Genomic DNA, 144,179 nt, shown 5'->3' with positions numbered 1-144,179 from the left:
GTGGGTCTTAGGAAACATCACTACGAACAAAGGTAGTGGAGGTGATGGAATTCCAGCTTAGCTATTTAAACCCTAAAAGATGATGCAATTAAAGTGTTTGACTCAATATGCCAGAAAATTTGGAAAATTCAGCAGTGGACACAAGACTGGAAAAGGTAAGTTTTCACTTCAATCTCAAAGAAGAGCAACGCCAAAGAAGGTTCAAACTACCCCACAATTGTGCTCATTTCTCATGCTAGTAAAATTATGTTTAAAATCCTTCAAACTAGCTAGGCTTCAGATTCGTGAAACAAGAACTTCCAGATGTGCAAGCTGGGTTTAGAAAAAGCAGAGGAACCAGAGATCAAATTGCCAGCATGTATTGGATCAGAGAAAGCAAAGGAATTCCAGAAAAACATCTACTTCTGCTTCTTTGACAACACCAAAGCCTTTGACTGTGTGGATCACAACAACCTGTGGGAAATTCTTAAAGAGATGGGAATACCGGACCACCTTACCTGTCTCCTGAGAAACCTGTACGGAGGTCAAGAAGCAACAGAATCTTACGTGGAACAACTGACTGGTTCAAATTTTGGAAAGGCGTATGACAAGACTGCATATTGTCACCCTGTTTATTTAATTTCTATGCAGACTTGTTGGTCAGTCACTCAGTCACGTCCAACTCTATGCGACCCCATGGACTGCAGCATGCCAGGCTTCCCAGTCTTTCACTATCTCCCAGAGTTTGTTCAAACTCACGTCCTCTGAGTCAGTGATGCCATCCAACCATCTCACCCTCTGTCTCCTCTTTCTTCTCCTGCCTTCAATCTTTCCCAGCATTAGGATATTTTCTAATGAATTAGCTCTTTGCATCAGGTGGCCAAAGTATAGGAACTTTAGCTTCAGCATCAGTCTTTCCAATGAATGTTTAAGGTTGATTTCATTTAAGATTAACTGGTTTGACTTTTGTGGGCAAAATGATGTCTCTGCTTTTTAATATTCTATATAGATTTGTCGTAGTTTTCCTTCCAAGAAGCAAGCGTCTTTTAATTTCAAGGCTATAGTCACTGTCCTCAGAGATTTGGGAGCCAAATAAAATAAAATCTACCACAGCATCCATGTTTTCCCTTTCTATTTGCCGTGAAGTGGTGGAACTGGATACCAGTTTTTTGAATGTTAAGTTTTAAGCCAGCTTTTCACTCCCCTTTTTCACCCTGATCAAGAGAATCTTTGAGAATCTGGAGCGGTGGCTGTGCTGTGCTGGAGCGGCTGTGAAGAGATACCCCATGTCCAAGGGCAAAGGAGAAGCCCCAGCAAGATAGTAGGAGAGGCAAAATCATGTTTAGAATCAAACCCCATATCTGCCAGGGACACTCAGAGGCTCAAACAAACCTTGTGCACACCAGCACCCAGAGACCACACAGAGACTGAGACAGAACTGTGTTTGAGCATCTCCTGTGGAGGTATGGGTCAGCAGTGGACTCCCACAGGGCGGGGGCTCTGGGTGCAGCAGACCTGGGTATGGCATAAGCCCTCTTGGAGGAGGTCGCCATTAATCCCACCACAGAGCTGCCAGAACTTACACAGGACTGGGAAATAGACTCTTGGGGGCCACAAACAGAACCAGAACCCAGGAGAAAGGAGCAGTGACCCCACAAAAGACTGACCCAGACTTGCCCATGAGTGTCCAGGAGTCTCTGGTGGAGGCATAGGTCAGCAGGGGCCGGCTGCAGCATTGGGGGCACTGAGTGTAGCAGTGCATGCTTGGGACCTTTTGAAGGAGGTTGCCATTATCTTCATTACCTCCACCATAGTTTGGCCCCAGGTAAATAACAGGAAGGGAACACAGCCCCACCCATCAACAGAAAATTGGATTAAAGACTTACTGAGCATCTGAAGAACTGTACAAAAAAGATCTTCACAACCCAGATAATCACGATGATGTGATCACTCATCTAGAGCCAGACATCCTGGAATATGAAGTCAAGTGGGCCTTAGAAAGCATCACTATGAACAGAGCTAGTGGAGGTGATGGAATTCTAGTTAAGCTATTTCAAATCCTGAAAGATGATGCTGTGAAAGTGCTGCATTCAATATGCCAGCAAATTTGGAAAACTCAGCAGTGGCCACAGGACTGGAAAAGGTTAGTTTTCATTCCAATCCCAAAGAAAGGCAATGCCAAAGAATGCTCAAACTACCGCACAGTTGTGCTCATCTCACATGCTAGTAAAGTCATGCTCAAAATTCTCCAAACCAGGCTTCAGCAATACGTGAACCATGAACTTCCTGATGTTCAAGCTGGTTTTAGAAAAGGCAGAGGAACCAGAGATCAAATTGCCAACATCCGCTGGATCATGGAAAAAGCAAGAGAGTTCCAGAAAAACATCTATTTCTGCTTTATTGACTTTCCTAAAGCCTTTGACTGTGTGGATCACAATAAACTGTGGAAAATTCTGAAAGAGATGGGAATACCAGACCACCTGACCTACCTCTTGAGAAATCTGTATGCATATCAAGAAGCAACAGTTAGAACTGGACATGGAACAACAGACTGGTTCCAAATAGGAAAAGGAGTGCATCAAGGCTGTATACTGTCACCTGCTTATTTAACTTATATGCAGAGTACCTCATGAGAAACGCTGGACTGGAAGAAACACAAGCTGGAATCAACATTGCTGTGAGAAATATCAATAACCTCAGTTATGCAGATGACACTACCCTTAGGGCAGAAAGTGAAGAGCAACTAAAAAGCCTCTTGATGAAAGTGAAAGTGGAGAGTGAAAAAGTTGGCTTAAAGCTCAACATTCAGAAAACAAAGATCATGGCATTTGGTCCCATCACTTCATGGGAAATAGATGGGGAAACAGTGGAAACAGAGTCAGACTTCATTTTGGGGGGCTCCAAAATCACTGCAGATGGTGATTGCAGCCATGAAATTAAAAGACGCTTACTCCTTGGAAGAAAAGTTATGACCAACCTAGATAGCATATTCAAAAGCAGAGACGTTCCTTTGCCAACAAAGGTCCATCTAGTCAAGGCTATGGTTTTTCCAGTGGTCATGTATGGATGTGAAAGTTGGACTGTGAAGAAGGCTGAGCACTGAAGAATTGATGCTTTTGAACTGTGGTGTTGGAGAAGACTCTTGAGAGTCCCTTGGACTGCAAGGAGATCTAACCAGTCCATTCTGAAGGAGATCAGTCCTGGGATTTCTTTGGAAGGAATGATGCTAAAGCTGAAACTCCAGTACTTTGGCCACCTCATATGAAGAGTTGACTCATTGGAAAAGACTTTGATGCTGGGAGGGATTGCGGGCAGGAGGAGAAGGGGATGACAGAGGATGAGATGACTGGATGGCATCACTGACTCAATGGACGTGAGTCTGAGTGAACTCCGGGAGTTGGTGATGGATAGGGAGGGCTGGCATGCTGAGATTCATAGGGTCGCAAAGAGTTGGACACGACTGAGCAACTAAACTGAACTGAACTAAACTGAGCATCAGAACAAGAACGAGTTTCCCCCTCAATCAGTCTCTCCCATCAGAAAGCTTCCATAAGCCTCTTATCCTTCTCCATCAGAGGGCAGACAGACTGAAAACCACAATCACAGAAAACTAACCAATCTGATCACATGGACCACAGCCTTGTCTGAGTCAATGAAACTATGAGCCACGCCATGTAATGCCATCCAAGATGGACGGGTCATGGTGGAGAGTTCTGACAAAACGTGGTCCACTGGAGAAGGGAATGGCAAACCACTTCAGTATTCTTGCCTTGAGAACCACATGAACAGAATGAAAGGGCAATAAGATAGGACCCTGAAAGATGAACACCCCAGGTCGGTAGGTGCCCAGTATGCTACTGGAGAACAGAGGAGAAATAACTCCAGAAAGACTGAAGAGACGGAGCCAAAGCAAAAACAACACCCAGCTGTAGTTATGACAGGTGGTGGAAGTAAAGTCCAATACTGTAAAGAGCAATATTGCATAGGAACCTGGAATGTTAGGTCCACGAATCAAGGCAAATTGGAAGCAGTCAAACAGGAGATGTCAAGAGTGAATGTCAACATTTTAGGAATCAGCGAACTAAAATGGACTGGAATGGGTGAGTTTAACTCAGATGACCATTATATCTACTACTGTGGCCAAGAATACCTTAGAAGAAATGAAGCAGCCATCATAATCAGCAAAAGAGTCTGAAATGCAGTACTTGGATGCAGTCTCAAAAATGACAGAATGATCTCTGTTCCTTTCCAGGCAAGCCATTCAGTATCACAGTAATCCAGGTCTATACTCCAACCAGTAATACTGAAGAAGCTGAAGTTGAACGGTTCTATGAAGACCTACAAGACCTTCTAGAACTAACACCCAAAACAGATGTCCTTTTCATTATAGGGGACTGGAATGCAAAAGTAGGAAGTCAAGAGATACCTGGAGTAACAGGCAAATTTGGCCTTGGAATACAGAATGAAGCAGGGCAAAGACTAATAGAGTTTTGCCAAGAGAATGCACTGGTCATAGCAAACACCCTCTTTCAACAACACAAGAGAAGACTCTACACATGGACATCACCAGATGGTCAACACCGAAATCAGATTGATTATATTCTCTGCAGCCAAAGATGGAGAAGCTCTATACAGTCAGCAAAAACAAGACCAGGAGCTGACTGTGGCTCTGATCATGAACTTCTTATTGTCAAATTCAGACTTAAGTTGAAGAAGGTAGGGAAAATCACTAGACCATTCAGGTATAACTAAAATCAAACCCCTTACAATTATACAGCAAAAGTGACAAATAGATTCAAGGGATTAGATCTGATAGAGTGCCTGAAGAACTATGGATGGAGGTTCATGACATTGTACAGGAGACAGGGATCAAGACCATCCCAAAGAAAAAGAAATGCAGGGAGGTCCTAAGACGGCAGAGGAATAAGACAAGATCACTTTCTCCACCACAAATTCATCAAAAGATAAATTCAACACTGAAAATCCCACAAAACATCTCTGAACGCTGACAGAAGACACCAGGCACCCAGAAAGGCAACCCATTCTCTTTGAAAGGAGGTAGGACAAAAGATAAAAGATAAAAAGAGAGACTAAAGAGTTAGGGATGGAGGCCTGTCCCAGGGAGGGAGTCGTGAAGGAGGAGAAGTCTCCAAACACCGGGAAACCCTCTCACCAGCAAGTCTGTGAGGAGTTTCAGAATCTCAGAAGGCAACATAACCGGGGGGTGTGAGGGGGGGACCCACAGAATACGCGCCTAACTGCAACTCCCAGCAGAGAAGTAGCTCACGTCCGCCAGCAGTGAGCGGGGCCTGAACAGGGAAGTGCAGGCTGCATGCTTAGGGTAAGGACTGGGCCTGAATGCCCTGAGGACAATCTGAGGGAGGTAATGTGAGTTAGCAACCTAAACTGTGGGATAGCCAGAGAGAGAGGAAAAAAGAGAAGAGAGAGAGAGAATTTTCCTGTGAAAAGCTCTAACCTAAGGCACTGCAGGGCCTGCTCACAGAACAAAGGACTGAGCAAATACCAGAGGAGAGCTAGCTGACTTTGGACCAGCCCCTCCCTCCAAAGGAGGCAGAGAGGCAGACGGGCGGCAGCCAGAGCCAGAAGGCAAGGGGCAATCTACACCCCAGAGATGGCATCCTCTATCAAACTGTGAGCAAGCTCCCAGTTGCTAACCAAGTCTTCTTAGGACCCTGGATGGTTGACATCGGCCAGGAGGGTCACAGTCAGAGATCAGCTCCCCAGAAGAGACACATGGCACACATGAGACGGTGCTCTCGCTGCACACCCAGGAAACTGAGCAGCCAGGACCTGGTTGGTGATAAGATGCACTGCACACCTGGGAGAGTGTGCTCACCAACCACCTGGGAAGGGCACAAAACACAGACCCAACTGAGTCTGTACCTTTGTGGAGTACCCAAGAACTGAACCTGAGCAGTTTAGACCTGGGAAGTTCATGAAACACAGGGCCTGCTTTGGACTCCCCTGCAGAGCAACCTGGAAGCCTGAGCAGTGTAGACCGGGAAAGCACACACGCCACGAGTGGGGGCAAACCCAGTGTGGCCAAGACACTGCAAGCACTCCTCACACACGCCAGTGATATTTATTTGCAGTGTTCCTCCCACCACCACCACCACCCCCCCCCCCCCCCCCCACCCCCGCCACAGCACAACTGAACAAGTTAGCCTAAATAAGTGACCACTTTCACCTCCTTGTGTCAGGGCAGATATTAGACACTGAAGAGACTTACAAACAGAAGAAGCCAAAATAAACAAAGAAGAGGGAACCACTTTAGAAGTGACAGGTGCAACAGATGAAAACCCTGTAGTTAGCACTGACTACATTGGAAGGAGCCTATAGAGCTTGAGAAGAAGTATAAGCTGGAACAAGGAACTATCTGAAACTGAACTGACCTCACACTGTCCACAACAGCTCCAGAGAAATTCCTAGATATATTTTGCTATTATCATTTAAAATTTTTTTTTATTTTAAGTTCTTTATTACTCCTTCAATTTTCATTTTTATAACCTACTATTACCTTGCCAAAAAAAGACCTTATTTTTAAAGCAAATTTCATATATATATATTTTATAATTTTGTGATTTTGCTTTTTTTTTAATATTGTATTTTCAAGAGTTGAACCTCTACTCTAGATTTTTAATCTTTGCTTTGTGGTATTTGTTAGAATTTTGTACCTTTAAGAATCCAATCTTCAGTACCCATTTTTACTTAGGAGTGCAATTACTGGCTTGATTGCTCTCTCCCCTTTTGACTCTCCTTTTCCTCCCCCAGGTCATCTCTATCTCCTCCCTCCCCCTTCTCTTCTCTACCTAACTCTGTGAATCTCTTTGGGTGTTCTGGGCTATGAAGAACACTTAGAGAACTGACTGCTGGCTAGATCTGTCTCCTTTTGAGTCCCCCTCTTCTTCTCCTATGGTTTTTCCAGTGGTCATGTATGGATATGAGAGTTGGACTGTGAAGAAAGCTGAGCACTGAAGAATGGATGCTTTTGCACTGTGGTGTTGGAGAAGACTCTTGAGAGTCCCTTGGACTGCAAGGAGATCAGCCCTGGGTGTTCTTTGGAAAGAATGATGCTAAAGCTGAAACCCCAGTACTTTGGTCACTTCATGCAAAGAGTTGACTCATTGGAAAAGACTCTGATGCTGGGAGGGATTGGGGGCAGGAGGAGAAGGGGACGACAGAGGATGAGATGGCTGGATGGCATCACCAACTCGATGGACGTGAGTTTGAGTGAACTCCGGGAGATGGTGATGTACAGGGAGGCCTGGTGTGCTGCGATTCATGGGGTCACAAAGAATCGGACATGACTGGGCAACTAAACTGAACTGAATTTCTCCTCCTGGTCACCTCTATCCCCTTCATCCCTCTTCTCTTCTCTGTGTAACTCCGTGAACCTCTCTGAGTGTTCCAGACTGTGGAGAGCACACAGGGAATTGATTACTGGCTAGATTTCTCTCTCCCCTTTTGATTCCACCTCTTCTCCTCCTAGTCACCTCTATCTCCCTCTTCCTTATTCTCTTCTCCATGTAACTCTGTGAAACTCTTTGGGTGTCCCTCATTGCGGAGAATCTTTTCACCATTAACCTAGATGTTTTATCATCAGTGCTGTATGGAGAAGTCTTGAGGCTACTATAAGAATAAGACTGAAAGCCAGAGGCAGGAGGCTTAACTCCAAAACTTGAGAACATCAGAGAACTCCTGATTCCATGGAATATTAATTGAAAAGAGCTCATCCAAAAGCCTCCATACCTACACTGAAACCAAGCTCCAAGAGCTAACAAGTTTCAGAGCAAGACATACCAAGCTAATTCTCCAACAACGCAGGAACATAACCCTGAGCATTAAAATACAGGCGGCCAAAAGTCACACCAAAAAACATACACACATAGACACCCCAAAACTCAGTACTGGACACTTCATTGCACTCCAGAGAGAAGAGATCCAGCTCCACCCACCAGAACACTGACGCAAGCTTCCCTAACCAGGAAATCTTGACAAGTCACTCATTCAACCCCACCCACAGGGAGGAACCTCCACAATAAAGAGGAACCACAAACTTCCAGCATACAGAAATACCACCCCAAACACAGCAATCTAATCAAGATGAAAAGGCAGAGAAATATTCATCAGGTAAACGTACATGATAAACGCCCACCAAATCTAACAAAAGAGGAGGAGATAGGGAGTCTACCTGAAAAAGAATTCAGAATAATGACAGTAAAGATGATCCAAAATCTTAAAAATAAAATGGAGTTGCAGATAAATAGTCTGGAGACAAGGATTGAGAAGATGCAAGAAATGTTTAACAAGGATCTAGAAGAAACAGAGAAGAGTTAATCAATAATGAATAATGCAATAACTGAGATCAAAAGCATTCTGGAGGGAATCAACAGTAGAATAACTGAGGCAGAAGATAGGATAAGTGATGTGGAAGATAGAATGGTGAAAATAAATGGAGCAAGAGAAAAAAAGAAAAAATAATTAAATGAGGACAACCTCAGAGACCTCTGAGACAATGTTAAATGCCCCAACATTCGAATCATAGGAGTCCCAGAAGAAGAAGACAAAAAGAAAGGCCATGAGAAAACACCTGAGGAGATAATAGTTGAAAACTTCCCTAAAATGGGGAAGGAAATAGCCACCCAAGTCCAAGAAACCAAGAGAGTACCAAACAGGATAAACACAAGGCAAAACAATGTCCTAAGACACCTATTAATCAAATTAATGAAGATCAATCACAAAGAGTAAATATTACAAGCAGCAAGGGAAAAGCAACAAATAACACACAAGGGGATTCCCATACAGATAACAGGTGATCTTTCCATAGAATCTCTTCAGTCCAGGAGGGAATGCCAGGACATACTTGAAGTGATGAAAGAGAAAAACCTATAACCCATATTACTATACCCAGCAAAGATCTCATTCAAATATTAAGGAGAAATCAAAAGCTTTACAGATAAGCAAAAGCTGAGAGAATTCAGCACCACCAAACCAGCTCTTCAACAGATGCTAAAGGATCTTCTCTAGACAGGAAACACAGAAAAGGCTTATAAACTCAAACCAAAAACAACAAAGTAAATGGCAACAGGATCATACTTATCAATAATTACCTTAAATGTAAATGGATTGAACGCCCCAACCAAAAGACAAAGACTGGCTGAAAGGATACAAAAACAAGATCCCTATATATGCTGTCAACAAGAGTCCCACCTCAAACCAAGGGACATATACAGACTGAAAGTGAAGGGCTGGAAAAAGATATTTCATGCAAATGGAGACCAAAAGAAAGCAGGAGTAGCAATACTCATATCAGATAAAATAGACTTTGAAATAAAGGCTGTGAAAAGAGACAAAGGAGGACACTACATAATGATCAAAGGATCAATCCAAGAAGAAGATATAACAATTATAAATATATATGTACCCTACATAGGAGCACCACAATATGTAAGGCAAATGCTAACAAATATGAAAGGGGAAATTAACAGTAACACAATAATAGCATGAGACCTCACTCACACCTATGGATAGATCAACTAAACAGAAAATAAGCAAGGAAACACAAACTTTAAATGATGCAATGGACAAGTTAGACCTAATTGGTATCTATAGGACATTTCACCCCAAAACAATGAATTTCATCTTTTTCCAAGTGCAGACAAAACATTCTCTAGGATAGATCACATCCTGGGCCATAAATTTAAGCCTTGGTAAATTTTAAAAAATTGAAGTCATTTCAAGCCTGTTTTCTGATCACAATGCAGTAAGATTAGATGTCAACTACAGGGGGGAAAAAACTATTAAAAATACAAACATATGCAGGCTAAACAACACGCTTCTGAATATCCAACAAATCACAGAAGAAATCAAAGAATAAAGCAAAATATGCATAGAAACAAATGAAAATGAAAACATAACAACCCAAAACCTATGGGATTCAGTAAAAGCAGTGCTAAGGGGAAGGTTCATAGCAATACAAGCTTACCTCAAGAAACAAGAGAAAAATAAAGTAAATAACCTAACCCTACACCTAAAGCAACTAGAAAAAGAAGAAATGAAGAACCCTAGGGATAGTAGAAGGAAAGAAATCATAAAAATTAGGGCAAAATAAATGAAAAAGAAACAAAGGAGACTATAGCAAAAATCAACAAAACTAAAAGCTGGTTCTTTGAGAAGATAAATAAAATAGACAAACCATTAGCCAGACTCATCAAGAAAAAAAGGAGAAAGAATCAAATCAACAAAAGTAGAAATGAAAATGGAGAGATCACAACAGACAACACAGAAATACAAAGGATCATAAGAGACTATTATAAGCAACTATATGCCAATAAAATGGACAACTTGGAAGAAATGGATGAATTCTTAGAAAAGTATAACCTTCCAAAACTGAACCAGGAAGAAATAGAAAATCTTAACAGACCTATCACAATCACAGAAATCGAAACTGTAATCATAAATCTTCCAAAAAACAAAAGCCAGGACCAGATGGCTTCCCAGGTGAATTCTACCAAAAATTTGGAGAAGAGCTAACACCTATCCTACTCAAACTCTTCCAGAAAATTGCAGAGGAAAGTAAACTTCCAAATTTGTTCTATGAGGCCACGAGGCCACCATCACCCTAATACCAAAACCAGACAAAGATGCCACAGGGAAAAAAAAAAAAAAAAAACTATGGGCCAATATCACTGATGAACATAGCTGCAAAAATCCCCAACAAAATTCAGCAAACAGAATCCAACAACATATTTAAAAGATCATACATCATGACCAAGTGGGCTTCATCCCAGAGATGCAAGATTTCTTCAATATTTGCAAATCAATCAAAGTAATACACCACAATAACAAATTGAAAGAGGAAAACTATATGATTGTCTCAATAGATGCAGAGAAAGCCTTTGACAAAATTCAACAACCATTTATGATAAAAAAAAACCCTCCAGAAAACAGGAATAGAAGGAACACACCTCAACATAATAAAAGCTATATATGACAAACCCACAGCAAACATTATCCTCAATGGTGAAAAATTGAAAGCATTTCCCCTAAAGTCAGGAATGAGACAAGGGTGCCCACTCTCACCACTACCACTCAACATAGTTCTGGAAGTTTTGGCCACAGCAATCAGAGCAGAAAAAGAAATAAAAGGAATTCAGATTGGAAAAGAAGTAAAACTCTCACTATTTGCAGATGACATGATCCTCTACATAGAAAACCCTAAAGACTCCACCAGAAAAGTACTAGAGCTAATCAATGAATATAGTAAAGTTTCAGGATATAAAATCCCTTGCATTCCTATACACTAACAATGAGAAAACAGAAAGAGAAATTAAGGAAACAATTCCATTCACCATTGCAACGAAAAAAATAAAATACTTAGGAATATAGCTACCTAAAGAAACAAAAGACCTATATATAGAAAACAATAAAACACTGGTGAAAGAAATCAAAGAGGACAAAAATAGATGGAGAAATATACTATGTTCATGGATCGGAAGAATCAATATAGTGAAAATGAGTATACTACCCAAAGCAATCTATAGATTCAATGCAATCCCTCTCAAGCTACCAACAGTATTTTTCACCGAACTAAAACAAAGAATTTCACAATTTGTAGGAAAATACAAAAAAAAACTTCAATATCTAAAGCAATCTTGAGAAAGAAGAATGGAACTGGAGGAATCAACCTGCCTGACTTTAGACTATACTACAAAGCTACAGTCGTCAAGACAGTATGGTACTGGCACAAAGACAGAAATATAGATCGATGGAACAAAATAGAAAGCCTAGAGATAAATCCACACACCTATGGACACCTTATCTTTGACAAAGGAGGCAAGAATATACAATGGATTGAAGACAATCTCTTTAACAAGTGGTGCTGGGGAAACTGGTCAACTACTTGTAAAAGAATGAAATTAGAACACTTCCTAACATCATACACAAAAATAAACTCAAAATGGATTAAAGACTTAAATGTAAGACCAGAAACTATAAAACTCCTAGAGGAAAACATAGGCAAAACATTCTCTGACATAAATCACAGCAGGATCCTCTATGACCCACCTCTCAGAGTAATGGAAATAAAAGCAAAAATAAGCAAATGGGACCTAATTAAACTTAAAAGTTTTTGTACAAGGAAGAAAACTATAAGCAAGATGAAAAGATAGCCTTCAGAATTGGTGAAAATAATAGCAAATGAAGCAACTGACAAAGAATTAATCTCAAAAATATACAAGCAGCAATATAAATAAATAAGAGGCATCAAAATGAAAAAGGAAGAAATAAAACTGTCTTTATTTGTAGATGATATGACAGAAAACCCTAAAGACTCCACTTAAAAATTGTTGGAGTTAAATGAATTCAGTAAAGTTGCATGATACAAAATTAATATTAAAAAATCAGTTGTGTTTCTGTATACTAACAACAAACCATCAGAAAGAGGAATTAAGAAAATAATCCCATTCATAATTTCATCAAAGAATAAATTTAATCAAGGATGTGAAAGACCTATACACTGAAAACTGTAAGACATTAATAAAAGAAGCTGAAGAAGATACAGTAAATAGAAAAATATTCTATGTTCATGAATTGGAAGAATTAATATTGATAAAATGTCCATACCACCCAAAGCAATCTACAGTCAATGCAATCCCTATCAAAATTCCAAGGGCATTTTTCACACACAAAAAAAATCCCCAAATGCATGAGAAAAAAATAAAAGACCCTGAATAGACAAAGAAATCTATAGAAGGCAGAACAAACCTGGAAGTATCACATGTCCTGATTTCAAAACTATATTACAAAGCTATACAAATAAAACAGTGTGGTACTTGCATAAAAGTAGTCATATAAAATCAATGAAACAAAATATAGAGCCCAGAAATAAACTCACACATATATGGTCAACAAATTTATGACCAAGGGGGTGAAGAAAAACAATGGGGGGAAATAGTCTATGCAGTAAATGATGTTTAAAAAAAACCAGATACCTACATGCAAAAGAATGCAATTGGACCTTTATAATACACAAAAAGTAATCCAAAATAATTTAAAGACTTAAATGTAAGTCCTGAAACCACAAAACTCCTAGAAGAATACAGGGGAAAATCTCTTTGATATGGGTCTTATCAATGATTTATTGGATATGGCACCAAAAGCACAGCAAACAAAAGCAAAAATAAACAATGGAACTACATCAAACTAAGAAGTTTCTGTAAACAAAAGAAACAAGAAAATGAAAAGCCAACCTCACAAAATTCACAAAAAATTAACCTGAAACAGATCATTAGCTCTAAACGAAGACATGGATAATTTTGAAGCAAGCTGGCAAAATTTTTTTCAATAGGATACCAAAAGCACAAATCTTAAAAGAAAAAAAAGATAAAATTAAACTTCATCAAAATTAAAAACTCCAAGGTTATATAAAAATTCCTTAGATATGCCTTCACTTTCCATTTCTGAAGTTCTTTGGAATTACTTGAGGTTAACCCACCCAGAAAGTCTAAGTCTCAGCCCTTGCACTTGATGTGAAATTTGAGGCTGACATTTGCACTGTAACAGATGGCAATAAATTTTAAGGAAGTTAATAATACACACAAGGACTGCTGTTTAATTGGTTGCTTTGAAAAGAATGAATAATCCTTTTGGAATTTGTACATATAGTCATCCATGCTTACATTTATTGTCTTCGCAAATGGTGAATCTTTGAGGTCTTCCTCACATCTTATAGCTGGAAAGAGGGAAGCAAGGAGTTGCTGCAGGCAGGAAAAGACCCCAGAAGAAAGATAGAAAGAAGAGTGGAGACAGAGGACAGGCGGAAAGAGCAAATAGGTGTGATGAGACCCTTCATCACCTAACAGACCAGCAGGGGGTCCACATGGGGAAGGGGGGAAAGATGAAAATCAATGTTTCTCAAGGAAAGGACCCCAGGCACATGGCCAAGAGGTGGGATTCTCCATGACTCCTGCTTATACGTGACAAGCATGTGTGCCCTGGTCTAAGGACAGACAACCATGTGGGACCCTTCTCGCTCACGAGTCAGAACTCCTGTGGACTTTGAGAATGGGAACTGTCAGCCTGCTCACCACAGTGCTGGAAGTAGGCTGTGAACCTTGCTACTATTCCGCAAATTCTTGGGCATTAAAACAGACAAGGAGGGCTTCCCTGGTTGTCCAGTGTCTAAGACTTTGCACTCCCAATGCAGGGGGCCAGAGTTTGATCCCTGGTCAGAGAACTAGATGCCACTTGCTGCACTAGAGAGTCCATATACCACAATGAAGAGAGAAGATCCCACATGTTGCAACTAAGACCTGGTACTGTCAAATAAATAAATAAATAAAACTAAAAATAGACAAGGTCCCTGCCCTCAGAGACAGTCAAGGGGGAAAGACAGATATATAAACCCACCAAGATAAGATTACAAAATCAGCACAAGTGCTACAGAGAAAAAAAAGAGGATGTTTCTATTTTGATTCACAGCGTCAGATGTTGCAAAGGTAGGGCCCCAGCAGGGAAGGAGCCTACCCTGCTGACCCAGGACTCATATTTGGTCCCTCTCCTCCGCAGCCAAGATGTCTGGGCCAAGGCACTTCCTAGCTGGCATTACTGACTGGGAGAGAGTCAGGGGGACAGATGGATCCCTCCCACACAGTGTGGTGAAACACTTACAGCAAAAGGGACTTGGCCAGAGGAAGACTGGGGACCAGGGCATGTTATGTGAAAAAATAAATAGCCTTCCCGCTTCTTCAGCACCAAAAGAAAATGTGAAAATAAAATCTTGAGAATCCACTTGGCAAAAGAAAAGAAACATTTTAACTCCTGCTCTTCTAAAGATTTTTTTTTTAATGAAAGTGCAAACCACAGAGTGAGAGAAAATACGGTATATATATTTGAAAAAGGATTAGTGTCCAGATAATGTTTTAAAAATTTCTACAACTCAATAATAAAACAATGCCCAATAAAAACTGAGCCAAAAAAAAAAAAAAGTGAGTAGACACACCACAAAAGACATAAAAATAACCAATAAGCCCACAAAAAGATACTCAACATCATTAGTCATCAAGAAGGTCCAAATTAAAATCAAAATAGAAAGATACCAGTGCACATTCAATAAAAGAGCTAATACTAAAAGGACTGGGGCCTTGTGAACTACCACTGGCAGGGGATGGGCAGGGCAGGGCAGGGGGCAGGGGGTGCTGGGGACGGGGGGGCGCAGATTCAATTCCTGGTCTGGGAACTAAGATGCCACATGCTAGAGCAGCATGGCCAAAACCAAATAAATAAAAGTGGGGCGGAATGGGGGGAGGGAAGACCAACATCACGCATCGTCAGTGCGGACATGGAGTGACCCAAGATTCTAATAGAAATGTAAAAACATCTCCTTGGAAAGTAGTTGGGCATTTTCCTTAAAGGCTATCTATTATCATATGTCTCCTCGGTACCTACCAATGAGAAATGGAAGTGCATGTCTATGCAAAATCTTAAACAAGGAATGTTCATGACAGCTTCACTCACACTGTCTAAAAACTGGAAACAACCTAACTGTCTACCAAGAAATAAACGAACAAACAAATTAGAAAAACACAATGGAATCCAGTCAGCAACAAAATGAACACACAGGATCTATATGAGTCTCAAAACATGCTGGGAGAGTAAAGCCAGCCATGAAAGGATTCTACTTACAGAAGCTCTAGAAATGGCAAATCACATCTTCAGTGGCAGAAAGGAGATCCGTGAACACAGGAAGTGTGGAGTGATGTCAGTGTTCTATATCTGAACATGGTGGCAGCGGACGCCTGGGTGTAAACATTGGCCAGCACTCGTGCCACTGCACACAGAAAAGGGATGCATGTTATTGTGCAAATTCTATACCTCAGTAAAGCTGGCTTTAAAAATATCTCAGGCCTGGAGACTTAAAGCATGACGCCACTGAAATAAGGAAGTCAGGAGAATTTTCTCAGTGAGATAAGAGAGTTGAAACTTGCCCAGGCCCTACCTTCTCATGCCAGCTCCACCCTCTGCTGGCCTTTTCTCCCAGTGAGTCCAGATTTTCCAGCTGCCCAGACAGAGTGGTGTCTCATCCATACAATAGTCCTGCAGAGAATTCTCTAACAGTCCAGTGGGTAGGACTCTGTACTCTCACAACTGAGGGCATGGGTTCAATCCCTGGTCAGGGAATTAAAGTCATATAATTCCAGTGGCACAGCCAAAACAAAACAAACAAACAAAAAAATAGTCTTGCAAATATGTAAAGAAAGGAAAATACTAGGTTGTAACAAGACCTAGAGTGAGGAACCAAAAGCCCCTCAGCGTTACTGTCCACCCCCCACCCCCAGCTGGGCAGCCCTAGTCAAGAAGATGCTTTACTCTGTGGCCCTTGGCTTCCCGTCTGTAAAACCCCTGGTGACCTGCAGAGGGCAGCTTGCTGGAGTGACGAGGCTGGAGCTGGGCCACGGGGACTGAGAAGGGAGGCGCAGGAGAGCACAGTGCTCTGCGTTCCCATCTCATCCAGCTCAACCACAAAACTCACGGTTCTTAATTCAGGGCATTAATACCGATGAATCCAGTCAAGAAAACAGGCCTGGGACTTCTGTGATGGGCCAGTGGCTAAGACTCTTCGCTCCCAGTGCAGGGGGCCAGGGTTTGATCCCTGATCAGAGAATTGGATTCCACATGCTGCAGTTAAGACCTGGCACAATCAAATAAATTAAATAAATAAGTCAATTTTTTAAAAAAAATAAAGAAAACAGATCTGTGGGCCTTTTGCTCGAATGGTACAGAATCTGCTTGCAATGCGGGAGATCCAGGTTCAGTCTGTAGGTCAGGAAGATTCCCTGGAGACAGGAATGGTGACCCGCTACAATATTCTTGCCTGGAGAATCCCACGGACAGAGGAGCCTGGTGGGCTGCAGTCCACAGGGTCGCAAAGAGTCAGACAGGACTAAGCGACTAGCACAAGCAATTGTAAGAGATTGGCATGTTGTCCCACTCCTCCTGCATTTTCTCTCTTAGCTTATTCCCTCAACGGATCATGACAGAACAGTTTTCTCCTCCCTTGATGCGTGTGCCTGCACATGGAGCAGGCACCTTATTTCATAGGAATTCCCTTTCTAACACTGCAAGTCCTTTTCCTTGGCCCTCTTTCCTCATTTCTGTATAATCCAGTCTATGGTGGAATTGGCAGTTTGAAGCAGCTTCGATACAGTCATTGTATTCAATCATTTTAATATTCAAGTTCATTCAGACCCATAAGCAGAGATGTAGCCCTTTTTCGGGGAGGGCACAACTCAACACTAACCCTCTCAGAAAAACAGCCAGTCCTCAGCTCAGTGTTTCCCTGGAGTCATGTGAATATACCTTCCTTATCCTGCTGAATGGAGAAAGCAATGGCACCCCACTCCAGTACTCTTGCCTGGAAAATCCCATGGATGAAGGAGCCTGGTAGGCTGCAGTTCATGGGGTCGCTAAGAGTCGGGCACGACTGAGCTACTTCACTTTCACTTTTCACTTTCGTGCATTGGAGAAGGAAATGGCAACCCACTCCAGTATTCTTGCCTGGAGAATCCCAGGGACAGAGGAGCCTAATGGGCTGCCATCTATGGGGTTGCACAGAGTCGGACACGACTGAAGCGACTTAGCAGCATCCTGCTGAATTGCTATTGCATATTCCCTTGAGCTGCACTTAGTTGCTCAGTCCTTTGCAACCCCATGGAACTGCAGCACGCCAGGCTTCCCTGTCCTTCACCATCTCCTGGAGCTTGCTTAAACTTGTCCATTGAGTCAGGGATGCCATCCAACCATCTCATCCTCTGTCATCCCCTTCTCCGCCTGCCCTCAATCTCTCCCAACATCAGGGTCTTTTCTAATGAGTCAGCTCTTCGCATCAGTGGCCAAAGTATTAGAGCTTCAGCATTAGCATCAGCCCTTTCAATGACTATTCAGGGTTGATTTCCTTTACCATTCACTGTTTGGATCTCCTTGCAGTCCAAGGAACTCTCAAGAATCTTCTCCAACACCACAGTTCAAAAGCATCAATTCTTTGGTGCTCAGCCTTCATTATGGTCCAACTCTCACATCCATACACAACCACTGGAAAAACCATAGCTTTGACTAGATGGACCTTTGTTGGCAAAGGAATGGCTCTGCTTTTTAATACACTGTCTAGGTTTGTTTCTTCCAAAGAGCAAGAATCTTTTAATTTCGTGGCTGCAGTCACCATCTGTAGTGATTTTGGAGGCCAATAAAATAAAGTCTGCCACTGTTTCCATTGTTTCCCCCATCTATTTGCCATGAAGTGATGGGACCAGATGCCATGATCTTCGTTTTTCAAATGCTGAGTTTTAAGCGAATTTTTTCACTCTCCTCTTTCACTTTCATCAAGAGGCTCTTTAGTTCCTCTTTGCTTTCTGCCATAAAGGTGGTATCATCTGCAGATCTGAGGTTATCGATATTTTTCCTGGCAATCTTGATCCCAGCTTGTGCTTCACCCAACCCTGCATTTTGCATGATGTACTCTGCATATAAGTTAAATAGGCAGGGTGACAATATACAGCTTTGACATACTCCTTTCTCAATTTTGAACCAGTCCTTTGTTCCATACCCAGTTCTAACTGTTACTTCTTTACCTGCACACAGATTTCTCAGGAGGCAGGTAAAGTGGTCTGGTATTCCCATCTCTGGAAGAATTTTCCACAGTTTGTTGTGATGCACACAGTCAGAGGTTTTAGTGTAGTCAATGAAGCAGAAGTAGATGTTTTTCTGGAATTCTCTTGCTTTTTCTGTGATCCAATAGATGTTGGCAATTGGATCTCTGGTTCCTCTGCCTTTTCTAAATCCAGCTTGAACATCTGGAAGCTCTTGGTTCACATACTGTGGAAGCCTAGCTTGGAGAATTTTGAGCATTGCTTTGTTGGCACGTGAAATAAGTGCAATTGTGCAGTAGTTTGAGCATTTTTTGGCACTGCCTTTCTTTGGAATTGGAATGAAAACTGACCTTATCCAGTCCTGCAGCCACTGCTAAAAGAAAGTGAAGTCGCTCAGTCACGTCTAACTCCTTGCAACCCCATGGACTGTAGCCCACCAGGCTCCTCTGTCCATGGGATTTTCCAGGCAAGAATACTGGAGTGGGTTGCCACTTCCTTCTCCAGGGGATCTTCCCAACCCAGGGATTAAACCCAGGTCTCCCATATTGCAAGCAGTCTCTTTACTGTCTGAGCCACCAAATTTGCTGACATATTGAACACAGCACTTTTACAGCATCATCTTTTAGGATTAGAAATAGCTCAGCTGGGATGCTATCACCTCTGCTGGCTTTGTTCATAGTAGTACTTCCTAAGACTCACTTGACTTTGGACTCCAACTAACCTAATTTTCTTTAAATCAACTTCATATCAATTTATTATTTTTTAAATATTATTTATGGGCTGGAAGAAGCACAAGCAGGAATCAAGATTGCCAGGAGAATTATCAATAACCTCAGATATGCAGATGAAACCACCCTTATGGCAGAAAGTGAAGAGGAACTAAAAAGCCTCTTGAAGAAGGTAAAAGAGGAGAGTGAAAAAGTTGGCTTAAAGCTCAACATTCAGAAAATGAAGATCATGGCATCTGGTCCCATCACTTCATGGGAAATAGATGGGGAAACAGTGGCAACTGTGTCAGACTTTATTTTGGGGGGCTCCAAAATCACTGCAGATGGTGACTTGCAGCCATGAAATTAAAAGACACTTACTCCTTGGAAGGAAAGTTATGACCAACCTAGATAGCATATTCAAAAGCAGAGACATTCCTTTGCCAACAAAGGTCCATCTAGTCAAGGCTATGGTTTTCCAGTAGTCATGTATGGATGTGAGAGTTGGACTGCGAAAAAAGCTGCGTGCCGAAGAGTTGATGCTTTTGAACTGTGGTGTTGGAGAAATTCTTGAGAGTCCCTTGGACTGCAAGGAGATCCAACCAGTCCATTCTAAAGATCAGCCCTGGGTGTTCTTTGGAAGGAATGATGCTGAAGCTGAAACTCCAGTACTTTGGCCACCTCATGAGAAGAGTTGACTCATTGGAAAAGACTCTGATGCTGGGAGGGATTGGGAGCAGGAGGAGAAGGGGATGACAGAGGATGAGATGGCTGGATGGCATCACCAACTCGATGGACGTGAGTTTGAGTTGGTGACGGACGGGGAGGCCTGGGCGTGCTGCGATTCATGGGGTCGCAAAGAGTCAGACACGACTCAGCGACTGAACTAACTGACTGACCAGGTCTTAGTTGCAGCGTGCAAGGATCTTTAGTTGTAGCATGTGAGATTTAATTCTCTGACCAGGAGTCAAACTCAGGGGTCAAACCCAGGCCATCTGCCTTGGGAGCACAGAGTGTTAGCCATGTGGACAACCAGAGAAGTCTCCGGTTTATTAGTTTTTAACTTAGTGCACTCTAAACAATAATAACCACGAAATCATGGGTATATGTGTTAATAACACATTTTCCCATTTTTCAAACAGCGCTTCCACTGTATACGCTCTGTCTGGACTGAGGTTTTTGCTTTGGGGGCTCATATTTTAGTTTGCTAGGGCTGCCATAACCAATTACCACAGCCTGGAAGGCTTAAACAACAGAAGTGTATTTCCTCTCAGTTCTGTAAGTCTGAGATCGACTTGTCGGTGGTGCTGATTTCTCCTGAGGCCTCTCACCTTGGTGTGTGGATGCCGCCTTCCTATGGAACAGTCAGAGACTCTATGAGGTCAGCAGCTCAAATAGTGTTACCTGCTGTCCTACAAACTCAGAAAGATCAGGCGAATGACTTGCCTGTGACTCCCTGGGTAGGAGAGAAGGGCACTCATGCCAGAACCCAGGTCTGACTCCTGGCCCAGCGCTCACTGCATGGCTCCAGTAAATAAAATAGCACAGGTCAAATGACAGTCTAAAACGTAGGGGTCTATGCTGGAAAGGCCTCCTTCTCTTGCTACAGAGGAAACATACCAGAAACTGTTAGGACTGGGGACTTCCCTAGGGGTCCAGAGGCTAAGATTCCATGATCCCAATGCAGGGGGCCAGGGTTCGATCCCTGGTCAGAGAACTTAATCCCACATGCCTCAACTAAAGATCACATGTGCATTTGAATCAGTTCTAATGAGGTGGATGAAACTGGAGCCTGTTATACAGAGTGAAGTCAGAAAGAAAAACACCAATATGGTATATTAACGCATATAAATGAAATGTAGAAAGATAGTAACAATGACCTTATATGTGAGATAGCAAAAGAGACACAGATGTAAAGAACAGTGTTTTGGACTTTGTGGGAGAAGGCGAGGATGGGATGATTTGAGAGCCTAGCATTGAAACATGTATATTATCACATGTGAAACAGATCAGCAGTCCAGGTTTGATGCATGAGACAGGGCGCTCAGGGCCGGTGCACTGGGATGACCCTGAGGGATGGGATGGGGAGGAAGTTGGGAGGGGGGATCGGGATGGGGAACACATGTACACCCATGGCTGATTCATGTGAATGTATAGCAAAAACTACTACAATATTGTAAAGTAATTAGCCTCCAATAAAAATAAACTAATTTACAAAAAATAAACAAACCCAAGGAGGGGAACCATTGAGGAGTTTGCATTCTGGGGCAATTGCAAAGAAATAAATTAAAATGACTAATAAATATATACTGTTCAAAACTTCAAAGAAATAAATAAATAAAGATCACACGTGTGGCAACTGAAAAAAAAAAAAAAAGATCCTACCTGCTGCAAAGAAGATTGAAGATCCTGTGTGCCACAACTGAGACCCCACACAGACCAATAAATACATAAGCACTAAGCCATGCAGTGAAAAAAGAAAGAAAGAAACTGTTAGTACTGTTTGCTCTGGAGCCAGGCTACCCTGAGTTCCCTCCTAGATCTGGCCTTCACCTCCCAGAGCCTGAACAAATCGCTTCATCCCTCTTCATCTTTGCTCCCGCAGCCCTGCAACATTACCTGTTGCAACAGTACCTGCTTCAAATAAGTTAATCCATGAGGAGGACTTGGCGCACAGTATGAGAAAGGCCCAGTAGGATGTAGCTATCAATTATCCTGTTATCACAGACCGACTTCATTCTCCCCAGTGGCATTCTGAACAGTAATGCCAGGCTCTTGCCACAGGGTGGCACTCTTGTCTCTGGCCTCCGTTCTTTCCTGAGCCCGTTTAAGTTTCATTTCTCAAAACTTCAGATTGGGCAAGGATGAAAGACACACAGAAAAAGATGAAAACGTCTGGGTACTACAGCCAAAAGAATGTCTACCCTTTCACATCAAAAGTGCAGAAACTGCTTCATTCATTTATCTCTGCTGGCTCTTACAACTATGTTCCCAAGCCTGGCTGGTCCCCAAGCTTCAGAAAAGGCTGAAGGAGCTGATAAAACAAGATGGTCCAGCCCTCCATCCTCACCCCTCCACCCCCACCCCCACACACGCACCGTGGTGAGGGGTCAGGAGTCTGCCTGGAAGGAGTCTGAGGGAAAAGGGTGACTGAAAGACACTGCTGCAGAGCAGACTCTCAGACTTTTCTTCTTTTTCCCTTTCAATATTTACCTTTATTTATTTATTTGGCTGCGCCAGGTTGGGTCTTAGCCATGGCACATGGATCTTTGTTGTGCCATGCAAGGTCTTCCTCGTGGAATCTTTAGTTGCAGCACATGACTTAGTTCAGCATGCAGGATCTAGTTCCTTGACCAGGGATCGGACTCAGGTCCCCTACATTGGGAGCAGGTCCCCACTGGACCAGCAGGGAAGGCCCTCTCACAAACATTAATGCATATTCAAATCACCTGGGGACCATGCTAAAATGCAGCCTCAGATTCAGCTAGTCTGGGAATGAGGACCTGGAATTCTACATTTCTAACAAGCCCATCAGGGACAGACTTTATTTTCCTGGGCCCCAAAATCACTGCAGATGGTGACTGCAGCCATGAAATTAAAAGATGCTTGCTCCTTGGAAGAAAAACAATGTCAAATCTAGACAGCATATTAAAAAGCAGAGCCATTCCTTTGCCAACAAAGGTCCATCTAGTCAAAGCTATGGTTTTTCCAGTAGTCATGTATGGATGTGAGAGTTGGACCCTAAAGAAGGCTGAGTGCTGAGGAATTGATGCTTTTGAACTGTGGTGTTGGAGAAGACTCTTGAGAGTCCCTTGGACTGCAGGGAGATCAAACCAGTCCATCCTAAAGGTGATCAGTCCTGAATATTCTTTGGAAGGACTGATGCTAATGCTGAAACGCCAATACTTTGGCTGCCTGATGTGAAGAGCTGACTCATTAGAAAAGACCCTGATGCTGGGAAAGATTGAGGGCAGGAGGAGAAGGGGATGACAGAGGATGAGATGGCTGGATGGCATCACCGACTCAATGAACATGATTTGAATAAGCGCTGGGAGATGGTGACGGACAGGGAGGCCTGGTGTGCTGCAGTCCATGGGATCTCAAAGAGTCAGACATGACTGAGCAACTGAACAACAACAAGCTCTCAGGGAATGCCTATGTTGCTGGTCCTTGCACGGCTGAACCTTGAGTACCAACAGCCTAAAGGACCTGGCCCTTTGCCTGGAAAAGAGAAGCAGCATACACTCTGAGCACTTACTGTGTGTAAGCTCCTTATGGGCACTGATTCTTCAAGGCCTCACAGTAGCGCCATGCAATCAGTGCTACTGCCCCTCCTTTATGGATGAGAAGCAAAAATGGTAACTATCCCAGAGTAGTAACAGCTAATTAGCCCCAGATCCGAGGCTCACAATACACTTTTGCTAAAGCAAAGGTGAAACGTGGCCCAGCTTTCCTCCTTCCCTTTCCAGAACAAACAGGAGAGGCCGCAGACGCAGCAGAGCAGTGAAAAGCACAGATTCCGGAGCCAAACTCCCCAGACTCACGACCTCAGCTCTACCACGCAGGAGCTGTGGGGCTTGGCCGGGTGGCCTGACCTCTCTGTGCCTCGTTTTCTTCATTTGAAAACTGAGGCTAACGATAGCACCTATTTCAGGGAGTCGTTACAAGGACAAAGTGAGGCGCTTGAATAAGGTGCTGAGCAGGCACCCGGGACAAGATCAGGGCTCGGTGTTGCCTGTGCCCAGGTGGTTCCTCCAAGGCTGAGAGAACAGCAGGGACGACGGAGTCTCCACTTCAGCTCTTTAGGAGCTCACAGTTCCGTGGGAGCAGTGGAAGAAAGTGCTAGTGGAAGGGCCATCAGAGCACTCACGGAGTGCCCCCATGTGGCACTGGAAGAGGCGGCACCCAGCACATCTGCGAGCAGTTTACATGAATTAACTTGTGTGCATCCTCCCTCCACAGAAAACTTTAATACCTTGAGTGACTCCCCCACCACGCCACCCAGCTGATCTCTGCAGCCTTGGCCTGCGGTGGCTTAAAGCAGGATTTCGATTCCTGGCCGGAGACTGAAGTCAGGCCAAGGCAAGGAGAGCACTGCATCCCAACCATGAGAACACCGGGGATCCGGGGCCAGGGACAAGACTGCGACCATCAGCTGTGCAGGGATGAATTTCCATGTAGAGATGGAAAGTGGTGAAGCAAGTGTTTATTAGGAGGAGAAAGCGTACCTGTGGGTAGAGTCACAGGGGTGGGCTCAGAGAGAGACTTGCCGCACCCTTGTGATAGTTTGAATCACTTATACGGGCATTTCTTTCAGTTTCCTCTGGCCAATTAGCTTGCTTTGCCTGCTTCTGAGCCTGTATTTGGTCTATCCTTGGTGGTTCAGACGGTAAGGAATCTGCCCGCAATGCAGAAGACCTGGGTTTGATCCCTGGTCCAGGAAGATCTCCTGGAGAAGGGAATAGCAACCCACTCCAGTATTCTTGCCTGGAGAATTCCAAGGACAGAGGAGCCTGATGGACTACAGCCCATGGGGTCGCAGAGTCAGACACGACTCAGCGACTAATACATGCAGGCTCCTCCCACGTGCACACGGGCATCTCTTGGCCAAGACGGATTCTAGGAAAGAGGCCTATGAGTAGGCTGGCATCGCCTACTATGGGTTGACACCTCCTCCCTTTTTGATCTTCAAGGAGCCTTTCTGAGCTTGTGTGGTCAGGAAGGTCTCCTTGACTTTGAGAATGACGAATACGTGGGTTGTTTTTTTTTTTTTTTTCAAATCTAAATATTTTATTATATTCAGTTCAGTTCAGTTCAGTCACTCAGTCGTGTCTGACTCTTTGCGACCCCATGAATCGCAGCACGCCAGGCCTCCCTGTCCATCACCAAGTCCCGGAGTTCACTCAGACTCATGTCCCTCAAGTCAGTGGTGCCATCCAGCCATCTCATCCTCTGTCATCCCCTTCTCCTCCTGCCCCCAATCCCTCCCAGCATCAGAGTCTTTCCCAATACACCCAATTGTGTTTTTGCTATATACTTTTAACTTGAGGACATCTGTAAAACCAGTACATTAGAGAAATCCTGAAATTCCATTAGCTATAAGCTATTTAAATATTGCTTATACAAAGTATTTAGGGGGTGGGGGACGTGGACAAAAGCTTATTGACAAAACAGAAGTCAGATGCAGAAGACTTATGATTATCAGGGGATACGGGGGAGAAGGATACACTGGGAGACTGACACTGGCATGCACACACTGCTGCTGCTAAGTCGCTTCAGTCGTGTCCGACTCTGTGCGACCCCATAGATGGCAGCCCACCAGGCTCCCCCGTCCCTGGGATCCTCCAGGCAAGAACACCGGAGTGGGTTGCCATTTCCTTCTCCAATGCGTGAAAGTGAGAAGTGAAAGTGAAGTCACTCAGTCGTGTCTGACTGCTAGTAACCCCGGGGACTGCAGCCCACCAGGCTCCTCCGTCCGTGGGATCTTCCAGGCAAGAGTACTGGAGTGGGGTGCCGTTGCCTTCTCCCATGTACACACTACTATACATAAACAGATGAGAGTAGGAAATGGCAACCCACTCCAGCATTCCTGCCTGGAGAATCCCATGGACAGAGGAGACTGGCGGGCTACAGTCTATGGTTTTGCAGAGAGTTGGACATGACTGAAACAACTTAGCATACATGAAACACAGAACTAAAACTCTGCATAGCGCAGGGAACTCTTCTCAGTGCTTTGTAATGGTCCATATGACAAAGCAATGAGTGGATACATAACTCATTCACTTTGCTATATACCTGAGACTAACACAACATTGTAAACCAACTACACTCCAATGAAAATATTAAAAAAGTACTAAAGGAAAGCCAGCACCGTATAAACAGCATACACTTAAATAAGAGATGGATGTTTCACATACAATGTTTTCTATCCACTGATAAGCTAAAGGTCCATTTCAAGATGTTTCTTTTGTATGCTTAATTAGTTTTATTAGCAAGCAAAGCCCTACAAAGGATGGCATCATCCAATCCTCAGACGCAGATTCACCTTCATCTTGACTAATCAGGAAGGAACGAAGCTCATAAGTCTCCTTGTCAGATGCAACCACACGACGCCAATCACAAAGATTGTTCTTTTTAAGGTATTTCTTGGTAAGGTACTTCAAATACCTTTTAGAGAACTGTTTCTCAGAAATGACTATGAGTTTATCTTTGAAGCGTTCAATGTGAACGACATTCCCAAGATTTCCAGTTTTTCCATTCACTTTAACCTTCTCCCGCAGAAACTGTTCCTATTTTAAAACAGAAAAAATGCCACACTAGGGAAGAAAACCCTAGATATTCACTAGGGAAGGTACCAAAATTTCCAGAATCAAAAATTCCATCTTCTGCTGGATGAGTAAGATCCAAGCTAAACTTCCAGGTCGACTTCTTAGGCTTCTTGTCTTTCTTCGGCTCCAACTTGAAGGCTTGCTGTGCGATGAGAGAGCAGAATACGTGGTCTTCTATCTCTTATCTGGGCAGGGCTGAGCTTTTCCTCCCTCCTGCTATTTTAGAGAATCTGTCCACAGGGGATGAATTCTGGTGCTCAGCCTAGGACCCATCTATTTCCTGCCTCACAACAAGCCCAGAGAGAGCCTGAGATGGGGACTGAGAATCTGCAGGACCCTCTGCGGCATAAGCCTCTCATGGTGTGGGGTCACCCCACCGTGTGAAGACACTTGGTTTGGACCACAAGGCCCCTAAAGGCACAGCTGATACCCTATACGGCATGTGATCCATTCCAGTACTGGAAGAAAACCAACCTGGGATTTACTGAGGGAAGGGGTCAAGGCTTGAACGTGGGCCTGTCCATTTTCAAGGGTGAGTCTAAACAGTACATTTTATTTTGATGTCATGATTTAAACTCTGGGTAAGTTGAATGGGCTCCTTTGGGTGATTAGTTTCTTGAGTCTTCAAGAAACTGGAAATAACCGTAACGCCCATCGGCAGGGGAGTGGTGAGTGCAACCATGGTGTCTGTACGGTGAGCAACTGGAGCAGCTAACAAAGGCAAGGAGGTGAGGCATTATTTATTACACAATAGCCAAGATGTGGAAACAACTCAGGTGTCCAGGGATGAATGGATAAAGGAGACGTGAATTTGTATGTACACAATGGAACACGATTCAGTCATTAAAAAAAAGAAGGAACTCCTGCCATTCGACGTGGGTGGACCTTGAGGGTATTAGGCTAAGGGAAATAAGTCAGAGAAAGACAAGCATCATATGATCTCACTTATATGTGAAACCTAAAACAAAACCCACACCCACAGCTGCAGAGCAGGGCGTGGGAGGGTGGAAAATACAGGCAAAGTGGGTTAAAAGGTGCAGACCTCCAGTTATAAAATAGATGTCGTGGGGATATGGGGTTTCCCTGGTGGCTCAGACAGTGAAAAATCCGCCTGTAATTCGGGAGTCCCGGGTTTGATTACTGGGTCAGGAAGATCCCCTGGAGAAGGGAGTGGCAACCCACTCCAGTATTCTTGTCTGGAGAACTCCATGGATGGAAGAGCCAGGTGGGCTACAGTTCACGGGGTCAAAAAGAATCAGACACAACTGAGCGATTAATGCTTTCACTTTTCACAGGGATATAATGTACAGCGTGGCAACTCTAGTTAATACTGTACTGAACAGATATGAAAGTCGCTAAGAGAATTAATATTAAAAGTCCTCATCACAAGAAATTTCTGTAAGGTGGCAGATGTTAACTGGACTTATTTTAACTAACTTATAGATTTATTGTAGTTAATGTATACAGATGTTGAATCATTATGTTGTACACCTGAAGCTAATATAATATTACATGTTGGTTATACCTCAATTTTAAATTTTTCATTATTAATTAATTTTAAAAAGGAATGAGGGGCCTTGCTGTTCTGATATACAAAGATCTCCAAGACATAGTGTCCCAGGACAATAACAAGATTCAGATTGGTATGGATAGTTTGTTATTCTTTGTGCAAAAAGGAAAGGAATAGGATGTATTTCTATTTATTCCTGTGTGCTTTAAAAAGGAAAGATTGATATGAAACTAACAGCAATGCTTACCCATGGTGAGGGGTCACTAGACAACAGGGGACAACGGCAAGAGAGAATCCTTCCACAGAATGCTTCCTTTAAAAAATTGTGGTTTAAAAAAAAACACATATTAAAAAATAAATACATAAAAAGGAATAAATTTTAAAAACATATAAAATTCACCATCTTTAAATTTTCAAGCACAGTGGTTAGGACTGTGAAGTGTATTGACACTGCTTTGCAATGTGCTGAATATGTTTTAGTAGTAATACTTCAGAAAATTGCTGAAGGCGTCCCTGCTGGCTCAGTGGTTAAAATCCTCCTGCCAACGCAGGCGACATGGGTTCGATCCCGGGTCTCGGAAGATCCCACAAGCCTGGGAGCAAGTAAGCCTGTGTGCCACAACCACTGAGCCTGCGCTCTAGAGCCCCAGGAACTGCAGCCACTGAAGGCCATGCACCTAGAGCGCGTGCTCCGCAACAAATGAGAAGCGCACACCGCAGTTGGAGAGCAGCCTGAGAAGGCCCTCTCACGGCAGCTGGAGAAAAGCCGGCGCAACAGTGAAAACTCAGCGCAGCCAGATACATGAATAAGTAGATATTTTAAACATTGTTGGGGCGCATACCCGTATTGCCTGTTTTAAAAACTAACTGTAAAATCACTATACCCAAATAATATGAATAAAGAAAATCACTGTATTGGGACAAGTTGAGGGAAAAGAATATATGCCTTGAAATCAGAATGAACTGAATTTCAAGCCTCCCCCTGCCATCTACTGGTCTGGGGCAAATCAAGTAATCCTCTAAGCCTTAGATCTCCTCTTTCTTTAAAATGTACAGAAAGAAGGTGCCCACATAAAGGGCAGTTGTTGTTTAGTTGCTAAAGTGAAGTTGCTCAGTCGTGTCCAACTCTTTGCAACCCCATGGACTGTAGCCTATCAGGCTCCTCCGTCCATGGGATTTTCCAGGCAAGAGTGCTGGAGTGGATTGCCGTTTCCTTCTCCAGGGGATCTTCCCGACCCAGGAATCGAACCCAAGTCTCCTGCATTGCAGGCAGATGCTTTACCATCTGAGCCACCAGGGAAGTCACTTAGTTGTAAGCCATGTCAGACTCTTTTGTGACCCCATGGACTGCAGCCCACCAGGCTTTTCTGTCCACGGGGAATCTCTAGACAAGAATACTGAAGTGGGTTGACATTTCCTCTCCAGGGGATCTTCCCCACCCAAGAGTCAAACCCGCATCTCCTGCATTGACAGGCAGATTCTTTATCACCGAGCCACCTGGGAAGTCCCTTCAAAGGGCAGTGGTGAGTTTTAAATGAGAATTCTCATAATGTCCAGGTGTACTACCTAGTAGGAAGTTTCCCATCCACAATCAGTTATTTGTTCACCATACCTGGAAGAAGCCTGGACAAAGAGGTGCCTTTCAGGCCAGTGCAGTGGTGTGCAAACTTTGGAGGACACTGCAAAGAATCACTGCAGGGGTGACTTCCTGGACCCAAACCCACTGTCCCATAATCTACGGGTGAGACCAGAACACTCCACTTCTAACGTCCGCTGCTCCCCGCCCCCCCTCATTCCATCGAAATGCCCCACCCTCCCATCCCCACCACAACTCAGACCAAAGCGAGAAAACGCCTAAGGTGGAAAGCCTGTGCTCCTGGGAGCATCCCGGCCTACAGCTGCAAAACCTAACTGGACTTTGAGCTGTTTGCTCAAGTTACCACTAAGTGGAGGTGGTGGGGTGCTGGGGGTGGGGAAGCAAGAGGTGGCAGGCCCAAGCAGACTGAAATGGAGATGTCACTCTGGATGCAGAGAAGTTCCAGCCTCCTAGCTGAGGCTGCTAAGAAAGAGAGCTTTGGGGAGCAATTTCAGTGTGTGTTGCCCGGGGTAGAAAGGGGGGGTGCCGTTTCTGTACCTTCGATCTTGGATCGCCTTCAAAATAGCAAAAAGAATGCACTGTCCCAACTGAATTCATTCATCATCCACTTACTGAGCTTCTGGTGCAGCTCCGCAGCTTCTCTCTCCACATGGTGGATGTGGTGGAGCACAGTCCCAGCGACTCGTTGCTTGCCTGTGGGTGCCAGGTGTAAGCGTTTATGTCAGAGAAAAGCACGGCGGGACGGGGCTGCTGCTGCTGCTGCCCACTTTTCTTCGGTTCCCTCCGAGGCCCTTCCTGCCGTGGGAGGCTTTTTTTGCCTATCACCTGCATCTGTTTACTTTGCATTCCCTTTCGGCCTTGCCATTGCTCCCAAAAGGTCTGCGCCTCGGAATTTCCCTGGGATTTTCATCCTCTGCCTCCGCAGGAAGGGCCCTCGAAATTGGCGGCTGCACTGCCCCATAGAGACAGCAGGTGGCGCCCTGAGCTTTAGAAGGCCTTTCGTACCAGACTTTCCTAGAGAGAGCAGAGTTGCCCCGTGCGGAGGGACCTTATAAAGAAGCCAGTGTGCACGTGAAACGTGAAGTCGACTCCCGATTCCCGTTACACCGTATCCCGGTCTAAGCTCTAGAAGTGGCAGGAGAGGGAAAGAAGAAGGCGTCTGCTGGAAGGGCGGCAACCTCCTCATTGCAGAAAAGGGGAACTCAGCACAGGGCAGGGAGGCCGCCAAGAGGAAGGGCAGAGCCCAAATTCTAGTTCTGGAGCTGGATCTAAGACCCACCGACTGGGCTCAAAAATTTCCACTATTCTCCCATCCCTGCTTACCGGAAGGTGTGCTGGATTCTGAACTAAGATGAACAGTTCCCACATCCAGGCTTTTACATCCCTCTACGTGATTCTGGACGTTATCTCTACATCACCCAAGTTATTATCTGGTTATCATCTGTCTTAAAATCAACTAACTTTTTAAAGTTAAATATAATTATACAGGAAACACTTTATTGCTATAATAACTAGAAGCCCGATATTTCTTGCCAAAACAGGACTGTAAAAATAAATACTTAACAATTATGATTCCTTAGAGGTCGAGCTATTTCCCAGTGAAAATTGTTTGCCATAGCAGCAGTGTCACGTTTTCCACATTTTAGGAAAAACAGATTCTAGCACAAGCTCTCCCAGGAACTCTGAATGAGAGGAGACAGATGTAGGGGTGCGGGAGAAGGAGGCAGGGGGAGCTGGAGAGAGAGGCAGCTACACTTTTTACCCGGATGCAGAACAAAGAGAGCCTTGACGGATAGCCCATGTCCTTCCTGCAGTGTGCACATATTTCCGGAAACTGCAAGTTATTTTTTATTCTGGAGAGCTGGAGGAAAAGGGTGGAGGCTTGGCTTCCTGTGAGCCTGCCCCACCCTGGAGCTCTTATGGAAAGCGAGATAACATCTCAGGGTAAGGAGATCCTTAGAGTCGCCCAGCCAGAGTGTTAGAGTGGAATGAAGGCAGGCCTCCACCCTTCTGCTTTTGCAGAGAAGTCTTCAATATTCCAGACCTGCTCGGCCAGTTCTGCCTCTATCCCTTCCTCATGATGGAAACCAGATGAGTTCCTTCACCTCCCTAAATCTCAGTTTCCTCATCTGTAAAATGGGAATGATGCCTGATTCTTAGAGTTGTTTGTGGGAGCTAAATAGGATTGTTTGTGTAGAGTCAGCCGATCAACAATTTCCAGAACACCTACTATTTTAAGTGCTGAGTGCACAGCTCAGTTCCTCATGTAGGGTTAAGCATGCATGAAGTATTTGGAAAAATAGCATATGTAATATACATATAAGTTAGTATAGTGTCTATTCCACGCTACAGCAGTTTCAGCCAATCCCCTCCTCACATGTGGTCTGCATCCTCTGAGCCCCCCTCAGCACTCCCTCATGGGGTGACGCATCCTCCATTCCACTATGGAGACATCAACTTCCCTCTCCTTCTCCAGGAAGACAAGCAGAACCCACTTTAGTCATCGCTGCCTCCTCCCTCCCACCCAGCTTCTGTAGAACACCCTGAACATTACAGGCACTCATGTGAAGTTTGTTGTCTCAAATTCCACTGCCCACATAGCTCAGACCAGAGGTCCCACAAAGCAAACACCTTTTGTTGCGCCATTTTGTTCTGAAAGCCTAACGAGCCAGGTGCTAAACCTGATTAAGGTTGAGCACCCAGAGGCTCCCCATCCAACCCCCAACTTGGTGGCCTCCCCAGCTCGTGAACCCTACAGCCCCTCCCACCTCCCCGGCTCAACCATGCCTCCCACAAACAGAAAATCTAATTACCGGGATGCTGAAGCCCTTGCCTCTGTGATTTGGAGCCCTCATTTATCAAGGAACATTGATCATTCTCTGATGACTTTCCATCTCATGTAAAAGAAAATCTAACATCCTTCCCCAGCTCCCTTGGCCCCCATGCTCCAGCCACTGCCCACCTCTCAACTTCAGTCCCTTCTCTTCTCACCCTTACTCCCCAGCTTCAGGCACACAGGTCTTCTTGCTGCTCTGCAAACACACTAACCACTATCTCTGCCTAGAAGCTCTTCGCCAGATGTCCCCATGGCACCCCCATCCAGATTTCAAACGTCAGCCTCTCCAAGAGGCCTTCCCTGCACAGCCTGTGTGGTGGTGGTGGTGTTCTGTCGCTAAGTTGTGTCCAACTCTTTGCGACCCCATGGACTGCAGCACGCCAGGCTTCCCTGTCCTTCACTATCTCCCTGAGTTTGCTCGAGCTCATGCCCGTTGAGTCGGTGATGCCATCCAACCATCTCATCCTCTGTTGTCCCCTCCTCCTCCTGCCTTCAATCTTTCCCACCATCAGGGTCTTTTCGAATGAGTGGGCTCTTCACATCAGGTGGCCAAAGTATTGGAGCTTCAGCGTCAGCATCAGTCCTTCCAATGAATATTCAGGATTGATTTCCTTTAGAATTGACTGGTTTGATCTCGTTGCAGTCCAAGGGACTCTCAAGAGTCTTCTTTAGCATCACAGTTCAAGAGTGTCAATTCCTTGGCACTCAGCCTTCTTTATGGTCCAAATCTCACATCCGTACATGACCACTGGAGAAACCATAGCTGTGTAAATAACACAAACACAGCTGCTCCTTTGCATAATCCTTGTCACTGTCGGGACACTCTTTTTCTCCATTTTTCATACCTCCATGTGGAGGGAGACCAGCAGACCATCTCTCTTGGCTTGTCGCCCTACCCATCACTCCCTGTTCTCCGCGGGAGGACTGGGTTGCCAGACTGATGAGTTTGGGGCAAGACACTGGCTCCCTTCTTGGGAAGCCAGCCTTTCTGAGGGAAGCAAGTCCTCTTCTCTGGTCTCAGTCTCACAAAAGAGGCCTCCCACCGGCCCTGGATGGAGGGTGAAGAAGAGCAGGCCCGAGGGTATCCAGCCGCACCAGTCACTGGACTGTAGTTCACGAGTAAAGCATTATCTAGACACATCCTTCAGTCAACATTGCTAGTGATAAGCTCAAACATCTATTGCTCTTATGTTGACCTGTCAATTGGTTATGGATTTAGATGTGTTTCTGTTACCTACCATTGCACAACAAATCACCCCAAACTCAGTAGCTTAAGTTAAGAATGTACTATTTTTCATGAGTCTGTGGGTTGACCAGATAGTTCTTCTGCTTCCCAGGTTGTCAGTTGGAATGATGGACCAGCTGGAAAGTCCAAAAACGGCCTCCCTTGCATGGTTGGTACTTGGCGCTAGCCACTAGCTGGGAACTCATCTGGAGCTGTCTGCTGGGCCTGGAAGGGGGGCTGTGGGGGAGGGTCTTGGCTTTCCTCCATATAGCTGCTTGGGCTTCCTCTCAGCATGGTAACTAGGTTCCAAGTAGGACTGTTCCACAAGCAAGTGTTCCAACAGGAAGGAAGTAGAAGTCGACAATCTTTTTTTTTTTTTTACATATTTATTTATTTTTAGTTTGGAGAAGGCAATGGCAACCCACTCCAGTACTCTTGCCTGGAAAATCCCCACGAACGGAGGAGCCTGGTGGGCTGCTGTCCATGGGGTCGCTAGGAGTTGGACACGACTGAGCGACCTCATTTTCACTTTTCACTTTCATGCACTGGAGAAGGAAATGGCAACCCACTCCAGTGTTCTTGCCTGGAGAATCCCAGGGACGGGGGAGCCTGGTGGGCTGCCATCCCTGGGGTCACACAGAGTTGGACACAACTGAAGCGACTTAGCAGCAGCAGCAGTTTTTGGTTGCATTGTGTCTTTGTGGCTGTGAGCAGGCTTTCTCTAGCTGCAGTGAGTAGGGGCTCTTCTCCATTGTGGTGCTCAAGCTTCTTCTCTTGTCGTGGTGCATGGGTTCAGTTGTCCCACGGCATCTGGAATCTTCCTGGCCCAGGGATCAAACCCATGTCCCCTTCATTTGCAGGCAGATTCCTATCCACTGCACCACCAGGGAAGTCTGCCAGCACTCTCCTTAAGAATTGGCTCTAGAAGCCCTGGATCGTCACTCCTACTGAATTCTATGGGTCAGTGCAGTCACAGAGCCAGCCCAGAGTCTTGATGTGAAGAGCAGTCTTTACATACAGGGAGGGAAGAGCCAGAATTGAAGATTACTTACCACAGATGGGGGATGGAATATTGAGGCCTCCAAATTCCTACAGTTACTTCCCCACACTGTATCATTCAATAATTCATTCATTCATTGTCTTTTCCCTTCTACTAAGTTCATGAGAGCAGACACATTGCTTTGTTGATTGCTGTAATCCCAGGACTCAGAACAATGCCGGACACATCGTAGGCGCTCAGTAAATATTTGCGGAATGAATGAATTAAACAGTCATTCAACAGCCCTCAACAACTACAGGAAATTGAACAGGCCAACACGAATTCACGAAAGAAGATTTAAGCTTGTATTTAAAGGCAGGTAGTCCTGGCAAGCACATGTTCTACAGACAGGTTGAGGAGAAGCAGTGATAGAAGCTGAGTTGCTCAGCCACTTGCCTGGTGGACACATGACTGACCAGAACTCTCTTGAACTCTGCTGTTCAACATTTGATACAGACAGGAGAGCAAATTAAAAGGAACTCAGGGAGCTTTCATTACACTCGTGTGTGTGTGTGTGTCCCTCAGGGAGTGTGCAGAAAGCAGGAGGAGGTGGAATCTGAGTTTCCATTAGCTCAGCCCCAGAGACAGGGCTTTCCCTGCACTTGTGGTGTAGCCCAGTCATTCCCATTAGAGATAATGGTGGGATTAGCACCCCCCCACACACACACGCACTTCCTCAGGCCATATATCTGGACACCCTTTTGTTGTGGTCACAAGTAAGGTGGGATGGTGCTACTGGCATCCAGTGAGTGAGGCCAGGGATGCTGCCAAACAGCTAATAATTCAAAGGATAGGCCCCCACAACAAAGAATTAACTGCCCTAAATATTGACTGTGTCTTTGTTGAGAAACCCTACTGTAAAGAATGATGGGAAAATACTATGAATTAGGAGCATCTGGGAGCTGGCAGTCAATATCTGTAGTAGCATTTGGTCCAGAAATTGTGTTCCCACTTAAGATGACTGAGTTTTATAAATAACTCCTCCTCAATATTGTAGCAGTTGTAGTACATTCAATAGCATGGATTGGCACCCCACTCCAGTACCCTTGCCTGGAAAATCCCATGGACGGAGGAGCCTGGTAGGCTGCAGTCCATGGGGTCGCTGAGAGTTGGACACGACTCAGTGACTTCACTTTCACTTTTCACTTTCATGCACTGGAGAAGGAAGTGGCAACCCACTCCAGTGTTCTTGCCTGGAGAATCCTAGGGACGGTAGAACCTGGTGAGCTGCCGTCTATTGGGTCACACAGAGTCGGACTGAAGCGACTTAGCAGCAGCAGCAGCAATAGCATGGAAAATAAAAATGCAAAGAAGTTATAGAGGCAAAAAAATACATGATGAGAAGTAGCAGAAGCAGCAAGGTTTTTTCTGCAGTGAAGGAAAGAGCCCCTTGCACTTTAAAAAAATATTTATTTTTATCTATTTATTGGAAGGACTGATGCTGAAGCTGAAGCTTCAATACTTTGGCCACCTGATACGATGAACTGACTCATTGGAAAAGACCCTGATGCTGGGAAAGATTGAAGGCAGGAGGAGAAGGGGACAACAGAGGATGAGATGATTGGATGGCATCACCGACTCAATGGACATGAGTTTGGGCAAGCTCTGGGAGTTGGTGATGGACAAGGAAGACTGGTGTGCTGCAGTCCATGGGATTGCAAAGAGTCAGACATGATTGAGCGACTGAACTGAACTGATTCATTTATTTGGTTGCACTGGGTCTTAGATTTGGCACAGGGGATCTTCGATCTTTATTGTAACCCTTGGAATCTTTGGGGGACTTCCCTTGTGGCTCAGCCAGTAAAGAATCTGCCTGCAATGCGGGAGACCTGGGTTCGATCCCTGGATTGGGAAGATCCCCTGGAGAAGGAAAAAGCTACCCACTCCAGTATTCTGGCCTGGAGAATTCCATGGACTATATAGTCCATGGGGTCCCAAAGAGTCAGACACGACTGAGCGAGTTTCTCTTCACTTCTGGAATCCTTTGGCTTTGGCATATAAACTCTCAGCAGCATGTGGGATCTAGTTCCATGATCAGGGATCAAACACAGGCCCCTGCATTGGGAACTGGAGTCTTAGCCCCTGGACAACCAGGGAAGTCCTGAAGTCCTTTCATTTTAATGCCAAGATTCCACCACCAAAATCCCACGCATATTTCCCTTCTGTCTCCATTCCAGTGTTCCTGGTCCAAGCCTCTGTCATCTCCCTCCTAGACCCACGGTTTCCCCACTGGCTCAGCGGTAAGGAATCCGCTCACAGTGCAGGAGCCACAGGAGACATGGGTTTGATCCCTAGGAAGATCCCCTAGAGGAGGGCAATGGCAACCCGCTCCAGTATTCTTGCCTGGAGAATCCCATGGACAGAGGAGCCTGGCGAGCTACAGTCAATAGGGTTGTACAGAGTCCGACATTGAAGTGACTGAGCATGCCTAGACCCATATCCCCTGAATGCTTTTCCCAGGTTCACCCTGCCCCCTTTCCCCCCAGGCTTCCTCCCCCAGGGAAAGGCAAGAGATCCTGGAACATAAAACAAATGCACTTGCTGTTTAAAAACCTGGGAAGGCTTCCCGCTGCACTTAAAAATGAAACACAGCATCTGTAACTGGCCCGCCAGGTTCTGAAGGATCCAAACTTATTTGGGGCTTCCCTAGTGCTTCAGCTGGTAAAGAATCTACCTGCAATGCAGGAGACATGGGTTCACCCCCTGGGTTGGGAAGATACCCTGGGGGAGGGCATGGCAACCCACTCCAGTATTCTTGCCTGGAGAATCCCCATGGACAGAGGAGCCTGGTGGGCTGCAGTGCATGGGGTCACAAAGAGTTGGATGCAACTGAATGACTCAGCGACTAAGCACAGCATAGCACAAACTTATTTTACCTGTGGGTGCCCCCTGCCTCACAGCATACTCCAGCCATGAAGGGCTACTCACCATTCCTGGAACACTTCCAGCTCAGTCCAGTCTCACGTCACTGCCCCCTTGAAACTGAAGGTCTGATGACATCTGGAGATGGGCATGGACCAATCATATCACACAAATACATGTAAAAACTGGTCCTAGTGCTGTGAGAGGGCCGGAGGGACCTGGGAGCCTGGGATCAGGGGGCTTGACTCATCAGAGAGACCAGTGAATGAATTCTTGAACAAATCATTCCAGAACTGAGATCTGATGGGTGGGCAGGAGTTAACTCAGGGGGGAAAAAAAAGCTGGAGGAAGTAATGGCTTGTGCAAATACCCCCAGGCAGTGTAAGCGAGGCCAAGTGGAGAGGGGAGCAGAGGAGTAAGCAGATGGATCTTGCAAGTGCTGCAAATCAAGGTAAAGAATTTGAATTTTACTCTGAGCACATTGCAAAGCTCTTGTAAGGTCTTAAGCGTGAGATTAACTGACGAAATTTGCAATTTGAGAAGAGAACTCTAGACACAGCATCAATACTTGTAAATAATTTCTCCCAATCTTATAGCAGTTCTCCTGAAATTCAGAGACAGGCCAGGAAGAATTGTGAAGGAGACCCCACAACTGTCAATGGGAGAGATGACATGACTTGGACTAGTGACAAAGGAAATCAGAAACACTGAACAATTTGCCACTGTATTAAAATTTGTGTGTGGCTAAGCACAGTTGTATTCCTGTTTCTTAAGTCCTAAGTGTTATTACACCAAAGTAAAGAACCCAGGAAGACCTGTCATCTTGAGTGTGTTTATCAGATTAGTGGGTGAACCAAGCAATATGACAGGTGCAAGTCTGTCTAGTTTTGACAGCATCCCGAGGTAAGGAGGATCGAAACATTAGGGGGTTGGCGGGCTTCCCTGGTAGCTCAGACTGTAGAGAATCTGCCTGCAATGCAGAGACCCAATGGCATCCCACTCCAATATTCTTGCTTGGAGAATTCCATGGACAGAGGAGCCTGGCAGGCTACAGTCAGTGGGGTCACAAAGAATCAGACATGACTGAGCAACTAACACACACACAGGAGATTATATTGTCTTCTGTTGCTTACTGTCAACGTAAAAAATATTTACAACCTAAAAGTTGAGAGTTATGTTTCATTTGGCAGGAATATTTAGGACAGGCAGCATCTCAAGTAGCTCTGAGAGAACTGCTCTGAGGAGGCGAAGGCAGGAACCAAGTTATATAGAAGTTCTGCAACAAAGGGCAGGTGATGTGAACAGCAAAAGATTGTTAAAGGAAGATGCAAGGGTCGAGGCTCACTGGAATCATTCCTTTGACAAGTACCTCACCTATCTGGGGTCAGTATCCTGTTTTCACATCCTGAATTTCCTCAGGGCTCACTGTAGGTCTGATGGCTACTAGGTGGCAGGTATTATTTCCTTCTTGAGTTCCCTCAGGGCTCACCATCAGTGGTGGCTGCAATCACTGAAGACTGTGATATCGCTATTTACTGATATAGCAGGAAATACTTCATTTCTCATTACTTTTGCATAAGGACAGAAAAGGGGGCCCATTGCACATAACAACACTCAGTACAGAGTCAGACTGCCTAGATTCAAATGCCTATTCCTACCACTTCACTTACCAGCTCTGTGGAACATTCCAGAATCTATGTTTCTCTTTCCTCATCTTTAAAGTAAGCATGATAAAAATAGCAACCACTGCTGGAGTTTTTGGAAACCAATAAACACTCTTTCTGCCCCTCCTGTGTTCAGAACTGAGAAATAAAAGCAGGTGTCAGACAGGTAGAGATCAAAGTGTCATTTTTATTACTGACAAAGCTGGACTGGAGGATGTGGCTGAGGTGACAATACTTCACCCAGTCACTGACATAGCGAGCAACCACAGACAGCAGACACACCCTCTCTGGGAGCGGAGATCCTTCTCGGAAAGTTGGCAATTGGTGGGGTCTGACAAGTTCTGCTCCTGCCCTGGTGGAGCGTGGGCAAGTGGCACTGCACCTGTTCTTCCACAGTCAACCCTGCTGGAGACAAGGGGAATACACTTTCTCCCCTCCCATGAAAACGTGGCGAGGGGAAAAGTGATTCCCTCAACACCCTCTCATTGGTTGCTATGGAGACTAGAGAAAAACTGCTACAGCATCTGTAAGTAGAATAGAGACCATGAAGGTCTCTTCCCTGGTGCCAGCTGTCGTGGGTGAGAGAAACCAGCCAGATAGTCAAGGCTGACCAACAGATGGAAGTTGTGGTTCAGAAACTGCAGGAAGCAAGGGAGTTTCTTAAAAGGGGATTTCTCTCTCTCCTTGTTCCCTATACTCAGGAAACCTTGAGAGTTCCCTAAAGGGAAATGCTGACCAGGATGGGAACTGGCAAGTCTTCTGACCAGGGGAAAAAAAACCAAAGCTGTATCTCTGGCGATACACGAACCCAATGACTTCTGAACAGAGTCCAAATGCCCAGCTTTCTTTCATGGTTGTGTGTATGCACTACTTAAGTAGCTTCAGGATGAGCTTTGGTGGGGAAAGGGGAAGAAGCTGTAGTATGCTTTTCAAAGCAGTGTCTCTCTCAGTCCGAACAGGCAATTAGGACTCACCAGCAGGAAAGTCGTTGGGAGCAAACAGGAACCACCCGGGGAAAGCCCTGCCGGATTACTGAACAATAGCAACTCCATTTAAGGCGAGGGCACTGGGAAGACAGGAAGTAACATGCTGTGCTGACGCCAGCTCCGAGTGCAGTCTATTTGGGAGGCCACTGCTCTCCACCTGACCTGCCTCAGCCAATCTCAGGTCATCCACCTGATGGATGAAGGTGGCGGGCTATGTGGACACCTAGGGAAAAGCCCAGGGGAGCAGGAAGTTGTGCGTCTGTTAAGCCTAGTGGTTCTCTTCCCTGTGCTGAGTCATCCTTCGGTGGGGGTACCAGGGGACCACACCTGTCTGAACTTCTGAGGCATATGGAAAACCCCAGCAGCCAGGATTCTTGAGAGGTTTTACCTTGGGTAATCCCTCTCACCAAGACCTTTTCCCCTTTGGCCTTTCCAACGGCAACATTTTTAGATCCCCTTCTTTCTCCTCAAGGGGTAATCCGTACAGAGCAAGGGGGTCCCCAGGCTCACTAATTCAGTATGGCTGCATAATCCACACAAAGCTTTTCTGTGAAAATAGAGCCCTAAATATATTGCGAATTTAACAATAATAATAGCTAATAATGCATGCTCACTTAGGTACTATATTGATTTTCATAACAGCAGGAAGTACTGTTGCTATCCACATTGACAGATGAGAAAATGTGGGCTTAGACAAGTAATATGCTCATGGTCCCGAAGTCTCTTATTATATGACAACATTTAGGACAAAGAAAGGAAACCACTTTATCTTCCACAATCTGTTTTCATGGAGTCAGAGAACATAAAATCTGGAAAAGACTTTGGAGATATCTGGGAGCAACCCAGGTATCTAAACCCCAAGAGGGTTTAGAGTGTACTTGCCCAAGTCCCACATTAAAAAATCACACAAGAGCCCCCAGTCCCCAGGTTTTTACATCTCCTTATAACACAACCTCCTCCTCCCCTCCCAAAAGAAAACATGTTTTGACTTTTCTTTAATCATTCCCTTCTCAATTCTCCATACACATTATTCCCACTTTCTTCTGTTACCATTTTTACTGAAATAACAGAAAGAGGGAAAACAAAGGAAGCGGGGAGGAGGGGGTAGGAGAGGAGGAGAGAGGAGAGTGAGAGGAGGAGGGAGGAAGAGAGAACCATCCATCAACGCATGAGAAGCTGGATAACTCAATTTGCTAGAGCCCTAGGTTGGGCTTCAAAATGTCTGAAAGCAAGCCAAATCCCTAGCGTGACACTGGGTCAGTCTCGCGTACTGGCTGGGGGCTTCAATTTCCCCATCTGTGAAACCATTAATTCGCCAGCCACCAGGCCACTCAAAAGCCTCAGTGCCCTCACCGAAGACCACCCGGAGCCCTCTCGAGCGCCACCGTCGTGCCAACAACAAACATGGCGACTGAGCGTGACGTCCACTTCTACCGCCTCCGCCCCCACGCCCACCCTCACGCCCGGGGGGTGGCGACTCTCAATGACGGCGGCGGGCGGGGCGCATGCGCGGCGGCGGGGCCCGGCCCGCGGCGGCGGCGGCGGCGGCGGCGGCGGCGGTGAAGGGGCTATCTGCCCTCAGTTGCCCAGTTGCGGCGGCCGCGGCGGGATGGTGTAGCTGGCCTTCTGGCCAGGCGGCGGGGCGCGGGCCGGGCCGAGGCGGCCGAAACGGCCGACGCCGCCTGACGGGCTCGGGTGCAGCGGCAGCACGCTGAGGGGGCGTCGCCGCCGCCGGCCCCCGGCGCCGCCGCGGGAGGCCGCGCCCGCCATGGCGGCCCGGGCCGTGCTGGACGAGTTCACGGCGCCGGCCGAGAAGGCGGCGCTGCTGGAGAGGAGCCGCGGCCGCATCGAGGGCCTGTTCGGCGTGAGCCTGGCCGTGCTCGGCGCGCTCGGAGCTGAGGAACCGCTGCCCGCGCGCATCTGGCTGCAGCTCCGCGGGGCGCAGGAGGCGGTGCACAGCGCCAAGGTGAGTCCGGCCGCCGCCCCCCGCGAGATGGCCTTCCCCGGCCCGGCCCCCTGCCGCGCGCGCGGCCTTGGGTTAATCGGGGGTCCCTGGGCGGCCCACCCCCTTCTTCCCCGCGCCACCGCAGCCAGGCGCGGTGCTGAGAGCGCCGTTCCGAGCCTCGGCGCTCGAACCATGTGACCTTGGCTAGCGGTTTCATCTCTGGCGCCTCAGTTTCCCCGTGTGTAAAGTGGCGTTGACGAAGGCACCTGACTCGGAGGGCTGCGGCGAGGCTTCGCCTAGGTGATGTGCTGAGGCTGGCCTGGAGTGAAGGCGTCGAGAGTGTTGCTTGTTGTTCAGGCTGGTGCGTAGGGCCTTGCTGGCTGGGCGCGCGACCTCCGGCCCACCACCTCAGCCACTCTTCTCTTCCCAGGCCTCCGCTACAGGGATTCTGGCCCTTCGGGGGATGTCAGTCCCTCTGAGAATCTGACAAAACCATCGTAGTAGTGTAGTACTCAGAGAACATCAACAAGAGAAGGGAATGTTTAATAGTGGTGCTAAAAATAGCATGATTCCTCGTATTGGTTTTGTGTGCCGCTAACATTTATCGAATGGTTATAGCACATCAGACGTTATGTGCAATACTTCAGAAGGATTATCAGTTGCAGCCCTTAAAAAAAAAAAAAATCCAGTGAGGTAGATTTTATTATCTTCCTGTCTGTAACAGCTGGGGAAACTGAAACTTTCGGAGAGGTGACTCACCTTCTCTCTAGATCAGCATTTCAGACTTACACCTACTTCAGACATCTACTCCCTTCCCTCCGCAAGCCAAAATACTGCAAGAGTACATCCTCCCCTCACCCTCACCCCACCCCCACCAGCCAAGTTTCTCCAGCTTTTCCCATCAAGTAAGTGGGAGAGTCACAACTCAGACAGAGGCAGTTTGTTTCCAGAGACCTTGTTCTTGATACCATCTTCGAAATGATGAGCACTGAGGGTGGGGGGATCCTTTGTTCGTGTTCTCCTTCAGAAATTTCACAATGCCCTTGAAGAATCTGATTAGCTGTAACTCTTGACTTTTCTTAGCTTAAAGAAAAAAAAAAAAAACTGGTTGCTTGCTTTTAATGTGTTTAGAAAAGATAGGACATTTAACTGTATGATTCTTGTCCAAGCTTAAAGCAGTGCAGATGTTGAATCAAGTTTACTTTGCTGTTCTTGATTTTTTTTTTTTAATTACCTTCCTGATTTCAGACAGCTGGTCTTAACTTCTTCCCAGTCTTCCTGGTTTTCTCCTCCAGCTACTCAGTTTTCTTCCCACTCAGCAGGGCTGAAAAGTTTGACATGACTAAGTCCTATATTGGCTTCTGAAGTCTCTTCCATGCACTCATTCCGTTCTTTTCCATTACTTTTGCAGCAATTAAGACCTTCTTTCTTGGTATGTGCCCTTTCTATTTCATTGCCTTCCGTCTCTCCCCACTACAACTTGCATGAGACTAATCCTCCCACAAGAAGTCTCCTATTGCCCAGCTCATTTCACTCTAAACTTTTCTGATTTACAAAACACTTATTAATCCAAGCCTACTTTATTTTTGCAGTTTTCTGCCTTAGCATCTCTCAGCTTAAAACTCAGCTGTAGTTTGACTGCTACACTGCTTTTATTGTGTACTCTGCCTGCTCCAAGTTCAGCTTCACTCATGGCTCACTGCAAAGCGTGGAAAGTGCTGCTTTTGCTCTGCAGAAAAACCCTGCCAGACCCTCCCAGCTCCAGTCCTCTTGCCTGTCCCTGCTGTGCAACTCAGCATAAGCTAATTGGAAAAGGTGTGTCTTACCTTATCTTGGTAGTATGTGTCACCTGCCCGTTTATCTTTGTTATATGTGTTGTGCATAGTCCAGCCTTCCTACTTGTAAGAAATCTGTTTTTTTCCCCCATTGAGAGTTACTGGTAAGAGTTCAATGCTATCGTCAAAGGCTTTGTTCTCGTTAATTCATTTTGGAGTTTGCTTTACCTTCTTTTGAGAAGAGAAAATTTGATTTTTAAAAAATTTACTTGATTTCTAAAAACTAAGAACAGAGGGACTTCCCTGGTGTTTCAGTGGTTAGCACTCCGTGTGTCCACTGCAGGCAGGGGGCATGGGTTCATTCCTTGCCAGGGAGCTAAGATCCTGTATGTTAGGCAGTGCAGCCAAAAAATATTCAAGAATAGGAGAACAAACTTCAACATCTACAATATTTTAAGTTAAGCTGTGGAAGAAAAGATTTAGGGGAAGGAAGTTTCAGGGGAAGGACTTTTTGAAGCTTTTTTAGCTTAGTTGTGGCTGACTCTGTGCAACCGTATGGACTGTAGTCCGCCAGGCTCCTCTGTCCATGGGATTCTCCAGGCAAGAATACTGGAGTGGGTTGCCATTTCCTTCTCCAGGGGCTTTTCCCGACGCAGGGATTAGAACCCATGTCTCCTGCATCTCCTTGCATTTGCAGGCGGATTTTTTTTTTTCACCACTGAGCCACCAGGGAAGTAGAGTCTCTGATTAATTGCAACTTTCTGGGTCTCATCAGATGGTTCCTGTTGTTTTCCTGCTTTAAAAATGTTAATTCACTACTCTTCAGCAAATGCTCAGGTAGAGGAGAATGTGGAGGTGTAGTTAGGGCTCCATGGAGAGGTGAGGTGTGGCCTCTGATAGAAAGTGATAATGTTCTGGGAAGGTGTTTTTTTTTTTTTTTTTAATAAAGGCACATGCTCTAGGAGTGACCACTTTTGTCAAAGGGGAATTTGTTGGAGGAAGTTAACACTTGGGCTGGTCTTTGAAGAACCAGGACATTCCCAGGTAGAAATGGTTGCATGCAAGGACCTAGAAGCCAGAAAAACATGGAGTGTTTGGGTAGGAAGTGTCAAGGTGCCCTGTGAGAGGTGAAGCCTCCAGGGACCCAAATGCAGGCCAGTTGGGCCTTATCAGTAGGGAGTCAGTGAGGATTTAGGGAAAGGATTTGCTTGAAATTCTGTATTTGAAGACTCAGACAGTAAAGCCTCTGTTTACAACGCGGGAGACCCGGGTTCGAGCCCTGGGTTGGGAAGATCCCCTGGAGAAGGAAATGGCAATCCACTCCAGTACTGTTCCCTAGAAAATCCCATGGACAGAGGAACCTGGCAGGCTGCAGTCTGTGGGGTCCCAAAGAGTTGGAAAGGACTGAGTGACTTCAGTTCACAAGACTCAACTGTAGAGGGAACATTGTTCCAATTTAGAACTAGACATGAATAAGGTGAGGTTTTCACTAGGACTGGCAACTAAGTGTATGTAGGGACTGAGGGAGAGCCAGTGCAGAAAGGATGGTTGGTGGATACATTGTTTGACCTGTAGGTTGGTGGGATCAGCTTTCCCATACTTAAAAAACTTCTGTGCCAAGGAGTATGTTAGGTTGCCTCTTGACCTCAAGGAACCCACAGCTTAATATGAGAGACAAAGTTGGAAACATTATTAAAGAGTTGATGTGCAATGTGTTACATTAATAGGGGAAAGGAAGGGTTGCTCTGCCCAAGGGGGTGTAAGGCCATCAGATTTACATTTCTAAGCATTGCCTGCATCCTCAGTGTTTATACCGCTTGTCTTATGCTGCTGTAGTACTACTTGCTGGTTAGTGATGATATAATTACAGAAATTGGGGATAAGTGTTTGCAACTTTTATAGCAATGTGACATTACTACAGGGGCTAGAGAAGCAGTGTCTGAAAGTGAGAGGGAAACCAGAAGGGGCATTGTGCATAAAGGACCAGTGGGTGGGGACTGAAGTCCAAGGTGGCAGACATCATGGAAACAAAGGAGACTGACTTTCAGAGAGGAAGTGGAGGCACTGATATGAGCTGCCCAATTTACAAAGAAATCAAAGATGCAAAGCAAGGGTGGGATCTTTGGAGTCTGGCATTGGTGGGGAGAGATGAGGCTGAAGAGATCTCAGCTCCCGAGAGTGCAGAGGGTTAGATCCTTACTTTAGATCAAAGAGCCCCTGGGACCAGGTGAGGAGACTGCATGGGGAAGTGGCTGGTTGGTAGGAAGGAGCTGGTGACCAGGGTGCTCCTGCACAGTGTGGGTGTCTGATCTTCTCACCCAAAGGAACCCAGACATCTTCATTTCATAATGGGAAGTCTGTTTTAAGAGACAACTAATTTATGTGTTGAAAACCATGCATGCTGTGAATTACAGCTCAATAAAAGTTCTACACCACTATATTTTTCAAGTACATATTCTGAAAAATAAAAATCAATCACGGATACTAAACAGAACATGTCAGTGGACCAGGTTCAGCTTTTGGATTACATTTTTAGGACCTCTGCTTTAGATAGTAGGAGACAAGATGAATAAAGATACACTTTTTTTTTTTTTTTTCCATTTGGGAAAGAGGGCATTTGAAGGCCTAGACTTCACTTTCACTTTTCATTTTCATGCAGTGGAGAAGGAAATGGCAACCCACTCCAGTGTTCTTGCCTGGAGAATCCCAGGGACGGGGGAGCCTGGTGTGCTGCCGTCTGTAGGGTCGCACAGAGTCGGACACGACTGAAGCGACTTAGCAGCAGCAGCAGCAGTAGTGTCTTAGTAAAATAGGATGCCAGTTTACACCCCAAGAGGGAGGCTAAGAACTTGAAGACAGTGCAGTAAGTCAGCATAGATGCAGTGGAACTGTTGGGAGTGCATTGGAAAGGAACAAAAAAAGTACCGGAATTGAACTAAGGACCAGGGAAGATTAGATGGTTTGAATTTATTGTATCACTTGCTCTAGAAGTTCTCAAGTAGGTGATGATTTCCGGCACTCAGAATGTTGATGAGGCCAGCACATAAAGACTGCAGGAGTCTAAGGTGCAAATGAGGAAGGCAGAATGGGGCCCAAGAAATGCTTCTGAATGGTCATCTTGGACAGTCCAAGAATATGTAAGACTTGCCTTCTACTGTCAGTGAACTAATAGCTTGAGAGATTCAGACCAGAGAGGAGGGGGGTGAAGGCAGAAAGAATATAAAGAACTGTAAGAATCAAGGAAGGGACAGGGCGTTCGACTGTGTCCCCTCCTAGACTTGGGGTCCTGCAGGCAGAGGACAAGCTCAGTGTTGAAGAATCCTAGAGGTGGTCGTTAGGCAGTTCAGAGGTCAGAATCTTGGATATGGAAGATTTCTGAGGACCGAGGGGCGGTGCCTCAGTGGTCACGGGTAAAGCGAAAGCATTCTTTTTAACTTAGGGAAAGAAATGAAAGGCTAAAGGATGATAGAGTGTGACATCTAGAAGATAATGCAGTGCTGAGGTCACTGAGGTCCATAGCAGGGAGTTGGGTGCTAGAGTTAGTCCATGAGCTAGGAGCCTGTCCTGGAGGTTAACCAAAGAGGAGTGATCGGAAGTAAACAGCATGGCTGCTTGTTGTATGACTTCTCCATGAGCCTTTATGGTACTGAATTTGCTACAGCTGCCCATCAGTTGGTGTTATTTCAGGCATTACTTCATGGCAATGAATAGCCACCATGAAGCATAGCCAGTGACCTACCAAAACCGTCAATCTGGAGGGCTTACAAGGAGGGTAATTGGAGGACTTATCAATCTTAAACACTGAAATTATTACTCAGTACACCTGAGAAGCTGTGGTCAAGTAAACTTAACGTCCAACCTGCTTTTAATTTGGGAGGAAAAAAAGAGAGGGTCTTATGAAGAGTTGGTGATTGTCTTTACCTGAGTTTTTGCTTACATATTTGTGGAGTAAGAGAGGAGAAAGATAAGGGTAAAGAAAATGCAGTTCCGGTAAAAGTGGTATATATTACTTCACTGACTTCAGAGGGTTAAAATGCACCCTGTGTTGTTTAATTTCCTTTCGTGTTAGAAGAATTTGGTATCTGGTTTCATGAGCAGATTTTTGAGCAGTAGATTTGTTCATGGAGGAAGTAATCCATAGATGTAATAGTGGGTAGTGACAGTTTTTGTTTTGATTTTACCAGAAAAGAGGTTGGAGGCTTTTTTCCATTTCCTGGAATGATAATTTTTAACTGACTCTGGTTGTGAAAATCATCTTCTTAAGAAAAAGTGATTTGTTCAGTCTCGTTTTAATGGTTAATATTTTGGGGTTATATCCAGAATGTTGAAATAAGGGATACTTTCACTGCTCATACTAGGGTCAAAGTGATTGCTTATGACTGTAGTTTCCCCTTCCCGATTTAGCAGCTAGTATTGCAGGGTTTTAATTAAATCAGGGATATTTTGTTCGGTGTTGATTTTCTACTAAATATAATTGTATGAAGTTAGAAATCTTGCATTTCAAAAACAGTTAATGGGGGAAGATCCTTACAGTAAAGATCTGCTTTTTAAAAGATCAGTTATGTCTTATGGAAACAACATAGGAAAATCCTTTTGTTTAAAGAAACCAAATTATTTCTTTTTTTTTAAGTTGTTTATTGAATTTGTTACAATACTGCTTGTTTTTTGTTTTGGTTTTTTGAGCAGTGAGGCATGTGGGATCTTGGTACCCCCATCAGGGATTGAACCTGCAGCCCCTGCATTGGAAGGCACAGTCTTAACCAGGGCGCCACCGGGGAAGTCCCCCAAAGTCTATATCTTTTTTTCTTTTTCTGGCTGCGCTGGGTCTTTGTTCCTTTGTGTGGGCTTTCTCTAGTTGCAGTGAGTGGTGGCTTCTCTTCATTGTCGCTGTGGTGTGCTGGCTTCTCATTGCACTGGCTCCTCGTGTGGAACACAGACTCTAGGTGCCCGGGCTGCGGTATTGATGACTCGAGGGCTTAGTGGTGCACAGGCTTAGTTGCTTCCCGGCATGTGGAATCTTCCCAGGCCAGGGATCAGACCTGTGTCCTCTGCCTTGGAGAAGATTCCTATCCACTGCACCACCAGGGAAGTCCAGAATAATTTCTTTTAATTATTAATTTAAGAGTTTCCTTTCAACTTGGAGAAAAATTTTGTTCAGTTTTAGTGCTGACAGAATTAGCTACATTAATTGATGAGTAAGAGCTGTGTGGAGTCACATCTGAATTTTCTGTGTAAAAGTCAGTTGTGATTATGGCACCTTTTCTTCGAAACTGTCTACCAGTCACCTGGGATCTACATCCATTCTTGAACCTGCATGTTTAGTTCACAGCGTGTTTCATTATTAACCCTATTTTTGGGCCATTTAAAAAATTAAGATAGTTTAGGTTAATGCTGATGATATTCTCTCTAATAGGCTGATAGATAGATCAAGATTTGGCTGAAGTGACAGAAATCTATACAATACAAAATGGTTTAGTTTTCTTTCACTCAACAAGAAGTCTTAAAACAACAGTTCAAAGCTGAGTAGTAGTCAGGAGCCATCAGGGTCAAGGTCTCTGCAGTTCCTTTGGCCTTTCCCTTATGGTCACAAAGTAACTGATGCAGCTCTTCACCACATCTCTGTTTCAAGGAGGAAGAAAGAAGACACAGTAGCTTTCAACAACATCCCAGCAGACTTTTCCTTATGTCTTGTTGACCAGGATGATGTCATATGGCCAGTATGGAAAAGGAGCTAGGCAATGCTCAGGTTTAACTAGATTGCCCTGAACACAATCTGGATTCTGTTGTGAAAGAAGCAGAACATGGGTATTGGTAGACAGTAGCAAGGACCGCTGCACCATGTCATCTGCTTCTTAAAATGGGCCCTGAATCTCCACTGTTTTTTTGGGTTTTTTTTTAGTTTTGTTTTCATGAATAGGATTTTTTTAAATGAGCACTTTAGTTTCATTTTTTTAAAAAATGTAATTTCTAAAGATACAAAGTGAGCACACATCAAACATTCACTTAACTCATCTGTGGGGTAACTAGCTGCATAGGAAAACTGGCTTAAGAAACAAGATATGATCAGAAGTACTGAAAAAAGAATGTTGGAATAAGACTGCTAGACTGGATACAAAACTTGTTCATACCGTACAGGATAATGAAACTGTGATGTTGGAGGTTATCTCAGAAATCATCTGTGTCTTTACTGGACAAAAATCTGCAAGTTAATGTGTTCTTGCTTTTTTTCAATATAAAATAGTATGTTAAAAAGCACATACTCCTAGAGCATACAGACATGGGCAAACTTTTTCCATAAAGAGCCAGACAATAAATTTTCAGACTTTGCCATGAAAGGTGAGGAGACTCAGTAGAAGTGGACCAAGTTTCCCTTTTGATTTGACACAGTTAATAAATGTTCCCAATTTAAGAAATGCCGAGTGCCCCAAAGAAAGGAATAGTTTTAGCATCCTTATGAGGTGAAAGAGAAATCTTTGTGATTGATTGCCTGGTGACCTTTGCAAAACATCAAAGATAGTTCAGGTGTAGAAGACTCTCAGAGTGGTATACTACAAAGTAATAGAAAAGACAAATTATTCAGACATTCAGTAACATGGATGAATCTCAGAAATATTAGGCCAAGTGAGAACAGTCTTACACAAAACACTGCATACTAATTCTATACGTGTGACGTACTAGGCAAGGCGAGACTTAATTGTATAATTATGGTGGGGGAAAAAATCAGATTAATCAGAGCAGAACAACTGGAAAAAGACATTAAATACAGACTGGGTATTAGATGATACTAAGGAATTACTGTTCATTTTTTTGGGTACAATAATGACATTGTGCTTATATTAAAAAGAAAACATGTAGTGTGTGTGTTTAAACTATGCTTGGCGTCTCTCACTTGGAAATTAGCCATGTATCCAAAGAATGTCCGTTAGGGAACCATTTACTGTTAGTCCAACCAGGGTCTTAAAATTAAGATATTGGAAATTATGCTTAAACTGACAAGTACTGAGCAACATATAACTTCTGATATATATTTTAAAAAGTTATAATTCAGTGTAGTTGAATGTGTACATTTTTCTTCTGCATAATCAGTCTTTTCATGAAAGGAAAACCTTAAAGTAAAAAAAAATCTTATGCATGCATTGTACTCTGCACTGGTAAAATCAGAGAAAGGACATCTGTTTTTAAGTTAGCATTAAAATGATCAAATCAGATAGATTTGTAGAAGGATTTTTTTTTAGCCATGCCATATGACCTGGATTATCTTAGTTTTCTTCCAGGGACTGAACCCAGGCCACGGCAGTGAAAGCGGCGAGTCCTAATCACTGGACCACGAGGGTTTGTTTTTGTTAAGCATGAATTTATATTCTAAAAACAACTGCCTTTGGAGTTTCAGCTTCTGTGCATTTCAGGTTGTTTTTGTTGTTGAGAAGTTAACTCATTATGAGTTCAGATGTTTCATTTTTTTTATTTTCTAGGAGTAATATAGATTTATGTGAAAGCTTGTTGTTCTCTATAAACCAACTTGAACAGAAGTTCTTTAGGAAACTTTATTATCTACTTTATTAATAACCCCTGGAGATAGGAATATATTTCACATTCACACCATGAAGAAATAAATGCTTTTTCTCATTTAGAGACACAGAAAACTTTTAGCTTTGATTCCCTGATCTTAGCCACAGGTTTAAAAGTAATCCCAAACCACAAAACTGGTGCAGGTTTATAAGGGCTGTTCTGTCAGTAGGCCTGAAACACATTCTTGCACAAACAGAAGAACAGAAAAAGCTAAAACCAGATATTCCTGTAGTCTCTCATGCCACAAAAAGTGGTTCCCTGTTACCTGCTGACAGGTTGCCGTGTGATCAGATGCTAAAATCAGATTCCTACAGACTAGATTCATGTGTGAAACTGAGTAGGTGGAAATGCCCAGGGGATAGTCTGCAGCCTAACAGTATTAAAGGCAAGATGGACATTTGGAGTTACTGTCAGAGAAGTAAAAGTTATCTTTGGAACTTAAAAGAGCCTATTAGAGTATAATTGAGGGAGAGGCCCAAGACAGAACCTTATGGAATATCTGCATTTAAGGGACAGTAGAGAAAGGCAGCAAAGGATTTGGGGGGATAGTCAGAAAGACAGGCTTTCGTTGTCATTCAGGAAAGTGGTTTCAGTTTAAATGGGGGCAGAATCCAGATTTCAAGGGGCTGACAGGGAATGGGGTTTGGGATACTTTTTCACACAGCGTGAAGAGGAAAAGACAGAGTGGCTCTATGCATGCGCAGTTGGGCTGAAGGAAGTGTTTTTTTAGGATCAAGGAGACGCACACCGGTTGAGTGGGTGGATGAAGGGGGAGTGATGAATCAAGGTCTAAGAAAATGGCATGGCTTTGAAGGAGAAAAAAGGAGAAGGATTTATGAAAGGTAGAATGTTTAGATGAAAGCAGAGAGGCAGTCAAAGGAATTCATACATTCCCGGCTCATTTACTAAGAATAAGGAGAGTGACAGAAATGACATTGGAGACCCAAAGAGCTTACTTGGTGAAGAGTGAAGATTAAATTGCTCAGGAGAACTGAAAGTTTGGGAAGCTGTAGGATTTGAGAGACTCTCAGTTGTAATGGGGGTGAAGTCTAGGGTGAAGTGTGGCTCCTAGTACTGTCCCCAGAAGTACACTCAGAGTGAGCATGCGGGGAAGTCCCTGCAGGGCTCCTGGGAAGAACTTGTAGGCATTTCAGAAATAAAATTGAGAAGAAAGATGGAATAGAAAGCAAATGTTGGAAATGCACTGGAAAAATGGTTAAAATGGTTATTTTAATTCTCTAGCAATATTATTAATGTTGCTGGTCAGATAGAGACATGTTATCTTAACAGGTTAAAATGTTATCTTAACCTGTTACAGATTTGTCAGTCAGTTCAGTTGTTCAGTCGTGTCCGACTCTTTGCAACCCCATGGATTGTAGCACGCCAGGCTTCCCTGTCCATCACCAGTTCGCAGAGCTTGATTAAACTCATGTCCATCGAGTCAGTGATGCCATCCAACCATCTCATCCTCAGTCGTCCCCTTCTCCTGCCTTCAATCTTTCCCAGCATTGGGGTCTTTTCCAGTGAGTCAGCTCTTCACATCAGGTGGCCAAAGTATTGGAGCCTCAGCTTCAGCATCAGTCCTTCCGGTGAATATTCAGGATTGATTTCCTTTAGGATTGAGTGGTTTGATTTCCTTGCAGTCTGAGGAACTCTTGAGTCTTCTCCAATACCACACTTCAAAAGCATCAGTTCTTTAGTGCTAAGCTTTCTTTATGGTCCAACTCTCACATCCATACATGACTATTGGAAAAACCATAGCTTTGACTAGATGGACTACGCTGTCTAGGTTTGTCATAGCTTTTCTTTCAAGGAGCAAGTGTCTTTTAATTTTATGGCTGCACTCACCATCTGCAATGATTTTGGAACCCAAGAAAATAAAGTCTGTCACTGTTTCCATTATTTCCCCAGTTATTTGCCATAAAGTGATGGGACTGGATGCCATGATCCTAGTTTTTTGAGTTGAGTTTTAAGGCAACTTTTTCACTCCTCTTTAACTTTCATCAAGAAGCTCTTCAGTTCCTCTTTGCTTTCTGCCATAAAGGTGGTGTCATCTGCATATCTGAGGTTATTGACGTTTCTCCCGGCAGTCTTGATTCCAGCTTATGCTTCATCCAGCCTGGCATTTTGCATGATGTACTCTGCATGTAAGTTGAATAAGCAGGGTGACAGTATACAGCCTTGACATACACCTTTCCGAGTTTTGAACCAGTCCATTGTTCCATGTCCAGTTCTAACTTTCTGGACCTGCGTGCAGATTTCTCAGGAGGTGGGTAAAGTAGTCTGGTATTCCTATCTCTTTAAGAATTTTCCACAGTTTGTTGTCATGCACACAGTCAGAAGCTTTGGCGTAGTCAATAAAGCAGAAGTAGATGTTTTTCTGGAACTCTCTTGCTTTTTCCATGATCCAGCAGGTCAATTTGATCTCTGGCAATTTGGTCTCTGGTTCTTCTCCCTTTTCTAAATCCAGCTTGACCATCTGGAAGTTCTCAGTTAACGTACTGTTGAAGCCTTGCTTGGAGAATTGTGAGCATTACTTTCCTAGCGTGTGAGATGAGTGTAGTTGCGTGGTAGTTTGAACATTCTTTGGCATTGACTTTCTTTGGGATTGGAATCAAAACTGAACTTTTCCAGTCCTGTGGCCACTGCTGAGTTTTCCAAATTTGCTGGCATACTGAGTGCAGCACTTTAACAGCATTATCTTTTAGGACTTGAGATAGCTCAGCTAGAAATCATCTAGCTTTGTTAGTAATGATGCTTCCAAAGGCCCACTTGACTTCAGACTCCAGGATTTCTGGCTCTAGATGAGTGATCACACCGTCTTGGTTATCTGGGTCATTAAGATTTTTTTTGTACCGTTCTTCTGTGTCTTCTTGCCACCTCTTCTTAATATCTTCTGCTTCTGTTAGGTCCATACGATTTCTGTCCTTTATTGTGCCCATCTTGCATGAAATGTTCCCTTGGTATCTGCTTTTCTTGAAGAGAGCTCTAGTCTTTCCCATTCTATTGTTTTCCTCTATTTCTATGCATTGATCACTCAGCAAGGCTTTCTTATCTATCCTTGCTATTTTTTTTGGAACTTTGCATTCAGATGGGTATAGCTTTCCTTTTCTCCTTTGCCTTTAGCTTCTCTTCTTTTCTCAGCTATTTGTAAGACCCCCTCAGACAACCATTTTGCCTCTTTTCATTTCTTTTTCTTGGGGTCTTGATCACTGCCTCCTATACAGTATCAATGAACCTCTGTCCACAATTCTTCAGGCACTCTGTCAGATCTAATCCCTTGAATCTATTTGTCACTTCCACTGTATAATTATATGGGATTTGATTTAGGTCATACCTGAATGGTCTAGTGGTTTTCCCTGCTTTCTTCAGTTTGAGTCTGAATTTTGCAATAAGGAGTTTGTGATCTGAGCCACAGTCAGCTCCTGGTCTTGTGTTTGCTGACTGTATAGGGCTTCTCCATCTTCGACTGCAAAGAGTATAATCAGTCTGATTTTGATACTGACCATCTGGTGGTGTCCATGTGTAGAGTCATCTCTTGTGTTGTTGGAAGAAAGTGAAAGTCACTCAGTCATGTCGGACTCTTTGTGACCCCATGGACCGTATAGTCCATGGTTTTTTCCGGCCAGAATGCTGAAACAGTTTGCCATTCCCTTCTCCAGTGGACCACGTTGTGTCAGAACTCTCCATCATGCCCATTACAGATTTGTAGGTATTTATAGTAAATGTTTGTTTTCTGCAAGGCATTGTAATGCTTCTAGTTTACATACTTTCTGTAGGACTCATGTGTCAGTGTCTAAAAATATTACTCTTCCTCCTTTCTTTTCTCTTAGAGATAACATACAGTTTATGCAAGAGCATCCTGAGTTACAAGAAATCTTTAGAATCCTTAAGTGTACAGCCAAAGCAGAGAACTACTGGTCGGAACGATTTTAGAGCTCTGCCTGTAGTACATTGAAGCTTCCTTGCCTGTGTAGTTTCTCCTTCCCCCGCTGATGTGTGGTTGACTTGTGTGTCTTCTGTTATGTTGTGCCAGGGCGCAGTTGCGCCCCTGGCACCTGCCAGAGTGTGTCAGCTCTGCAGCCGTGATAGATGATCCCACGTTGCTATGCTTTTCCACCATTGTGTCTTCCGTATTTTTGCACCTGTGCTGTCAGTTATTTGCTGTTGCATGCTCTGCAGGTAGCACCCTCGGCTGCTCCTTTTACACTTTTATTCAGCTGCCTCAAAGCATATGTGATTTGGGAGACAAGCTGATAAAGTCCTTCAAGTGTGTGCCCATAATAAGAGATGGTAGCTGGTGAACAGTGGTGCCAAGAACCCTTTCCCCAGGGCGCACATACTCCAGAACAGCCACTTTGATCCTTTCTGTTTTTAGCTGTTGTGAGTAGCAGGGGTTGCCAGGAGCTTCTCCAATACATGAATTGTTATGATCGAGTTAAGAAGAACTGAACTTGTAGAAAGTAGAATAATAGAAATCCGTTTTGCCATATGCAAGGGAAGTTACTGTTGTATATATTATATATTCTCCCCCACCCCACCCCACCCCGACTTTTTTCCTTAAAAGCCTGAGTAAAGTAAAACAGTGTTAACATTACAGGATGGAAGAAAACAGTTTTTGACTAATATTGAAATGTTCAGATGCCAAATACAGTCAAATGGAAATGATGACTGCCTGGATCCACAGAATCTTTCTTATCAATACAGCTGATGGCCAAACATCTAGAATGTAATAACACTGTATGCCTGTATACATTATTTCTCACTCCTGGTGTATAAAAATCAATTGTTGCTACTTAGTAATTTCCCAAAAGTAAATCATTTATGAAAAAAAATTGAATCTGAATCTCAAGGGATAATTACTCATTCCTCTTGGGAAATACTCAAAGAGAAAGGAGTTTGGGGTAGGTGAAGCTATAATATTAGCTCCTAGCACAGCTGTTCCTCAAGCCTATGCAGTTAGTCTTGCATTAATAGTTTTGGTTATCTGGGGATAATGTCAGACAGCTCTGCTTGTATTGGGCATGTCTCTGCCAGTCTTCCTAGCGCTCACACAACAGGAGTTCTCCTGAGGCCCTCTGTAATCTTGTCATACAGCATCAGAGCATGTTACACATCCACTTTAAAATTTTTAAATAAAATTAGGAAGGAGGGAAGGTAATAAAATAATATTTGCACATGGGTAAAATAAATCAGATATTACTGAAAGCTTTTATGGTGAAGAATAGCAGCCCCTTGCTTTCTTCCCCACCCCCAGCTTCCTAAAGGCATCTGCTGTTTTTAGCTATTTGTTCTGATGTTTACCTAAATAGTTATGAATAATATACTGCTATTTCTTATCAATATTGGACATTATTCACTTTCTTTAAGAAAAAGGATGAGGCAAAAACCAGATCCGTTTGCCCAGTTGCTATGGTCTGAATATTTGTGTCTCAAAATTAATGAGTGTTGAAATTCTAATGCCCCTTGTGATGGTATTAGGAGAGTGGGCTTTTGGCGGGTGATTGGGTCATGAGGACAGAACCCCCATAGATGAGATTAATACCCTTAGACAGTAGGCCTGAGAGAGCTCCACTGCTGGGTCATGAGGACAGAACCCCCATAGATGAGATTAATACCCTTAGACAGTAGGCCTGAGAGAGCTCCACTGCCCTTCGCCACATGAGGACACGAAGTCCAGTCTGAAAGAGGGCCCTCACTCGACCATGGTGCACCCTGATTTTGGACTCCTCCAGAGCTGAGAGAAATAGATTTCCGTTGTTCATACGCCACCCAATCTGTGGTATTTGATACAACAGCTCAAACAGACTAAGACACCAACTTTTTTTTTTTTTTTCACTTAAAACAAGCTTATATAATTATGATATATGAATACTACTCATTGCAAGGGCAAGTTCTATATATGTTACATTATGCTCTCTTTGTGATTTAGCCTTTTTTCTAGGATTTTTATCTGTCCCTTCCTCATCTACTTAGGAAATTTGCTCTAAGCGCATCTCTAATAGTTTATAAATATTCCTTTATATCAACTATTCTTTGAGTCTCTTTTTCCAGGAAAACACCCCTAGAGCCCTCGTCCCTCCTCCAGTCAGCTGGTTGCTCATCTTATCTGCCGCACGGCTATAATCTGTGGACTTCTACTCTACCCTTGGATGGAATTTATTAATTACTTCATCTCCCATATTTTTGGTGGCCTTCATCTTAAAATAGTTTCTCAGGAAAAGAATCTGTGGGAGTAATTTTTTCAGCCTGTAGCATGCTAGAAATGTTTTTATTTTGCTTTATATTTGGTATGTAATGTGGACATTATAGACTGAAAATCATTTTTCCTTAGAATTTTGAATGCATTGTTAACCTTTTCCCCCTAATTTTCCAGGATTGCTATTGAGAATTTGACATTCTAATGGTCATTCTCTTATGTGTGTCCTGTTGCCACCTTGCACCCAGGATTTTTCTCTAGTGAACCTTTAAAAACTCATCATATTTGGATATTCTGTGGACCCTTTCAAAGTGGGATTTGGGTGCATTGGCTTCCAAATAAGACTTAATGTAATTTTTTGACTAATTATGCCTGGGGTCTTCTATATTTTAGTTCGAGGAAAAGATTTGTGTTATTTCTTTATTAAGCGTCACCCTGTCTTTTTGAAATGCCAGTTATTCAGATTTAGGATATCCTCGATAGACCTTTAAAGTTTCTTTTCTGTCATTTTTTTCTGATACTTTTGGAGGGTTCTCTTCCACTTTGCCTTTCAGTTCTTCTATGGACTCTGTTAATACTCTTTTTAAAACGTGTTCACTGCTTAATTGGGCTGCGCCCGGCCGTCTTTGTGGCGCCCAAGCTCTAGAGCACGCAGGCTCAGGAGCTGCAGCATGTGGCCTCTCCAGTTGTGACACAGGTTTAGTTGCCCCTCAGCATGTGGGGTCTTGGTTCCCCAACCAGGGATCAAACCACGTCCCCTGCTTTAGAAGGTGGATTCTTAACCACTAGACCACCAGGAAAGTCCCTGGCCATTATATTCTTAATTTGCTAATGCTCTTATTCTGATTATTTTTCTTTTTTTTTAAAATTTGATTCCTGTTTTATGAATTCATTATCATCTTACATCTGTTTGAAAACACTAATTAAAAAGTTGTTGAAGTTTTCTTTTCTACCCTGAATTACCTACTTTCCCTCTATTTTGTGTTCTATTTTATTGGTTTCTGTCTTCATATTTGCCAAACTTTCTTCTGACGGGTTTTTTTTTTTAATGCTAATGCTAAGTCGCTTTAGTCATGTCCAACTCTGCGTGACCCCATAAACGGCAGCCCACCAGGCTCTCTCGTCCCTGGGATTCTCCAGGCAAGAACACTGGAGTGGGTTGCCATTTCCTTCTCCAATGCATGAAGGTGAAAAGAGAAAGTGAAGTCGCTCAGTCATGTCTGACTCTTAGCGACCCCATGGACTGCAGCCTACCAGGCTCCTCCGTCCATGGGATTTTCCAGGCAAGAGTACTGGAGTGGGCTGCCATTGACTTTATTTCATATTAAATCTGAAAAGCCAATTGGAAGCTTTGTGTCTGGGCAGGATCTGTTGATAGGTGGCCTTTATTTTAGATCAAGTAGAGAATCAGCCCTTGTTTAAGAGGGTATTTGTTTTAGAAGTCTGTTATCTGGAGAAGAAACTTCTCTCCAGGTGGATTCACTGTTGCTGAGTGGATATAACCAGCTTTTTCTCATCCAGTAGTTGCATAGTCGTCTCCCATATTTGACTCCTGTGAATTCAACCTTACTTATGCTAAATAGGCAGCGTCATTTACATATTAGCAGGCAGCAGGGAGCAACTCCAGTTCTGAGTAAGACTGCACCCTGCCACTCATACTGGTACAGTGATAAAACTTGGGCAAAAAGCACTGAGCAGCTACTTGAGAACTCTCAGAAGTAAACAGCAGGCAGAGTGGGAAGGAAGACCATGGTTCCCAGTACAGCCAAACCAGTGGTGAGTTTACGTTTTACCGCTCTGTTATCCCTCAGCCTGGACTCAGCACAGCCTCACCTGGAAGTGGAAATGGGCACTAGGGCATGAAAAGAGCACCAGGAGAAGCCCTCCAGTTTTAACTCACGGGACAGAGAATGGAGTATCTGTGATAGAATGTAAAGATCTCTCTTTGTTTTTCTTCATTCCATTGGATACCAGGCTCTGAACACCCATGATGGTGGCAGTAGCCTGCAGAAGCCAAAATTCTGAGGGAGGAGAACCTTCCCCTCTGATTGGTAGGGCTGTCATCCTGAGGGGATAGGGCCAGTCTTGTTGCTTTCTCTCCCTCTCTGTCCCTTGGCTGGACCCAGGCACGGTTGCAGAAGTGCAACAAAATGGGATAACCAAAGCCCTAGCTTTCTGACTGGAAGACTGAAAAGAGGAGCCCAGGGAACCAGAAAGCACTAGAAAGATGGCAGAGAGGGAGGAGCTCAGAAAAAGGACTACCTAATAGTTGTTTATGTTCTCCCAGGCTCATCCCCAAGCTGCACACATGCATGGATCTACTCCTTGTCAGCACAGCAAAGACTTTGAAGTACTGAACTAATAGGAAAACCACCAGCCAGGTCCAAGATTGGCTGCTGGGTACCACACCTGTGGGACAGATACACATAGCACTGCAAAGGCTTTAAAAAATGAGCTGATATTGGAACCACAGCTCGCAGAAGACTGGGTACCTCTTGCAGCCTGAATCTAACTAGATTGAATACCTGCTAGAACAGAAGTGCTGACTTTCATCACAGACTTATTTAAATGAGCTAGAACTCACTATGGAAAATGGATACAATACAAAATTACTTGGTATATGAAGAACCACGAAAATGTTGGCTCTCATGAGAAAAGTGGAGAAGGCAGTCAGTGGCAACCCACTTCAGTACTCTTGCCTGGAAAATCCCATGGATGGAGGAGCCTGGAAGGCTGCAGTCCACGGGGTCTCAAAGAGTTGGAGACGACTGACCGACTTGACTTTCACTTTTCACTTTCATGCATTGGAGAAGGAAATGGCAACCCACTCCAGTGTTCTTGCCTGGAGAATCCCAGGGGCAAGGGAGCCTGGTGGGCTTCCGTCTGTGGGGTCACACACAGTTGGACATGACTGAAGCGACTTAGCAGCAGCAGCAGCAGCATGAGAAAAGACAGAGGACATCAGTGCCAAGACAACACAGGTGTTGAAATTATCTAACAAAGAATTTAAAATATGTATTATAAAAATGCTTCAACAGGCTAATGACAAGTACTCTTAAAGCTATTAGAAAAATAGTTTCAGCAAAGAAGTAGAAGACATAAAGAACCAAATGAAAAGGTTAGAACTGAAAGCTACAATAACCTAAATAGCACCTCTCTGGATGAACTTAGATTTTTAAGTGGAGATGACAGAGGAGTTCAGTGAACTTTGTAATCTGAACAAGATGAGTAGAGGACAAAGTGTGGTTCCTAAAAAAAATATTTGGAGAAATAATAGCTGAACACTTCCCAAAAAATTTGGCAGAAGATGTAAACATAATGATTCAAGAAGTTGTGAATGCAAGCATAATAAACTCAAAGACTTCCACACCCAGACATGTCATAACCACACTGCTGAAAACTGAAGACATATTAAAAATCATAAAAGCATCGAGACAAAAAAGTTCAGGGAACAACTATAGTGAGTAAATGATCAGAAACCATGGAGGCCAGAGAAGTAGCACATTATTATTTAAGTGGTGAAAGAAAAGGACCAAGAATTCTCTGTACAGTGAAATTATTCTTCGAGAATGAAAGTAAAATAAAGCATGATAAAGTATTCTTGGCTGAGGAAAAAACTAAAGAGAAATCATTGCCAATAGCCTGCTACAAAAGAATTGCTAAAGGAAGCTTTTCAGACAGAAATGATAACACTGTATCTGGTAAATATAATCGATTACTGTCTCCTCTTGAGTTCTTTGAGTTAGTGGTTGAAAGTGAAATTTATGACATTGTCTGATAGGATTTCAACTTTATACTTATGTAATTTATGAGATAGCTATAACTTACAAGAGAATAAGGCGGGTAGACCAAGGGTAAAGGAACTCATGTGATGAGTTCCTACAGGAGTTTAAGTTATGGAGGTGGCAGAGTGATGGCATGGAGAAGTCAGTGCTGTTAAAAGAAGATTCTGATTACTTACATTTTCCAAGAAAAGAGAGCATGCCTCCCCCTGGCCAGGCGTTTCTGGTTGCTGCTGTTGTTCAGTCACTAAGCCGTGGCTGACTCTTTGTGACTCCATGCAACTCCAGCACACCAGGCTTCCCTGTCCTTCACTATCTCCTGAACGTTGCTCAAACTCATGTCCATTGAGTTGGTGATGCCATTAAACCATCTCATCCTCTGTCGTCACCTTCTCTTGCCTTCAGTCTTTCCCAGCATCAGGGTTTTTTCCCCCTATTGAGTCACTCTTCACATCAGGTGGCCAAAGTATTGGAGCTTCAGCTTCAGCATCAGTCCTTCAAATGAATATTTGGGATTGATTTCCTTTAGGATTGACTGGTTTGATCTCCTTGCACTCCAAGGGACTCTCAAGAGTCTTCTCCAACACCACAGTTCAAAAGCATCAGTTTGTTGGCACTCAGCTTTTATGGTCCAACTCTCATACATGGCTAGTGGAAGAACCGAAGCTTTGGCTATATGGACCTTAGTCAACAAAGTGATGTCTCTGCTTTTTAATACAGTGTCCAGGTTTGTCATAGGTTTTCTTCCAAGGAACAAGTATCTTTTAATTTCATTACTGCAGTCACCATTCTCAGTGATTTTGGAGCCCAGGAAAATAAAATCCATCACTGTTTCCACTTTTTCCCCATCTATTTGCCATGAAATGATGGGACCATATGCCATGATCTTTGGTTTTTTTTTGAATGTTGTTTTAAGTCAGCTTTTTCCACCCTCATAAGAGGCTCTTTAGTTCCTCTTCACTTTCTGCCATTAGAGTGGTATCATTTATATCTGAGGTTGTTGATATTTCTCCTGGCAATCTTGATTCCCGTTTGTGAGCAGTCCAGCCCAGCATTTCACATATGTACTCTGCATATAAGTTAAGTAAGCAGGGTGACAATATACAGGAGACAGAATCGCAGGTGCCACAGTGGTAAAAAACCTGCCTGCTAATGTAGGAGATGCAGGTTTGATCCCTGGGTCGAAAAGATCCTCTGGAGAAGAAAATGGCAACCCACTTCTGTATTCTTGCCTGGGAAGTCTCATGGACAGAGGAACCTGGCAGGCTACAGCTCATGGAGTCACAGAGTCAGGTACAGCTGTGCAGCTGAGCACACAGGCAGAAGCAGGAGTGAGGGAAAGACACAGCGGGGCAGGGTGCAGCAGTTTAGGATTGGCTAGTCTGGATAACTCCTGTTGGTTTTGGGGCATAGGGGCTGTCCTTAGTTTTTTGGTACCTGGCCTTGGATTGTTACAAGGCTTGGTATGTGAATTAGATAAGGAAAATGGGCCTCTGTATGTGAAAGGGAAGCTCTAAGCAGGCTGCCCACAACTCCCAAGGAATCAACTAACCCTGGCTAGGTGGGGGAGTCTCTCCCCATGTCTGAAAGGCCTCCCAAGATGTCAAAACATATAAAGATACAGGAAATAAAAAACAAAATAGTATGGGTGGTAAGGCTTATACATTCTTCTTGAAATGGTAGAATATTGATTTTAAGTGGACTGTGAAAATTAAGTGTATATTGTAGTTGACATGACTATTATAAAAACTAAATAAAGAGATACAGTAAAAAGAATGCAATAAATTAAATTGTACTACTAAAAAATGTTTGTGTAAGGCACAAGAAGTCCAGAGAGGGGAAAAGGAATTAAAAATAGAGAACAAGCTGAAAACAAACTAATGGTAGGCTTAAATCCAAACTTACCAATAATTTCATTAAAATTAAATAGTCTAAACACACCAGTTTAAAAAGAGATTGTCAGAATGGATTTTAAAAACAACCAAATTATGTGGTGTCTTGAAGAAACTTGTTTCATTAATATAGGTGAGTTAAAATTAAAAGGAAGGGAAAATATGCTGCGTAAACATTAATCAAAAGAAAGCTGGAGTGGCAATACGCATATAAAATATTCAGGCAAAATACCCTTCAGAGTGAAGAGTCAGTTCACTGAGAATACATAGCAGTGCTAAATGTGTATATTCCTAATAATATAACTGTAAAATAAAGATGAAAAACTGGTAGAACTGAAAGGACAAATGGACATATTCACAGTTACAGTTGGATGCTTCAACATGTTTCTCTTAACAAATGATAAACCCATTAGACAGAAAAACAGCAAGAATATAGGAGAACTCAACACCATTAACCCAACAAGGTTCTAATCAGTGTTTATAGAACATTCTACCCAGCAATAACACAGTACATGTTTTTTTCAAGGCCTATAGAATGTATATCAAGATAGACCTAACCTGGGCATAAAACAACTAACAAATTTGAAAGAACCAAAACACATGGAATGTGTTCTCTGATCACAAAGGAATCAAACTAGAATAACAGAAAAATAATAAGAAAATATCCAGATACTTAGAAACTCAATAACAGACCTGTAAATATTGGATAATTTGAAGAGAAATTTTAAAATACACTGAACTGAAGAGAAAATGAAAATAATATATATCAGAATTTGTGAGATGTAGCTAAAGTGAAAGTTGGTCAGTCGTGTCCCATGCTTTGCGACCGCATGGATTGTGGCCTGCCAGGATCCCCTGTCCATGGAATTCTCCAGCCCAGATTACTGGAGTGGGTAGCTGTTCCCTTCTCCAGAGGATCTTCCCAACCCAGGGATCGAACCCAGGTCTCCTGCATTGCAGGCAGATTCTGTACCTTCTGAGCCACCAGGGAAGCCCAAAGAGAAAGTCTGTTTCCACCCCAGTTTCAAACCGAGCACCTTTCATGTGAGGCAAACATGATAACCACTACACTATGGAAACAAGGTCTGTGTAGCTGAAGCAGTGATGAAAGAAATATAATACATAATTAGAAAAGAAGAAAAGTCTCAAATCAGTAATCTTAACTTTCACCTATCTTTTTCACTGGAAAAAGATGAGTAGAATAAACCCAAAGTAAGCAAACGGGATGAAATAAAGAGTGGAGGTCAATGAAGTTGAAAATAATAGATAAACTTGATTAAATAACAAGCTTGTTCTTGGGGAAAAAAATCAATGAAACTGACAGACTTGAGTAATACCGAAGAAGATATAAATTACTAATACCAGAATATCAACTACAGTCCCTGCAAACATCAGAGATAAGGAAATCCTATAACTTTACACACATAAATTTGACAGCTCAGATGAAATTAGCCAATTGCTAAAAAAGTATAAACTGCCATAACTTCAGTTCAGTTCAGTCACTTAGTCGCGTCCGACTCTTTGCGACCCCATGAATCGCAGCACGCCAGACCTCCCTGTCCATCACCAATTCCCGGAGTTCACTCAGACTCACATCCATTGAGTCAGTGATGCCATCCAGCCATCTTATCCTCTGTTGCCCCCTTCTCCTCCTGCCCCCAATCCCTCCCAGCATCAGGGTCCTTTGCAATGAGTCAACTCTTTGCATGAGGTGGCCAAAGTACTGGAGTTTCAGCTTTAGCATCATTCCTTCCAAAGAACACCCAGGGCTGATCTCCTTCAGAATAGATTGGTTGGATCTCCTTGCAGTCCAAGGGACTCTCAAGAGTCTTCTCCAACACCACAGTTCAAAAGCATCAATTCTTCAGCGCTCAGCCTTCTTCTGGCACCCCACTCCAGTACTCTTGCCTGGAGAATCCCAGGGACAGGGGAGCCTCGTGGGCTGCTGTCTATGGGGTCGCACAGAGTTGGACACAACTGAAGTGACTTAGCAGCAGCAGCAGCAGCCTTCTTCACAGTCCAACTCTCACATCCATATATGACCATAACTTACCCAATATGAAATAGATCATTTGAATAGACTTACAGTTATTAGGGAAATTGAATTAATAATATAAAAATTCTCATAAAAGAAATTACTGGGCCCAAGTTATAGCAGAGAAATCTGCAAGGTGTTTTTAAAAGTTAACATCAACTCTATGCAGTCTCGTGCAGAAACTACAAGGAGAGTGAAGACTCCTATATTCATTTGCAGTCTGTGTTTTCTCAATGCCCAAACCAGACAAAGGTGGTACAAAATAATAGCAAGTAGAATCCATCAATCTACAAAGAATTATACCTCGATGACCCAATGGTGATTATCCCACAATGCAAGGCTGGTTCAGTATTGAAAAATCAGTCAATGCAATCTATCATGCTAACAGGCAGAAAAAGTAAATCAGGACATGATTACATCGGTGCATTTAGTAAAGCATTTAACAAGTTTCAACACTTGAGTTTCATGTTCATACTCATAACCGAGTAGGAATATAGGATACCGTTATATCTACTACCGTGGGCAAGAATCCCTTAGGAGAAATGGAGTAGCCCACATAGTCAACAAGAGAGTCCAAAATGCAGTACTTGGGTGCAAATCTCAAAAGTGACAGAATAATCTCGGCTCATTTCCAAGGCAAACCATTCATCACAGTAATCCAAGTCTATTCCCCAAGCACTAATGCCGAGGAAGCTGAAGTTGACTAGTTCTATAAATACCTATAAGACCTCCTAGAACTAACACTAAAAAATGATGTCCTTTTCATATTATAGGGAATTGGAATGCAAAAATAGGAAGTCAAGAGATACCAGGCCTTGGAGTACAAAATGCAGCAGGGCAAAAGCTAACAAAGTTTTGTCAAGAGAACACATTGGTTGTAGCAAAAACCCTTTCCCAGCAACACAGGAGATCCCTTTAGAGATGACTTCACCATCACCAAATAGTATTGAAATCAGATTGATTATGTTCTTTGTAGCCGAAGATGAAAAAGTTCTATACAGTCAGCTAAAACAAGACATGGAGCTGACTGTGGCTCAGCTCATCAGCTCCTTACTGCAAAATTCAGGCTTAAATTGAAGGAAGTGGGGAAAGCTACTAGGCCATTCAGCCTAAAACAAATCCTTTGTGATTATACAGTAGTTGTTGTTCAGTTGCTAACTGGTGTCTGGCTTTTGCAACCCCGTGAACTGCAGCACACCAGGCTTCCCTGTCCTTCACTGTCTCCCTGAGTTTGCTCAACCTCATACCCATTGAGTCAGTGATGCCATCCAACCATTTCATCTTCTGTCACTCCCTTCTCCTCTTGCACTCAGTCTTTCCCAGAATCAGGGTCTTTTCCAGTGAGTCATCTCTTTGCATCAGGTGTCCAAAGTATTGGAGCTTCAGCATCAGTCTTTCCTGTGAATACTCAGGGTTGATTTTTTGGGGGATTGACTGGTTTGGTCTCCTTGCTGTCCAGGGGACTGTCGAGTATTCTCCAGCACCACAATTCAAAAGCATCAGTTCTTTAGCACTCAACCTTCATTACAGTCCAGCTCTCAAATCTGTACATGACTACTGGAAAAACCATAGCTTTGACTACATAGATCTTTGTTGGCAAAGTGATGTCTCTGCTTTTTAATACACTATCTAAGTTTGTCAAGAGAAGTTGTTCAGTCTTGTGCTACTGTTTGCAATCCCATGGACTGTAGTTTACCAGGCTCCTCCGTCCATGGGATTTTCCAGGCAAGAGTAGTGGAGTGGCTTGCCATTTCCTTCTCCAGGGGAACTTCTCGACCTGGGGATTGAACCCCGGTTTCCCGCATGGCAGGCAGATGCTTTACCCACTGAGCCACCAGGTCTGTCATAGTTTTTCTTCCAAGGAACAAGCGTCTTTTAATTTTGTGGCCACAGTCACTGTCCGTAGTGATTTTGGAGCCCAAGAAAATGAAAGCTGTCACTGTTTTCTCTTTTCCCCAGTCTGTTTGCCATGAAGTGATGGGATTAGATGACATGACGTAGTTTTTTGAATGTTGAGTTTTAAGCCAGCTTTTGCACACTCATCTTTTACCTTCATCAAGAGGCTCTTTAGTTCCTCCTCACTTTCTGCCATTAATGTGGTACCGCTATATCTGAGGTTGTTGATCTTTCTCCCAGCAATCTTGATTCCAGTTTGTGCTTCATTCAGTACTGCATTTCACATGATGTATCTACATAGAAGTTAAGTAAGCAGGTTGACAATATACAGTGTTGATGTACTCCTCTCGATTTTGAATGAACTCATTGTTCCATGTCCAGTTCTAACTGTTGCTTTTTGACCTGCATACAGGTTTCTCAGGAGGCAGGTAAGGCGATTTGGTATTCCCATCTCTTTCAGAATTTTCCACAGTTTGTTGTAATCCACGGAGTCAAAGACTCTGTAGCATAGTCAGTGAAGCAAAAGTAGATTTTGTTTTGAATTTCCTTGCTTTTTCTATGATCCAGTGGATATTGGGAGTTTGATCTGTTTACCTTGCCTCTTCTAAATCCAACTTATACATCTGGAAGTTCTTGGTTCATGCATTGTTGAAGCCTAGCTTGAAGGATTTTGAGCATTACCTTTCTAGCATGTGAAATGAGCACAGTTGTGCAGTAGTTTGAACAATCTTTGGCATTGCCCTTCTTTGGGATTTGAATGAAGGCTGAGCTTTTCCAGTCCTGTGGCCACTGCAGAGTTTTCCAAATTTTTTGATTAACATTAACAGCATCATCTATTAGGATTAGAAATAGCTCAGCTGGAATTCCATCATCTCCGTGAGCTTTGTTTGTAGTGAGGCTTCCTAAGGCCCACTTGACTTCACATTCCAGGATGTCTGGCTCTAGGTGAGTGATCACACCATTGTGGTCATCTGGTTCTTTAAGACCTTTTTTGTACAGTTTCTTCTGTGTGTTCTTGCCACCTTTTCTTAATGTCTTTTGCCTCTCTCAGGTCCTTGCCATATTTCTGTCCTTTATTGTGCTGATCTTTGCATGAACTGTTTCCTGGGTATCTCCAGTTTTCTTGAAGAGATCTCTAGTCTTTCCCATTCTATTGTTTCCCTCTGTTGCTTTGCTTTGTTCATGAAAGTCTTTTTTATCTCTTTTTGCTATTCTCTGGAACTCTGCATTCAATTGGGTATATCTTTCCCTTTCTCCTTTGCCTTTCACTTTTCTTCTTTTCTCAACTATTTGTAAGACCTCCTGAGAAAACCACTTGACCTTCTTGCATTTCTTTTCCTTGGGGGTGCTTTTAGTCACCACCTCCTGTACAGTGGTACAAACCTCCATCCATAATTCTTCAGCACTCTGTCTACCGGATCTAGTCCCTTGAATCTATTTGTTACCTCCACCGAATAATCATAAGGGATTTGATTTAGGCCATACCTGAATGGCCTAGTGGTTTTCCCTACTTACTCAGTTTGAGCCTAAATTTTGCAATAGGGAGCTGATAATCTGAGCCACAGCCAACTCCAGATCTTGTTTTAGCTAAGTGTTTAGAGCTTCTCCATCTTTGGCTGCAAAAAATATAATCAGTCTGATTTTGGTATTGATCATCTGGTGATGTACATGTGTGGAGTCATCTCTTGTGTTATTGGAAGAGGGTGTTTGCTATGACTGGTGCGTTCTGTTGACAAAACTGTTAGCCTTTGCCCTGCTTCATTTTGTGACTCTGAATATGCCTGTTATTCCACGTATCTCTTGACTTCCTACTTTTGTATTCCAGTCCTCCATGATGAAAAGGACATCTTTTTTTTTTTTGGTGTTAGATCTAGGAGGTCTTGTAGGTCTCAGAGAATTGTTCAACTGCAGCTTCTTTGGCATTACTGGTTGGGGGATAGACTTGGATTACTGTGATGTTGAATGGTTTGCATTGGAAATGAACTGAGATCATTCTGTTGTTTCTGAGATTGCATCTAGGAACTGCATTTTGGACTCTTTTTGTGGACTATAAGGGCTAGTCCATTTCTTCTAAGCGATTCTTGCACACAGTAGTAGATATAATAGTTATCTGAATTAAATTTGCTCATTCCCATCCATTTTAGTTCACCGGTTCATAAAATGTTGATGTTGATGTTCACTCTTGCCATATTCTGTTTGACCACTTCCAATTTACCTTGATTCATGGACCTAACATTCCAGGTTGCTATGCAGTATTGTTCTTTACAACATCAAACTTTTACTTTCACCACCAAACACATCCACAACTGGGCATTGTCATCGCTTTGGCTCAGCCTCTTAATTGTTTTTGGAGCTCTTTCCTCACTCTTCCCCAGTAGCTTCGTCCAGTAGCATATTGGACACCTACCAACCTGGGGAGTTCATCTTTCAGTGTCATATCTTTTGGCCTTTTCATACTGTTCATAGGGTTTTAAGGCAAGAATACTGAAGTGGTTGCCATTCCCTTCTCCAGTCGACCACGTTTTATCAGGCCCTGACTAGCAGGGACGTGCCTTTTAGCTACTCCACATAGCTAGATGGCATGCCTGGCACACTGGTTGTCCCACTGCCTTATTGAGTGCGTAAACCTTCACTAGCCATTCAGTGTTAGTCAGCGTACCACTTAGGGGCCAAGGCAGAGGCCCTGCTGGAGTCACCGGGAAGGGATCTGGAGAAGGCTGGAGCCGACGTTGGAGGACGCCCAGGAACAGAGGGCTCCCCGGCCCCACAACTGCTGCTGGCCGCCTCGGGCCATTCTGCTCCCCAGGAGCAGAGGGCACCTCACTTCTTCCCTGCCACCCGCTGCTTTAGGACCAATCTGCTGCCCAGGGCAGATGGCACCCCAGATTATACAGTGGAGATGATGAATAGATTCAAGGGATTAGGTCTAGTAAACAGAGTGCCTGAGAACTATGGACAGAGGTTCGTAGCATTATACAGAAGGTGATGACTAAAACTGTCCCCCAAAAAAGAAGAGGTGGCAAGAATACACAGAGAAACTATACAAGAAAGGTCTTAATAACCACGATGGTGTGGTCAGTCAGATAGAGCCAGACTTTCTGGAGTGTGAAGAGGGCCTTAGGAAGCATAATTACAAACAAAGCTAGTGGAGATAATGGAATTCCAGATGAGCTATTTCTAATCCAAAAAGATGATCCTGTTAAATTGCTGCACTCAACATGCCAGCAAATTTGGAAAACTCAGCGGTGGCCACAGGACTGGAAAAGGTGAGTTTTTATTCCAATCCCAAAGAAGGGCAATGCCAAAGAATGTTCTAACTATTGTAGGGCTGCACTCACTTGACATGCTAGTAAGGTTATACTCAAAATCCTTCAAGCTAGGCTTCAACAATACATGAACCAAGAACTTCCAGATGTACAGGCTGGATTTAGAAAAGGCAGAGGAGTCAGAGATCAAATTGCCAACATCCGCTGGATCATAGAGAAAGCAAGGGAATTGCAGAGAAACATCTACTTCTGCCTCATTGACTCCACTGAAGTTTTTGACTCTGTGGATCACAACAAACCGTGGAAAATTCTGGAAGAGACAGAATACCTGCCTCCTTGGAAACTTGATGCAGGTCAGGAAGCAACAGTTAGAACCCTACATGGAACAACTGACTGGTTCCAAATTGGGAAAGATGTACAACAAGGCTGTAGTTATTACCCTGCTTATTTAATTTCTATGCAGAGTATATCACACGGCATGCTGGGCTGGATGAACCACAAGGTGGAATCACTATTGCTGGGAGAAATATCAGTAACCTCGCAGATGGTACTACTCTGATGGCAGAAAGTGAAGAGAAACTAAAGTGCCTCCTGGTGAGGGCAAAAGAGGAGAGTGAAAAAACTGGCTTAAAACTCAACATTCAGAAAAATAAGATGGTACCATCTGGTCCCATCACTTCATGGCAAATAGATGGGGTGAAAAGTGCAAATAGTGACAGATTTTACTTTCTTAGGCTCCAGAATCACTGTGGATGGTGACTACAGCCATGGAATTAAAAGGCGTTTGCTCGTTGGAAGGAAAGCTATGACAAAAATAGACAGTGTTTTAAAAAGCAGGGACATCACTTTGCCAACACAGGTCCCTCTAGTCAAAGCTGTGGTTTTCCAGTAGTCGTGTAAGGAGCACTGTAAAGAAGGCTGAGTGCCGAAGAATTGACGCTTTTGAATTGTGGTGCTGGAGAAGACTCTTGAGAGTCCCTTGAACTGCAAGGAGATCCAACCAGTCCATCCTAAAGGAAATCAACCTTGAATTCTCACTGGAAGGTCTGATGCTGAAGCTCCAGTATTTTGGCCACCTGCTTCAAAGAGCTGACATTGGAAAAGACCCTGATTATAGGAAAGATTGAAGGCAAAAAGAGAAGGGAATGGCAGAGAATGAAATGGTTAAATGGCATCACCAGCTCAATGGACATGAATTTATGCAAACTGGAAGATAGTGAAGGACAGGGAAGCCTGGTGTGCATGGGATCAAAGAATGTCAGACATAACTTAGCAACTGAACAACAACAGTCCTTAATGTGATAAAGAATATATACAAAAATCTAACTTGGTGGTGAAAGACTGCATGTTTTCTTTATAGCTTGTGATCAAAAGAAGCATGCCACCTCTCATGACTGCTCTTTGGCACATTGCTGAAAGTTATAGCTGGGACAGTAAGGTAGGAAAGTAAAAGGCATTTAGACGAGGAAAAAAAAATCTACATGATGTGACTATCTAACTGGAATACCCCAGGGAATATAGAAAACTCCTGGAATTAGAAATCGGGTCAGCAGGGTCACCAGATATATGGTCAGCATACAAAAGTCAGTTGTATTTCTGTTTATTAGCAGTGAACACATAGGAACCAAAATTAAAATGCAGTGCCATGTTCAGTTACTCAAAAACAGGAAAAACTTGGGTGTAAACCTCACGAAACATGTATAGGACTTGTATGCCCCAAACTATGAAACAGTGATGAAAGAAAGCAAAGATCTAGAGAAATGAAGAGCCAGCATGTTCATGCAAGAGTCTACAGATGTAACTTATCCTCAAATCAAAGTGTAAATTTAATGTAATTGCTAAATAAGATTAAAATTTGATACGGAAAGGCAAAGGAAGTAGAACAGCTGAAAATAATTTTTAAAAGAAGAAAAATGTGGAAGCAGTCACTACCCAGTTTCAAGAGATTATATAATTACAGTAGTTGATACTGTGTGGTATTGGTGTGGTGTTGGTGAAGGGATAAATTCATAAGTTGGTGGAACAGAATCAGGAACCCAGAAATAGCCCCACACAAGTATGGCCAGCTGATATTTGACGAACACACAAAAGCAACTTAATAGAGAAAAGATAGTCTTCTCAGGAAATGATGCTAGAGCTGCTAGATAACCACAACCAAAAACATGAACCTTGGCTTAAACCTTGCATTTGATACTAAAATTAACTCAAAATGGATTCTAGATTTAAACGTAAAACTTTCAGATGCTGACACACAAGAAGTCTTTGGGACCTAAGGCTTGGTAAAGGAAAAAACCAATAAATGGACTTCATTAATATGAAAAATGTTTCCTGTCACGAAAGATCCTGTTAAGAGGATGAAACAAGCTATAGGAGAAAAAAATGCCAGCCTCTTACTTCACAAAGTATTCATGTCTAGAATACATGAACTTTCAAAGTTCAATAGTAAAATCTACACAGTCCATTTTTAGAAAATGATCTAAAAGAAATGAGCAAACAGTTCACCCAAGAGGGACTATAGATGGTAAATAGAATATGCAGAACGTTCAGCATTACTTGCCATTAGGAAAATGGCAAAGACCATGATGAGGTACACTGCACTCTTACTGGTTTGGTCTAGTTGCTAAGTTGTATCCAACTCTTTGGGACCCCATGGACTGTAGACTGCCAGGCTCCTCTGTCCATGGGATTCTCCAGGTGAGAATACTGGAGTGGGTTGCCATGCTCTCCTCAAGGGAATCTTCCTGATCCAGGGATCGAACCCAGGTCTCCTGCATTGCAGGCAGATTCTTTACTAACTGAAGTACGCGGGAAAAACTCTTACTAGAATTTCTAAAATAAAAGCTAGTGGCAATACCAAATTCTGGGAAGGATGCAGAGAAAGTGGGTCTTTTATACATTGCTAATAGGAACATAAAATGGTTTAGTTGTTCTGGAACATACTTTGGCAGTTCCTTGTAAAACTAAACATGTACTTACCATAGCACCCAACAGTTGCACTCCTGGGCATTTATTCAGAGAAATGAAAATGTAGGTCCACATTAAAACCTGTACATGATTGTTCAGAGCATCTTTATTTGTAATAGCCCCAAACAGGAGCAACCGAAATGTCCCTCAGTAGACAGATGATTAGAAAACTAGTTAAGAGGACTTCCCTGGTGGCCCGTTAGGTAAGAGTCCGCCTTGCGATGCAGGGGAGGTCCGCAGAGCAGCTAAGCCCTGCATACGGCAACTAGAGAGTCCGTGTGCCACCTGAAGCAGAAGATCCCACATGACACGACGGTCCCGTGTCCTACAGCTGAGGCCCGACGCAACCAAATAAATAATCCATGTTGTAGAGTAGTACTCAGTGGTAACAAGAAATGAACTGGTGGTACAAGCACCAACTTGGATGGATTTTAAAGAGTTACATTGAGTGAAAAAAGCCAGTCTCAAGAGTCACATATGGTATGAGTCTGTTTATATAACATTCTCAAAATCACAGATTAGTGGTTGCCAAGGGTAGGCATAGTAGATGGAAGTGCAGTAAAGTGTGATTATAAAAGGATAACATGGAGGAAATCTTTGTAGTGATAATTCTGTGTCTTGATTGAAGTCGTGTTTTCATGAAATCTATACTTGTGAATTAAAAGACGCCTGCTCCTTGGAGGAAAAGCTGTGACAAACCTAGACAGTGTATGAAAAAGCAGAGACATTACTTGGCTGACAAAGGTCCATATAGTCAAAGCTATGGTTTTTCTGCTAGTCATGTACGGATCTGAGAGTTGGACCATAAAGAAGGCTGAGTGCCAAAGAATTGATTCTTTCAAACTGTGGTGTTGGAGAAGACTCTTGAGTGTCCCCTGGACTGCAAAGAGATCAAACCAGTCAATCCTAAAGGAAATCAATCTCAAACATTCATTGGAAGGACTGATGCTGAAGCTGAAGCTCCAGTACTTTGGCCACCTGATGTGAAGACCGACTCAATAGGGGAAAAAACCCTGATGCTGGGAAAGATCGAAGGCAGGAGGAGAAGGTGACGACAGAGGATGAGATGGTTAAATGGCATCACTGACTCAATGGACATGAGTTTGAGCAAACTCTTGGAGATAGTGAAGGACAGGGAAGCCTGGCTTGCTGCAGTCTATGGGGTCACAAAGAGTCAGGCATGACTGAGTGACTGAACAGCAATACTTGTGGTAAAATGGCATAGAACTGTGTGCACTCACTGTATAAATGTAAATGTCCTGGTTTTGATTTTGTACTGCGATTATTAATATGTATTATGTAATGATTGGAGGAAATTGGGTAAAGAGTACACAGAACTTTTATGTACTATCTTTACAACTTCCTTTGCAATTTCAAAATAAAAAACTTCAGACCACAGTCTACATGCAGCATAAGTTCAAACAAGTGATAGTGAAATGTTGCCCATTTGGAAATCTTAAAAAGACGCTCACGTTAATATTTAACGCTGCTTGCACGTCTAGGGAAAAAGGACAGTTGATAACTGTATTTTGTGTTTAACACAATTACCATGGTACAAAAGTCAGTTCGGTTCCGTCAGTTGTGTCCAACTCTTTGTGACCCCATGAACTGCAGGGCGCCAGGCCTCCCTGTCCATCGCCATCTTGCGGAGTTTACGCAAACTCATGTCCATTGAGTTGGTGATGCCATCCAACCGTCTCATCTTTTGTCATCCCCTTCTCCTCCCACCTTCAGTCTTTCCCAGTATCAGGGTCTTTTCCAAGGAGTCAGCTCTTCACACCAGGTGGCCAAAGTATTGGAGCTTCAGCTTCAGCATCAGTCCTTCCAATGAACACCCAGGACTGATCTCCTTTAGGAATGACTGGTTGGATCTCCTTGCAGTCCCAGGGACTCTTGAAGAATCTTCTCCAACACCACAGTTCAAAAGCATCAATTCTTCAGCACTCAGCTTTCTTTATAGTCCAGCTCTCACAAAAGTAGCTCTAATAAATTGTTCTTTTTTCTGTTAAGGCTCCTCTGTCCAGCATCAGTTATTTTTATTCTTTACTAACAAGCCCACAAATATTCCAGGTTTATCCAAAGGAACCTAAGGAAGTAAAGAACTCATGACTGAACATTATACTACTTGGGTCGAGCTTTTCCCCTTGTTTTCCTTGTATTCCTTATGTTTCATCTCCTCATCAGGAATTTTGTATTCTAATTGTGTAAACATGGAATATGTATACATTTGTATATAAATTATAGTAGGAGTTACGTGGCCATTGTAATACGTATACTACATGGTAGGTGCAGGTTTGTAAAGCCTCATAACTACATAGGTTGAACTTTTAAATAGCATTGTTTTGAATAACACCGTTCCGATTTTAGTTTAAAGTGTAGATTGGGTATCCCCAGGCTGTCTGTCCAGAAAGCTTTCACTGATAATTTAAAGTAACAGTGTTTCTATTATTTGGAAAGCACTTATGACACCCTGTTGTTAGAACTTTACATTCATTATTTAATTGAATTTCTTCACAGCACCTCTGAGATGGCACTAGCCTCTCTCTCTCTCTCTCTCTCTCTCTCTCTCTCTCTCTCTCTCTCTCTCTCTCTCTCTCTCTGTCTCTCTTTCATAGTTGCAGAAACCGGGCTGAGAAGGGTTGGGTAACTTGAGCAAGGTCACCAGTTGTATGGCTGCAATTTGAGCCTGGGAACTGACTCCAGTGCCCAAGTTACTAAGAACTACGTTCCACTGTGGGTCTGAGGGCTCACATGTTTACTTGATTCACACTTCTCCCTCCAGTGGCAACCAAATTGCTCAAGAACCCAGTTCCCTTTCTTACCTCGTACAGGCCTCTTTCAGTACCAGATTTCACTAGAAACTATGGCTTCATGTCTGCGAATGGCGGCACTATTCAGCATTCTCTGGTTCTTTATATTTAGATCCACATTTCAGTAGCCTGGTCATTCTCAGAAAACAGACATAAAATTACGTAGGGTATATACATTGTTCCAGCCAGCTAGGCAAATTTTGTTGTTAAACTGGTCATATTTTAAATGTCTTCAAAAATCAGTCTGTTTTATCTGGAAACAATAGTCGCAAAGAAAAAGCCAAGGTTTGTTTTAGAGTAAATCCTTTGACTTAACTCCTCTCTGAATTATGTCACAGTAGTAATAAATGACAACTAGTAGCAAGCAAAGATATTTATTCTTTATAGGCATAAATAAATCTAGTCTTGGTCATTATCAACTGTGCAGCTGGGCAAACTCCTAAAGATTGCATTGTAAGATACACTATTGAAAATGTTACAAATACCTGCCTTTTATGCTTAGATGCAGAGTTTTCGGTTCCTCTGAAAACAATTAAAACAGCTTATATCTTTTGTTTTAAAAACATGTTATTTTTTTCAAAGATATTAGTAGGCTTTTGACTTTTGTAAGGTTTGGTATTTGTATTTCGTATGTAACATAATATGTGCTGTAAAGTGCTTTTATAAATTGATCTAATTTCTTATCTTTTCTTTACAGGAATATATTAAAGGAATTTGTGAACCTGAACTAGAAGAAAGAGAATGTTACCCCAAGGCCATGCACTGCATTTTTGTTGGGGCACAGAGCCTATTTCTGAAGAGCTTGATTCAGGACACCTGTGCCGATCTCTGCATTCTCGACATCGGTCTCCTTGGCATCAGAGGAAGTGCCGAAGCTGTGGTCATGGCTCGGAGTCACATTCAGCAGTTTGTAAAGCTCTTTGAGAATAATGAGAACCTACCCAACAGCCAGAAAGAATCAGAGGTAAAAAGGGAATTTAAACAATTTGTTGAAGCTCGTGCAGACAGTTACACAATGGATTTGTTAATTTTACCCACTTCCTTGAAAAAAGAACTCTTGGCACTCACCCAAGGTGAGGAGAATCTGTTTGAAACAGGAGATGATGATGATGTTGAAATTAGAGATTCTACACAAGGAGAGTTTACACAGAATGCTGCCACAGGGCTGACTATTTCCAGAGATGAAATTGTTTTGCAGGAAGATGCAAGAAATAAAGCGGGGACTCCCGTTTCTGAGCTTACAAAACAAATGGACACAGTCTTTTCTAGTTCACAAGATGTACTTTTTGTTCCAATGAATGGTGTAACCCCAGATGAAGAGGCACTTTCCAAAGACAGAGTTTGTCACAAGAGGAGGTTTTCTGATTCTGAAGAAAGGCATACCAAGAAACAGTTTTCTTTGGAAAATGTTGAAGAGGGAGAGCTTCTACATGATGGTAAGACATTAGCTGGAAGTGTAATCACTGACGTCTCTGATTCTTCCACTGAGGCCGAAAATTTAAGTCCAGACGTAAAAGACACTACTGAGGAAATGGAGTACAACATTCTCGTGAACTTTTTTAAAACCATGGGCTACTCCCAAGAAATTGTTGAAAAGGTCATTAGGGAGTATGGGCCATCTACTGAACCATTATTACTCTTGGAGGAAATTGAAAAAGAAAATAAGAGATTCCAAGGAGACAGAGAATTTTCACCTGGTAGTGTGTATGCAGAGACCAACAGAACCAAAAATAAAGGTGTTTGTAGCAGCATAAATGAGCTTGCAGCAGATTCCACTCCAAAGAAAACACAAACTCACACACAGCAAAATATGGTGGAAAATTTTTCTCAGTTACCATTCAGAGTTGAATCAAAACCATGTACCTCAAATTGCAAAATGGATACTTTCAGAACAGTGCCGATAGAACAGAAACAAGAAATCTGGAGTTCAAATCAGAACTACATTTGTAACATAGACCTTGAGACTGATGGCCTTTTACCCTCTGTTGTCCCTTCAAGTCCCAAAGAAGTTGTCAGTTTTGTTTCAAGAGGAGCTTCAAGTCACCAGCCCAGAATTCCGGTTTTTCCTGAAAACGGTTTGCAGCAGCAAGCAGAACCTTTGCTTCCAAATAGTGTGAAGTCTGCCTCTGAAAACCGCTCCAGGTGTTGTAGCTCTCCTCAGTCTAAGCCCGGCTGTCCACCCCTTTCTCCACCGATGCCACTCTCCCAGCTGTTACCTTCAGTTACTGATGCTAGGTTGGCGGGACCTTCTGAGCATATCGATTGCTCAGTTACGGGGGTTCAAAGATTTCGAGATACTCTGAAAGTTCCCTACAAGCTGGAATTAAAAAATGAACCAGGGAGGACGGATTTGAAGCACATTGTTATAGATGGAAGCAATGTTGCGATTACGTAAGTCCACTCTCTTCAAATTATAGCTTTCAATAGGGCTCTTAGCCATGTCTCAGAATTGCAGTGTTTATAGGAACTATCCTGTGTGTAGTTGACCCTATTCTCTGGCATTGTAGACTCTTCCTTCACTCTGCTAAACCTATATTTCTGAGGACAGGGAATGATGGAAAATTTGGCTTTTCACATTGCATTTCCCAATGATAAGCAGTAGAGAGACTTAAATCCTCAAGTTCTTAATGCTGTCTTAACACCACTGGGTTCTGAACACAAGGATGAAGCTTAAAACAAAAATGGGATTTCTTTTTCTGTTTCTGTACATGCCAGGTCTTAACCCAAGAATGTGCAGTGATAATAGGCGTGATGTATTTCTGTAATACTTTTGTTGTTAAGAGTGACAGCAGTTTCCTTTCAAAGGAATTCTTCAGTTTGAGTTTCTTTATGGGCCTCTCCTCTTACTGAAAGTTTGTATAGTAAAAGAAGTTAAATGATCGTTTCTATTTAACCTGTCTTAGAACTCTTAGGGGGCAGTTTGATATAAGAAGAGTGTAGGGGTCAGAGTCGAGTCTCCGCCCACTGGGAACCAGCTGTTTTGACCTCAGACGGGTTTCAGCCTGCTTGGTTTCACTTGATACAACCTTTTGCTCTGAGCTAAAGGACATCTTTATCATGCTATTTGAACAACTGCTAGGTAATATCTCTCCCTGGTTTTCAAAACCAGTCACTCAACTGATTTTGAAGATGTCTTTAGTTCAGTTCAGTCGCTCAGTTGTGTCCAACTCTTTGTGGCCCCACGAACCGCAGCACACCAGGCCTCCCTGTCCATCACCAACTCCCAGAGTTTACTCAAGCTCATGTCCATTGAGTTGATGATGCCATCCAGCCATCTCAACCTCTGTCGTGCCCTTCTCCCCCTGCCTTCAATCTCTCCCAGCATCAGGGTCTTTTCAAATGAGTCAGCTCTTCACATCAGGTGGCCAAAGTATTGGAGTTTCAGCTTCAACATCAGTCCTTCCAGTGAACACTCAGGACTGATCTCCTTTAGGATGGACTGGTTAGATCTCCTTGCAGTCCAAGGGATTAGCATTTTAAGTAGTTGCAATTCAAGAAAAAGGGCATCTGGACATGGAATGAAGGAGAAGTTGAAATACAGTTGGCCCTCTAAGGTTGTGGGGTTGGGGGCCATCGACCCTCTACATGGTCAGAATTAACCTTATTGTCAGCCCTCCATGAAGCTGTTCTGTATCTTATAGTACTGTAGTATTTACTATTGAGAAAAGGTCCATGTTTAAGTGGACCCTGTGTTCAAACTTGTGTTGTTTAAGGGTTATATGTACTTTCCTGAATTGCTGGATGCTTATATGACCTCTTTCCTAGGAGTTCTAAAACATCAATTAATCCCCTGATTTTTCAGGAATACTTGATAAAATTGAAAAATGAATTGAAAACTATTATTATGCATCTATTACATACTTGTTATTTTTTGTTATAATTTTCAGAGAAATTCACAAGAAGATAATATGATGAATTCCATTCATGTTGGGATTCACATTCATTTGAGATTCACATGTACCCATCAGCTAACTTCAGTAATTATCAACTCATGGCTTGTCTTGTTTCGTCCTTTCTCTTTGTTTCATCTGTACCCCACCTGCTGCCTTTCACCCATTTTGAAGGAATTTTCAGATATCTCATTTCCATCTATAAATATTTTAATATTTTAGTATCTATTTTTTAAATATAAAGATTCTTCTGATTTTTTTTGAATGGTGCTGTTCTTTGCTGTCAAAAATAAAAGAAAATGCCAGCACTTCACATGTAAAAGTGAATATAGGCAGTAAAAATACATAATCTGGTTGTCTTCATTTCCAAATAATGCTGTTTATTGTCATTTCACTTTGTTTTTTGGCAGTTCTTTTGGGGGGAAACCCAGCAAATGGCCCACAACTGTATGGCATTATCTAAGTAAAAATGTAAAGTGCAATTTTAATTACTCACAGCCCAAGCCCGACAGCAGTTCCTCATTGTTAAACAATTTCTTGAGCCTAATGATGATATAAAATTTAGGTCACGATTATGAGTAATATTAATCCTTTTTCATTTTTCTGTATGTGGAGAGATTTGGGTGTTCAAAGACTAAGAAATGCAAATTAAGATGGAATGAACGGTGATAATGATACTTTTAAAAAGCCTTTTTGTAGTAACTAGTGTATTTCTCAGAGGAGTTACTGTTGGAGTTTATAGAGTCACACTGGCTGTACAAAAAGGATGTTTTTGCATATCTGGTCCCTCCTACTTTGCCCATAATGCCCCCAGGCCATTGTGACACCCCAAAACACTGTTACATAATTCCTAACCTCTTTCAGTACAGTGCCATTTCTTTTGAAAACCACTGAATTAGTGCACTAAGGGAAACCACAGGCTGATTGAGAGGATTTTAATTTTCTTTGAATTCATAGATGTCTCAATTAAAAGCAACTCTTTTACAAAGGATATATTATCCTAGACAGACAGACTTATACTTAATTTAATGGAGATTGATCTCAAAATGTCAGTAATTAAAATTAACTCTTATTCTTGGAAGAAACTGTTTAATGGGTACAGGGGTTTTTTTGGGGGGGGTGATGGAAATGTTTTGGAACAAGATACAGATGGTGGTTGCACAACATTGTGAATATACTAAGTTCACTTTAAAATGATTATTTTACATTGTGTGAATTTCACCTCAATTTTTTTGAGTCAGAAAAAAAATTATCATTCTAAATCAGCTGCTTCAGTTTAAATGGGAATTATAGACTATAAATTCCATAAAGGAAGTGATTCATGTGTGTTCGGCTCACTGAACTATCCCCAAGGATTAGTAACCACTTGGTGACAATGTGTTGAATGAATGAATGAATTAAAGACTTAATGAAGATTAGAATTGTTTAAATGACTTTTCACCACCTATTTATAGCTTGGTCTTCCAGTTGCTGTAGTAAATCAATTTGGATTACGTTTCAACAAATATTTGGAATCTTAAAACTGAAACACTTGTTATATGTCAGGTACTGACTTTATCTTTTAAAACATAACCTTTACACCAGTTTTGTGAGATAAAAATTATCTGTAATATACATAACATGAAATGGCTTGAAAATCTTGTCCAAGAGTATGCAGCTACAAAGTTTTGACCCATGATACAGTTCTCCAGAGCCATCGTGCAGCCCACCTCTTCCCACAGACGTTGAGATTGAATTTTTAGGCCTTAGTGCCACTGGATACATTACTCCTGAGTTTCTTAAGCACTGCTGAGTAAACTTCACTAGCTTGACCTAGCTAGTTGGGGAAGTAGTTAAAAAGGAAACTTGAGTATTTGAGCAATAGGTTTGAACCCTTCCTTAAAGCCACTCAAGCCCACTCATCCCTGGGTTTCTGTAAAGCCTTATTTATTTGCCAGGCCAGTGTGAAGTCTGCAGCTTCTAACACACCGTGAGAAATTCCGAAATACCCTACTTAACGCTGCTGATTATGCATATCTCTACTTGGTTTTTCCCCTTTGTCACCGTGAGTGAGTCAAACGATGAGTAAATGGAAATTGTATGTGGTGTATGGCTAGACATCACCGCAGTGGCCAGATAACATTTGGTCTCTGTCAGTCTGAAACTTCAGCAAAGAGCACCTGACTTATCTGAATAGATAATTTTCCATGTAGATGAGGTTTGTCCCTTCACTTGCCTATATGTTTTAACCATTTTTTCACGGTAGTCTTGTATATCAGGGTTCCGTGGCTCTTGTTATTACATGGAGGCTGTAGAAAAGAATTACTCTTTCCTGGGTAACTCAGAAAGGGTTTTTCTCTCTTTCCCCACACTGCCCTGCCTGGTTCTGTGATGGCCCTGCATTTTCATCGTTTTTATCAGGTGTTTATCACCCATCTCCTCTCTGCTTTGAATCCTCTTCTTTCTAGTTGACTGCTACAATACAGAAGAGGAAAACAACACAGTGGTGTAACTTGTCTCCAAGTATATGGAAACAGAATCTCCCTTGAGAGCCTGCACATCTGGCTTCTCAGGCTTAATATCTGTTAATTCTCCATTTGCATCTGGGAACCCCAGAGCTTTGGCCTTCACCAGGGTAGAGAGGTATTATTGTATGTGTGCCCTTTGTCTCTGAGTCAAAAAAGACAGTTGGTCTATGTTTACCTGTCAGCAAGTTGTTTTTTTGTGATTACAGAGAGGCTAGGAGACAGCACATCTTTTGTTTGGTTATGATATGAAAATAAAAGTGGGACCTTATTATTTTAAACTCAGTAATTTGGCTCTACTTGATTTTATTTATTTCTTTTCTGGATTAGTCCATATGTTCTTTACCAGAAGTTTGAACTGCAATTTATTCCTGAATCAGCTCTAGAAATTTTTCAGGGTATTAAAAGTGTTTTGCTCTTATCACTGAGGATAACTAACCCTTTGAATTTTTTTTTTTAAATCTGTGCTGATTCTTCATTGCTGCTCAGGTTTTTCTCTAGTTGTGGACAGCAGGGGCTCTCCTAGCTGCAGTGTGGAGGCTTCTCTTTGTGGTAGCTTTTCCTGTTGCGCAGGGCACAGGCTCTCGAGCACACAGGCTTCAGCAGTTGGGCACATGGGCTCAGTAGTTGTGGCTTCCAGGCTCTAGAACACAGGGTCAAGAGCCTAGTTGCCCCTAGGCTTGTGGGATCTTCCCAGACGAGTGATCAAACCCATGTCTTCTGCGTCGGCAGGTGGATTCTTTACCACTGAGCCACCGGGGAAGCCCCTGGAATTTTGTGTTCGTGCTAATGTTTCTAGAAACTCCACTTTCCCCGTCTAAGCTTGAGAGAGGTTCCAGGGCAGTATATTTCCCTCCTTTTCCTTGAAAAGCATTAGTCGCTTGATTGTGTCCAACTCTTCATGACCCTGTGGATTTTGGCCCACCAAACTCCTCTGTCCATGAAATTCTCCATGCAAGAATACTGGAGTGGTAGCCATCCCTTCTCCAGGGATCTTCCTGACCCAGGGATTGAACCCAGGTCTCCTGCATTGCAGGTAGACTCTTTACCATCTGAACCACCAGGACCCAAAGGAATGGACTGAGACTTTATTTCCACTTAGTTTCTGCTGTTGCTGTCAACAGAAACATCTAAGGAAAAGACGAAAAAGAGTTGATATACATTTGTGTCTGATGAATTAGCTAAGAAGGCACTTAATAAGCTTTTTTAGTGCATGTCTCTCAAGACTAAGACCCTCTGTACAAAAACTACCCCCCTCAAGCCGATTTTCCAGTAACAAACGCCATATTGCTACATTCCTGCCTCATTTAAATGCTTTTAGATAAACAAGCCACTGCTAAGTTATTTCATCAAGAATGGGTTTGTTTACTTGTGTACATTTCCCGGTGTGGAGCTGATGCCTGTGCAGTCTCTGATTTATGATTCACTGAGAAGAGTGGGTTTTAGCCTCTAAAAGGAGGCATTTCTGAGCCACTCCTCTGAATGTTAGATGCTTGTTACAGGTCCAGCCCATTCTTGCTCCATGAAAATGGAGATTTAGTTGGGGACAGTACCACTGGCGATAGTGGAAAGGGTTAAAACCTCTGCTTTTCCTTAACTGCTGGAGAATAATTTTTAAATATTGTTCTTCATTTCTTTTGAAGTTGGTTTTGGGGTGGAGAAACAGTTTTTAATCCTCTGAACCATGAGTTACAAAGTAAGGGCTCGATCTGGCCACCACCTGTTCTGGTAAACATGGAACTTAGCTCCAGCCCCTCTCTTAGAGTTGACAGTTCTGTGGTGCGGCCGTGTCTGGTGCTCACTCGTGTTCAGTACCGTCCCTTGTTTAATTACTTTCCCCTTGCTTTCTGCTTCCCTCACGAGAATCATATGCCAGGGCCCCCAGGTAGTTGCATGTGAGTCTTGCCGTCAGCTTGTTTCCTGGAAGCTGTAAACTGAGTTGGTTTCCCAGTTGTCCAGAGAGGGGATGCAGCCCTCCTGGATGGAGGCAGATGCATTTGAAACCCCTGGGAGCTGTGGTGAGAACATGTCACGGGATCATTCTGATCATAGCTGCTTCTGCTGCGGCCACAAAGTCCTTCTAACATTCATTAAAGATTCTTAGAGGCCAGTGGACTAGGCCTCTCGAGAATGGGCTCTTCATCTAAAACCAAGCATAAAAGGTTTCGTAAACAAGTATAGCCCCGAAGCTCAAACTGCCCTCTACCACAGAAGCACACTCAAAGCAACTGAATAAAATAAAACAGAAATCACAAAACTACTGAGTCACTTCTCCTATCATGGTTTCTCTTGGCTTTGCAAAGCAGCAGACTGTTAAAGGAAATATTGTCCTAATTGTTTTTGTTGTTTGTGGATTTTACTTTTTCACTTTATTCTGGTAAAACTTAACATGCTTGAAACATGCTTTCAACTGAAATAAATTTTACTTATTTTCATATAGCCATGGTCTGAAAAAGTTCTTTTCTTGTCGTGGAATTGCAATTGCGGTTGAATATTTTTGGAAGCTCGGCAACAGAAACATCACTGTATTTGTTCCACAGTGGAGAACAAGGCGTGATCCTAATGTCACAGGTGAGATGAACTGATTTTTCCAGGTTACTAATAATTAGGTAATCAGTTGGCTCTTAATTGCAACACACACTACTTAGAATAGTGCCATGTGCCATAGGCAGCAGCTTTAAAGCTTTAAAAACAGAACTAAATTTGTTGGACCCAGTTAAAAAAAAATCAGTTGAAGAGAGTGTTATAGCATAAGACATACTTGGGGGAGGGATGGAAAGTTTAATAGATGTTTATAAAAAGTTATGTTAGTCTTCATTATATATCACAAAAATTTTCTTTGACTTTCTAAAAAGTTGATTAAATATGTCTTTCTACTATGCTAGGTTTCTTCCTCTTTAAATAGTATTTTTGAAAATGATCATTTGATAGATTTGGAACCTTCACATAAGATGTCTTTTTAACAGTTTGTTTAATAGCTTAATGTAAGTCATTTATGTTCACTGGGTAGTACTGCATGGCTGACCTGCAGGCCCCACACGGAAGATTTTAACTTATTATGGATCCTGAAATACCCAGAGAAAGTTAATGTTTTTCTTTTCTTGGGTCTTAGTAGGAAGATTGGTGAAAGGGCTGTGCCAAGCAGCTTGATGCATCAGACTGCTGCTGCTGCTGCTAAGTCGCTTCAGTTGTGTCTGACTCTGTGCGACCCCATAGATGGCAGCCCACCAGGCTCCCCCATCCCTGGGATTCTCCAGGCAATACTGGAGTGGGTTGCCATTTCCTTCTCCAGTGCATGGAAGTGAAAAGTTAAAGTGAAGTTGCTCAGTCATGTCCGACTCTTAGTGACCCCATGGACTGCAGCCTACCAGGCTCCTCCGTCCATGGGATTTTCCAGGCCAGAGTTCTGAAGTGGGCTGCCATTGCCTTCTCCGATGCATCAGACTACCTGGAAATAAAAGGTAGACTGGGAGGAGGAAGGGTGAGAACAGGACCCACGCAGCACATTGACCAGGAAGTAATAAAACTTAGTTGCTGTTGAGGGTAGAAATGGTGAAAGTACATTTCCCAGGTATCCCAGCTTCCCTCCCTCAGGGGAAGTGTATTTGTCCTAGCAGAGGGTACTTGAGAATAAGGCAGAACTACTCATTTCAGTCATTTTTGCAGTAGGATCCCTGAAAGAGTCTTGCAAGCCTTATGTGCTGTGCATTTCTAGAGCCATAAAGCACTGTGTGTGGACATTTCAGCCTGAGTCAGTGGTGAGTGCCACTGCAGGGAATGCAGTAGCGGGACTCTCAGACCCTGAGCCTGTAGCTGCTGTCTTGCCTATTACTCGTTTGTGGTTTTGGCCCTCTTCTTTCTCTGTCATGACCCACTCCCATGAAAATCAGTAAATATGTGTACCGATAACAGAGAAGAGATTAGATAGGGTAGCAATCAGAGGGAGATCTGACAGACTCTTGGAATAGGGACCAAGCAGTCCTTTTCGGGATCAGGACAGAAGAGTCTGTCTGCCTCTCTGGCATCCCTCTTCTAGTCCATCCCCTGCCCTCTCTCAGGGACTTTGGCCCTCACTCTCTTTGTCCTCTATTGCTTGTAATAGAGCTGAGAAAAAGTTCTTAATAGTAAGATCCTTTATGTATAGGTTTATGGTTTATTCTTAAGAAGCAAATAAGTTGAACATTTTTAAGTTTAAAAAATAGCTAAAGTCAATTTTTACATTACATTTGTTTTGGAATATGTCTTCCTTGGTTTTTTTCCCCCTTCCCAGTAAGTTCATAAAATGCAATCTTTGTGAGTCAATAGAAAAAAAGTTACCCACAAGTCTCCAAGTGAAACATTTGGGGGTGCTTTCATTCATTGAAACATCTGGGTAGTTAGCCTTTTTCTGAATGTGTATTCAACTTATTCCATAAACAGAACAGCACTTCTTAACCCAGCTCCAGGAGCTTGGAATATTATCTTTAACTCCTGCACGGATGGTCTTTGGAGAAAGAATTGCTTCTCATGATGACAGGTATGAAAGGCTGTTTTCTTTCTTAAGTGGGTGTGGGGTGGTGAGGAGCCAGCCATCTGCTCCACCAGACAGTTCATCTGGCACCTGAATCCACATCTTAAAAGGACATGCTTGACCCAAGTTTGAGAATTTTAACATTCATAGTCTTTAAGGTTATACATTCAGGGACATTACCAAAGAAGCTATTGAGTTAAAAAACTTTTTAATAAAACATGGCTGAGAATCTGTAAGTAAAAGCCCACGTTGAGTTGTAGTCTTTTTAAATACTTCTAGAAGTAATGTTTGTCTTGTCTTAGTGTGGCAGCCTCAAGGGTGCTTTTCATACTTCCTCTGTCTCCTCCTGGTTCTGTCTGGCTGGTGACTTAGTCTGTCACTGTGATGCCTGAGCCCTCAGCATTTCTTCCATATAATAGAAGATGGTCTCAGCTGACCCTTGTGTTAAAGGAATAAGCTGCCTTTCTTAGGTTGGTACATTGCTCAGGGAGCAGGTGCTGAGGCGAGTGTCTAGGAACTGAAGTGCTGGCGTCCTGTTCTTTGCTCTCCTGCCCTCACCCTCTGTCACTCTGACCTCTAGCCCTTACAGCACCCTGGTGGTGTTGCCTCATTGTTCTACCACAGTGCTCCCTCACGTGGAAGACAGTGCTTAGCTTGTAACCCAAGGTAGTGAATGATGGTCAGATGGGTGAGAGATGAAAAGAGGAGCTTGGCAGGGGAAGATAACTTGGAGTGATAGCAGACATTCAGCAGAAGGTCCGAAGGGCCTCCTCACTGACAACCTCTTGCCCTTCACCAGGCTGGTATGAGAGACCAGATCTGGGGAGAATCCGAGATGGCACGAAAGAGTGCGGGAGGAAGCACCTGGGGGTAGGGGCGTAGGTGAGAAAGTTTTGGGAGATTGGGACGGAGGGATTACCCTTGCTCCAGAGATACTGGGTAGGGACCCTGGAGAGCTCACACGAAAAGGCGGGTTGGACTGCCAGGCTCATGAAGAGCCTTCCAGTGCTGTTACCGCAGCAGCTCCCTTCTCACACCTACAGAATTTGAATGCATACGCAAGTGTGCAAACTAGGTTTTCACTTAATTTATATGGCTCTCTGGGTTTTTAGCAGATGTGAACATGTGTCCTGATTCACAGTGCACGCCCAGAAGCTTTACTGCCTATTTTCATTAATACTTGTAGACAAACATTACTACTTACTGTTCATGCCAATTAGAAATAATTTAGGATACTCATGCTAAATATATTTACTTATCAAGTTTTCCTAAGATTTCTGAAACTAATGAGGCTTGTTTTTTGATCTTTTAAGTACCCCCTACTGATAATAAAAGCAGTTGTTTTGCGCCTTTAATTCCAGTGATTTCGCTCATTTTATTGTTTCATTATCTTTGTTTGCATTGCCTCAGACAAATGTGGTCATCCTGACTAGGGGACGAAACTCATATTATCCTCAGAAATCTCTCATTAAGAGGGTTTGAACATGAATAATCTCGAATGATGAAACAGAATTCTCTGTAATGTTTACTTGTTAAACTTTTTGGTCACCATATGAAAGTGAAAAGTGAAAGTGAAGTCACTCAGTCGTGTCCGACTCTTTGCGACCCCGTGGACTGTAGCCCACCAAGCTCCTCCATCCATTGGCTTCTCCAGGCAGGAATAGTGGATTGAGTTGCCATTTCCTTTTCCAGGGGATCTTCCCAACCCAGGGATCGAACCCAGGTCTCCTGCACTGGAGGCAGACGCTTTAACCTCTGAGCCAGCAGGGAAGCCCATACGATCACCATATATCTTCCCATAATTTGTATTTGAGTGTATCTATAACTTGGACTAAACCTAATGCCAGTTCTGGACATCTTCTTAAGTCAGAGCAGAAAATGTGAATTTAGGCTAAAAAAAAAAATGCGGGGCTGACTGTGGCAAGGCTAATCTTAGAACCAAAGTCCCGTAGCTTAGCAACTGAAAACTGAATAGTGATTTCACAGGCATCGATTCTGATTCATTCCTTCTTAGTCCTTATGCATTATCATATTACCACTCTTTATTGATAATACAAATTGTCTAGAAAAATGTGTAAATTGTGGTTAAGATTATTTTTTAAAAAGATTTTATGAAAACCAGACCTTCATTTATAATCATTCTAGTAATTTTAGGTGTTCAGTATTTCAAGTTGATGTTCAGTTGACAGGGGCTTAACTTTTCTGCATCCTAACCTTGGTTAAATTCTTTGATTTTCCTGTGAAGAGGAAATCCTTTTGTTTTTTATAGTAAAGCTACTCTGAGCTAGGGATGCCTGCTTGCCTGTTTTAACCACTCTTATATTACCATAGGTTTCTACTACACTTAGCAGACAAAACTGGTGGCATAATTGTAACAAATGATAACTTCAGAGAATTTGTTACTGAGTCAGTCTCCTGGAGAGAAATAATTACAAAAAGGTAAAACATTTTTCTTTGTCTTTGGTCAGAGATGTTCTTTGTTGTTTACTGTTTGTGTTTTGTCCACCTTGGAAGCAGTTCAGGAGACCACAGGTACCATAAGACTGTGCTTCCAATCCGCAGGGTCGCTGGCCCGTCAGTGAGCGGGAGGGCTAAGCACAGAGCAGCACCAGCAGGCCATGTGTGAATGCGCTCTGGTGCCCACAGGCATCTTCTGTAGACCACTGTCCCCTGGCAAGAGGAGTATCTTTGTGGCCCAGTTAACTGTGTGATGGAGCAGAAATGACCACCTAGCTTGACCGTGGCCTGATGCCGAGGGACACTTGAGCAAGTCATTGGGCCTCCCCCGGGCTTTACTCAACAGTGAAATATGAAGGCTAGGTTTGATAACAGCTGTGATTTCAGCAAGAGGATAGTACCAAAATCAGTATGCTGACTGGGTTTTCACTTTGGGGAAAGGAAAGAATACTTCTACTTTTTAATATTGGATACTTTTCTTGAGCATTTTACCATCAAAGTTTAGTCATCTGTATTGAAAGCACATTGAATATCCAAAATAACAAAGTAAGTTTTCTGTTTGTGATGACACCGAGTGTGTTCAGCTGCATTAAGATCAGTGAACACAGGCTTCCAGGACTTTCTGTAAACAAGCATCATCTGACAAGTACTTACCAAAAACCAGTAGTCTTATGGTAGTGCCAGGGATGAGTCATAAGTGCCGGAAATCTAAAAAACATATCTTGAGGTTGTGTATATCTGGTATAACTGGTATATAACTAGTATAACTACATACTTACCTGTCTAGGGGGTTTCATGGTTGCCTCTTGTCTGATATTTATGTTTTTTGAATCATTAGAGGGTTTTAGAAAATGATACCCAGGTGAAAGTTAGTTACTATATGCATTTGACCCATATGCTGTTAAGAAACTGTTGTTGATAGCTGAAGTGAGAATTGGTCTTTGACCTTTTGGGCACAGTTAACAAGCCATTAATCTTCTAGCACATGTTTCTGTTGGATTTGTGCCCTGAGCTCATTGTCAGTGTCTGTTGGACACTCATCTGTGTGTGCATAGAAGGTTTAAGTGAAGATTCACTCACACACCAACCCACTGCCTTCCAGAAGTCATAAAGCAAGGCAGAAACCAAGATCTAGGCAGCAAATCAGCCATTTGGACTTTTAAAAACATTTTTCTAGACTTGATAAATCATATTCAACTGACCTTCAGTATTTCTTGGTATACTAATTCCCTTTTTAAAAGAACATCAGTAGGTTTGCTTATGAGCTCATTTATTCAAAAATTAAACCTTTGCTGAGCACCCATTGTATCCTATGGTGACAGTCTTTCCATCTTGTTTTTCAAAGTTATATTGAACGTTATATTAAGAAAGGAAGCTGCTTCCCAAGCCCAGATAAAAATATGAAAGTCTTGATAAGTATGAGAGCCAGTAGGTAAAAGTTTCTCACTCTGTTGTATTTGTATACAAAAGAGAAAGTGGTTTCATGGGGTGTGTTTGGTTTTCTTTGCTTTAGCTGTTAAGTGAAAGTCTCTCAGTCACGTCCAGCTCTTTGTGACCCCATGGACTATACATACACAGTCCATGGAATTCTCCAGGCCCGAATACTGGAGTGGGTAGCCTTTCCCTTCTCCAGGGGATCTCCCCAACCCAGGGATCAAACCCAGGTTTGCATTGTTGCAGGCAGATGCTTCACCAGCTGAGCCACAAGAGAAGCCCAAGAATACTGATAGAAGAATACCCCAAGAAGGGATGGGTAGCCTGTCCCTTCTCCAGTGGATCTTCCCGACCCAGGAATTGAACTGGGGTCTCTTGCGTTGCAGGTGGATTCGGTTAAGCAGTCTTTTAATTTACTTTTTTCCCCCACACTGTAATTATTCTCCCTGTTGTAGATTGCTCCAGTATACCTTTGTGGGGGACATATTTATGGTTCCTGATGACCCTCTGGGAAGAAGTGGACCTCGATTAGAAGAATTTCTTCGGAAGGAAGTCTTCCTTAGGTATTTATTTCCTTTTCCGGGTTGTCCTGTGCTCACAAATCTGTTTCAGTTGGTTGTGCTTCAAGTGCAAGTGCACTTTCTCCCTGAGTGTTATGAATGGTGTGTTATTTCCAAGAATAGCCTTAGATTTAGTGCTGGTGAAATATAGGGGGAATGTCTCCCAGAGACCGAATCTTCATCTGTGGCTCATTCGGTTTTAGTCCCGGAAGAGAGGGTGGGAGCCAGACTTTCTGTGGTCAGAGAAGACAGGGCAGGCGGCGCTGGCAGCCGTGCACTCGTGGGTGCTGACCAGGCTCTGTGTGTGTGTGTCTCTTTGAGGTCACTTCGCCAAGTCATCGACTTTGGATATTCTATGCTTATATGAATGTACTTGCTATTCAGGAATCACTACCTGGGAAACTGTTACTATCTACCTCACCAAGTAGAGAAGCAAGTGTTCTATATTTGTCTGAAATGAATTTGATAGCTTAGGTTTTCTTTCTTGTAGATTGGGGTTTGTTTGTTTTTTTGTGTTTAAAGATGTGTTTCCATTTTCAGAGTTCTCAAGAATGGACATTGTTAGTCCTGTGCGCCTAAATGGCAGATCGTATCCCCCAGTGATAGGCCTTTTCTCTTTTTAAAAAGTGAAATAAGCTACATTTCTGTGTATTTCTCAGCTGAAAGGGGTGTAAGCTGAAAGGAATGAGAGACAGCTCCCCCAGCGATTCAAGACAGTGAGACTTTAGAGCTGATCCTCTCCGTTTATGACAGGGCCTTTGGGGGATTCTGGGTTTGGATTGGAAAGGGCAGGTGGCTCACACAGAACTGTCTTCAGCACACAAGACCAGCATGATTTCCACTCCCAGGTCTTGTGAATCATTTCTCTTTTGAGCCTTTGTGTTTCATTACACAGATGAGGGCTCCGTTCCCAAAGGTCCGACTTCTCTACCTGCCTCCACCAAGAGAATGGTAGCCATTTTAAGCACCTGCTGAATGGCCATACATCTTATTTTTCTTCCAAAGTCTTAACTTGGAAATTCTCTGCTAGGCTTTAAGACCTGAGGCCTGTGTGCAAGCATCAGGGTCCATGGGTCAAACTTAACGGAAGGAGAGTTCTTTCTCCTTCTCCAGCCTCAGCAGCCTGGCATCAGGGTCAGTCCTGCCTGCTCACGTAAGAGCCATTGAATACGAAGTTAGTCATTGCACACACACACACACCCCCGCCCCCACGGAGGGACTGTGCTTTTGAAGTTGGGAAAAGTGTTCAGTCAGCCCCGTTTCTCTCCTGCAAGCAGAATCAAGTGGGGGCTTTTTAATGGTAGAGATGCCCTAGACACACTCATGTGCATTCAAGTTGTGGACACCAACATCTCACTCAGACTTGAGGGGCTGGGGAGGCAGCCTCTCTGCCCAAAGATCCCCATCAGCCTGGCCCCACAGAGAATCTGAATCTGCAAGAGAGTATGGTCCTGTGTCCAGATCTTTTGAAAGCTTCCTGGTACACCCTGGTTCAGAGCCAAGCAGCGGGGTGGGGTCAGTCCTCACAGCAGCAGGCCAGGAAGTGGAGTGGCTCAGGAAGAGCCAGCATTCCCTGTCACAACTGGCCTGGAATTGGTGTTAGTGGCATCCCCACCAGCCTGTCTGTGGGTGGTTGCCCTCCCTGCCATGGCTGCAGTCTTCTCTTGCCTTCAGAGGCCAGGGAGCAGCTCCTTGAGTTTTGGTGTCAGCGGCAGATTTTTTTAGACAGATTTCTTGTTTGTCTTCTAACCTAGCTCACCAGGGCTTGCTTCCATTCACAGAGATATGCAGCCCCTACTCAACGCCCTGCCAAGTGTGGGCATGTTTGACCCCAGCTTCAGAGTCCCTGGCGCCCAGGCAGCCAGCACCAGCCACCAGCCTCCAACCCGGATTCAGGGCACCCCACCCAGCCACTGGCTTCCTCAGCAACCCCGCTTCCCACTGTTGCCCAACCTTCCCAACATCCAGCAGAATCTGCCCATGCCAGCACAGAGATCTCCTGCAGAAACCAACGAGCTGAGGGAAGCCCTTCTGAAGATCTTCCCTGACTCGGAGCAGAAACTGAAAATCGACCAGATCTTGGCAGCTCATCCATACATGAAAGACCTGAACGCGCTCTCCGCCATGGTATTGGACTGAAGGCTGTTGGGAGCTGGGGCTCCGGGCTGAAGACACATACACGCAAGCTAGTGTCTGCATGTGGCAGCAGGGAGTGACATAATGTGAAGAAACCAATTTCCCAGTGGAAATGCTGTTGTAGTGTATAGGAGGAAAAAACACAGATGTTTTGTGTATAAAAAAATCTGGGTTTTCAAAACCAGCTTTTTTATATATATATACATTATGCTGCTATTACAGATTTAACATTTTCTGTAAAAGGAAAGTCTACATTTTCTGCCTGTTCAGAACTGTTTAATAGCAGTTACTCTTGAGTGCACTTACATTTTTATGTTTTTTAAACTATTTTCCTTAATGCTGAAAATATTGACAAATGGATATGGTTAGCCTTTCTTAAAAAAAAAAAAAAGTTGCTTTCTTAGGGAAAGCAAGAACTCTTAAAGTATATTTTCTTGAGATGACTATGTCACGTCCACTGACATGAAGTGTGCTCACCCTCCTAGCCTCCTCTACCCTCACCCCTGGAATTAGAGTCCGTAGGAGTTCATTTTTGCTCCTCGGGGGGTCTTTCATTGGAGCCATTTGTGAGAGTGGACAAGTGGTGCCACTAGATGGCACCTTGTGCCTAGCCATTGTTAATGACCAGGGCAGAGTTAGATGCACGGAGTATCCGGCTGGGAGAAACTTGAGAGCCCACGTAGTCCAGCCCTTCCTCCCTTCCCACCCTGCAGAAGAGGGAACTGAGGCTCCAAGTGCCCTCTGTCTGGACGTGCGCCCAAGTCCACAGCAGTGGACTGGATCCCTCATGCATGGCTGGGACACTCACCACTCAGTCCCTGACTGACTCTAGAAGTCACATCTTAGCTCTGAAGATACTAGTGGGATGTGAGGAAGTTTAGTGAAGAGCGTCATTATTACAGTAGTTTGGTGTCCACAACCTTGGGAGACGCCCCAGGTGAAGTTTGTGCAGCTTTGCCAAAAAACTGGTTTTCTATTCTCAAGAATGACCTAAGCCAATAAATAGCATTAGTAGCTTCTGTGGGGGCCCAGAGCCCCATATTTATTTTTCCTATATTAATCTCTTTAGTGTTCTCCTAAGCTGCCCTTCCTATGGGTCTTTCTCAGAATTGATATCTTAGTATTGTGTTTTCAGTGTTGCCTAAATTCTGTGTCAGTGGAAATTCTTTTTCTGGATAATTAACTGTTAACATCATTCTTGTTCTCTGGACCTTCAAAGGGCTTTGTATTTTATACTTGTGCTTTCCCCAGGCTGCTCACGATCAGTTTCACGTCTGCCTTGTAGATCACATCTCTTGTGGCCCCCAGAAACAATTCCAGAGGACTCAGTGCAGATTTGTTCTTCATGGCGAAGGGATTTAGTTGGCCTTGAGCAGACCTGGCTGGCTCCCCACAGTGCTCCCTCCAGGCATGTATGATCCTGCATCCCTCTAGGGGTGAGTCCAGAGTCCTCGGGTGGCCAAATTCGGACTTCAGTCATGTTTTCTCTTGGATGCCTTTAAGATGCATTCTGGTGTGGAGCTGGTTGTCAGCTGGGGGTAGGATACCCAAGTCATCCAGCTGTGCACGTGGAGGCCAGAAGGCAACTTCAGTCACAGCCCCTGTGCCTCAGCTTCACAAATGATGGTTTTTAAAAACAACAGCAGAGGTGTGAGGGCTGGGTCCCTCTCACAGTGACTTTACCTTCCAGGTCAAGTGGCCTTGCCAATCCAGCACTGCTCCTGTTCAGAGAAGGACCCGAGGGGCACGCCTTGACTGCCAGGACTTAGCCACTGGTCTTCCTGGAAGTGGGGCTGAGGCTCCACTGTTGCTAGGTAGAGCTGGCTAGGCCTAGAGGTCAGGAGTTTTGTAGGCTCCAGAAGTGACCTGACCTTTGAATTACATAAGCCTCTGTGATCTTAGTATTGTCTCTGAGAGCGCCACCAGCCCCTTTGCTCTTTCTTGGGTGCCGGAAGGCAGAGTGCAGAAGGTGAGTGGGAGGGGTTGCAGAAAAGCATTACTTACTTGCCTTGGTAAATTACAACATGAAACAGAGTCCGCAGTTCTTTCTGAAATCTTGTCAAGTGTAGTTAAATTTAATATTTTAAAGCTCAATTCTCAAACCATTCTTTTAAGAAGTCATTACCTGTTCTCAGACTCCTCTTAATACCAGGCTCAGTGTTGACACTCGCGGTCTGCCTCCCCTGGTAGGTGTTCGGAGCCGCCTTGGGGAGTGTCTGCAGCAGTGTTGTAACTCCTCCAGGCGACTCAGCACCCTGTATTCCATGGCATTCCTGCGAAGCAGGTGCCAGGGCAGAGGGTGCCACCCTCGTTCAGTAGACTCAGAGAAGTTGTCCGGAGTTAAAGAATAAGTAGGCAGTGATGCTGAATGATCTCTGGGCCTGCATTCTTCCCCATGCCCCAGACTGCCACCCGGGAGAAGAAAGACTGGTTTGGTCTTTGTGTCAAGTAGTCAGTGTTTGAGACCCTATAGTCCAGTGGCTAGAAAAACAGTAAGAAGGCTCAGCCGTCCTGGATGAAGGGTCAGCGTTGTTCTGGCAGGCTTAGCAGGGCGTGACTGCCATCAGGGACTCCGTTGACCTGTTGTAGCTTTTGGTGTCAGTGAGAGGAGGGATAATCTTCCTTTATCGCTTAGGCTTATTACGGCATTTGTGGAATATGATCCGCAAATAGAATCCGTGATGCTCTGAACCTCCACCCCCACTGAGTCTCATGCCCTTCCCCCCACCATGGGAAATAGCACTGGGCCCACTGGAGTTGGGCCTTGGCACCACTCCCACCTCAGGCCCAGCCTGCCTCCCATACATCCCTGAGACGTGGCCTTCCTTAAGGAATTTCCCCCCACCTCTACCTCCACAGCACCCTTCTACGTCCCCATCTGTCCTCTTCATCCTGGGTCCCTCAGCCCATCTCCTCTCATCTCCCAGCTGTAGTTTGTTTGGTTAGTTACTCTAACTCACTCCATTTCTCATCTACCTCTCTCATTTTTCCCTACATATTTCTGATCCTGAGAGTAAAACAACCTGATTTCCCTAAGGATCTCTGTTCATTGCTACCTTCCTTCCCCCTCCCACTTTTCACTTCTGTGTCTGCAAACTTGGCCTCCACCCCATCACGTGGGATTAATTGAGGGAAGTCATTGGAGACCAGTCAGTTTCCAAATTCGGAAACCTTTTCCTAATCCTGAATCTCCATGTCCACATTCAGTAACTGTAGCATGACATTGTTGACCCTTCAGTTCAGTTCAGTCGCTCAGTCATGTCCAACTCTTTGCGACCCCATGAGTTGCAGCACGCCAGGCCTCCCTGTCCATCACCAACTCCCGGAGTTCATTCAAACTCATGTCCGTCGAGTCAGTGATGCCTTCCAGCCATGTCATCCTCTGTCATCCCCTTCTCCTGCCCCCAGTCCCTCCCAGCATCAGGGTCTTTTCCAATGAGTCAACTCTTTGCATGAGGTGGCCAGAGTATTGGAGTTTCAACTTCAACATCAGTCCCTCCAGTGAACACCCAGGACTGATCTCCTTTAGGATGGACTGGTTGGACCTCCTTGCAGTCCAAGGGACTCTCAAGAGTCTTCTCCAACACCACAGTTCAAAAGCATCAATTTTTCGGCGCTCAGCTTTCTTCACAGTCCAACTCTCACATCCATTCACGACCACTGGAAAAACCATAGCCTTGGCTAGACTGACCTTTGTTGGCAAAGTAATGTCTCTGCTTTTTAATATGCTATCTAGGTTGGTCATAAGTTTCCTTCCAAGGAGTAGTTCAGTTCAGTTGCTCAGTCGTGTCCGACTCTTTGCGACTGTTGACCCTTACTTTCCCTATTTTCTGAGATCTCCCTCACTCCTAAACAGTCTTCATTCCTTTTCCTTCTTATACCTAAAGGCCAGTTCAGCAGAAAGACCAGCTCAACAGGTGGTCTCCAAACTTCAGACCAGCTGTGGGACGCATGATAGGGAGGGCAGTTCTTAATAAAAATGCTGATGACTGGGCACTACCCCCAGAGAGGTTTATTCAATAGCTCTGGCGTAAAGCGTGGAAATCTGCCATTTCAGCAAATTCCCTGGATGGTTCCCACACAGGTGGTCCATGGCCCACATTTTGAGAATCGCTCACCCTTAGAGATCAGCACACTTCCTTGACTCGAACATCATCCCCTCTTTGCTGAAGTGACTCCCAGCTCCAGCCCTGCCCCTTATGAGTGCATATTTAGCTCTACTTAGAAGCCCTGAGACATCCCCAGACCCACTGCCCCCAGGCCCTCTGCCTGCGCCTGTTCTCTTGTCTTTTCCCACCCACCCTGCCACAAGGTCCCCTCATCCACCATTTTCCGTTTTTTGGCCATTGCCCCCTGCCCCGCATCTTGTGCTCATGGCCTCCCTGTGGGAATCAGGCTCTGACCTGTCAGCCCGCCTCACAGCTCTCCCCCTCTACCCCCCTGAGACTGCGCAGCTGCTAGGTTTATCTTCTGAAGATACGCTTCTGCACACCCCTCTTCTTGGTCAGTGACCAGTGGCTCTCTTGACCAGAGTATCAAGTTTAGACCCTCCTGAGCTTAGTATCCTTGGCAGTCTACCTCCCAGTCATGCATAATGGCCCACTCACTGCAGCTGCACAATTTCCTCCGTCACCTGTGGGCTCCTACTCCGAGTGAATCTCTCCTCTGCTAAAATACCCTTTCTCCCAGATGGCTTCCCCCTCAAAGGCCCAGCCCTGTGCCCTCTCTGCCCTTGCCTAAAGCTGCTGGCCAGAAGCAGCCTCCTGATGTTCCGTGACCCCGCAGCACTGTGTCTTGCTCCCGGCACTGGCCTCTCTGGTTGGTGTCACTGCGGCTGATCGTGTACTCTGTCTTACCTCTCTTTCTAGACTGTGAGCTCCTCGTGGGCAGGGCTTTCTGTGTTCACTCTCTGTATTTCCCTCAGCACCTAGCACAGTGCCTTGCACTTAATAGGTGCTCAATAAAGTCTGCTCAATTGACCTGGAGGATGGTGCCTTTTTGACAGCGGCATCTAGCAGCCAGCAAGGCCTCCAAGTATCAGATTCTCGGCAGTTGCTCCCTGGAACCCACTACTCTCCATTTTTCCTTCTTGTCAAGTCTCTACCACCACCAGGTCCAGGAATGGGCACCTGCCCCCAGCTGAGCCAAGCAGTGTGCTCTGACCTGCTGCCCACAAGGTGGCCCATCTAGGCCAAAGTATGCTTTGTGATTGCCCCCTCTGGTAGTGGGAGCTAAGACGTGTCATGCGCAGATCTCATGGAGGCCGTTTTCTGCCCTGGGTGGGAGGCGGGGTGGAGAGAAGCAGAAGCGTGACAGTGTGATTCCTGTTGTCATGGAAACCTGATGGCACTCAGATTCTTCCCCAGATGCCTGTTACCCTGACACGCTTCACTTTTCCTTTATGTTGGGTTTACATCCCTTGAAATCAAAGACTCTTTAAGTGAAATACATATTGCTGTCCATACACGTGGCAGATTAAATAAGGGAGGCTCATCACATCTTTAGGGAGATCCCAAAGACCAGCGCTCCCCAGGTGGCTCGGTGGTAAAGAATCTGCTTACCAAGCAAGAGACCCGGGTTTAATCTTGTGTTGGGAAGATCCCCTGGAGGAGGAAATGGCCACCTACTCCAATATTCTTGCCTGGAAAATTCCGTGGACATAGGAACCTGGTGGGCAACCGTCCATGGGGGTCACAAAGAGACACAGCTGAGCGACTGACAACACACACAGCAAGACCATGTGTCAGTGCTGCAGGAGAGCCCCCCAGTCAGCTCTCACGGAGCCTCAGGAGACTCCACCCCAAGACCATGCGTCAGAGCTGCAGGAGAGCCCCCCAGTCAGCTCTCAAGGAGCCTCAGGAGACTCCACCCCAAGACCATGCGTCAGAGCTGCAGGAGAGCCCCCTAGTCAGCTCTCAAGGAGCCTCAGGAGACTCCACCCCAAGACCATGCGTCAGAGCTGCAGGAGAGCCCCCTAGTCAGCTCTCAAGGAGCCTCACCCTCACACAGGCTGGTTCCTCCTGGCATCTTCATCCTCTTGCGGTTGTGTCTCACAGACACCTTCATGTGGATTTTCTTGCTCTGTCCCTTAGCTGGACAGAGGCCAGGCCGGCTGCTTGGGAGTTAGACTTTCCACGTTCTGCCATGTCACTGGTTAGACAGCCGTGATGGGGCCAGCCCTCCTCGTCTGGGGCTGCCACGAGGAAGAAACGGGCCTAGAGCAGCGCCTGGCAGAACCCCCTCAGTGATGGTCATGACCGGCTCTGCCCTGCAGCCCAGCGGACACTTAACAAGACTGTTCACACCCTGTAGGCCATCTCAGAGGCGGAGACCTTGTCTTCCGGATGCTGAATGTTCTCTGTTCCTGCCAACTCATCCTGAGTGTGGTCTAGACCCTCCTCAGGGCCGCAGCGGTCCTGCTGTCTGCTGGGCAGGACGTCAGTCCTCTGACAGGGTCAGTGCCCTTGAGTGCCTGGCGGGCTCATGGCAGGGCGGGACCCAGGGGGGATGCTGGCAAAGCCACTGCTTGGCCACAGAGTGAGGGAGCGCTGATCCCCTGGCTGACACAGCCCTCCAGGCTGCGTCTTGACTCACCCACCCCTCCCACCGCTCCCTCGTGTGTGTGTGTGTGCGTGCGTGCGTGCGTGCGTGTGTGTGTGTGTGTCCAGGATGCAGGACTTGAATTCCTACAGGCCATTTCACCTCCCCACTCCGCCAAGGTGACTTGGCAGCCGGAATGGCACCCGAGATGGACTGCCTCCCTCCATCCAGTGACCAGAATGGAGGGCTTGTGACCTGGGTCAAGGTGGTCAGCCCGCTGGCCAGAGGGAGGCTATGGAAGGAAGCTGCCTCCCCTGTTCCTGAGGAGTGGGGCCCACGTCCAGCCTGGTTCCTGTGGGAGGTGCTGGGAGCACATTGTTGTTCCTTGTGTGTTTGTTTTAACTTGACCAGCACTGTAGAAGCGCCGTCCGGAGTACACTTCTGTGTGCGTCATGCCCTCCTTTCTGCTCCTTTACGGGGACACAGAGCAGTCAAACGGCCTTTGATGGCTTTTGAAACTGAAAGCAGCCTTTTTGCAGCTCGGGTTCCAGTCTCCTGTCATATGTGGTTCCAGGGCTGGTGACAGCCATCAGGGAAACGGAGCCTGGGCAGGCAGGGGTTTGCCCAGAAACTGGTCATCAGCGCCCAGAGTAAGCCCTGGAGCTGCAGCGCCTGCGCCTCGAGGCTTCTGGAATCAACCCCCTGTCACCTCCTCCCATAAGACTCCGCGCCGCAGACGGTGGCCTTTGGGGCTTTCCTTCCCACTCCCTCCACAGGTCCCCAGGGAGCCCAACTTGGCCTCACAGCCTGAAACCCAGTCTGGGGTCAAGCCTGGGCAGGCCCTGTCCTCTCCCCTCGCGGCTCTCAGAGAGAGGAGGAGGGGGCCTCCCCCGAAAAGAATGCGCTTGTCTGCCCGCCTGTCTGGCTCTGAGATCAGTCTAGGGTTTCAGCCACCAAAAAAGGCCGCAGGAAGGAGAGGGCCTCCTGCAGCTGGCCGGGAGAAGCTGTGGACACTGGCTCACAACCTCCCAGACCGAGGGTCCCTCGACAGCGACAGTAGGTCCCACCCCCGTCTTGCAGCCCCTTCCCACTGAGGTGTCAGGGCCCTGGCGCTTACTCCCACTTTAAAGCTAAGGAACTTGAGGCCCAGTGGTAAGTGGTGGGGGGAGGGCTGGAGGCCCAGCACCAAATCCTCTGTGCTCTACTTGCCAGCCCCTCTACCCAGTCCCCCAGCTGTCCTGAGCAGCCGCTGCATGCCTTGGACGGTGCTGGGGGAGGCGAGAAGGCCAGAAGGGCCCTTTCCAAAGCGCCCCATGCTCCCCGAGCCCTAGCAGTGAAGGTGTGTGGGCCCTGCTCTGGCCCTTCTTGCTGTGTAATCAGAGGAAGTTACCCTCTCAGATGAGGCCAGTCCCCTCATCTCTGAATGAAAGTGAGGGCGCCACCCTCACAATGGGTGGTTTTCAATCCTGATGTGCGTCAGAGCCACCTGGAGGAAGGGCTGTAAATGCACTGGCGTCCAGGCCTCACCCCGGACTGGGGAGATCAGTGAACGGAAGCCCAGGGATCCCAGCGAGCCCCCGGCTGAGAACCAACGTCCGGTGAAGAGTTGGTCCCACTGGGATGAAATCCCAAGACAAGGCCCTGGCCCCTGACAGTCCTTCCCACATGCGGCTCCAGTAAGGGCTTGTCCTCAGTGTCTCATCCAACTTCCGGTATTTTACAAATCCTTGGCCCCACAGAGGCAAGACTCAGAGCAGGAGGAGAGCAGAGGGAGCAGGGGCATGGGGCCCTCTCTCCTGTGACCAGTGGCTGCAGCTGGCTTGGCCATTTCTCCCACCACCAGCCCAGCTGTGTGTCCTCGATTCCCGGCTCTACTTACACCTAGGGACGGTTTTGAACAAAGACAGAGTGGAGCTCCTGGTGACCTCCTGGGACATCGGCCTCTTTTCTACCAAGCAAGGGCCTTCCTGCCAGCCATTACCCACCCTGCAGACCCCTGTCACTGCTCCACACGTGCTGGCAGGGCCTGGGAGCCCAGCGAGGTCAGTGCGTGCCTTGAAGACCGGAGGAGTCTGCCGCATGAAGACCTCCTAGTTCAACAGGCAGAGGCCGGCGGGCTTGGGCTCCAGCACCCCCCAGCCGCTAGGTGAGGCAAGCCCTTGTCCAGATCTCACGTGCTGCCCCGCTGGGAGAGGCGGTGTCTTCCTTCAGAGTGTTTCTAGTCGTCTGACACTTCCAGCTTCCTTGGCCCAGGGCCTGAACATGAGCACTGAGCATCAGCCTGAGCATCACCAGCAGATGGATGTTGTGCTGTGTGGGGACAGTGGAAGGTGACCGGCTGATGGTACAAGCCAGCTGGTGGGAAGAGGCCCTCATCTGCCACAGTGCAGGTGGCATCAGAGGGCTTCCTGCCTCAGAAGTCTCAGCATCCAGCTCGAAGCCATCTGCTGCTGCCACCTGAGAATTACTGTCAGAATTACTGTCCCGGCTTCACCCACCTTTGGGGCCTCCATATCCGCCATCACTGTCAAGGTGACTCCCAGGAAAGTCTGAGGCCAGGGGTTGAGAGCCCTCCCAACAGGAAGTGACTTGACGACATGAACCTCGACCCTCTCCCTTCCCCACGGCCCCATCCAGACTGAACCTAGACCCCATTCGTCTGGTCTTTCAAGGTGTCCTTCACAGTCCCACCCACAGCTATTCACCATCTTCCTGCTTGGGTGGGTCTCTACAGCTGCCCAGTGGGGCAGGCAAGAATGATTCCCCTATCCTACAGATGTGAAAACGGAGGCAGGGCTGTTCTGAGACGAGACCTAAAGGGCCAAGACTTGAACCCTGAGTAACTGTCCAGTGAATGACTCCAGAAGCCACAGTGAGGTGTCCATACATCCACTCACTGATGTCAGTCTCTAGTCCCTTCTGAGTACTTTTCTGCTGGGAGGGGCAATGATAGGAGGAGACCAGAGACAGGTGTGAGTGTGGTGGATGGGGGTCAGCCTGGTGGAGGGGGTGGGCCTGTGGATGGAGAGCACTCAGGGCAGAGGATCAGCAGCTGGAGAGGAAGGCCATAGGGGAGGCTGGAGACGTCAGGGAAGAGGGCTGGGTTCATCCTAAGGGATGTGTTCTGCCTTCTTCTTTCTCTGAATTGGGGGCCAGCTGGGGTACATGGTCCTCTCTTTAGAAAAAACTTTCCCAAGCCTGTTCCTGCACCTTGTAGACAGCCCTTGCTCCAGCCCTTCCTGGCTCTTGGAACAGAAAGTTGGCCTAAGTTTCTGGCTAACCCAGCTCTGTTCCTGCGGTGGGTAGAGGAGGTGACGGGATGGGCTCCACCCAAGGAATCCCCGCTGGGCTCCCAGGAGACACCCTGGGAGCCCCACCTGTTAGCAGGATGTGGTGGCCTTTCACCAGATGGTCACACTTAGATCTTCCCCCAAGACGGCTGGGCAGCAACACCTCGGGCCCTCCATTTGTCGCTTCCCTGAAGAGCTGGGATCAAGGTGTGTTCTGTCCAGTCACCTGTGACCACAGAGTTGCAAGGCCTTCCCTGGTATAGGAAAGGCGCTTTGGCTCCTCTCTGGGAAAAGGGCAAGTTGGCTTTTCTAGGAGCGAAGATTCGTTCCTAATCACAGCAGTGTATAACCTCCCTAACTCCTGCGTGCCTCAGCTTTGGTCATCTCCATTTCACAAGGTAATGCCTGTTGTCTGCCTCATATTACTCAAACAGACTTAATTCCTGTGTCCTTTTTTTTAAACTTCTTTGTTTTAGCCAAATTCATTTGTTTATTAAGTTATTGGGTTTTTATTATGTGCCAAGCAGCATATTTTGCTAAATTCAGTATAATTCATGAGAGAAAATGCTCAAGAAAGAGATCACTCTAATTCATAAAGCAGTTTCATTGCAAAATTTGCAAACCAAGTGATTTCGGATAAGCTTTTGTTAATAAAATATTTGAAATCTGATCTTTTTTCATGTTGAAACTTTATTATTTCTTTTAAATGAAGCTAACATTTATTGATTTAACTCAGGCCTTGTTTTTTTTTTCTTTTTTCTTTTTTTAACTGTTTGAAGTGTGGTTGACATATAGATAAGCACACAAGTCATAAACAGGCAGTTCTCTGAGTGTTTCCAAACCCATCATACCATACCACCAGCATCCAGACAGAAAACAGAACACGTGAGCTTCCAGGAGCCCCCAGTGCCCTCCCCACCTCACCAAGGTAACCACGACCTTGACTTCCAATGGGCTTTAAGAAGGCATCACCCTCTTCCTTCTGTACAGGATGGACCAGGACCCTTAAGAAGAAGGTGAGAGAAAGAGCAGAAAGGCGGCTTCCAGGATTCCTGTGCACTCTCGTGCCCTGGAGCTGGTTGGGGCCCCATGAACTCTGGGACTTTTCCAGCCAGCTGTGCCCAGGAGTAACCAGGAGTCCCCTCTGGCAAGTGAATCTACAGAAAAACCCTTGTCCGTTGCTTCCCAAGAAAAAGAGCACTTTTTTCTTGTTTTTAACAATTGTATGAGGTCTTCAGAATCACATGCCCAATTGGTGTGGGCCAGAGAAAGGTAGCAAAGTTTCATTTTTTAGAAAGCTGGGACATTCAAGGAAGAGCAGTCCAGCTGGCTTGCATTCCAGGGCATTTTTTTCAGCACCCTGCCTTCCCTCACCCTTCTCTAAAGGCAGGGCGCCCCTCGCCTGCCTGTTATCTTACCCTTGATAATTGCAACCAGCTGTCCAGAGCGGAAATTCACACTTCCAGGTCCATGCAGGCTGCTCTCTGGGTGACTGTGAAGGCGGAAGTCCCCTGCCACCCTCAAGCCCATCTCCTCTCAGGTCAAGGAACGCCCCCCACCACCACCACCAATTCTGGTTCCAGCTCTTCTGTGAACTCCCTCGGGCTTGTCCCTTTCCCTCTTGGAGTATCAATATCCCCAGATGTAAAACAAGTGAGCCCGCACCCTGCTACTGGACTGGCCTTTGAGACAGACCCATGGAAGTAAGATTGCTGCAAGATTTTGGGAGGGGTAGTTCTCCAGGCATCAGCTCCATGCCCACTCTTCCAGGAAGTCCCCCAGCAAGGCCCCTGTCCCTCAGCACATCAGCTAGTCCTGTGTGTTCAGCAGGTCCTACATGCGCTGCAGGGAGCAGACACCTGTGCACAAGGCAGTGTGGCGTCTGTCCTACTGGCGCTGTGGCGTGGGTCGCTTACCTGGCTGGCATCTCCCATTACTCCTTCGGGGTGAGTGTTACGTGAGTAGTAGGCCGGGGCTTGAGCTTGCAATTCTCTTCATATATTTCTCTCAAGAAACCTGGTTCCAAGAACAGATGCGCTCAACCTGGCTGAAAATAGGAGCAAATTTTTCAGGAGCCACCAGTCCCAGGTGGCGCTAGTGGCATAGAACCCACATGCCAATGAGGAGATTAAGGAGACCTGGGTTCAACCCCTGGGTCCAGAAGATCCTCTGGAGGAGGGCATGGCAACCCACGCTAGTATTCTTGCCTGGAGAATCCCATGGACAGAGGAGCCTGGAGGGCTACACAGAGCTTCACACATAGCTTCACAGAGTTGGACACGACTGAAGCGACTTAGCATGCAAGCACCAGTCCAGTTCTGGCTCTTCCAGGTCTCACCAGGCTTCCTTGGACAGACTCCACCCCTCCCCCACTTCAGGGTGAGGGGTGGGGGGCTGACCTCTGAAAACTCGTCCAGCTCTGATTTTTGCTGATTCTTGGAATCTGTTTTTCTCATCCAGAGAACAGGAGGCCAAGAGCAGGAAGAATAAACTGAGACTTCCTTAGAAAGCAAGCAGATGTTTGTTAAAAGTTAGATGAATATCTACCCTATGGCCCAGCATATTCCACTCCTAGGTATTTACTGAAGAGAATGAACCCATATGTCCAGAAAAAGACTTGTACAAGAACATCTATAGCAGCTTTATTCCTAATCACCCAAACAGGAAGCAGTTCAAGCGTCCAGGAGGTGACATGACAAACCAATTGTGGAACATCCAGACGATGGAATATTACTCAGCAGATACTTAGACAATACCATTCTGGCTGTACAGGTGATGCAACAGGATGTATGAATCCCACAGTCGTTACACTGAGGGAGAAAAGCCAGATGAAGCGTACATGCTGCATTAATTACATATAGAAAGTTCTAGAACAGGCGAAACTACGGGAATAGCAATCAGAAAGTAGCGGTGAAAGGAAGCTCTGAGGGAACTTTCTGGGGCAATGGAACTCTTTTATTTTTTAATATTAATATTTATTTGGCTGCACCAGATCTGAGTTGTGGCGTGCAGATCTGGCCAGGGATGGAACCTGAGCTTCCTGTATTGGGAGCTCAGAGTCTAAGCCACTGGACCACCAGGGAAGTCCCCTGGAACTGTTTTATATCTTGTTTTGAGTGCTGGGTATATGGGTCAAAACTACTGTCAAAACACTGACTAAACAATTATATTTTTACATTTTAATGTACATAAATATTGCCTTAATTTAAAAATTAATTAAAACAGGAAAGGAAGGAAAAGCAGCTAAAACCTTTCGGTCAGGCCAGGAGGCCGCAGGCTGGGAGTGCAGTTTGTCTTGTTAGAAGTTAACAGTTTGCAGGCCGGAGACATGAGGATCCTGGTGGGCCATTTTCACAGGCACAATGTCATCAAGTGAGACCAAGAGGGTGGGGGTGCAGAGGAAGCAGGGACATGAGGCGCAGCTTAATGTTTCATTGGCTACAGCCCAGGAGAAGGGCTCCTCTGTCCTTGAACTGGACGTTCACTGAAATCTCCCCCGTGCAGACACCATGGCGGGCACTGAAGATACAGCAGTGACCAGAAGACGTGGTCCCTGCCCTCAGGGAGCTCTGTGAGAGAGAGACCCTGAACCGCGTGAATCACACCAACAAGCCCCTCACCCCAGACAGAGGACTGAGAAAGCACAGGGAGCTCCCAGATCACCAGCCTGGAGTCCTCCCCCTGTTCAGCTCCAGAAGAGTCGCTCAGAAACCCTGAGTTTAGTTCTGAACTGAGTTCAGAGCTGAGTTCTGAACGACTGCAAGATTTTAACCAGATGCAGGGTACCGAAGAGGGCATCTTTCCGCAAAGCCAGAGCCTAACGCAGGAACCACAGACCCCAGGGCCGAAGGGGCGAGGCGGGCAGCAACACTGCTGGAGCAGAGCATGGGACAGAGCAGCGGCGACCGCTGCCATGCGACAGTTGTTGCAGGCCTGGTGTGGCCCCATCCTCCTGTTTTTGTTTTCAAGAAAACCTAGAAATCTGGAGTTTCTTCAATGTGAACACAAATCGGTTTTCAACTCTTGTCACATTTTAAAATCACTTTTATAGATTTATCACTTCTTTAAATCACTTCAGAGCAGCTCCAATCAAACTTCCAGCAGGATTTTTTAGTAAAAACATGCCAACTGATTTTAAAACATGTTGAAAAGCAAAAGAACCTAGAATATCCAAAAACAATCTTGGAAAAGAACAACAAAGTTGGAAGAATCTCACTACCTGATTTCCGGATTTAGTAGAAATCTACCGTCTCAGGACATTATGTTTCTGGCCAAAGGACAGACGTGTAGATCAATGGGATAGAACAGTGTCCAGAAATAGACTCACACAAATATGATCAACTGATTTTTGACAAAAGTGCAAAAAGGATTCAATGAAGAAAGGGTCATCTTTTCATTAAATGATATGACAGTGAGACAGATGGACTCTTAGGTGGCCCCTCATGACCCCTGCCTTGTCGTGTTCACACCTTTGTGTAAAGCCATCCTCTTGAGGGTAGGTGGGACCTGTGACTTGCTTCTAACCAATGGAATACGGCAAAGTGACGGGATGCCTCACGTTGCCATGGGATGGGAAGCGCCATGGCTTCCTCACGTTGTACGAGGCTCCGTCTTGCTGGCCACTTGCTCCAGAGACTCTCCCTGAGGACTTGTTGGAGTAGGCAGCTGTGTTTAGAAAGCCCGCAAAGCAAGGAACTGCAGGAGAGAGACTTCTAGGAACTAGGTGGCCTGTAGGAGCTGAAAGTCACCAGCAAGAGGAATTCCCCCCAAAATTTGGATGAGCTTGGAAGCATACTCTTTCCAATCAAGCCTCCAGATGAGAACATAGCCCAATTAGCCCCTACAATGACCCAGCTACGCTGTGCTCAGACTCCTGACCCATAGAAACTGTGAGATAATAAATGTGTTTTGTTTTAAGCCTTTTAGCCTCTCAATTTGTGATAATTTATGATGCAACACAGAAAATCCATAAGCCAAAAAATAAAATCTCTGGGCTTCCCTGGTGGTCCAGTGGTTAAAAGACGTGGGTTCCAGCCCTGGTCTGGGAAGATCCAGCATGTCTCAGAACAGCTAAGCCCATGACTATAACTACTGAGCCCACACGCTGCAACTGCGGAAGCTGTGTGCCTAGAACCTGTGCTCTGCAACAAGGGAAACCACCACAATGAGAAGCTCTCACACAGCAACAAAGAGTAGCCCCTGCTCACCGCAACTAGAGAAAGCCCACGCAGCAGCAATGATAAATTTTTAAAAATAAAACCTCTACCTAAATCTCATCTCAAATACAAAAGTCAGCTCTCAATGCAAAAGCACAAAACTTCCAGGCAAACACTGAACACAGGTATATTTGGCCGGACAGTGGCCAAGGTGGGAGCCACGGGGCAGGGCAGAGGCAGCGATGGAGGGAAGCACAGTTGTGACCCACTAGGACTCCAGGTCCAGAGCTGCCCAGGCGTCACGTGCATAGCAGCAGCTTCAGCCCTGGGATCTCTCTGGGGGCAACTCTGGTCTCCTTTTGCTCCCAGCTGCTCAGTCCTTCTGCTTTCTCTAATCTAGAACAAATCTGACCGGTTTAGCTAACACCACCCCGACAGGGCAGTTCTTTGCCGCATCATAGGTGACTGACCAACCTATGGATGCACAGTCCTGGCTCAGTGCCCCCCTAGTTCTTTCCGTTTCCACCCCTGAGCTCAGCCAACCACTGCCACCTCCCAGTGGGGCCGCAGGAGGGACGCTGGATGACCAGATGCTGTGACTGTCTCCTGAGAAAGACAGCTCTGTGCCTAAGTCCCTTTGTGCCATCATTCTGAGGTTCCCTGGAGAGGGACACAGGCCAGGGATGCCATGGTCCTCTGGTGCCCCCCGCCACACCCTTATTCCTGCTGCGCTGCAAGCTCAGGCGAGCTGCAACTGCCGGAAGCCCGTGGAAACGCCAGGAAGCAACCCAGAGACAGGTGTTAGAAGCTGAGGCGGGGGGGGGGGGGTTGCAGAAAGCTACCCGGATAGGGCAGGGCCATCCCTTTCTAAGAAGATGCTCTGGGGAAATAGGCAGTGCTGCCCTGAGTCTCCACTGCCAGCCGGCTCCCAGGGGCCTCTGGGCAGAGTGAGTTCAGCAGCACGTCTGTGTGCAAGAGCGATGCAGGCCCAGGAGATGGGAGAACTCAAGTAACTGAAGAGAACGACTCATGAGCCAAGCAAGTGTCACCATGTGTGGAGAGAAGAGCAAAAGGGTCCTATGGAACCAAAGTTAGGTAGAGGGTGCTGGGCTCCCCATTTAAGAGGGGCTAAGTTTTACACTGCTTTGGCTAATCTACCCAGATCAGTCCCTGACACAGCACCCCAATAAACACCCTCCTGTGTTTTTTCATTCATGGACAAAGCCCCCAGGGTTCTCAGAACACTCTGCCTCCCTCTCTCCCAGGCTGGTGATTCAGTCAAGTCTGTATAAGCACAGCCTTGAAAGAACAGAATAGAAGGATTAGCTGACTTCCCGATGGGCAGTGGGTGGCAGCAGGGTGGGGTGGGGACCATGACTCCTCCTCGAATGTCCAAAGGACACAAAAGCTGTTGCAACAATCTCAAAAAGTAAATCGCAGTTTGTTTTTTCCTGTGGCCTTCATCAAGCTAGGAAAATAGAAGAAAGGAAACGGGTACTACGCAGGAGAAGGGGTCACCGTGCTCTCCCTGGTCCTAAACAAGGTGTCAAGCAGGCATCCAGCCATTTGGAAGACCTTGGAGGTAAGAAAGGGGGCAAAAACCCCTGAGGACAGATGGAGGCAAAGGCCTGTGACTCCCAGGCCTCCTACAATGCCGCTGTTGCTTGTCATGAGATGAGGCTATTTTCTTGTTGTGTAGCCCACAATGGTCTGAGGACTTTACACGGCCTCCCCCTAGTGCTGACCAGGGGCCACTGGGTGCATGAACCATCCTGTGACAAGCGACAAGGGTGATCCAAAATATAAGGGACCCCATGGTGGGAGGCTTCCTGGAGGAGACACATGTGGGATGGGCCAGGCTGTAACAGCTATGGACTGTGGGAGTGTGCAGAGGGACAGAGCACTCCAGGGTGAGGGGGCACCAAGGCCCCTGCAGGAATCAGCTAGTTGTGTGCAATGCCCTGGGAAGAGACCGAAGGATCCTCAGCCATGAGGGGGAGCTGCCAAGTGCACCAGAGTCTGAAGTCTATCAGCTCCAGTGGCCATCAGGGCCTGCCGTCTGCAGCCACCCACTGGTCCCCAGCCATCCTGGTGCACCTCCTCACTCACTGTCACCTGCCGGTGCCCAGGAGACTCCTGGAAGCATCGGAATTCTGCCCTGAGGTTGCTGGAGCAGGCCCCTGCCTCTCACCAGCTTCGTTCAAGCCTCATGTTGTGAACACAGAGCCAAGCACTGTGCCCACTGCGGGGACAAAACAGAGAAAGCAGACAGGGTTCCGCCTCGTGGAGCTTACGTCCCAGTGGGAAATGAAGCATCGCTCACAGAACATGCAAATAGCCATCATGCCAGCACTGCTTGTGTGCACGTGACGGGGAGGGCGGGGCCACGGAGTCGGCCAATGCATCTGTAGCTGCATAGCAAATTACCCTCAGATGCAGTGGCTTAAACAGCAATGACCGTTCACTATCTTTCATGGTTTCTTTGGATCAGAAATATAGAAAGAAAGGACCCAGTGGGGGTGGCCTATCTCTGATGCCTGGGGACTCAGCTGGAGGACTTGAAGCCTGGGTGCTGGAACTACCTGAAAGCTCACTCACTCCTATGTGAGCCTGGCTTGTTGGTTAGGACACTCCTGTGGTCTTTCTCTGAGGCCTGGGCTTCCTCACAGCATGACACCTGAGTTCTAAGAACAAGCAGCCCGAGAGAGAAAGAGCCTGGAGGAAACTGCATGGCTTTGAAAGGATCTCCAGGAATCCTATAGTGTCACTTTGACATTTTCTTCTGGTTGCTGCTGCTGCTGCTGCTAAGTCGCTTCAGTCGTGCCCGACTCTGTGCGACCCCATAGACAGCAGCCCACCAGGCTCCCCCGTCCCTGGGATTCTCCAGGCAAGAACACTGGAGTGGGTTGCCATTTCCTTCTCTAATGCATGAAAGTGAAAAGTGAAAGTGAAGTTGCTCGGTCGTGTCCAACTCTTAGCAACCCCATGGACTGTGGCCCACCAGGCTCCTCCGTCCATGGGATTTTCCAGGCAAGAGTGCTGGAGTGGGGTGCCATCGCCTTCTCTGATTGAAGAGAACCAACTTCAACCAACTTCTTCTGGTTGAAGCAGTTATAAAGATGGAGCCAGGTCCAAGCATGGAGACAGAGACTCTGACCCCTTGGAAAAGAAGCATCAGTGGCATCTGGTAAGAACCTGAGGGATGGATATATATAATACATATATCATGCTCACGCCTAGTTATTCAGTCTGACTCTTTGCGGCCCTTTGAACAGGAGCCTGCCTGGCTCCCTGTCCATGGGACTTTTCAGGCAAGAATACTGGAGTGGGTTGCCATTTTCCTCCTCCAGGAAATCTTCCCAACCAAGAGGCTTAACCTGTGTCTCCTGCATAGAAGGCAGATTCTTCACCAGCTGAGCCATCAGGGAAGCCTATTACATATATATATATAATATTAATGTATGTATACGATATATAGACGCAGCCTTCTTTGGAAAATAGTCACTACATCCCAGAAGCAAGCCTTGCAGGATGCTCTGGAGTCAGCCAGATTCCAGGAAGGAACACTCCAGGCAGAGAGAGAGCATAGGGACCACTCTGAGGTAGAAAGGAGTCAAGTGCACGTGAGCTCCAGGGAGCAGCCCTGCGCTCCTAGAACGAGGGTGTGCGGGGTCAGAAAGTGAGGCCAGGAAGGCGGGTGGGGCAGACAACACAGGGTTCTGGGGCCGGGTGTGTGGGCTTGGGCTCTGAGCCTGAGGGCACACTGAAGCCAGGGAGTGACCCAATCAAATAGCTGTTCCAACAGGCTTCATCTGCTGCCGAGTGGAGATGGGCTGGATGGGGCAAGAGTGGGCGACGGGAGACAGAAGCGTCCGTGCCCCTTGGTCTGAGAACCACCTGCCTAGAGGCAGTGGAGTGAGGACTGAGCCCACCCAAGGGTGTGAAAAAGGCCCCCGGAGAAGGCAGGGGGTGGGATGGGCAAGGTGGTGCCAGGCAAAGAGGGAGATCCCAGAAGGAAACCTAAGCTAAGCGTGAGCTAAGAGCTGCCCCAAGAAACCCCCTGACCTGGACCTGGTGAAGAACCTGGTAAAATCTCTCTGACAGGTGCAAATCCCCCGAGGCCCCCTGGGTAAAAGGAATACTGTATTTCTTGGCACTTCATGATGACATCTCTTGGTCTTTCTAAATAAAATTAAATCCTTTGGGGGCCCCATTTGCTAAGGTTGCAAAGACCAGATTATCTACTATGGTTCAAGGTGTCTTCCCCTGCCTCTGGTTGTGCAAAAACTGCAGAATGTTGCCATCTGGATCCACGGGGACAAGGTCCCACTACCCAGCTGGGGTGTTCCTTGTTGGGGGCCCTGGTTTAGGAAGATGAGAGCCATTCAAAGACAGACCCACATCTATAGACCCAGGTCTGCATGCCAAAAACAGTCTGGCCCCGACCAGCAGCTTCCTGGAGCCAGTTCTCTGGGATGGAGGGGAATACTCCATCCTCCAGAAGTCCAGCTTCCCGTTCCAGGGCCCCTCCCTCTTCCTCCTTCAAAGCCCACAACCCAGCTCCTCCCCTCCTTGGCCATCTAGCGCAGTCCTGCCAAAGAGCCCCCTATTCATCCACAAAGCCTCTCTGAGGAGCTCTGCCTGGAAATCAGACAGCCATTCATTTCCTCCCCTGGGCTTCAGGTGAGTCACAGACCTGACCTCTGCATTCTGGGGGTGCTTAGACATCCTCCAGTGTTGACAGCAATGGAGAGCAGACCCCAGGCTACATGTGTACAGAAATCCTCCTGCTGCTTTGCCCTCAGAGGACAGCGTGGTGGGGCCTCAGGTTTTCCAAGGGTAGAGGGAATTGTTGGCCCCCCTGATCTCAGATATCCCCTCCAACCCTGCTGCTCTGAGACTCCGGGACAATAGAGCCACATGCAGCGGCCGTGGCATCAGAGGGGGCCCCTCCCCCAGGCCTGCTGGGCAGGGCTGCAGACAGCGCCCCAGAGGCTCCCAGAGCTCAGACAGCCGCCGCCCAGGGAGAGTTCGCCTCCCCAACAAAGGCTGCCGTTTCCTGTCTTCCCACACGTGATCCCAAAACAAAACAAAACCCAACACGCTCTTTCCAGCCACCTGGTTGCCCCTGCAAGTCACCAGCCTGGATGCCAGACACGGCGGCCTTCCCTGGAGTCCCTAGGGATCCCAGCAGACCTGCATCTAGCCAGGCTGCCCTGGAGCAGGGAGTCAGGGCTCCAAGCTGGTGGGAGTCAGGCCAGCTAACAGCATCCCTGAAACTGGGTGAAGCCTGGCAGCAGAGGTCACCTGAGTGTTTCCCTGCCTAAGACTGAGGGGAGCTTAGTCCAGAGCCAGGAGCCGGGGGCTACCCTCCCGGGGCTGGGTCTGTCTTCAGCATGGCGGGCCCTGAGCTGGAGTTCTGCTCTGGACTCCTAGCCAAGCCTCGCTGCTAGGACTGATTTCCCAGAGCCCTGAGCTGCTCTGAGGTTCTGAACAGTTTAGAGCCCAAGGCTCCTCTCTCCCCTTGACCTTTCATCCATCCTTGTCACCTCTCCTTTAATGGACCTATCGCCCTTCTAGGTAACTCCCACTCCGCCCTCAACCAAAAGTCACCCTCCCACCCAGTGCTGCGGCCTGGAGCCCTGGTGTCTCTCCAGCCGGGGATCTTGGAAGTGCTGCTGGCTTTCAGGGCAATGCCAGCACCCTCAGGCCCTCTCCTGGGACCAAATAACAGCGCCTCACATCTCAGGTGCCTCTCGTGTGTCTGACGATCAGCAAAGTGATGACCACTTATGCATTCCTGTTTCACCTGACTCAGGGGGTTAAGTGTTTCTCCCAGGAAGACACAATGGGAATTCAATTCAGGTCTGTCTGACCCCCAAAGGCCATGCTCCCTCTCTCTCTCTCTTCTGCACAGCCTTTCCTCACTTCAACCCACCCCTGAGCCTCAGCTGAGTCCTAGCCCTCTGCACCCCAGCTTGGCTATTGTGGTGGCCAGGTGCCTCCTTTGGAGAAAGCAGCACGCCCTGTAGGTGAGGACAAGGCTCTGGGAAGAGCTGTCAGCCAGATAAAATCTGCAGCCACCAGGCCCCGCTGGCTTCCAGGTGACTTTCCCACTATGCGCTCTGGTTCCCTCTGCTACTGGGCCCTGCCCTCCTGCCCCTGGGGAAGGCTGGTGGTCCACTTCATTCCCTGCACATCACGAAACTCTGTTCCTGACTTCCCTTCCTCAAATTTGGAAACCAGTCTCCTGCCGGGTCCCTATTACTTTTCTTTTTATCTACTTTTAATTTAGTTTTTACTTTATATTGGAATAGAGTTGACTTACAGCGTTGTGTTAGTTTCAAGCGTAGAGCAAAATGATTCAGTCATATATATACACATGTCCTTTTTGAGATTCTTTTCCTATATAGATTATTACAGAGTATTGAGTAGAGGCTCCTGGGCTATACAGTAGGTCCTTGTTGATTATCCAGTTTATATACTCACGAGTGCGTGCTCAGTCGTGCAATCATGTCTGACTCTTTGCAGCCCCGTGTGCTGTAGCCCACCAGGCTCTTCTGTCCACGGGATTCTCCTGGCAAGAATAATGGAGAGGTCCTGACCCAGGGGTCAAACCCGAGTCTCCTGCATCCCTCGCACTGGCAGGTGGATCCTTTACCACTCAGCCACCTGGGAAGCCCCATTTTATATATAGTAGCGTGTATATGTAAGCCTAACTCCTAAATTATCCCCACCGCCCCCATGTTTCCCCTTTGGTCACCGTGTTTGTTTTCGAAGCCTGTTTCCTGTCTCTGTTCTGTAAATATGTTCATTTGTGTCATTACACCCAAAAGTGAAAGTGAAGTCGCTCAGTCGTGTCCAACTCTTTGCGACCCCATGGACTTAGCCCACCAGGCTCCTCCGTCCATGGAGTTTTCCAGGCAAGAGTCCTGGAGTGGGTTGCCATTGCCTTCTCCAGGGGATCTTCCCAACCCAGGGATTGAACCCGGGTCTCCTGCATTGCAGGCAGACGCTTTACCATCTGAGCCACCAGAGAAGCCCAATTATACCTGAGGAACTTTAAATACTGATGCTCAGATCCCACCCCCAGAGATTCTGATCCAGTTGTTCAGGAGTGTGGCCTGGGCATGGGCAGCTTCAAAGCTCTTCAGGCGACTAGAGTGTACAGCCAGGACTGAGAGCCGCTACAGCGCACTGGAGCTGATCCATGCTGATCTGTCCCGGCACTGGCACTTCAGTCTCATTCAGCATTGGCTGGATGAATGAGGTGGCCCCCATAGTCCAGGGAGTTGGGGTCGCTGCTGCTAGTGCCCTGAGATGGGACAGCACTGCCTGTTCCCTCCTCCTGCACCTTTTTGCTCTCCCTGACCCCTCCTCCTTCTTCTATCAATGAATAAACTTCATTTCTTAGAGCAGCTTATGTTCAAGGCAAAATTGAGCAGGAAGCACAGAGATTTCCCATATATTCCCTTTCCCTACACACCTACATATGCCCCCACCACAGAGGTACATTTATTACAATCAGTGACCCTAAATTATCACCCAAAGTTCATAGTTCACTCTTGCTGTTGGACATTCCATGGGTTTGGACAAGTGTATAATGACTTGTGGGACTTCCCAGGGAGCACTAATTATAAAGAACTTGCTGCCAAGACAGGAGACATAAGAGATGCAGGTTTGACCCCTGGGTTGGGAAGATCCCCTGGAGGAGGGCATGGCAACCCACTTCAGTATTCTTGCCTTTGGAGAATCCCATGGACACAGGAGCCTGGTGGCTTACAGTCCATAGGGTTGCAAAGAGTTAGAAGATTATCTTATTGATTTTAAATCTTTATTCTTTTCTAAAACATACATTCAATGCTATAAGTTTTCCTCTAGATACTACCTTTGCTACATGCCATAAATTTTGATAAATTGTGGTTTCATTTTCATTTAGTCCAAAATGTTTTAAAATTCCTCTTGAGATTTCCTTTTCGACCCATGTGCTATTTAGAAGTGTGTTGTTAAATCTCCAAATACTTTGGGATTTTCCAACTATCTTTCTGTTATTAATTTCTAGTTTAATTCTATTATGGTCTGAGAACAGACTTTGCATGATTTATACTCCTTTAAATTTGTTAAGTTGTGTTTTGTGGCCCAGAATGTGGACTATCTTGATTAAGGTTTCATGTGACCTTGAGAAGAATGTAAAATCTGCTGTTGTTGGATGAATCAGTCTATCGATGTCAATTATATCCAGTTGACTGATGGTGCTGTTGAGTTCAACTATGTCCTTACTGATTTTCCTCCTGCTGAATCTGCACATTTCTCTTAGGGAGTGATAATGTCTCCAACTATAGTAGTGGATAATCCTTTGCTCCTTGTAATTCTATCCGTTTTTGCCTCACATGTTTCAATGATCTGTTGTTAGATTCATATACCAGAAGATAGCTGTGTCTCCTTGGAGAACTGACCTGTTTATCATTATGTGATACCCCTCTCCATCCATGATAATGTTCTTTGCTCTGAAGTGTGCTCCTTCTAAAATTAATCTAGCTACTCTTTCTTTTAATTACTGTTCAGCTCAGTTTTTTTCCACTCTGTCATGGCCAGTACTTTGTGACCCCATGGACTATAGCACGCCAGGCCTCCTTGTCCATCATCACCTCCCGGAGTCTACCCAAACTCATGTCCATTGAGTCGGTGATGCCATCCAACCATCTCATCCTCTGTCGTCCCCTTCTCCTCCTGCCCTCAATCTTTCCCAGCATCAGGGTCTTTTCAAATGAGTCAGCTCGTTGCATCAGATGGCCAAAGTATTGAAGTTTCAGCTTCAACATTAGTCCTTCCAATGAACACCCAGGACTGATTTCCTTTAGGATGCACTGGTTGGATCTCCTTGCAGTCCAAGGGATTCTCAAGAGTTTTCTCCAACACCACAGTTCAAAAGCATCAATTCTTTGGCACTCAACTTTCTTTACAGTGCAACGCTCACATCCATACATGACCACTGGAAAAACCATAGCCTTGTTTGGATGTTATTGCCAACAGATGTTTGTTGGCAAAGTAACGTCTCTGCTTTTTAACATGCTGTCTAGGTTGGTCATAACTTTCCTTTCAAGAAGTAAGTGTCTTTTAGAAGGGTATAACTTTCTCCATTCACTTACTTATAATTTACATGTATTTTTATATTTAATGTGGGATTGTTGTAGACAACATATAATTGGGTCTTGTTTTTTTACTTCACTCTAATAATCTCTTTTAATTGATTTAAGTCATTGATATTTAAAGTGATTACTGATATAACTGGATTAATATCTACCATATTTATTACTGACTTCTATCTGTTGCCCTTGCTCTTTGTTTCTATCTTTGTCTTCTATACTTTTTCTACCTCTTGTGGTTTTAATTGAGCATTTTATATAGTTCTATTTTTTCTCCTTAGCATATGAATTATACTTCTTTTTGCAATGGTTGGCCTAGGGCTTGCAATATATATTTACAATTAATACAATTAATCTAAGTCCACAACACTACACCACCTCACCTAAGGTAGTGCAAGGGCACTGTAATGTTTTTAATTTCTCTCTCCCATCCCTTGTATCATTGCTGTCCTGCTGCTTCTGCTTAGTCACTCAGTCATGTCCAACTCTTTGCGACCCCATGGACTGCAGCCCGCCAGGCTCCTCTGTCCATGGGATTCTCTAGGCAAGAACACTGGAGTGGGTCTCCTGCATTGCAGGCAGATTCTTTACCACTGAGCCACCAGAGAAGCCCCAGTGCTGTCAAAAATATATATGTGTGTGTAAATATATATGTGCTGCTGCTAAGTCGCTTCAGTTGTGTCCAACTCTGTGTGACCCCATTGACGGCAGCCCACCAGGCTCCCCCGTCCCTGGGATTCTCCAGGCAAGAATACTGGAGTGGGTTGCCATTTCCTTCTCCAGTGCATGAAAGTGAAAAAAAGTGAAAGTGAAGTCACTCAGTCATGCCCGACTCTTAGCAACCCCATGGACTGCAGCCCACCAGGCTCCTCTGTCCATGGGATTTCCCAGACAAGAGGACTGGAGTGGGGGCCATCGCCTTCTCCGAGATATATATATATATACACAGACAAGAGCACTGGAGTGGGTGCCACTGCCTTCTCTGATATATATATATATACACATATATATTCAAAGGCATTGTTGTTATTATTTTGAGCAAGTTGTTGCCTCTTAGATCAATTAAATAGTAAGTGTTTTTTACATCCACTTTCTCATTCTGGCTCAGAGGGTAAAGCATCTGCCTGCAATGCAGGAGACCTGGGTTCGATCCCTGGGTCAGGAAGATCCCCTAGAGAAGGAAATGGCACCCCACTCCAGTCCTCTTGCCTGGAATATCCCATGGACAGAGAAGCCTGGTAGGCTGCAGTCCATGGGATTGCAAAGAGTTGGACACGACGGAGCGACTTCACTTTCACTTTCTCATTCTCTAATGCTCTTGATTTATGTAAGTCAGAACTTGTGACCTATGTCATTTTCCTTCTTATGACAAACTTCTTTTAATATTTAAGACAGTTCTATGATAACTAGTTTCCTCAATCTTTATTTATCTGAGAAAGTCTTAATCTCTTTTTCACTTTTGAAGAATAATTTTGCAGGACACAGAATTCTAGGTTGGAGTCTTTTCTCTCTCAACACTTTAAATATTTAAGTCTACTTTCTTTTAGATTGCATGGAGAGAAGTCAGATGTAATTCTTATCATTGCTCCGCTGTAAGTAGGAATTTTTTTTCCTCTGGTGTCTTTCAAGATTTTGTGTTTGTCTTTGATTATCTGAAGATTAAATATGAAAAGCCTAGGTGTAGTTTTTTGTGTTGTTTTGTTTTGGCATGTATCGTGCTTGCTGTTCTGTGAGCTTCTTAGATCCATGCTTTATTGTCTAACACTAATTTTGGAAAATTCTCAGTCATTATTGTTTCATATGCTGCTTCTGTTCCTGTCTCTCTCTCTTTTCCTGCTAGTTCCATTGCACTTTTTAAGTTGTTCCACAATTCTTGGATATTTTGTTCTGTGGGGTTTTATTTTTAAGTCTTTTCTCTTTGCTTTTTAATTTTGAAAGTTTCCATTATCCTGCTTTCAAGCTCAGAGATTCTTTCCTTAGCTAATGAGCCCATCAAAGGCATTTAGCGTTTCTGTTACTTTTTTAATTTCTAGCATTTCTCTTTGGTTCTTTCTTAAAAACTACATGTTTCTGCTTGCTTTATCCACCTGTTCTTGCCTGTTGTCTACTTTTCCCATATTTACCATAGTTCTTTTTTTTAAAAAAAATCCTGTTCTAGTAATTCTAACATTCTTGCCATATCTGACTCTGGTTCTGATGCTTGTCAGTATCTTCAAACTGTGGTTCCTGCCTGTTAATGTGTCTTGTATTTCCTTTGTTGAAAGGCAGACATGATATACTGGGTAAAAGGAACTGTGGTAAATAGGCCTTTAGTAATGTAGTAGTGAGATGGAGGAGGAGGGGAAGCATTCTGTAGTCCTGTGATTAAATCTCGGTCTTTTGGTGACCCTGTGCCCTGAATTATGAACTATCAGTGCTTCTCATTTGTCCCCCACCCCCTGCCTTAGGTGGGGCACAACGGCTGGAAGGGGCTGGAATTGTGTATTTCCTCTCCCCTGTATGGAAGGCTAGAGTGGACCAGAGATGGGTATTTCCGTTCCCCCAGGTTGGTGGTGGTTGTTCAGTTGCTAAGTCATGTACAACTCTTTGCAACACCATGGACTGTAGCATACCAGGCTCCTCTGTCCTCCATCATCTCCTGGATAGATTGATTAGGTTGATTAGGCTCTGATAAAACCCCAAATTTAGGGCCTGGCAAATAGTCTCCTTGCCTGTTGAGAACAGAGAGCTGTGGTATATTTCAAAATGATGTCTTTTCCTTTCCCCCTGCCAGAAGCACAGGGGATTTTTTATCTCCAATATTCACTGTGAGACCCTGATAGAGCTCCTGGAGATAAAATTCACAAAAGCATGGTAGAACTCCCATGATCGGGTCCCCCTGGAGTTTTTAACCCTCAGAGTTGTTCATATTGAGCCTCCAACAATTCACTAATTACCGTTCAGGTTTCCTTACACTGGTTCTTGCAGACATTTCTGCTCTAATAAGTTGTAATTCTCTGTATCCCACCTATCTGAGTCTCCAGTTTTGCAACCTCACTTCTCTGATGGTCTTCAGAAGAGCTGCCTATTTTTCAGTTTGTTTAGTTTTTTAACTTGTTATTAGGACACAGTGGCAACTTCCAAGCTCCTTCTGTGCCAGACTAGAAACCCAAAGTCCCTTCCTCTGCTTTCCAATGCCTTTGTTGCTGTTCACTCAGTCATGTCCAACTCTTTGAGACCCCATCGCACCAGGCTCCCTGTCCTTCACAATCTCCTAGAGTTTGCTCAAATTCATGTCCATTGAGTCATTGATGCCATCCAACCATCTCATCCTCGATCACCCCCTTCTCCTCCTGCCCTCAATCTTTCCCAGCATTGGGATCTTTTCCAATGAGTCAGTTCTTCACATCAGGTGGCCAAAATATTGGAGCTTTAGCTTCAGCATCAGTCCTTCCAATGAATATTCAGGGTTCATTTTCTTTAGGATTGACTGGTTTGATCTCCTTGCCATCCAAGGGACTCTCAACAGTCTTCTCCAGCACCACAATTTGAAAGCATCAGTTCCTTGGTACTCAGATTTCTTTATGGTCCAGCTCTAACATCCATGCATGACTACTGGAAAAACCATAGTTTTGACTAGACAGATCTTTGTTGGCAAAGTAATGCCTCTGCTTTTTAACATCCTGTCTAGTTTTGTCATAGCTTTTCTTCCAAGGAGCAAGCACCTTTTCATTTCACGGCTGCAGACACCCTCTGCGGTGATTTTGGAGTCCAAGAAAATAAAGTCTCTCACTGTTTCTGTTGTTTCCCCATCTCTTTGCCATGAAGGGATGGGACCAGAAGACATTATATTAGCTTTTTGAATGTTGAGCTTTAAGCCAGCCTTTTCACTCTTCTCTCTTACCTTCAACAAGAGGATCTTTAGCTCCTCTTCACTTTCTGCCATTAGAGTGGTGTCATCTGCATATCTGAGGTTATTGATATTTCTCCCAGCAGTCTTGATACCAGCTTGAGCTTCATCCAGCCTGGAATTTTGCATGATGTGCTCTGCATATATGTTAAATAAGCAGGGTGACAATATATGGCTTTGATGTACTTCTTTCCCAATTTTGAACCAGTCCGTTGTTCCATGTCTGATTCTAACTGTTGCTTCTTGAAATGCATGCAGGTTCCTCAGGAGGCAGGTAAGGTGGTCTGGTATTCCTATATCTTTCAGAATTTTCCAATGCCTGCCCTCCAGCAACTCCTCCCCACTCATGGACAGGCCCATGCAGGTGAATCTTTGGGGCCTCAATAGTGAAAGAGAAGAGCACTTGCTGGGGAGGTTATATCTGACCAGGAAGATGGACCGGCAGGTGGTCCACAGAAGAAGCACCCCGCCCCATCCCATTCCACTCTCCATCCTTGGGCTCCACTGCCTTCCTCTGGGAAGTAACTAAGTTCTAGGACCTATACATTCTCAGTTTAAAGTACTCTCCACACACACTCACCCACCCCAGCCTCTCTCCTAACTTTCCTAATTAGCTCTGACTCAGCCTCAGGAATAACTCAGATTGGACCCCAATCTAGTTTGGGATTTTCTGATACACTGTCATGGAACAAAGCCTGACTGTAGAAGGCCTTCAATAAATCTTTGTGGCAGAGGGACTTCCCTAGTGGTCCAGCCCTTAAGAATCCACTTTGCAATGCAAGGGACATGGGTTCGATCTCTGGTTGGGGAACTAAGATCCCACATGTGGCAGGGTAACTAAGTCCATGTACCACAACTTCTGAGCCCATGCCTCAGCATGAGAATCCATGTGCCTCAAACTACAGAGCCCATGTGCTCTGGAGCCCGCCTGCCACAAGGAAGATCCCGTGTACCACAGCTAAGACTTGCTGTGCTATGCTGTCGCTCAGCCATGCCCACCTCCTTGCAACCCCATAGCCCGCCACGCTCCTCTGTCCAGGGGATTCTCCAGGCAAGAGTACTGGAGTGGGTTGCCATACCCTCCTCCAAGAGATCTTTTGAACCTAGGTCTTCCACTTTGCAGGTGGATCCTTTATCATCTGAACCACCAGGGAAACCCAAGAATACTGGAGTGGGTAGCCTATCCCTTCTCCAGGGGTTCTTCATAGCCCAGGAATTGAACTGGGACCTCCCGTACTGCAAGCAGATTCTTTACCAGCTGAGCTACTAGGGAAGCCCAACTAAGACCTGACACAGCCAAAATAAATTAATAAATAAATATTTTAAAAAATTCTTTGTGGTAGAAATGAGTGCACAGAACTGAGTTTCCTTCCTTTAGTGGGTGCAGCTCCTGCTGTAATCAAACATTCATTGAGGTTATTACATATAATGTCCATCTTTCCTTTTAGGCCATGAGGATTTATTTTTTCATCATTGAACTCCCTACATTTAGCCCAATGTGGTATGTATTAATAGTAGTTAATCAACAAATAGTTCATGAGTGGATGGGTGGATAAATGATGAGAGACGAATTGAGCCCTCACTGAACAGAGGGGTTTAAACGTGTTTGGGAGGCGATGCCACATACACGGCAGCAGGGGTGGGAAAGCACTGTTTGGGGATGAACTCACTGGCGTTCTGGGGAGACTGTCAGCAAGACAAGCTTGCACCTGGAGGCTAAATACCTCATGGATTATGCAAAAGCATTTTTTGGTGGATATGTTGGGGTGGTGGAGAAAGGAAGTATTTTACCCCAGTCTGCAGCTCATGTCAAAGGCAGGCTGTGGGAGAGCAGGCAGGCCCGGGTGGGAAGAAAGCTTGTTGCGACCAAACACCGAGAAACCAGTCAGTGTTCCCAGCAGCCACTGACTCATGGGCAGCCTCTAGGCAAGGGGCAGAAATGGGCCCTCCAAATCCAGCGTCTGGAGCCCTGCTTTGGTGGGGAGTTTGACTGTAGGAATCCTAGTTGACTGTAGGAAACAAACATTGATAGGATGATGAAGGCTCATGGGGGCATTAGGATCCTGGTCGGGGGGCTGAGGTCAGGAGCAGGTCCTCCTTGGGTGGTCAGAGCCCTCAGTGGGAGGAATGGAGGCCAGGCTCTCACGGAGCTAGTCGTAGACTTCTGCCAGCCCATGGATGGAGCCCCATGCTGTGGACTGCAAGGTTCTGGCTCTTCCCGTGTATGAGACCTCAGATTTGTTGTGGTAACACGGAAGCCCAGAGACCCACGGGCTCAATGTATAAATGGGAAAATAGACCTAGAGTGAGTAAGACAACGTCCAGGGTGCCACAGGAAGGCAGCAGGTAATCTGAACCTGGGACCAATGTCCCAGGACACCAGGGCCACCCACTTACTATCTTTAGAAGGTTGCCCTCACCTCTCTGAGCTTCAGTGCACTCATCTATAAAATGGGAATAAAATACCTACCTTAGAGGACTGCTGTATCAAATGTTTCCTCCATTCAATAAGCACTCACTGAGGGCTATGGCAGAGTCTGCTAGTTATTCTCCCTTGTTGGAAACAGAACCCCTCTTTTAGCTGAGAACACAGCCGCCTGGCATAGATTACATTTCCCTGGCATGTGTGGTGATGAGAAGGAAGGTAAGTGGAAGTGGTGTATGAAACTTCTGAGAAGCCTGACAAGAGAGCATGATGTGCATTCCCTCCTCCTTGCTGGCTAGAATTTGGCTGTGATAGCCAGAGTGGCCGTCAGGGACCATGGCACTGAGGTCAAGGTAGAAGGTGCCTGGGTTCCTGATCATCATGGGGTCACCATCCCACAATCCTGGTGTAAGCAATGGGACTCCTTACCAGCAGCCTTGATCACATGAGACAAGAATGAGTGTTTAAGTCACTATTATTCTGGGTTTTCCGTCACTCACTGCTAAACCCAATCCTAGTTGACGTGAGAGCCATTTACGCACCAAACACCGAGAAAGCAATCAGTGTTCCCAGCAGCCACAGACTTAGGCCTCTGCACTGGGGATAAAACAAAGTAGAACTGCAATCAGCCCCTTCCTTCCTGAAGCTTCCGGTCTGGTGGAGGCAAGAAACAAAGAGAAAAGCACATACGGAAGTGAGAAGTACAAATGTGCCCAGAGGGTGGACGATGCACGGTTTCTGAGGATACCACACGGAAGCAGCAACGCGAAGGGTGAGAGGATTCACCGGGAAGTGGAGAACTGAAGATGGTTGCAGCTTAGAGAAACACCCTGCGGCAGGAGGCGCCGTGGAAGAGGGACGGGGCGGCCACGGGCAGAGCTGGGCCTGCCTGGCGTGAGGCGAGCAGGGCAGACCACGCCAGCCGCTGCAAGCGCAGTGCTGTTCCTCAAAGCAGTATGGAGGGCAGTCCCTGTAAGGGGCGCACGGTGTGCGCCCAGCAGCGGCCAGGCTGTCTGCAGTGTATTTTGAGAGGATGGGACGGTAATAGGAGAACTGGGGTGCAGAAGAGCCCCAGCCCAGCAGAGTGAGGGCAAGACATCAGAGCATGAAGAGGACAGGCCTGGAGGAGGCGAAGGGGAGGAGCGGGGAGAGGGCCAGGAAGGCCCTTGGTCACTTGAAGGGCTTGCTCTGTGGCCCGTGTGTGACCCTTTCTCTTGAAGCCTCAGACAACTCTCATTCCTGAGCCCTGGGTGAGACTGTCCTTTTATCTTTTTGCACAGAAACTGACCAAGGGCTTCTCTGAGGTCCCCAAAGTGCAGAACAGAGACAGCAGACAGAAGGGATAGCCAAGGCCAAAACCAACCACAAGAAAGTGAGGCCTCTGGGAATCTGCCCTAAACTCGAGAACACTGGACTCCCCAGAGCACAGTGTGGGTGTGAGCTGGCTTGTCTGGACCTCAGAGGCCAGATGCCCCCTGCCTGCTCACAGTCAGTGATGCAGCTCTGAGCTGCCTGTCTAGTAGGTGGGGGTTGAGGGTGAGTCACTGGCTGGGAGAGGGATTTAGAAAAACTTGAAAAGCCCCGGGGCCAGAGTGATGGATGGTCCTCTCAGCACTTCTGAGTCATCTACCTGCACTGGCTGGACCCCCAGCCCTCTGGGCATCGGGGGTGCAGTTTTCCCAGGCAAGGTAAAGGAGAACGCCCAGGATGCTGCTGTAGTTAGGATGGATATGCTGAGTTAAGGCTTCATGAGGCCCCTGAGCACACCTGCCCTGGGGTGAGAGCCCAGGATCAGGACAGCTGAGGCACCTCTGAAGCTCTGAGGACTCATCTGGCAGGAAGGGACCCAGGCCTCCCTGCCTCTCACCTGAGACAGCTGGTGGCGGAGCTGGCTGGTGCTTGCCACTGCATTTACTCTGGATTTCCTTCCTCCCTGTCTTCCTCCATCCGCCCCCTCCTTCCCTTTCTTTCCTCCTTCCCCCTCCTCTCTTTCTCTCCCTGTCTGCTTCCCTTGCTCTCTTTCTCCTTCCCTCCCTTTCTTTCTTCAAATTTTAAGGATCTAGTATAACAAATACCAAAAAAAAAAAAAAAAAGAAAGAAAGAAAAATACCCAAAAGAATAAGGAAGAAAATAAAAATCTCTTAACACCCACACTCCCTGAGCTAATTACCATTCTGGAGACAATTTTATTCTTTTAAAAACCAGCATTTTTTCTTAAATAAATGGTTCAAAAATGGATTTAGATATTCAGAAAGTCTGCAATGATAATCCAGATAGTTCCTATATATTGCCACTGTCTTAGTTTGGGATGGTATAACAAAAATACCATAGACCAATGGCTTAATCAATAAACATTTGTATCTTACAGTTCTAGAGGCTGAAGAGTTTGAGATCAAGGTACTGGCAGACCCAGTGTCTTGATGAGGGCCCTCTTCCAGGTCGCAGACAGCTGTCTTCTGTAGCCTCCCCTGGAGGAGAGCAGAGACCATAAACAAGCTGTGTCTTCTTATGAGGCACTAATCCTCTTCAGGAGGGCTCCACCCCCATGACCTAATCCCCACAAAGGCTCCACCTTCTAATATCATCCCATCTGGGGAGGACACAAATATTTAGTCCGTACACTCCCACAAGCAATTGCTCCTATTATTGTTAACATCTACCTAGTATGTTTCACGCATTTGTTACAACTAACAGGCCAACGCATCATTAACTAAAGCCTACACTTCCCTCAGATTCACATTAGTTTTCCCTAACGTCCTTTTTCATTCCAGGATCCCATCCAGGATTTACCTGCCGCGTTTCCTTAGGTTCCTCTTGGCTATGATAGTTTCTCAAGACTTCCCTTGCTTTCAATTAACTTGAGAGTTCTGAGAACTGGCCATATTTATTATACAACGTCCATCAGCTGGGATTTGCCTCAAGTTTTTCTCATGATGAGGCTGAGGCTATGGGGTGGGGGTTGAGCCCCTCTGGAAGAGGCAGCATCTACTAGGTAGAGGAAAACCAAGAACTGGGACTTCCTTTAAGAGGAGGAGCTTGTCTGTTTCCTATTGACACTCCCGGTACCGGCTGACTTCTCAGACCAGCAGAGAAGAGGAAAAAGGATGCAGCCAGACTGGAGGTCCCCCAGAGCAACGTCTGCCCCCCATGCTTCCTTCCCAAGCGACTAAGTTCATGACCTTAAGTTGATTGTTAATAACGATGGATGGCATGTGTGCAGCCCTTCAGAGCTTATGAAGGATTCTTATTAATAACAAAATGAGTCACTAGAAAAGCTGCCCCAGAGCCCAGCACTGAGGTCAAGTAGCTATTGTGAGTAGCCCTGCAGCAGGCCAATACATGCCCATTTCACAGATGAGAAACAGGCTTACTGACACTGCGTGACTCATACAGTCACAAGGTTGAGAAGAGAGAAAATGGAAATTCAGAATCTGGATATGACCTGACTCAGTTCCAGGCTTTCTCTATTACACAGCCCCGCATGCATATTAACTTACAACCAGGTCTCATGCGTACAGATGAAGAAACCCAGGCTCGCAGTGGCCCAGACCAGCCTTACCAAAGCACCTGCCCAGAGTCCAGGTGTCCCGATCCACCCAGGGTCAGTGTTGGGGCACTAGGGTGTGGTCTGAGGGGCCACTGGCAAGCGGCCCACCAGGTGGCATTCATGGGCAAGACATGTGTGAGTGGAGCCTCGTTAGTTGGGTGGTCCTGTCTCTTTGCTCCCTGCAGGGCTGCCCAAGTGTGGTCAGCGTTACCAGCCACACCTCAGCAGCAAAGGAACCAGAAAGGACCTTTGCAGTCACCTCTCCCCAGACCCCGGAGAGCCTAGGGGTGTCAGTCCACAGCCGCTACCTCAGCACAGCCCGAGCCTGGTGCAAAGCAGCGCTCACAGTACTGAGGCGTGAACAAGTCAGGCCACTGCTTGCGGGCTGGAATGCCAGCCTCCCTGGCCCTACTGTGCCACCAGTCCCTCCTCCTTCCCAGAGATGGGGTGCTCGCTTCCCACTCTCAGAGCACCTGCCTCTGTTTTTGCAGGGTCCTGTCTCTTAACTTGGGCTTCCCAGATAGTGCTAGTGGTAAAGAACCCACCTGCCAATGCAGGAGACGTAAGAAACACAGGTGTGATTCCTGGGTCGGGAACATCCATGGAGAAGGAAGTGGCAAGCTGCTCCAGTATTCTTGCCTGGTAAATTTGCTACTCCTTGGAGTAGCAAAGAGTCGGGCACGACTGAGGTCACATACACACCTCTTAACTTACAGGTTTCCCTTTAATTGAACCCAAACATCCTCCCTTTGGCTTTGTTAAACTTTCTGGAGCCACACGCAACAAAAAGGTCTTTTCTTCTTACGCTCAGGTGGGTGCCCCAGCCTCGCCCGCAGCTTCCCTGGCTTCGCCTCCAGGCCCCGCCGTCCCCCTGTCCTCTCACCCTAACGCACTTTCACCTCCCGCCCCCCTCCTTCTCGTTCCCCTTTACAGGTTGAATTGCACCCTCCCATAACCACCCTCTGTTAGCTGTTTGGGTTCCCCTGGTGGCTTAGACAGTAAAGAATCTGCCTGCAATACGGTAGGTCCCAGCTCATTCCCTGGGTCAGGAAGATCCCCTGGAGAAGGGAATGGCAACCCACTCCGGTATTCTTGCCTGGGGAATTCTGCGGACAGAAGAGCCTGGTGGGCTACCGTCCATGGGGTCACAAAGAGTCAGACATGACTGAACGACTAATATCTAACTGATATCGTGATGTTCCAACCATCAGTACCTCAGAGTGTGACCTTATTTGGGAAGAGGGTGGTAGCAGAGAAAGTGAGTTAAGACAAAATCATTAGGGTGGTCCTAATTCAATATGACTGGTGCCCTTATAATAAAGGGGAGATGTGGACCCAGAGGAGAACACACACAGAGGAAAGGGGCTGCGAGGATTCACAGGAAGAAGATGCCAATCCGTGAGCCAAGGAGAGAGGCCCAGAGCAGTGCCCCCTCGCTGGCCTCAGAAGGAACCAGCCCTCCGACTCAGACTTGATCTCAGGCTTCCAGCCTCCAGGAGTGGAACATACTCCTGCTGTTTAAACTCCCAGTCTGTGGTCCTTGCCATGGTAACCCCTGTCATTTATTTATTCAAAAACACTGGGCCCCTGACGTGTGCCAGGGATAAAGCAGTGAAGATTAACATAAGGGGCAAATGATAGATAACGTGAAGGGGTTGCCTTCAAGGGGCTTGCATTTCATGAGGCTTACACAGGAAGATAATAACTATCTTAAGATGAAATAATTCCACACTGCTAAAAGCTCTGGAGGAAATAAAATGTGGACTCCTTTGGCTCTTCATCACCTCTCTCCCCATCAGCCCTTTAGCCTCTCCTGAGCAAATGGCTCAAGACGCTCCCAATCTAAGAAGTTCTTCACCCAATCCTGCCTGCCCAGCCATCCACCATCCCATCTCTGGAGAAACCCTTGCGAACATGACCCGCCTCCTGGTGTCTCCGGTTCTCCTACATTCCCGAGACCGCAGCGTCCTTTACACAGTCCCTCAGACTGCTCTTCAGTTGCCCCCCACCTTCCCACCTACCTGCTGCCTTTGCTGCCTTTGTGGACTCACGTACCCTCTTGGCTGCCAGGAGCCAGCCCTCTCCCTGCTGCTTTTCTCCTTTGCTGCCTTCTCTCACTATTCCCCCTTCTTTTCTTTAACTTTTCACTTGGAAGAATTTCAAGTCTACAGAACAGTGGCAAGAACAGTACAGTGAATACCCTTATATCTTTCATCTAAATTCGCCAATCGTTAACATTTTGCCTCTTCGCTTTCTCTCTACATGCGTATACTTATTACTAGTATTTGCTGAACCATTGGAGAGGAAGTTAGAGTCATCATGACCCACCATCCTGAAATATTTCAGCTGTATCTCCCGAGAGCGGAAATTCTCTTATGTAATCCCAATTTAAATATTAATTAAGGGAATTTGATATTGAATTGATATTTACTATCATTGAAACTAGAGTCCAAATTTAAATTTCATTCAGTTCAGTTCAGTCGCTCAGTCGTGTCTGACTCTTTGCAACCCCATGAACCACAGCACACCAGGTCTCCCTGTCCATCACCAACTCCTGGAGCCTACCCAAACTCATGTCCGGTGAGTCAGTGATGCCATCCAACCATCTCATCCTCTGTTGTCCCCTTCTCCTCCTGCCCTCAATCTTTCCCAAAATCAAGGTCTTTTCAAATGAGTCAGCTCTTCGCATCAGGTGGCCAAAGTATTGGAGTTTCAGCTTCAACATCAGTCCTTCCAATGAACACCCAGGACTCATCTCCTTTAGGATGGACTGGTTGGATTTCCTTGCAGTCCAAGGGACTCTCAAGAGTCTCCTCCAACACTACAGTTCAAAAGCATCAATTCTTCGGCTCTCAGCTTTCTTTATGGTCCAGCTCTCACATCCATACATGACTACTGGAGAAACCATTAATTGCCCTAATTCATGTCCTTTGAAACATTTTTCTCCTGATCCAACAGCCAACCTGGAATCTCACATTGCACTGAGCTGTCATGTGCTGCTCCCCTTCAGAGAGCCACCAACGCCAAGGGCAGCCCAGAAGTGGCTTCGGTCACAGGGATGTATGGACGGCCCTGGGTTTGAACCTGTGCCATGATCTCTGGCCCTGCTTTGCCCCCTTCTCTGTCTCATGGTTATTCACTGTTCCCTGCACTGCCAGTTCCCCGGGGCAGGGGTCTGAGTCATCTTGTTATCCCTGCTGCCAGACCAGGGCTGGAGAAGCACATCAGGAAGAGTAGAAGAAACACCGACCTGGAGTCAGTCAGACCTGGGTTTAAACTGTGGACCCACCAGCCTCTGCCGTCATGCCCTCCATCAGGTTATTCAACAGTAGCTCTGAGCAGATAATACGGCCTACCCTGCAGGATTACTGTGAGTATTGACTTAGGTACTGGCACATAATAGCCTGGAAGGAAGGCAGGAAATAAAAAAGGGAGGGAGGATTCAAGGCAGTGGGAAAGAAGAAGGATGTCCAGCAGAGCTCACAACCTAGGCATGTAATCGAGTGTCAACCCTGACCACCCTGGGGCTCCTGGGTTCACTCGCACTCCCACCCCAAACCCCTGGCTCTAAGCAGCCTGACCCTCCCAAGCTTGGTGGAGAGAGAGCCTTGTGTGAAAGAAAGCACATTGAAGGACACGTGAGATCAAGCTAGTTGGACTCCTCTGGCAGTCCAGTGGTTTATAATCCACCTGCCAGTGTGGGAGACGTGGGTTTGATTCTTGGTTTGAGAAGATCCCACATGCCACAGAGCAACAAAGCCTGGGAGCCACAACTCCTGAGCCAGTACACCTAGATCTTGTGTCTGAAACAAGAGAAGCTGTCACAGTGAGAAGCTCGAGCAACTAGAGAAAGACTGATCAACAACGAAGCCCCAGTGCGGCCAAAAATAAGTAAAAATTAAGAAAAAAATATACATCATATATGTAATATATATAATATTATAAGGATAGTGGGATTTAAAAAAAAAGAAATGAGAAATCAAGCTGGTCTGGAGCCGACTCCCAAGATGAAGAAGTGAGATTCAATCACTGTTGAAAGAGACCAGCCCATCATGTTGACCAGATACTTGATGAGCATGATAACCGGGCCATATACCAGCCCAGCTGGGGAACACTGCCCACAGAAGGAATGACCCACGTGGGGTCCAGTGGGCCTAGGGCCCTCTAAAACTGCCAGAACTGAGCTGCAAGCTCAGGGCTGCCCTAGGAACACGTTTGTTAATATCAGATTCCAGGGCAACAGCTGGACTCAATTTAGCTGTGGAACATCAACAGGGAGGCCTGGCTGCCTGCCAGCACCCCGCAGGAGGCCTGAGCCTGCCCTTCCCTTTCCACGGAGATAGAGTTGCTGAGGGCTCACCCTGGCCCACCTAGCCACCTTGCACCTTCCCAGCACCCCAGGGAAGGAAAGGGGGCAACCAGCACTCACTGGCAACTCAACATTTGTCTTTTGCAGACTGGTCTCCCTGCCTGCCTCCCAGATTTTCCCAAACACTGAAGTGATTGCCATGGCTCTCTGTCTACACGGATTTGGGGGTTTCTGAGAGTAACAGCTCCATCCACCCAGTGCAAAAGGACCCACGTATACTCATTATCCCCGAAAACACACACACACAGGAGCACCATGCCACGCTCTGGCATTGGGCTTCCATCACGCCCTGCACTCGGCAGTCCCAGGTTCTCAGAGGAGGCAGTACATCTAGTTCAAGCCTCATTGCCTAGAGATGGGCAGGGACTTGGCAGAGGTCAATCAGCAAAGCAGGTTCAGATCCCAGTGTACTCCACTGTAAATAAATACTATTAATGAGAAAATAACATTATGCTTACTGGGTGCCTAGTCTAAATCAAATCTCCTGATGAGTATTTAAAATACAGCCATTCTTTTAAATTAATCCTCAGAATAACTGGAGGCTTGGTGAGATTAAATATTTCTCCCAAAGACACAAACTTCTAAAAAGTGGCAAAGCTAAGACTCAAACTCAGGGCTGCCTGACATCAAATGATTGGATTTCCTCCACAGCAGTTCTGATGTCTGAAATTCCACCAGTTAGCTTTCTCAGGTCCTGTGATTAAAATGTAAATGGCCCTGGAAAGGTCCCCCTTAAACCATTCCCAGCCAACCTGGGATGGGGAGCAGGAGGGAAGGTCACCAGAAGGGGACCTGCTACCTCCCACAAGGAGGTGAAAGAGTGTGAAAGACTCTTGTTCCAGCCTTCCCAACTTGTGAGCCTCAGAGATGTGAGGTGAAGGTGGAGACTCCTGAAAATGCCTTCCTGGGAAGAGACCAATTCTGTGCAAGGATAGTTTTCTAGCTGGGCTGTGCTGGGACTCGGGAAGAGAAGAGGGTCACTGTGAGTATATAGATGGAAGCTTCTTGGGACAGTTTGGTCATTTAGATCAAGAGATCTTCAAGTATGCTTACTTTATGACCCAGTCTTACTGTCCCACACTTCTTGCTAAGCTTAGATTACTGGGTACACTCAACGCTCAATAAATATGTGAAAAAGACCATGTTACAAAAAGGTAGATACTGTTCCCAAAGATACATCTGTCTAGGGGTCATGAATGTCTTTGATGTTCCCACTGTGTCCTCGGTTCTTCTTGTTTTTAAGTAGACATATATATAAAGCCATTGTTCTAGTCTGACATTCATCCCCACCCTTTTTGATAACTTAACCCTGGTTTCCCTCCTAGTCAATCAGTTCATGTATTCTAGGCACATGACCTGGGCACAGCCGATCAGGATCCTCTGACTTGGCCACAGTGATTGGTTCATATGACTTGAACTAAGCCAAGGGGATTCGATTCTGAAACTATTGGGAAAGAGGGCTTCTATAGGGCTTCCCTTGTGGCTCAGCTGGTAAAGAATCCGCCTGCAATGCGGAAGACATAGATTGATTCCTGGCTTGGGAAGATCCCCTGGAGAAGGGAAAGGCTGCCTACTCCAGTATTCTGGCCCGGAGAATTCCATGGACTCTATAGTCCATGGGGTCGCAAAGAGTCAGACACGACTGAGTGACTTTCACTTTCTTTTTCACTTTCGTTGGGAAAGAGAGGCTTATTTTCACAGTTGTTATGAAGCCAGCAGGTGAGCCTGGTGCTGTCCACAGCCAACCAGACACTCATTCCAGGTGTGTGTAGAGGGGTTGCCCTCTTCCTCATTATGAGGGCTGGTGTGCGAAATGGGAGCCAAATTCTTCCCGACTGTTAACCACACCATGGGACATTCTACCGTCATTTTTCCTTTGCCTCATATAGGCTTTCTAGACTTAAAATGGCGATGCCCTTGGAAGCATTATATGGGCTAGTGACTAAAATAGATCAGAATCCTCCAATCTGGGCCTGCTTGCTGTGGTGTGTGGCGAAAATAAGACCAAGGCAGGCAGTGAGGTTGGCAAGATGAGGGACCGATTGACAGCATCCGAGTTCTTCCGTCTATCCCCTGTAACTCCTTGAGAATATGAAAAATTCCCTTGGGTGGGTGGGGGCAGGGCACGAAGGCACATGAGAGTCAGGATGCTCAAAGAAAGTAGAGAGAAAATGTGAGATTGTAATATAAAAAGCGGGTTGAATGGAAAAAAAAAATCTTGCTAGGCCTGAAAATTTAAAGTGGCACAGACTGACTTCAGGGGAGTCTTCATCTGTGTTAGAAGCCAGAGATTTTTGCTCCTCATTCTAAGCAGGGAGTCATTTGTTCTGGGTTGGGCAAACAAGAGAAGTAGCCAGGAGAAACTGAATCTACATCCGAATCCATTTGCTTTAGGTTCTACTTACGGATGTGGCAGAAGTCACAGGGAGACAGACTCAGGGGTGAGGGGTGGGGAGAAACACACCATCCCTCTCCATGGCCACGCCCAGCCATCAGGCTTTCAACCAGCTGCTGAAATCATGGGGCATCTTATGAAAGTGTGTCTTTTTTTTTTTCCTTCTAGAATTGCAGCCTGTAAGAAGTTGGGGCTGTGAATTCATTAAGGATCAATTGATTAAAAGCCTTGGATTACACAACTTTCATAGTTATTTGCAGGGGCAAAGTGCCTTCTTCAGGAAAATAGATCGCCCAGGAGGAGCCTGCGTTTTTGCTTTGACATCTGCAGAGGTCTGTCTTTAATGTCCATGTACACTGGTCCTTACCGGTTTGGAACTGAGCTCTGGATTGGGGTGATAGGTTTTTGCTGTTCAACATGCTCTTTTTAAATTTTTTTTGTGTAAAGCTTTTAAAGAGATGTGGAGTTTATTTTTGAGTTAGAGACTCTTCACTTTTTCTCCATTGTGAAAAACATTGTGATAGTCATGGGCCTGAAGAATTACAAGTGTGTGATTTTAGTTAAGAATGTGCTTTTTATTTTTCTTAGACGCTTTCTTACTTCGAAGCTAGTTTTCAGTGTCTGACAACCATATTGGCAGAGACCAGAGGGAAACGAAAGGGATGTAAATTGGCAACCTGCCTAGAAATGAGAGAAAATTCTTCCTTACTAGAGTCACTAGCTTAGCCAAGTCTATAAAAAAAGAAATATTCTTGTGCCACTTTTTTCCTTTAAATTTTCTTGTACCAAAGTAACAAGAACATGTTAAGGAAAAAAAAAAAAAAGATACAGAAGGGCTAATAATGAAAAACAATTGTTTCTTGCTCCTAATAAAAAATTTCTTTGAAGTCTGCCTTTCCATGAATCCTTCCATATCTCCAATACTTCACTTACACAGCTTTTTCTGTTCTTGTTTTTGTTTTGTTTTTTACTGACATGCAATTCACATGTAACAAAATTCACTGTTTTAAAGAGTACAATTAAGTGGTTTTGTCTGGTTTTTTTTGGTATATACATAATGTTGTGTGACTGTCACCACTATCTGATTCTAGAACATTTTTATCCACCCCCCGAAAAAAATTATTCATTAGCAGTCATTCCCAATTGCTCCACCCCCCCAACTGCTGACAAATAATAATCTCTTTTATGTTTCTATGGATTTGATTCATCTAGACATTTCATAGAAATAGAATCACACAATATATAATATTTTGTTATCTGGCTTCTTTCACTTAGCAAAATGTTTTCAAGTTTCATCTATGTTGTGCTATCTATAAGTATTTCATCCCTTTTTAGGACGGAATAATATGAGAGATACCAAGAGAACATTTCATACAAAGACGGGCACGATAAAGGACAGAAACAGTGTGGACCTAACAGAGGGGGAAGATAAGAAGAGGTGGCAAGAATACACAGAAGAGCTGTACAAAGATCTTATGACCCAGATAACCACGACGGTGTGATCACTCACCTAAAGCCAGATATCCTGGAGCGTGAAGTCACGTGGGTCTTAGGAAGCATCACCAGGAGCAAAGCTGGCGGAGATGATGGAATTCTGGCTCAGCTATTTCAAATCCTAAAAGATGATGCTGTTATAAAGTGCTGCACTCAATATGCCAGCAAATTTGGAAAACTCAGCAGTGGCCACAGGACTGGAAAAGGTCAGTTTTCATTCCAATCCCAAAGAAAGGCAATGCCAAAGAATGCTCAAACTACCGCACAATTGCACTCATCTCACATGCTAGCAAAGTGATGCTCAAAATCCTTCAAACTAGGCTTCAACAGTATGTCAATTGAGAAATTCCAGATGTAGAAGCTGGATTTAGAAAAGGCAGGGGAACCAGAGATCAAATTTCCAGCATCTATTGGGTCATAGAAAAAGTTAGAGAATTCCAGAAAAACATCTAGTTCTGCTTTACTTACTGCACTAAAAGCCTTTGACTTTGTAGATCACAACAAACTGGAAAATTATGAAAGAGATGGGAATACCAGACCACCTTATGCAGAGAACAGATAACAACATGCAGGGAAACCTGTACACAGGTGTGGGGAGAGAGGAAATTCGCCAAGATGGCATGTTCAGGCTTTCCTGCCCCACGTTTTGTAAATAATGACGATGTAACAGCTGAGATCATTTGTAGCACTGCGTATGAGTGTCACGAGGTACTCGCTTGGTTGTGGGCTACTTTGTGTGGCACCCCTATATCAGCTCCACCCTTAAAGCCACGGGAATTACTGCTTTATCATAGCTGTTTGTTGGGTCAGCCAGGAGAGGAGAGAGCACAGCGTGTCTGCTGCTATGGCTGCTGTGTCTGCCAGGACAGAGGCTGTGTTATGGCTGCCGTGCCAGCCAGGAGAGAATACACGTACCTACAGTTCCTATGGCTCCTTGAGTCTCCCAGCCTCTTAAGCTCATGCCTTGCCTATCCTGGCCTCAGTGAACAGTGTGGACAGGGAGATGCAGCAATACGGCAGGTCAAGAAGAGACAGTTAGAACCAGGCATGAAGCAATGGACTGGTTCCAAATTGGGAAAGGAGTACATCAAGGCTGTATATTGTCACCCTGCTTATTTAACTTATATGCAGAGGACATCACGGGAAATGCTGGACTGGATGAAGCACAAACCGGAATCAAGATTGCTCAAGGAAATATTAATAACCTCAGATATGCAGATGACACCACTCTTACGGCAGAAAGCCAAGAGGAATTAAAGCCTCTTGATGAAGGTGAAAAAAGAGAGTGAAAAACACTTTCTTTGTGAAGAAAAAGAGAGTGAAAAAACTTAAAACTCAACATTCAAAAACCTAAGATCGTGGCATCCGATCCCACCACTTCATGGCAAATAAATGGGGAAATAATGGAGACAGTGACAGACTTTATTTTCTTGGGCTCCAAAATCACTGTGGACAGTGACTGCAGCCATGAAATTAAAAGACGCTTGCACCAGGAAGCTTGGGCTTTACTGGTGGCTCAACTGGTAAAGAATCTGCCTGGAAAGTGCTCAACTGGTAAAGAATCTGCCTGGAAAGTAGAAGACCTGGGTTTGATCCCTGGGTTGGGAAGATTCCCTGGAGAAGAGAATGGGCTACCCACTCCAGTATTTTAGCCTGGAGAAGTCTATGGACCATAAAAAGAAAGCTGAGTGCCAAAGAATTGATGCTTTTAATTGTGGTGTTGAAGAAGACTCTTGAAAGTCCCTTGGACTGCAAGGAGATCCAACCATCCTAAAGGAAATCAGTCCTGAATATCCATTGGAAGGACTGATGCTGAAGCTGAAACTCCAATACTTTGGCCACCTGATGTGAAGAACTGACTCATTTGATAAGACCCTGATGCTGGGAAAGAATGAAGGCAAGAGGAGAAGGGGAAGACAGAGGATGAGACAGTTGATGGCATTCATCAACTCAATGGACATGAGTCTGAGTAAACTCTGGGAGCTGGTGATGGACAGGGAAGTCTGGCATGCTGCAGTCCATAGTGTTGCAAAGAGTTGGACATGACTGAGCAACTTTCACTTTCAATTTTCTCCTAGAAAGAAAAGCTATGACAAACCTAGACAGCATATTAAAAAGCAGAGACATTACTTGGCCTTGAAAGGTCCATATAGTCAAAGCTATAGTTTTTTTTTTTTTCCTGTAGTTATGTATGGATGTGAGAACTGGGCAATAAAAACACCTGAGTGCCAAAGAATTGATGCCTTCAAACTGTGATCCTGGAGAAGACTCTTGAGAGTCCCTTGGACAGCAAGGAGATTAAACCAGTCAATCCTAAAAGAAATCAACCCTGAAAATTCATTGGATGGACTGATGCTGAAGCTAAGGCTTCAATACTTTCACCACCTGATGTGAAGAGCTCGGTCATTGGAAAAGACCCTGATGCTGGGAAAGACAGGAGGAGAAGGGGATGACAGAGGCTGCGATGGTTGGATGGCATCACTGATTCTGTGGACTAGGGTTTGAGCAAGCTCTGGGAGACGGTAAAAGACAGAGAAGCCCGATGTGCTGCAGTCATTGGGGTCGCAAAGAGTCGGACACAACTGAGTAAGTGAACAACAATATTCCATTCTATGGATATACCATTCTTTGTTTATCCATTAATCAGGTGATGAAGAACATTTTGTTCGTTTCCTCTTTGGGACTATTACGAATAAGGCTGCTATGAATATTCAAGTACAAGTGTTTATATGGACATACGCTTTTAGTTTTTGAGATACATATAACTATTTTTGATGTATCCCTTTAGACTTCCTGTTATGAGAGATGAGTATTTAGCTTGTTTATACTACTCTTTCTCCTCCTGTGGCCCATCCCACCAATATAGTATTAGACATTTTTACTTCCTGTCTTCATTACATTTGAAACTATAGCAGTTGTGATTGCTTTCCACTCAAATAATAGAAACCTGACTACAGTGACTTAAATGCATATGGAGATATTTTTCTCACTTAATAAATCCAGTTTATTGCTAGTTCAGCTGCCAACAACTGCCAGTGGGGGCCCAGGTTCTTAGCTTTCCTTTCTGCTATCCTTAATAGACTAGTTTTTATATTCAAGCTTATCTCTTTTTAATTACAAGATGGCTGCTGCAGCTCCAAACATCACATCTGCGTACAATCAAGAAAGAAGAGACTGGATGAGAAACAGAAGTTATGTGGGTTGCCTTTTATCAAGAAAGCCTAAGATTTATTAGACCTCCTCCCACTGGCAAACCTCTACTTAAATCTCATCGGCCAGAACTATATTACAAAAGCAAAGGGTGGCAGAGAATGAGATGGTTAGATAGTATCACTGACTCAATGGACATGAATTTGAGCAAACTCCGGGAGATAGTGAAGGACAGGGAAGCCTGGCGTGTTGCAGTCCATGGGGTGCCAAAGAGTCGTACACGATTTAATGACTGAACAACAGCAACAACATCACATGGCCACGTCTTACTGCCGGGGAGTTAGAGAAGCCTGCAAAAAAAGGGATTGACATCGTCATTTAGATCAGTGGTTCTCAGCCGTAGCTGCATATTAGAATCTTCTAGGGATATTTTAAGATGTCCTGATGTGCACATGGTCTTACCCTAATTTAGTGGTTTCCAACCAGGGGTGATTTCCCACCCGCCATGGGACGTTTGGCAATGTCTGGTGCTATTTCTTATTGTCATGATTAGGGGTGCAGTGTTCCTGATATTTCATGAGGAAAGGCTAGAATACTGCTAAATATCCCACAATGCACAGTACAGCCCCCCACAACAAAGACTTATTCAGTCCAAAATGTCAGTAGTGTCAAGATAAGAAACTTTGCCTTAGGTCAATTAAATTATAACTGGTAGTTCCAGTGTGCAACCAGTGTTGGAAATCACTGCTTTGTGAATGACCCATGACCTGTGGCTGGGCACATTGACACTGAATAAAATTGGCATTCTGTTACTAAGAAGCAGAGGGGAGTAGATATTGGTTGGGTAGTATGTCTTCTTCGGAGAAGGCAATGGCACCCCACTCCAGTACTCTTGCCTGGAAAATCCCATGGATGGAGGAGCCTGGTAGGCTGCAGTCCATGGTGTTGCTAAGAGTCGGACACGACTGAGCGACTTCACTTTCACTTTTCACTTTCCTGCACTGGAGAAGGAAATGGCAACCCACTCCAGTGTTCTTGCCTGGAGAATCCCAGGGACGGGGGAGCCTGGTGGGCTGCCGTCTATGGGGTCGCACAGAGTCGGACACGACTGAAGCGACTTAGCAGCAATATGTCTTCTTTGGCAACTTTTGGTCATATACTGACACTTTCACCTCTAATTCCATTAGTTATGTAGTATCTTTTGGGTCTTTCTTCGTAAGGTGTAATTAGCCCCCTCACTTTGCTTTCTTATTCCCCCTTCTGCCTTTCAAACTTCTATAATTTGAACTTTGACACTGACAATATTAACAGCATTTATTGTCTTTCCTGTAATCAAAGTTATATCTGTATGTTGTCTCTCTGTAGCTTCTAAACACTGAAATTTAATAAACAGGATTTATATTTTGACAATATGAAATTTCACTGAAGAACCAAGAAATGTTTTATAATAACTTTTTTCCTTTATCGGTTTCATTTTCCTGGAGTTTGTAGTTTCCTTTTCCCCTTGCACTATTTAACTTAGGCCATTTTAAAGCGTTGTTCATATAACCCCATTTCTATCTGATATAAAAAAAACGATCAAGGAAGAGATAAGCGTGAAAACTGACCAAATTCCTTGAGAACAGAAAGCTTTCACAATCAATCTCAACTTTCTATTATATGAAAAAAAAAAGACTTAGAAATCTAGTTAATGTGAAGTTGGGGAACACAGGATTGAATGCTAATATGAATTTTATGTATCCTATGTTTAATCTTTAGGATTTGAAATAGCTCAGCTGGAATTCCATCACCTTTGCCAGCTTTGTTCGCAGTGACGCTTCCTAAGGCCCAGTTGACTTCACACTTCAGGATGTCCGGCTCTAGGTGAGTGATCACACCATTGTGGTTATCTGGGTCATTAAGATCTTTCTTGCATAATTCTTTTGTGTACTGTTGCCACCTTTTCTTATATCTTCTGCTTCTGTTAGGTCCATACCCTTTCTGTCCTTTAGTGTGCCCATCTTTGCATGAAATGTTTCCTTGGTATCTCTAAGTTTCTTGAAAAGATCTCTAGTCTTTCCCCTTCTACTGTTTTCCTCTGTTTCTTTGCACTGATCACTTAGGAAGGCTTTCTTATCTCTCCTTGCTATTCATTGGAACATAGAGTTCAGATGGATAAATCTTTCCTTTTCTCCTTTGCCTTTCACTTTTCTTAGCCATTTGTAAGACCTCCTCAGACAACCATTTTGCTGCTTTGCATTTCTTTTTGGGGGGATGGTCTTGATCACCGCCTCCTGTACAATGTTATGAACCTCTGTCCATAGCTCTTCAGGTACTCTATCAGATCTAATATCTTGGCCACCCGATGTAGAGAACCAATTCACTGGAAAAGACCCTGATGCTGGGAAAGATAGAAGGCAGGAGGAGAAGGGGATGACAGAAGATGAGATGGCTGGATGGCAAAACTGACTTAATGGACATGAGTTTGAGCAAACTCCGGGAGATGGTGAAGGACAGGGAAGCCTGGTGTGCTGCAGTCCATGGGGTCGCAAAGAGTCAGACACAACGGAGTGACTGAACAACAACAAATGTTTAATAAGTATTTGGTGAATGTTGTTAAATATTTGCATCCATTTAGAATAATGTCACTGAATGCTTCTAATTAAAAAGAAGGAAAATTTCTTGATGCATTTGTCAGAAATAATAACACATGATTTTATATATCATGTAGGGTGACCTAAGGATATAGTGATGGATCAGCTAGCAATGGAACAACTGCAAACATTTCTTATCTGCAATGGCTATTTGTCATTACTGACTGCTGTACAGCTGACGAACTTTAAGTGAAATTATGCTCAGACTTCCTGTTACCAGGAAGCAAGTTCCCTGCTGTTGTTAATGTCTGCAGCAGGAACATGCTGTGACCTCCAGGCTGCTGACCATCTACCCTGATTGCAATTCCACATGTGAATTCCTTCTGGACCTCAGTGGCCATTTAAATAGCTTTATGATATACTTCCAAGAGCTCTACACAGCCGTGTAGATGAATATGCGGATTCCCAGAAGCTGTGTAATTTAACTTACCCTATAGGTAGTACAATATCATATTTCCACAGATTATTTTAGTATGCAGTATAGTTACATTTTTTTTGTTACTACTGATTGGCTAATTTTTATTAAGATAAAGTTTATATACAGTGAAACACAGATATTAAGTACACTCAAGGGATTTTGACAAATGCATACAGTTGTGTTATCAACATCTTAATTGGCTAGTTTTCCCTTTGGTGAATTTAGTGTTATTTGGAAATAATGTCTAAAGATCTCTGAAAAGGATTTTTTTTCCTTTTGCTTTCTAGAACAGTTTGTGTGTGTGTGTGTGTTAAAATATACATATCATAAACTTTACTACTGGGGACATTTAGTGCCTTCACAGTGCTGTGCAATCATCTCCACTATAAACTTCTAGATCATTTTCATCACCCAAAGAAAAACTGATACACGTTAAACATATTTCTCCCTCCCCCCACCCCTTGTCAACCACTAATCTGCTTTCTGTCTCTATAGGTTTGCCTAGTCTGGACATTTCATATGAATGGAATCATACAGTATATAGCTTTTTGTGTCTGGCTTTAAAAAAATTTTTTTTAGTGTAAGTGGAATTCCCTGGTGGTCCAGTGATTAGACCTTTGTTGTTCCTTTGCCAAGGGCGCAAGTTTAATCCCTGGTCAGGGAAGTAAGACCCCACATGCCATGTGGCAAGGCTATAACTAATTAATTAAAATAAAACTAGCATAAGGTTTCAAAGGTCATCCATTTGGTCGCATGTATCAGTACTTGCTTTCTTTTTATGCCTGAATAATAGTCCCTGGTGTATAATACACCATAGTTTGTTTACCCGTTCATCTGTTGATGGACATTTGGGTTGTTAACACATTTTGGCTCTTGTGAATAGGACTGCTATAAACATTTGTGTATGAGTTTTGTTTAAACACTTGTTTTCCATTCTGAAAAAGGTATTTTACTTGTCTTCCAAGTAGCCCAGATCCGGCAAGTATCTTCAAGATAAGAGAGGCACTGGGAGCAGGCTGTTTTGTTCTCTCACTGCCTGTTACTTCCACTACAACAAAAGAAAACAAAAGAAAAAGATCAAATCCGTGGTGAAACCACCAAAGAAGAAAAGGTTCACAGCTGTGATTTTTGACAACACCCTCGACCACTGCACAGGAATGTGAGAGTCACAGGCATGTGTGAGTCACAGGAATGGAGAACAGAAAGGAGGCATTGGTGTGCTTTTAGTTATCAAAATCACAAGTTTTCCTAACATTTTGTGTGAAAGGTTTTGGTTCCCGCGCCTGCATCCAAAGGGGATTGCTGTCTGAGCCACATGACTTCTTAGTAGCTAATTGTAAACCAAGTTGAAACGTGTAAAAACAGTAAAAGTGATTATTACTCAGCAGGTGGTCCTGGCAGTGGTTGTTAAGCTTGCACTGCAGTGTGCAGACATTAGGAAGGAGGGTGGAATGAGAGAGAACATTTGTTCAGCCCTGTAAAAGCGTTATCCAAGGTGAGTGCACCCTGCAGATTGAGAATCCCATTAAGTTTCCCCTGCCCTCCAGCCTTCCAACCCAACGTGATTCCCCCATCCTTGGCATCCAGGCAATTCTAGAACCATGAGAAAGGGATAACCCCAAGTGCAATGACCCTGTTGGATCAGTACAGACCGTGGGTGGGAGCTGGGGACTAGCTGAAGACCAGTAGCAGCTCAGCCCAGCAT

At 45.1% G+C, this 144,179-nt stretch overlaps 1 protein-coding gene, 1 long non-coding RNA gene and 1 other non-coding gene across 7 annotated transcripts; 1 reads left to right on the top strand and 2 right to left on the bottom strand.

The window, feature by feature from the left end:
- The first annotated feature begins 41,978 nt into the window (after positions 1-41,978).
- On the top strand, positions 41,979-99,007 carry N4BP1 (NEDD4 binding protein 1). Of its 3 annotated transcripts, XM_060398309.1 has the most exons (8): positions 42,251-42,364; positions 60,174-61,587; positions 77,229-78,922; positions 85,366-85,496; positions 87,345-87,441; positions 89,767-89,874; positions 91,782-91,889; positions 93,668-99,007. In XM_060398309.1, exons 2-8 carry the CDS (start codon positions 61,570-61,572, stop codon positions 94,023-94,025), a joined length of 2,514 nt encoding a protein of 837 aa, XP_060254292.1. In that variant the 5' UTR covers positions 42,251-42,364; positions 60,174-61,569; the 3' UTR covers positions 94,026-99,007. The 3 variants fall into 3 exon arrangements, with proteins under 3 accessions (XP_014955657.2, XP_042087515.1, XP_060254292.1); XM_015100171.3 differs by lacking the exon at positions 60,174-61,587 and having other exon boundaries at positions 41,979-42,364; XM_042231581.1 differs by lacking the exons at positions 60,174-61,587; positions 89,767-89,874 and having other exon boundaries at positions 41,979-42,364.
- Positions 89,134-89,205, bottom strand: TRNAW-CCA (transfer RNA tryptophan (anticodon CCA)). The gene has a single exon. It is a non-coding gene; the product is annotated as a tRNA-Trp (tRNA).
- A 5,563-nt stretch (positions 99,008-104,570) lies between the features above and the next one.
- Positions 104,571-126,948, bottom strand: LOC132657736 (uncharacterized). Of its 3 annotated transcripts, XR_009596286.1 has the most exons (5): positions 126,835-126,948; positions 115,498-115,585; positions 106,252-106,353; positions 105,769-105,899; positions 104,571-104,856 (listed from the first exon to the last, which is right to left on the bottom strand). It is a non-coding gene; the product is annotated as an uncharacterized LOC132657736 (long non-coding RNA). The 3 variants fall into 3 exon arrangements; XR_009596287.1 differs by lacking the exon at positions 115,498-115,585; XR_009596288.1 differs by lacking the exon at positions 115,498-115,585 and having other exon boundaries at positions 105,769-106,353.
- Positions 126,949-144,179: the final 17,231 nt, after the last annotated feature.

This window comes from Ovis aries, chromosome 14 (genome assembly GCF_016772045.2).
Source record: "Ovis aries strain OAR_USU_Benz2616 breed Rambouillet chromosome 14, ARS-UI_Ramb_v3.0, whole genome shotgun sequence".
NCBI classification, from domain to species: Eukaryota; Metazoa; Chordata; class Mammalia; order Artiodactyla; family Bovidae; genus Ovis; species Ovis aries.
The sequence above is the reverse complement of the archived record's forward strand: the minus strand, read 5'-3'. Positions and strand labels throughout refer to the sequence as shown.

Bases quoted from the DNA above. Each gene is read 5' to 3' on its own strand.
- N4BP1 (XM_015100171.3), top strand. From the start codon at position 42,167: ATGGCGGCCCGGGCCGTGCTGGACGAGTTCACGGCGCCGGCCGAGAAG. The intron at 87,442-89,766 runs GTATGAAAGGCT...ATATTACCATAG, and splicing joins ATTGCTTCTCATGATGACAG to GTTTCTACTACACTTAGCAG. The intron at 89,875-91,781 runs GTAAAACATTTT...TCCCTGTTGTAG, and splicing joins AGAGAAATAATTACAAAAAG to ATTGCTCCAGTATACCTTTG.